Source organism: Puma concolor, chromosome A3, assembly GCF_028749965.1.
Source record: "Puma concolor isolate L17-30 chromosome A3, mPumCon1.1.hap2, whole genome shotgun sequence".
NCBI classification, from domain to species: Eukaryota; Metazoa; Chordata; class Mammalia; order Carnivora; family Felidae; genus Puma; species Puma concolor.
The window spans coordinates 15,142,595-15,285,524 of NC_141669.1; the positions used below are offsets into that span (position 1 = coordinate 15,142,595).

Below are 142,930 nucleotides of genomic sequence, written 5' to 3' on the forward strand. Positions count from 1 at the left end.
CTCCCTTTGTTCTCCATCTTCGAGGACAAAGCCTGTGTTAGGCATTGACATCCCGGGGTGGAGGCCCTCGGTGAACTGGGCAGGCGCGCTGCGGTATACGGATGCACCGATGGATGGCCGAGCCTGGGCTCTGGATGATTGCTGCTCAGTGCAGCAGCTTTATGAAAACATTAAATGTCATTACTTATTTCTTCATGTCCAAAATGTATACTTCAACATTTTTTCTCTGTAGACAAGTGTCACTTTTACTGCAATCTTCAGGCCAGATGTTCCTGGTATAAGTGGTAACAGCTGCCATGCTGGCAGACGTGTGGCTCCAGCTAAGTCACTTTCCAAAGACCCCACGGCCCTCTCTGCAAAAACACTGGCATGACAGGAGAAACCCATACCTGGCCCTCCCAAGCCGCCCGGGGAAACCACGGGGAAGGCTGGAACAGGGCATTTGGGCGGGCAGGCTGCCAAACCACGACTGCATTTCCCTCTTCCTCGGTGATGAGCTGGAGTCCCTGGATAGAGAGAGCTGCCCGTGCTCCTTCCCTTCGGGCTCCCCTTCAAAGCAGCGTTTATAGTGCCATCACCCATTATCCACGTCCTCATTTGTCTCGGCACCAAGTCATTTCCCTGGCTTTCTGTCACCCTCACCATAGCCTGCTATGATCTCAAGTTGATGTTCTATTGTTTTTGAATTTCGCTCAAGTTGTAGCCGCCTGGTAGCATTTATCTTCTCTGTTCCCTTGGGCTTTGGTGAATTCCTCAACAAGGTCCCATCTCAGCGTCAGCGTTTCCAGAAAATGCAGGCACAATTTGCTTCCATCTTCAGTGAAGACTGGAGACTTGATTCAGCCAAAAAATAACTCTTGCCTTTGCAATTTTTGGCTCTCTGGCTGAATAGCCTATTATTCAAGAATGTCATCCTGTTAAGTAAGGTTGAATTTATAAGACATGCAAACATAAGGACAGACACACAGACACAAACACTCTCTGGACATCACACAATGTATCTATGGGTGGCTGCAGCAGGATGCTCCCTCCAAGAGGTGGCGAGCTCATTCAAAGTTCTGGCTCCTTCAGGCAGGACTGAGGCCAGCACTGGGCAGGAGTAAATCCCTTTGGTGATGCTAGAATCTGGCTAGATAAGAACTCAAAGGACAGAAGTTCTCCTAGGCCCGAACTGTCAAGAGGTCATTGGTGGAAGAGTGGTCCAGCCACTGTCCCTCCATCCAGGATCCTGGGTCTCAGCCCTACAAAGAAGCACCTTCTACCACAGAACAACCAAGAAGTGGCAGAAAGGCTGGGCTTCGGGTCCTGGACCTTGCCTCTCACTAGCTACTTGGTCTTGGGCAAGTTACTTAACCACCTGAAACTTTATCTGTAAAACAAGATGAACACCTGTTCTTTGAGGTTATTATGATTAATGAACCAACATCTATAAAGCTCTTGGCACACAGGGAATAACTGATTGATGTCATGTCCTTCTTCTGCAGGGACCAGATCATGGTTTTGTCACTTCTTGAATGGAGTGGTCATTTAGGTGAATTCCCTCTTCAAAATCAGGACCATTTTTCAAGCCTGCTGCTACAAATACAGTCAGAGCCACAGTGTCAGTTATTACACCAATGTCACTCAGCTTCCAACCCACCTTTCTACACCCTGCTCAGTGGTGCTGGGGCTGGGAGCCTGCAAACTATAATTTTCCCCGCCCAGCTGTTAGACTTTGTGAATAGGTGGACTCAGGGGGAGACTGGAAGCAGTCTTCTCACTGTTTCTGTCAGTCCCGCCCTAGGACTGCCCTTCACTCAGCCTCCCCAGGTGGTTCCAGTTTCCAGCTTCTTTCTGCACTCCCAAACTCCAGCCTCATTGTGCCCTAGACAGGTGCCATCACCAGCTGGCAGTGCTTTCCCAGGGACTGGGAGAGCTGAGCCCCTGGTCCATGGATTTCTTCTGAGTTCCTGAGACTTCTAGAAGCAGTAAGGGAGTGCTACCTCCCAAGACGGCTGAGTCCCAGGTCTGCAAGGTCCCTTCTCCAAGCTTCTAGGTTCCGATAAGCCCAACCTCTGCCTTTGTTTCCCCACCCCTATTACCGTTGTGTTACTGCGGTACTCCCACTGGGCTTTCTTAGACTTCTCCACCCATTTAACCCATTCTTTCTTCTAAATTCTCTCTGTTGAAATGCCTAATATGGTTACGGTTTTCCTAACTGGACTCTGACTGATACAGGGACCACATATCCCCTGTTTGCCTAGACTCTCCTGATTTACACTAGTTTTCCTGGCATCTTGTCTTGTTCAGCATTTATCTCATGCAACATTGTCTTGGTTTCCAATGTAGACTGTAAGGTCACCTTAGATGTAGTTGTCCCCTTTAACAGGCCCCTTTGAGCACTGTGTGTATCAGGCCTCTCCAAATAGATTTCTACCATTTCTCTTTGATCCAGAGCCATATTCATATTTTCTACTTTGACATAGGACACTGGCATTGATTGTTAAAGAAGGGGGAGCTTCTTGGACACAGCTTAGAATTGGAGCTACAGAAGCATTGCCCATAACTTCTCTTTCTTATAATTCTACAAATTGGCCCCTGGTGGCTGTCTTCATACTCCCTTCTGAGCCTGATCTACTAGGGAAGCAATGGCTCCCTTTTGGAATGCTTTACATACAAAGCCTAATTTTTTTTTTAAGTTTATTTACTTATGGGGGGGGGGGGAGGGCAGAGAGAGGTAGAGAGAGAATCCCAAGCAGGGCTCTGTGCTTTCAGTACAGAGCCCAACCTGGGCTCGAACCCACAAACCATGAGATCATGACCTGAACTGAAACCAAGAGTCGGCTGTTTAACCAACTGAGCCCCCAGGTGCCCCTAGATCATCCACTTCTGCTCAAGTATCATACCTCCTTTAACCCTTCCCCCAGGCACGTCCTTCGTTCTCTTACAAACCTCTTCCAGGAAATTCTCTACCTTACTTTTGGCACTTTACCACTTCTTAAGGAGCTTGGTATCTTTTATACTGTGGTCTTAGATTGCCGTAACTCTAAATGCATCTTTGACTTCCAGTTTGGCCAGTTGGTAAGTTTCCTGATAGACTGAATTCATTACAGCCATCATCAATCTTTTCTTTCCTGGTCTAGTTACAATGCACTTCTTCTACTTGGTCCCTTTATGTCCATCCCTCTCTCTTCTGTCCTTCCAAACTCACATGTGTGCTAGGATATTTTGCACTCCTGCACTTTTGTTCAAGTCGTTTCCTGTGCTTGGGACTCTCCTCCCCTTTCATCCAACTCATCCCTCCAGACCCCTGCTGAAGCTTCCTCCGATACCCCAGGCTGAGCTGAGTAACGTCCTCTCTACTGCCATCATTCCTGTTACAACCTCTGTCATTGCACTTAGCACATTATACTGAAATCACCTCCTACATGCCTGTCTCTTCTGATGGGCTTCTCCACAAGCTCCAAGGATAAATGATGTGTCTTGCGCACCTCTGTGCTCACAGGACGTAACACAATGCCTGTCACATAGGAAGCACTTGATAAATGTGTGTTGACCTAAACTTAATACATTTTTGCTGAATGATTGAATGACATTGAGGCGGCAAATCCATGAGCTGCCATTTTTCTCCCCTGGACACATATTTATCTCCTTCTTCCCCTGCCAAAACCCCAACGATTGCTTCACTATGCCGGATAATCTTTCTGTCAGGTCTCTGACACACAAAACACATGTAATCGTTCCATTATGAGGGCTGGCACTAAGTTTAAGCTGAGTGTACAGATTTATTAGATCTTGTACCAGGAAACTAGTGAGGCAGAGAGTTTAGGGGGATTTCCAAAGGGGATGTAAACTGTTCATGAGCCCTTGTACTTCGAGGCAATTCTATGTTCCTGTGGGGGCCTCAACTGTCCTTGCAGATTGTGTTTCTCCATCTTCCTTTGCAAAATGCAGGCAGGCTACTGCTGTACACTGATGTGTAGAAGAAAGGAAGGGCCAAGGGCAATGAGCAACCTGCACACTCAGTACTTGCCATAGCCACACATAATAACTGGAATGTCCCCATTATTGACTCATTGTTCCTGTGCAAAGACAAGTTGCACACAGTTTAGCCATCTGGTCACTCAAAGTGCATTTTGCACACTGGCTAGTTTGCTATGCTGATATGATTGTGAGTTCCTACTCTTGGAAAGGAAAGGTACTAGGTGCAGATGGCAGGAATGCCTAGCAGGGGTTCTAACGGTCCCCAAGTGTTTGCTGTCCCTGTTGCCCTGGGAATCCAAACTTTAAGGCTCCACTTAAATCCCATCTCCTCTAAAAAGCTTCATCTACCATTTTGGCTTCTAGGACTCTCTCTTAAAGCTCTGAAGACAAGTGGTTCCCAGTGTGGTATTCCATTGCATTATCTTAAAAAGACAGTGTAGTGCAAAGAGCCCTGGACTGGGATTTATAAAGCTCACGTATGATTCTAGGTCCCTTCGCGATGTTGGCTAGATCCTTTCATAGCTCTGAGTTCTCCACCCCTCCCTCCTCCTCCTTCTTCTCTCCTCCTTTCCTCCTCCCCTGATCCTTTCTTCCTCCTGCTCCTCCTACTTTTCCTTCGTCTTTGTCCTCCCTTGTTTTCTTTGCCTCATCCTTCTCCTTCTCCCCTTCCTTCTCTTCCTCCTCCTCCTGCTTCTTTTCTTCTGTGATGCAGAACAAAATACCCCTGCCATACTACATGGCCAAGTTTACAGGAAGGATCTTTATGACACATACGTGAAAATAGTGTGCAGAATACAGAGTGCACGAGAGCAAAAGATGGCGTCAGAAGAGAAGGGCTGTAGATATTTTTATTTCATGAACCCCGGCTGCCTACAGGAAGGGGGTGACAGCAGGAGGCAGGGGCTGGTTGCAAAGGGTCAAACAAATTTGGGAAGAACAAATTCCAGAGATGGAGGTCAACTTTGAGTTGAATGAGTAGTCACTGCCCTAGTATTCCCCAAGGGGGCCTGAAAACAAAAGATGGGTCATTGGTATGTGGACAACAAGGGAAACCGTTGATTCTTTCATTCATTCAGTGTATAGCTCACAAATTTCACTGAGTACCAGACGCTGGAAGGCACCAGAGACGTGGTGGTGAGGAAGGCATAATCCTCGTCCTTACTAAAGTTTCTAGTCGACTGGGGGAGACAGACAGGCGTGGCAAAGCAGCATGGCGGGTATTACAAAAGAGGTGCTATTGCACCCTGGAGGACGCAAGGTGGGCACCTAGCTTGGTCTTGGGCATTCAAGGAGGGTCTTCCTGGACAAGGTGACATCTGACTCAGGAAAGCAGACTGCAAATAAGGAATAACTCCTAAGAAGCCTGAGAGCAGGGTCTGAGGCCACCACTCGCTGGACTGTCCAGAGAGAGATTTGCCGTGAAGCTGGCGAAGATGAAGCATCAGGCCCCTCATTTGTCCAGGGCTTTTCCACGGTCTTGGCAGCAGTCGAGCAATGTACAGTCTCATCACATGTTTTTGTAAATTTTTGAAAAGCAAGATATTTAAGTGAGATTAGTTAAGATTGCTGTTTCTTTCCATTTTTACTTTCTATCAGCCACTTCCCCTCACGGACGGGTGGCTTCCTATGCCCACTTTGCCGAATGACCAGCTACTGTACCATGAAGGTGAAGACGAGAGGTGCTAACAGGATATGCATGAGTTCCAAGGGGTCCCCTCCCGAAAGATGGAGGTAGTGCAAACAAACAAACCAAACCACATAATTGGAGCTAGAAGCTAGTCTGTGGGAACTTTTTTTTCAACTTTTAACTCTTATATGAGGCACACTGATGGAGGTTTTCTTAAACCTTAAAAATTTATAGTATTACCAATAGCAAGCTATAAAACTAAAATAAAGTTGCCTAAACTGTAAATGGTATAAAGTAAATTTTGGCCCATCATGTTAGAAGAAAGACTATGTTATCTTTTTATTCTCTCTCTATCAAAATTTTTCTTATATGAAAAAGTCATCAAAGAGTACGTAGCCAAAAATGTTGGGATAATCCACTATGCAGATGTATCAGGCAATTATTAAAAATTGTTATTTTTCTGGATTTTGTGATCCATGTTGTATTTGTCAGTTTTTTTTGTAATTTTTTAAAGGTTTCTTTATTTTTGAGAGGGAAACAGAGCATAAGTGGGGGAGGGGAGGAGAGAGAGGGAGACATAGACTCTGAAGCAGGCTCCAGGCTCAGAGCCTGATGCAAGGCTTGAACTCAAATGGTGAGATTGTAACCTGAACCGAAGTCGGATGCTTAACCAACTGAGCCACCCAGGCACCCTGGTATTTGTCAGTTTTTTAAAAACATGTAATTTTTGTTTCTTTTTTCTTATTCCAAATAAATATCACTTTCATATCTAATTTTGTTTTTGTAATTTTGGATTCTTTTTCTTTTTCTTTTTTTAAGAGGGCTTCCCAAATCAGACAAGCTTCAGGCTTTTCCAAACCTAGATTTACCCCGGTTGACCAAGTGAGTTCTTTGAACTGGTGGGACTCATCTCTTCTGTAACTGACAGTTTCTCCATAAATCCTAGTACTTCTGGCTTGCTGTGCAAACTCAGTGCCTGCGGCATGTAATGTGTCTCTCCTGGATGCTGTGTCCCACTGTCTGAGAGCCACTGGCTCCCTAACCCCAGAAGTGAGCCTTTAAGGGCCTGAGGAACCCAAGGTCCCCAGGAAGGATGCTGTCAGCTGGGAGGATTTGTCAGTGAAGACGAGAGTCTGCTAGGGTGTTGGGAGGCCAGGAGAACTTGGTGGTGTGTGCACCCCTACAACACTGCCCTTCAATAGGTTTTGGGAAAGCGAGGTAGGGAATGTAAGGGGAGGACTGCACTAGAATGGGACATACGTGGCCTCAAAGGGGTGGGAGAAACAGGAGCAGTGCTTTTCTTTTTTTTTTTTTTTTTTTTAAATTTAAAAAAAAAATTTTTTTTTTTCAACTTTTTATTTATTTTTTTGGGGACAGAGAGAGACAGAGCATGAATGGGGGAGGGGCAGAGAGAGACGGAGACACAGAATCGGAAACAGGCTCCAGGCTCTGAGCCATCAGCCCAGAGCCTGACGCGGGGCTCAAACTCACGGACTGCCAGATCGTGACCTGGCTGAAGTCGGACGCTTAACCGACTGCGCCACCCAGGCGCCCCGGAGCAGTGCTTTTCAAAGTCAGTGAGAGGCCTTCATTGCAGAGCCTCCAGCCGCTTTCACGTGGTGGAGAAAACGAGGGAGGTCCGAACAGCACTTGGTGAGGCTGCAGATGGCAGCTGACCCAAGCCCCCAGGAATGGTCACATTCTTTACACAATGACAATTGGAGACAGCAAGGGCTTAGGGAAGAATGAGGGAACTATCAGAACTGGGAAGGCTGGAAAAGCTGGAAAAACTGGAAAGGCTCGGTCCACACTGGAATTGGTTGCCTAATTGCAATGAGAGATACTCTTCTGTCCCTCTAATTTTCTTTCTCTTTGGGCAGCTGCCTAAAATGTGCTTTGTACATTGATAAACTAAAGGATAAGACCCCTGTGTTAGGGTTCTGCGGAGGAAAAGAACCAATAGAAGATATGCACACATATACATAAATACATGTATGTGTTATGCATATGTAGGTTTGTGTATATGTAGTTTCAGGATAAGGAATTGGCTCGTATGATTATGGAGGCTGAGATGTCCCCAGATCTGCAGTTGGTGAGCTGGAGACCCAGGAGCTGATGTTTAGTTTCAGTCTGAGGCCAAAGGCCAGAGAACCAGGGCGACACACAGACGGTCTACATTCCGACCCGAAAGCTGGCAAGCTGCAGACTCAAGAAGAACCAATGTTTCAGCTCAAGTCCAAAGGCTGGAGAAGCCCACCCAGTGTCCCAGCTCAGTCAGACAGGAGGCGGGGGGCGGGGGGCGGGGGGGGGGGGGGGTTCCTTTTACTCAACCTTTCTGTTCTGTTCAGCTCTTCAACTGACAGGCTGAGACCCACCCACATTGGGCAGGGCAATCTGCTTTACCTAGCCTAAGAATTCAAATTTTAATCTCATTCAGAAACATCCTCACAGACATACTCACATAATGTTTGACCAAATATCTGGGCATCCTGTGGCCAGTCAAGTTGACACATAAAATTAACCATCATAACTTCCTGCTTAATTTGCCTTATTTCCTGGAAAATGTTAATAGTTGGAAGAAAATGAGGGAAGTTGCAAAGCTGGCCTTTTAGGGCCTGGAGAAATAAACGTTACCCCCCCCCACCCTTCTGCAGGGGCACCCAAACATACTTTTAACTGTTTCTTGATTTCTTCATATTTTCCTAATTGGACTTAAAGTTCTCTGAGGGCAGAGGACTTTCCCCTTCCCCCCAGACACACACCAGGCACCCAAAGCTGACCTTACTAACAGCTGTTTAATTTACAAAGTGCCAAGGTGTCAGGTGGCATTGTTCCCTGAAACATTTGTTGTGCTTTTTCAGGAGGAATAGTCTCCTTCTTCTAGAACAGTCTAGAATTATATTCTATAGAGGATATATAAAATACGTAAAGACCCTAAAACAGCTAATTTCTACAGTAAGGAATAAAATTAATCAAATCTACAAGTCCATTGCAAAAATAATCATTGTTTGTTTAAGTGTGGTCTTGTGTCTCATTATAGGAAATACAAGGCAGTGTTATCTAAGCCTGGATCCCTACACTGTGAGGAGAAATTCAAACAAGCTCATAAGAAATCCAAGCATATGGGGCACCTGGATGGCTTAATCAATTAAGCATCCAACTTCGGCTCAGGTCATGATCTGGCAGTTCGTGAGTTTGAGCCCCGCATTGGGCTTGCTGCTGTCAGCTCAGACCCTCTTCAGACCCTCTGTCCCTCTCTCTGCCCCTCCCCTACTCCCTCTCTCTGTCTCCTAAATAAATAAACATTAAAAAAAGTTTTTAAATGTACTCTATCAATATTATCAGTATTACTAAATCATATCTTATTATTATCAGTAAAAAGTTGAATAGTTATGTTTAAATTTAAAAAAAATTTTTAACATTCATTTATTATTGAGAGACAGAGAGAGACAGAGCATGAGTGAGGGAGGGGCAGAGAGGGGGAGACACAGAATTGGAAGCAGGCTCCAGGCTCTGAGCTGTCAGCATAGAGCATGACACGGGGCTCGAACTCACAGACCGCGAGATCATGACCTGAGCCTAAGTCAGACGCTTAACTGATCAAGCCACCCAGGTACCCCAAGTTATGTTTAAATTTAGAACAGAGTCCACACACACACAAAAGAAATCCAAATACATAATATGTGGGATAAGTATTAACTATTTTAACAAAGGAATAAGAGTTTAACTTAAATAGGTGATTACACTTGGTTATAAAAATCTAAACAAACCCTATGTTAATAATTTTATGTTTTTCCTGTCAAAAAAGCTTTAGCTATATAGATACATGAAATATATGCCATTTGTTGAAATATCATATATCTTAAAAATTTTTAAATCTTGTTGTTGATGCATTTATATATTAAAATCCCCATTCATAACAAGGAAATTGAGATCAGACTTCTATTCCATTTCTTCTAGATTTTATAAATCCAAAAAAATAAAATATTGAAGCCACGCTAGAGGTGACTCTGCTCAATGTTTAGCAGAAGAAAAGTTATTTGGGAAAATTAAGTTGAGGGCCACAGAATGAAAAAAGTTACCAATTCAAATCCTTATGTTTGTGTTTAAAAAAGAAAATCAAATATTTTGGATTCTATGTGATGCAGAAGTCTCAGAGTGGCTAAGTGCCTCCAAGATCACATGTAGGCACTAAAATTTTATTTTATTTTATTTTATTTTATTTTATTTTCTTATTTATTTATACAATTTATTGTCAAATTGGCTAACATACAGTGTATACACTGTGCTCTGGGTTTCGGGGGTAAGTTCCTGTGATTCACTGCTTATAAGCACTAAAGGAAGTTATGTGGAAATTCTTCTTGGCTACCAAGGAATGATCTCTGTCCAGCACAGGTAGACACTTACTCAGAACTTGGGATCCTGAGGTGTAAACATCATGTTCTGATCCCCTTCTGCGAGCTCCCTCATGTCTATATTGTGCCATGGGACCAACAGAAGTAGATGCATGGGAAAGAATGGGATTCTGGTCCCAAATGGCCCAGGTCAGGAAGTACCCTTCTCTTCCGACTTGGGCTATTCCTCTCCATCAGCCCTGATTTGCTCTCCTGCATTCCTGGCCTCACTCTCTGTTGGCTGCACTCTGTCCGCTCAGAGCCGGCCTTGGTGAGTCCTACCTGAGGGTTGCCTGCATATGCCCTCTTCTTGCTGGTCTGCTCTCACGGGCTCTAACAAACTCAGCAGCAGCTCCTCCTCTTAGCCTCCTAGCCCTTCCTACGGGTGCTGTGCCTGCCTCTAAGATGGGAAGCTGGAGGACCGTTTGTCAAGAAAAAGCTGAATTATAGGCCTTCCTTGTTTCCCTGTTTTTCCCACCTAATGGCATGGATACTGGCCCCACAGCAGCCAGAGACTGCCCAAGTCAGAGCACTTGGGCACTTCCTGGCCACTCCCTGATGTGGCCGAGCTGGTGGCACAGGAAAACAAAAAGGAGTAAGGGAAATAGCCACTCTACAAGGCTCCCTGTGGACGGCTGCCCTGCGGCTCGCTCACCTCCAAAGGGTTTTGCTTAATGGAAAAGCTCAGAACATCAGGTTTTGACAGGACCCTTGAGATTTTATTAACACCCTAATTTTATGTTTTGGAATACTAAAACTAAGAGAGAGAGACTTTCTAGAGTTAGGATGTTAGAGACTGGCTGAGCAGGCCCTGCAAGCCTGGTCTGGGTGACTCCAGGCCCAGTGCTCTCTCTACTCTATCAGGCCACACCCTCAAAGAATTATTGCCTTAAGAACATCATCAAACCAACTTTGAACACTCACAATGAGCAAGGTACTGGCTAAAATGTCCCTTTGTCCAAGGACTTGAGAACTGTTTTGCGGTCTCCCCACTCAGCGATTCACTCTGATGCACGCTCTGTTTTCCAACAGACGGAGAAATAGGTGACTGACGTCCCATGCTGGGGAAGCACCTGGGGGTATCGCTTATGCAACACCACAGTTGACAGAAGCCTCCAGCCTACTTTGAATCTCCTCCCCTTTTAAATAACTTATGTATATTTCTAAATTTTTTTTTTTAACGTTTATTTATTTTTTTGGGACAGAGAGAGACAGAGCATGAACGGGGGAGGGGCAGAGAGAGAGGGAGACACAGAATCAGAAACAGGCTCCAGGCTCTGAGCCATCAGCCCAGAGCCCGACGCGGGGCTCGAACTCACGGACCGCGAGATCGTGACCTGGCTGAAGTCGGACGCTTAACTGACTGCGCCACCCAGGCGCCCCTACTTATGTATATTTCTAATGCGTGAAATGGTTAACTCGGTAGAGGAGAGTCAGAGACGGTACCTAATCCCAGCTTGATGCAATTACTTTAACATGAATTTAAAATAAAATTAAACTTAACAGTTTAAACTGATGTTTGAGGGTTTTAAAAAGATTTAGTTTCCTTTGGAACCACTGTGTTATTTGATCCAGTACAATCTTTTTGAGCTCCATGCATAACATCTTTACCCAAGTACCATTACTACTAGATTATGCCCATAGGTTGAGTCACAAATGTCTAAAAATCTTAAAATTATTAAGCTCAGATTAGAGCGTTCAAAGACTATGGTGTTATTTTAGTCTCCTGCCATATCCTCCATTTACTATAAACTTGTTATATTGGCATTCAAATAAAATGTCATAAAGCAAGTATGTAAGGAGGTGTTTGGGGTTTGTTTCAGGCTTCTGCGAGCCAAGTTTGCATGGCAACCAGGATGTATAACAGAAACACTCAAATAGTCTTCGTAAAAAAAATGCTGAGCAGAGCTCAGGCGTGGGACAACTTCTAAGTTGGGGCAAACCATCAAAGCTGGTCAGAGCAATGGCGGGGTCTAGATAGGGACAGCATGTCACCCGATATTGTCTCAACAGTACACCGAGGCCCCTCTGAGCAGTTGCCAAAGGCTAAGGTATCAGAGGCCAAGCCCCTAGAGATACAGCTTCATGGAATTTGCAGATGTTACAGTTGGAAGGGCCCTTCGACGCCATTTAACCAAACCCCTTGTTTTATAGGTGAGGAGATGGAGACCCAGAGCTATGATTTGTCTGCAGTCTCAGAGGTCTTCTGTATATCCATCGCAGAAGCAACATGAGTATGCTCACACCCATGTTCTCTCATTTAGTGAATTCTTTTTTGTTTTCCCAACTGAACATAAATTGCAACTGTTCTGAATTAGGATTAAAAAAAAAAAAGGAAGGGAAAAGGCAACAGGCTTCCATCTGGAAGCCTAAACAGTACTCATAGGGAGTCTTTCTGGGCTTCCCAGATCAATCTGCCTGGTAGATCTTTCCCTAGAAGACTCAACTCATGAAATCGGATGGATGGTACTTTGTTTCCACGACAGAGAAGGCATTTGTCAAATTGAGTTAACCCACCTGCTACCATGAGGAAGGGAGAATCCCTCCTTTCTGAAACCCACATGCAGGGGGCAAGAGGGGTAAACCTGGAATGAGGCTGCCCACAGCAGGATGAGGCGGGGTCCATGAACTGGGAACTTAGAAAAAGCTTCAGTCTATCGGTAACCACCCAAGAGGACGAAGCTTATGCGGACAGCATGAGAACTGACTATCGATTTCTAAATCTTCTGATAGCCCTATGGTTTCTTCACCCAGCATGCCTAAGAGATGGACCAACTGAGGCCAATGGCACTAGCCTGTAAGCACCTCTGAGGCCACAAACTGGAACGGGAAGAGAAGCAAGAACATGGATGTTTGGCACTGCTGGGAAAGGATACTTCATTGTACAAGAATCTATTGCATAAAATACTAAAAAGAAACCCACATTTACACCTTATCAAATTAAAAATCATTAAAAGTTTCCCCTATCCTTGTTTTTTTTTTAATTCAAAACTAATATTCTGCAATGCCATACCCTCACCCAATTTCCCTAAAGGCAACCCAGCAGAAATTCCTCTAGTTTCAAAGATTTATGTATTTACACATATGTACAAAAATGGGCTCCTAGTATATATCTTTCTCTGGATTTATTTTAGCCCCTTTTGTCCCTATAATTCCAAGAAAATCTCTATTTCTTGGGGCGTCTGAGTGGCTCAGTCAGTTGAGCGTCCGACTTCAGCTCAGGTCATGATCTGGTGGTTTGTGAGTTCAACCCGTGTGTCAGGCTTTGTGCTGACAGCCCGGAGCCTGGAGCCTGCTTTGGGTTCTGTGTCTTCCTCTCTTTGCCCCTCCTCTACTGGCACGTGCTTTCTCTCTCTCTCTCAAAATAAATAAACATTAAAAAAAAAAAAAAAGAAAAGAAAAATCTCTATTTCTCTAGCTTTATGTTTTCACATGAAACAATGTTCATGACAGTAATCTGGGGGCCCTCTGCACAGTCCTGAACTCAACCCTTCCCACCGTCAAGAGGTGAGTTATCTGATTAGTGAGTTTGAAAGATAAAATACTGTTGATATCTCTCTATTTGGGGGGTCAGTTTCTGCAGGGTGCAAGCGATCAGCTCACCTTCCACCATGTGGCAGAGGGTGGCCCTTTGGCAAAGAAGGCCCACGATTATGAACTATGCCAGCAAACTACACAAGACTGTGTAGTTTAGATAAAAGTGATAGGGAGATCAATTAGACCAGTGAACAAAACCACATTCCTCCAATCAGTTATATTAGTGATATATAAGAGATACATTAGATAAAGAGCTTGGGGATTTTTTCAGCCCTACAAACACTAATACTGAGGAAGGTGGAAAGAGGTTGTGCGAAAAAAAACCCATGAGTATGGTTAAACCAGATCCTCAGGGAATTAAAACAACAGCCATAGAAAGGAAAGACTGGTGGCCACTGAAATAATAAGACACAAGTTTCCAGAGTCCACATGATTTTGTTTGGTGCAGCTAAAAGCCCGAATTTAAAAAATAAAAATAATAAATAAAACAGGTTCTGGGGCTTGCATTCTGGTAATCCTTACTTGAAGTGAAGTGGGATAGGAAGGCAAGGACACCTAACTATCTATCTAGAGTAGGTTTTCCAGAGAAAATACAGGACACCCAATTAAATGGAAGTTTCAGAGAAACAAGAAATAATTTTTAGTATAGTCCAAATATTATATGGGATTTACTAAAAATTATTTCTTGTTTATCTGAAACTCCCATTTAACTAGGTTCTTAATTTTTTGATGTCTTTATTGAGTAATAATTCATATACAAGAATTCACCCAGTTAAAGTATACTATTTAATGGTTTCTAATATATTTGCAGAGCTGTGCAACAATCACCACAACTTCTGTTTAGAACATTATCATCGCTGGAAGGTAAGCGAGGACCCATTCACATGCTCACCCCCAGCCCTAGGCAAACACGAATCCACATTCTGTAACCACTCGTCCACCTGGACATTTCCTGTAATCGAGTCACACGATCTGTGGTGCAGCCTGTATTTTTATTTTGTAAATCTGACAGCCCTAGCCTAAGCCAATTGTCTAGAGCAATGAAGAGTAATGACAACCGGAGAAAATGCAAAGGGAAGAGAAATAGGCTGCAGCAGGTAGGGAAGGCAGCACGCTGAGAACCAGGAGGACCTGGTCCTCCTCACATGATGGACCCTTATCGCAGGCGCCCAAATCTGAGTGCAGCCAGTCTCTGAGCCCGTTTAAGGAGGAAGTTTTTTTCCTAAAGGAAACCCACAGCAGCTGTAGGGAAGCCAGCCGGAGAATGAGACTGGCTGCTAGGCAGTCTGGAACAACACCCGTGCACACGGCTGAACCGCTGGCAAGCGGGATCTCCTTATCTCCGCGTGCAGGTGCTGTGGGACATCCCCCCTCACCCCCGCCCCCGCGGGTCCTGCACCACAGGCGCTGTCGCCAGGACCCCTGCCACCTCTGCCTCTGGAAGCCCCAGGCACCACGCTCCGCTATCCTGCCAGAACAGGAAAAGAGAGCCCACGTGGAGTGTCCTCTTGCCCAGCATGCAAAAAGTGTGGCAAAAGCACAGATTTCACTCCGAGGTCCTTCTTCAATTCTTGCTGCCTGGGGTGGTGCCTATAAATGGCAGGCACTGGAGTCATATTACGGTGCCTTGGCTGCTTAAAGATTAAAGCAATTAATTCCTGGGGAACCTGGGTGGCTCAGTTGGTTAAGCCTCTGACTTTGGCTCAGGTCATGATCTCATGGTTCCTGAGTTTGAGCTGTGCTGACAGCTCAGAGCCTGGAGCCTGCTCTGATTGTCTCCTCTCTGTGCCCCCACATGTCCCCGTTCATGCTCCCATTCTCTCTCTTTCTCTCTCAAAAATAAATAAATAAATAAATAAATAGCAACCAAACAAACAAACACAATTAAGTCCTAGTTCCCACAGGGAGACAGGACCCATAATGTGTTAAAACTACAGGACAGGCTTTCAAAAGATTCAGGGCCACCCTAAGTACAACATATTTGCCATTTCTTTTCCCTGGCTTGCTTGGGACAATGTAGAAATGGCTGCTGGCATCAGAAAGGAGAAGCTGGGTAAGGGAATGACACCACGTAACTTCCTGACTGAAGCAGAGGATCCAGGGTCTTTTGACCGAACAGAGAAAGTACCTGCAACCCAAGAATACTGGGTGGGACATTTATGATGCCTGCAGCTCAGAGACACTCTTATCTTTGGAATCTCCACTCCAGGATAACAAATGTGTTAAAATTCACCCGCATCCCCCATTAAACATAATTTTTGCCCACACATTCTTTTGGGAAATTCTTTCATCTTTTTGATTTTAGAACTATTTTTGTTTCAAGTACTTTATTCCATTTAAAAATTGTAATGACTGATTCATAATTATCATTCAAGCTCAAGAATCTTTACAAAATGAGAAAGTTGAGCGTGCAGTTCCCTTCAAGTATAGTGAACTTTCTTTTCTTTTCTTTTCTTTTCTTTTCTTTTCTTTTCTTTTCTTTTTTCTTTTCTTTTTACTAATATCAAACTTAACAATGAAAACATTTGGCATAATGTGACATTTTAATGACATCCATTAACAAATCCTTGTTTCTGATCTTTCAGTTTTCTGTTTGTCTTTTGGATAGAAGTAATAATTCCCTGTTTCCACCCTTTACAAGGAGCACTGACTGAGAAGCTTAATGGATAAAACAATGCCGTGAGGCTGTTTCTATACAAAATTATCTGCGGGATTTGGTGGGAAACATGGTTTCACAAAACCCAAGGTGACAGGATAGAATCCAACTGCAAACCAAGGCCACACGTAATGCTGGCTGAGGGTTTTCTCAAACTGCTGACCCCTCTTCTCCCTTCTCTGGTCTTTAGGTTACAGAAAAACCCACCTGAACTTCACCTTTAGAGGGAAAGACAATTCTCAGACAGGACTTGAAAAGAATTTACCCACATTAGGGGCACCTGGGTGGCTCAGTCAGCTGAGTGTCCAACTTCACTCAGGTCATGATCTCGCTGTTGATGAATTTGAGCCCTGGATTGGGCTCTGTGCTGACAGCTTAGAGCCTGGACCCTGCTTGGGATTCTGTGTCTCCCTCTCTCTCTGCCCCTTCCCCACTCATGCTCTTTGTCTCAAAACTAAATAAACACCAAAAAAAAAAAAAAAAAGAATTTACCCACATTGTATCAATACAAAGAAAAGAACGCTAGACAGAGCTGCTCCCCTTAGGCATGAAAAAGGCCATGGAGAGCTTGAAAATATGTTACAAAAAGAGAAGATGATGAGGTTGATGATAATATGAGAGACAAAGGGGCACCACATGCCAAAGAAAGACGAAGGATCTAATCCAGATGACTTCAGAGATGAGATAGATGTTCAAACAAAAATAAAATGAAAAGGGAGTTTTTAGAGTCAAGAAAACAAGCCAACGACCAAACACCACTTAACGCTAATTAATTATATTTTCTATATCAAAGATATATAGACACATATGTAGATAAAAATATAGAGATATATATCTGTGATATGTATTTCCTGTGATATAGGATTTATTTTGATTTCTGTGACATAGAAAATATAATTAATTAGATTTAATTAGGTTGTAACAGGGGCACCTGGTTGGCTCAGTTGCATGATCTCATGGTTTGTGAGTTCAAGGCCCACATCAGGCTCTGTGCTGACAGCATGGAGCCTGCCCATGATCCTCTCTCCCTCTCTCTCTCTCTGCCCCCCACATGCCACCATCAAAATAAATAAATAAACTTAAAAAAAAAAGAAATATGTTGTGACAGAGGTGACTACTTCAAAGTGAATTTCTGATATGTAGGAAGAATTTAAAATAATCCCAGAGAATATGGAGGGAGAGAATATTACAACTTAAAGCGATCAGAAAAGGGGAGATGCAACCTAAACTAAGGGTGACTGGAGTCTCTGAAATGGAGAATACTGTAAGTAAAACAATATACACTGGGGCACCTGGATGGCTCAGTCGGTTAAGCGTCTGACTTCGGCTCAGGTCATGATCTCACGGCCCATGGGTTTGATCCCCACATAGGGCTCTGCGCTGACAGCTCAGAGCCTGGAGTCTGTATCAGATTCTGTGTCTCCTCCTCTTTCTACCCCTCCCCTGCTCACGCTCTCTGTCTTTCTGTCTCTCAATAGTAAATAAACGTTAAATTTTTTTTAAATAAACATTAAAAAACATTTAAAAAAATAAAAAAAACCCACAAAACAAAACAAAAAAACCCAATATATACTGAAGTCCTAATAAAGAAAACATTCAAGGGATTAAGGAACTACTGAGTCTATTGATTGACAGTCACACTATTTGCAAAGAAAAACAGAGCTGAATTTATGCCACAGTCAGCTTAGGTAATGGATTTCAAGGAAGCATTAAAAACTAAAAACATAAGATGACAGAATTAAGACAAAATATGTATACGTATACGTATGTATATAATATTAGTTATACTAACACATGTAAATATAACAAACTGATCTAGTAAACGTTTCATGGATTATGTCACAAAAACTAAATCCAAACATATGGCATATAAGAGAAGCTTCATAAAACAGATAACAGGAATCTCAAAAGTAATAGAAGAAACAAAAGAACCTCATAGAAACCCTACACCCAAGTTATAGAGGAATCCACCTACGTTTTTTGTCTATACTTGTAAAGTTTCTTTTTTATTTACACTTACATTTTTTATTCTTTTGGAACTTGCTCCTATGTATATTGTGAGAAATGGACCTAGTTTTATCTTTTTACAAATGACTGTCCAGTTTCCCCCAACATAATGATATAAAAAGCTTATCTTTGCCCCAGTGATCCCGGGAACCACCGTTATCATACCTGGTTTCACTTGTTTCTGGACTTCCTATTCTTTTTTTTTTTTTTTTTTTTTTAAATTTTTTTTTTTTCAACGTTTATTTATTTTTGGGACAGAGAGAGACAGAGCATGAACGGGGGAGGGGCAGAGAGAGAGGGAGACACAGAATGTGAAACAGGCTCCAGGTTCTGAGCCATCAGCCCAGAGCCTGATGCGGGGCTCGAACTCCCGGACCACAAGATCGTGACCTGGCTGAAGTCGGACGCTTAACCGACTGCGCCACCCAGGCGCCCCTGGACTTCCTATTCTTGCCACAGGTTTTTCTGTCTATTTCCACACCTAACTATTGCAGTTTTAAGTATCAGGTTTTGGGATATGTTTAGCTATCTGGAGGGCTAGTCCCTTCTCATGACCCTTTCTTTTCAGTGCTTTCCTACTTATTCCTACAGGCTTAGTTTTCCACACAAACTTTGGTAATCACCTTGTCCAGTTCTAAGGAAGCCTTATTGTGATTAAATCAATTTTACAAATTAATTTATAGAGAACTGACATCTTGATGATGTTGAGATGTCCAAGCAAAAACGAGCAGTACCTTTCCATTTATTCAAGTCTACTTTTGTATCGTTCAAGAATGAGTATAGTTTTTTTTTTCCCCATACAGGATTTGAACACTTCTTCCTAAATTTATTCCTAAAGTATTTCATTTTCCATTGCTATGATAAATAGGTTTTCTCTTTCGTTACATCTTCTAGATGGTTATTATTTGCACATGTGAAATTTATTGATTTCTGTACATAACAAAGCATCTCAGAACACAATGTGCTGAGATCTACCCTACCCCACCCCCATTAGTCATGCTAATTACCATCACTGAGTCCATGTGAAGAAAGAGGAGTTGATTGAGGGACAGATCCAGGTTAGGGCACAGGCCTGGCATTTGCTGACTCAGCACTGGTTTACTTGCTCTGATCAGATCAATCCCTACCGTCCAGAGGAAGGTACATGTGGTGAAGGTAAGTAATGATCTTTTCTGATTCTATGCAATCTGACCTGCTTCTCAGAGGATAGGAAGTCCAAGAATATTTTTCTCAGTGCATCACCATTAGAATTTCATTTGCATAAATTTGGCCTGGAATTTTTTTCTATGGAACTCTTTTTTTTTTTTTTTTTTTCAACGTTTATTTATTTTTGGGACAGAGAGAGACAGAGCATGAACGGGGGAGGGGCAGAGAGAGAGGGAGGCACAGAATCGGAAACAGGCTCCAGGCTCTGAGCCATCAGCCCAGAGCCCGACGCGGGGCTCGAACTCACAGACCGCGAGATCGTGACCTGGCTGAAGTCGGACGCTCAACCGACTGCGCCACCCAGGCGCCCCTCTATGGAACTCTTTTACATTTTAATTTCAATGAGGTTTTCCTGTATTAGCTTCCTATTGCTGGTGTAACCACCATAAATTTAGGGGTTTAAAGCCATGTACATATTCTTGTCTTCTATATATAGGTTAGAAATTCAACATGGGGCTCATTAAGCTAAGTTCCAGGTGCCGGTAAGGCTGCATTCCTTCTGTGGGTTCTATGAGAGAAACACTTCCTTCCCTTTTTCGGATTCTATAGGCCAGCTATATTCCTCAACTCACAGCCCCTTCTACTTTCTTCAAAGCCATCACTCCAACCTTTGGTTCAGACTTCACATCTTCATCTTCTGACTTTGAAGTTTTTGCCTCCCTGTTATAAGAACACTTGTGCCTTGGGCCTGCCCAGATAAGCCAGTATAATTCCCTCATAAGAGGATGCTTAATTTTTTATTATTTTTTAAAATTTTATTTATTTATTTTTTTATTTTAGAGAGAGAGAGCGCGCACACACTAGCCAGGGAGAAGGGCAGGGGAAAAGAGCGAGAATCTTAAGCAGGCTCTGTGCTCAGCATGGAACCCAATGTAGGGCTCCATCCCACAACCCTGGGATCATGACCTGAGTCGAGATCAAGAGTCAGACACTCAACCTACTGAACCACCCAGTCACCCCTCAAGATGATTAATTTAATCATATCTGTGAAGTCTCTTTTATCATGTAAGATACATATTTACAGGTTCTAGGAATTAGAATGTGAATGTCTTTGGGTGCCATTATTTTGTCTACCACATTCTTCATTTACATTTTTTTCTATAGTTCTATGGTTGATGGACTATCTGGGAAGCGATGCCTTCTGGGAAGCAGCAGAGAGGAGGAAAGAGCCTGGACTCCAGACTCTGATAGACCTGGATTTGGGCCCTGATGCTGGGTGAACTTGTGGAAGTAACTTAATTTTTTTAAGCCTTTTTTGTCTTTTCAGTGGTGCTACATTAATATACCACTTAACTTAATTGGGCACTCAGGTTTCAATTAAGCAAACCAGTCTTTTGGTAACCCAAACTGGTTGCTGGTTTTACCAGCCCAAACAGGGCATACCATCAAGGAAGACGTTTATCAGTGTGGGCACACACATATCCCTCTATGTGGCACTCACAGGAGTGTCACAAATTATTCCAGCTGAGTGGCAAAGACAGTGGTGAGCTTTGCTGTCTTAAGTCAGCACCTGAATAACTAACCTGCAGGGCGTTCCTTATTGACATTGCTATACTTGGTATTTCAAATATTTGTTATGCACTCCTGTAACTATACATAGATTCATCCAAACATCATATCTAATCATATTCTGGTTTGTTCTAGTCCCTCTCCACCTCCCAATAACTATTCTCCTGGGGCAGCATGCTATTCGAAAGACATTCTTTTCATGGTGTGGTTCCAGCTTTTGTTACTTTATTTTGCAAGCTGAACTTGGTAAGTCTGTCTGCCAATGTACCCGCTCCTACATCTGCAATTATAATTGAATCCACACATTTTGATTTAATCATACAACCTCATATAATACACTGGTTGCCATAGTTTTCTGCTACTTTAAGCATATTTAATTTATAAGCTACTGTATTTCTAGTGACTATTTCTGGCAAAGGATTTTATTGGTATCTACCATACTCTCTTCCTTCCAATTGGATCTAGTTGACATGTATGCACATTTAGAAATGCATGCAAAAGAAACAAGTTAGAATGGTTCAATTTTCTTATTCAATAAGATAGTATGAAGAGATTAGCCATATTCTAATCTCTTCGTGCCTTACCTGGAAAACAAACTTGTCCATTATCCAGCTCTCAGTAATTTCAGAATTAAAAGTGTTTGAATTTTATTAATACAGATGATACATTAGATAGAAGGTACTCTGTTATTCTATGTGCCATCATAGTTATTTTTAATTCTTTGTAGGCATATATTTTTATCTTTTTTTAAAGTTTACTTATTTATCTTGAAAGAGGGAGAGACAGAGAATAAATGCAAGTGAGGGAGGGGCAGAGAGAGAGGGAGAGAGAGAGAATCTGAAGCCGTGCAGAGCCCAACGTGGGGCTGGAACTCACAAACCATGAGATCATGACCTGAGCCAAAATGAAGTCAGACGCTTAACTGTCTGAGCCACCCAGGTGCCCCCAGCACATATTTTTATCTTGATCAGCATTTGCCTAGAATATTTTGTTTGGTGAAAACCTAGTAATGGAGTAAAACTCAAACAAATAGCTGCTAAGAGACTTTTCATGGCACCATTATCCTCTAGTTTGCCTAAGTTTTCCCAAAAAACATCCTGACAATTTTTCCCATCGGGTTGGGTCAGCATATAGCAAAGATTCCATCTTGATGCAAATGGACCCCATTTGTTGGAAGATCATATCAACTGAAGCAGCAGAGCTCATTCCTCGGCGACCTTCATTACCATCCTGAGCCACAGCCCCCCGCATATCTCATCCCCCTTGCCATTTCCCATAATCCATTCAGGTTAGTGGGTTGGGTCTGTTTCCTGGGTGGACCCCCATTTCTGCAGCCCTCTCCTATGCTAACCCAGGGTCCATTTGCCCACTAAGGGACTCTCCTCCACCAGAACAGGAACTCCCAGCTCAGAGATGGTATTACCTGCTTATTTCCCCTCACTGGATCGTTTTGCATGCATCCAGTCAGCAAGTTTGATGGTGGCATTTATTTGACATCCCCAGAAACCCAATAAAACTCAGATAACATCCTATGCAGGCTGCAATCCCAGGCTTTGTTTCCAGTGAGAATACATGGACCCTGGAGGAGCTCTCAAGGGAAGCGGGGGACTTAAAATGACATCAGAGCCCCAAAAGCTCAATTCAGGCCTTGGATGTATTCTGTATGTGAAATATTTTTATTTTGTTTTGTTCTATATTATCTAACTTGACTTAAAGGCAGCAATATATCATAAATCCCCTTAATAAAACCTCAAAGTCGACTTAAACTTTTAATATGACTCTGTAGAGAAAACAAAGCATTTGTGTTAAATGCTAAAGACATTAGGAAAATACACAAGTAAAGAAAAGTCATATCCATATCTGATTTCAATGGAAATGAATAGTGTAAAAGTTATTATGGATACCACTTACATAAAAAAAGAAATATAAGAATCAAATCCTATATAAATGCAAAACATTGAAAGATGATAACTATCATTTAAATGCAATAGCAAACATAATTAGGATAAGGCTTCAGAAAAAAAAAGTTGCTGATTGTATTAAAAATTCACAATCAACTGTTTGTTCTTATGTGAGACCATTAAGATCCAGAGTGATGTCAATCTAGTAGATAGATGTGGGAGTAGATACAGTTTCATACAGAGATCTAGCGATTGACACAGATAGAGAAGCTGATGGCTTTCTCTGAGAATGAAAAAAATCCATAGCAAAATACTTTCAAGAAGACAGTCACGGCCAAAGATGTGGTGAGAACACGTGCGCTAGGTGTTTTCCCCCTTACTATCCCAGGGAATGAAACAGAGGAGGACGGTAATTAACAAGGCCTCCTGGAGTTTGTTGTCAGGCAGGGTGATACAAGTTCACTAGCAACCACTGTCCTAATATGTGCACTTTGGGTTAACATAGTTAACCGGAAGCAGAGACCTGCCAGTAATTTTCTAGTGGTTCAGATTCCAGGATTTTCTATGATGGAGATATTCGGTAGTCTGGGTATATTTACCAAGCAAAGACACCCTGGCCTACATAAGCAGCCTCAGATGGCAAGATATATCCACAAGAAAACGTCCATAAATTGCCACAAACAGTACTTTAAAGGTTTCACAGAAAACATTGTAAAGCATATTACTAACTTCTGTGAGTAACACTGACCACATTGTCAAAAAAAACAGGATCGTTTCCCACCAACTCATAAATCATATGTGTGTGTGTGTGTGTGTGTGTGTGTATAACTTCACTGTTTAAAAATTCATTTTCATTTGACAAAACAATTAGTATTCTTTCTGAAGTTGAGATCAACATGTGAAAATGTTGTCTAGTTCTGTAAACCAAGATGACAGATTGAATACACTGTGCATACCTCACAAAATCCTAAAAGGGAGAGAGGGCACATCACAGGGAGTTGCTCAGAGTTTGTTTAGAATGGCCCGCCAACCTCTATTGTAGGTGTATATGGGGATTCCTTTTCAAAGGAATTAAAGGAAGGCTTGCTGACATGGCTATCTTCAATATTTTAATTGGAGACGCTTTCTTATAGGTCTAGACATGTAACTATGTCTTCATTGTCTACTAAACCCAGTTTTGCTTTAGTGCATCCAGGATGTTGATGAAGTGTCTTTGAATCAATGAAAATGTCTAAAAATGAGAATAGGGAAGATGAAGCCATTTGCAAATGGTTAACAAAAATACTTTATCCAACTGCCAACCTCTCACTTAACACTAAGCACTTGTACCACAAAGGCTTTGCTCATTCTTTCTTTTTCCGGCATTCTTTCCCAAGGTTTGTATGGGCTCTGTAACATGTTATCTGCATGCCTGTGCAGGCCCCTGCATGGGCTATCATGAGGAATTTGGGGTTTGGGTACAAAGTGGACAAGTTCCACATGTCCATCAACTGAGTGAGACCCAATGTGATGGTTTGTCATTTTCATACATGCTGAACCTCTAGAGCATTTATGGCAGCTGAAGAAACCTTGGTACCTGTGCAACTGAAGTATCTTAGCAATTCCATAATGAAATTCACATGGAATCTCCCAACCCAGCCAGATTTGTGTCAGCTTTCTTAACATGTTCCAGTTGCATGAAATACTAATTAAAGGCACTCATTGTTAACTGATATAAATAGTCCCCACTTAGCCCATTATAGGTATGGGCTGTAAAACAAACAATTACGTGACAGATGATACATGTGAACATAGAGAAATTCTGTAATGACATTTCTGTACCTCTGTAACCTCTTCAACCACCATATGTTCCACATTAGGAGCTAAAAGGGGTGCTGATTGCGAAGGTGACGCACCCTCCTGCGGGTGACTTTTCTTCTAAGAATAGAAAGCACCTCTGAAGGATTTATATTACAAATGGAGTTGAGGCAATGAAATCATTAATGGGGGTTGGTTTTTAACTGTTCCATGTGCTTGGGATTCTGTACCCTGGTGCCAAGCAACGCCATCAGGCCACCTACAGAATTCTCCAATCTGAGGAGAGGGAAATCAAGGGAAGCAACGGTGTGCAATCCAGCATGTCTGTCTTCAGAAGGCGCTAATTTATCCCTGAACACTCAACTTTAAAAGAGATTTTGACACAGTGCAAAATTAAGTTTGAAATGTGTTATTTTTCTCCAAGAGATAAGGCAAGTGCATGTCAAAATAACTAATGAATACATTCATTGATGAATTGCCATGAATATCATAATCCTGGCAATCAAATAAATACACAAATTAATTAAACTATGCAATAGCAAACCATCTCCTGCTTTCTTGTCTCTATCTTATTCTCCTAACACAAATGACGGGTTTTTCTTCTGAAATCCTGACTAAAGAAGGATTGTATGACAACTGAGCTCATCAAACAAGAGAAATTGAAATACTCATTTTGGTTGAACAGCTACTCTGTTTAAAAGATTGTCGGGCGCCTGAATGGCTCAGTCAGTTAAGAGGCCCACTCTTGGTTTCGGCTCAGGTCATGCGCTCATGGTTCATGAGTTCAGGCCCTGTTTGCGCGCACTCTCTCTCTCTTTCTCTCTCTCTCTCAAAATAAATAAAGAAACCTAAAAAACATTTTAAAGAAGATTGTGAACATTCTATTAAATTATAAATTTTTCATAAACAAATGGCACATGATCTCTACATATGCAACCTTTGGTAACTCCGAAAAATGGCATTTTTGATTCCATGAATTTGCATTTCCTGGTTTCTTTCTATTTTCTAGGTTTTATGTTAGAGGCTTTATAGGGTTTATTCTTGTTTACTTCTTAAAAGCCTGTAGGGCAAGCATTATTATTATTCACATCTTATAGACAAAGTAATTTCAGCATATTTGATGTTTCTTCCTCAAAAAAATCTTAAGGTTTTTAATTTATTTTGAGGGAGAGAGAAAGCACAGGAAGGGGAGGGGCACAGAGAGACAAGAGAGTGAGAATCCCAAGCAGGCTGCACTGTCAGTGTGGAGCCCAATGAGAGACTTAAACTCATGAACCATGAGATCGTGACCTGAGCCAAAGTTGGACGCTTAACCGACTAAGCCACACAGATGCCCTCTGCTCAAATTTTTGATTAGCTACTATGAGCTAGACTCTGTGATGAGAGTTGGGGATAACAAAGGTAACAAGAAAGGAATGGCCCCTATTCTCACAGAATTTAGTCCAATAAGGGAGATAGATGTGAAATCATTGGTAACAACTAATTAAATGAAACTGTGCTAAGTGCCTTGGAGGGAAACTTTTGAGACCTTTGAGAACATACACAAAGGGAGGTATATCCCAGTTTGGTGTGTCAAAAAGGACTTGTCTGAAGACATCTGCTCAGTTTGGGACCTGAAGTATGAATAGGATCCAAGCAGGCAATGTGGGGGTAAAAGAGCTTCCCAGTGAAATGAGGCCAGGTGTCCTGAGAGTGGAAAGAGATAAGCGTATTTGCAAAACAGAGAGGAGGCCAGAGGGCTTGAAAAAGAATAAATAGGAAGAGAGTAGAGCACATGAAGTAGGGGGTGTGGGGGTGGGGAGGCCAGGCCAGGTCACCATGGCTTCTGCTAATTTCACCAAGTTTTGTGGACTTTGTTTTAAGTGCAAATGGGAACTGCTGAAGCAAGAGTGTTGGGGATCAAATTTGCTTTAAAAAAAAAATTCCCTAATCAACATGAGGAAAGAGGCAAGTCTAGAGCATGGAACATTACACTATACAACTGGCGTATTTTCTCTAGAAATTCAATGTTACAAACAAGGTATATGTGGGGTTAGGGATGGGAGAGGTTTTTAAAAGAAATCCTCAATATTGAGTCTTTAGAAAGAAAGACTCATAATCAATGCAAAGAGTGATACTTGATTTGTTCCTGGCTTCATCAGGAATGGCGATAAAAGAAATTTTAGAGACGATACAGGAAATTTTACTATAGATTAGTTACTAAATTATGGTACAGTATTATTTTTTAATTTTATTAGGTATAGAAATAGTGTTTGGTTACGTAGGAGCATGTTCTTATTTTTCTGGTCATGTGTGCTGAAGTATTTAGAGACAAAATGTCATGATGCTTGCAATTTTTTTTCTGAACCATTTCAAAGTAACACACACATATACACCTAAGTACCTCTATATGGTTTTCATTTTATTATTCATTTATTAATACCTATATGGTATTCATTTTATTATTATTTATTATTTCATTTTTATTTCATTTATTTCATTTTATTATTTATTTTCATTTATTAATAAATAATAATAATTATTATTGTTATTGTTATTGTTATTATTATTTGTAATATGAAGTCAAAGAAAACAACCAGGCTTCTTGGTAAGCGTGGTTGCCATTGGGTGGAACTAGTAGACCCAGAGATATGAATTAGTAGATTATGCAGAAACATGGGTAAAGGATGAGAGAAGCTTGGCTAAAGGGTTTGCATTATGGAGGGAGATACATGGATGCATGTGGAATATAATTAGAAAGTAGACCTAACAGCATTTGGTACATTGATGAGTTATGGAGGAAAAGAAAGGTATCAAGGTAACTCCCAGGTTTCTAGACAAACAACTAAATGGATGGTTGTACCACTTACTGAACTAGGAAACAGTAGCAGAGGAGCAGGTATGTAGGATAAAGATTTCAAACTCAATTTAGGGCATTTTGAGTATGAGTACTTGAAGACACCAACATGTAGATGCCAAGGTGGGCAAATATATATGCAGATCCGGACCACAGTAAGGAACACACACACACACACACACACACACCCCACACACACCACACTCTGTTAAGCTGTGATCTTTTTCTCCAGCTAGAGTCTCAGATCAAACAGAGATGTTTGAATTTAGCAGTGGTAGAGGCTTTGCCAGCAGGAATAAATAAAGAGAATAATGCCAAAAAAATCAGGATATTGTGAAGATGATTAAGGCATTTTTATGTGGAAGTTAAGCATTACAGAAAGGGAAGTAATGAAAGGAGAGACCTGTGGATGGGAGAAAGTAAATTATTCAGTAGGTTGGAGGTCACGTTACAATCAAATAACAGGTGAAGTGTTATAAGTTGAAGAGACAAGATTGAAATAGTATGAGATAATGTATGGAGAGGAAAATTTTTGAGAAAGTTTGAATGGAGATGATAAGACTCAGAGGAGGACTGTGGAATCAGTAATACAGGGGGGATGGATTAAAAAGGAGGCCACTGCTGAGTTAGAATTAGGTTTGGTTGCTTGACATAGGGTGCCCTAAAATGCCAGTGGCTCAAAAAGACTGAAAGATTATTTCTCACTCTTATAAAAAATTTCAGCATTAGGCAGTCCAGGGAAACTACCATCCTGGTCCTGGACTCCTACCTTACTGTAATAGATTCCTATTGCTGCCTTAGCAAATTACCAAAAACTCAGTGGCATAAAACAATATAATTATTATCTTATAGTTCCATAAGTAAGAAGTCCAACTTTCATTGGGATAAAATCCCAAGGTTTTAGCAGGGCTGTGTTCCTTTCTGAAGGATCTAGGGAAGATTTCATTTCCTTGCCTTTTCCAGCTTCCAGAGGCCATCTGCATTTCTCAGTTTAGGGCCCTCTTCCTCTATTTTCAAGGCCAGCAGTGGTGGGGTGATTACTTCTAATGTCTCACCACTCTGATCGCCTCTGCTGCCTTCCTTTTCCTTGTGATTATACTGGACTCACTCAAATAATCTAGGATAATTCCTCTTTCAAGGTACTAAATCACATCTGGAAAATCTCCTTTGCCATGTAAGGTAATTTCTACACAGGTTGCAAGGATATGAGTATTGTTTGGGGGTTGGGGGGAAATGATTTTGCCTAACACACAAATTCCCCAAGCTCATCATATGATTTCCATTCTCAGAGTCACTTTAAAATGTAAGATAGGGGTCTTGCACTTTAAGGTTAGCATGTAGAAAGTAGTGATAGATCATTACTCACCTCATAAAAGCAATGAAAATTGATAAATTACAAAAGTAATCTTCTTAAAAGACACAGGAGAGCTGTGAGAGCAAAGAGGTTTACAAAAATTAAATTCCAGTGAGGGCTTCCTAGGTGAGAAGAGATTGAGGGATGTTTTCCACCTTAGGGGAATTTACTGAGTCTGGGCACGGGGTGAAGATCATGCTTGATAGGCAGCAGAATTCTACTGGATAAAAAGAGAAACCAGCAGAGCTTCTCACGCCTGTATGGGCTGGAAGGGTGAATTAGAATCTGGAGATTTTAAATTTCAAACATAGAGCCACTTTCCCCCATGAAACTAAGTGCTAGGCTAATGAGGAAGCCTGATGGGCTGCACTGGAAAAGCAGAATAAGATTTCCTATTGGGTCTTGAAGCTTACAGTCCCAAATCCTGAGAGACATCTGCAATAAATTCTGACATGTCTAACACTCATGAAATTTGAAATGGAAAATGAATTGATTCTAATTAAAACCCCAACCCAGCCTAAGTTCAATTATTAATGGAATGAGAATAATCAGTCCCTCACTCTGTCTTCCTAACAAAGAATGGGTAAGACCTCTCTGAGACAAAAATAACATTAACTCAGTATCCATGGTTCTTTCATGCACATGTCCAACATGTAATTAAAAATTGAGAGATATGAAGGATAAAAATGTGATAAATAAAAATGTGACTGATAATCAAGGGAAAAATAGACAACAGAAGCTGACCCATGGATGACTCACTTGTTGGAATTAGCAGAGATAGATTTGAAAAATAATTACTATAAATACACTAAATAAATTAAAAGAAAAGATTGACAAAAATAAAATAAAATCAGAGAATTTCAATAGATCATGAATTAAAATCTATAAAGGGAACCAAAATGGACATTGTAAACTTGGAACATGTTTATATCTGATCATCTCATATTATGATTATCTGATCTCACTGGAAGAGCTTCAGAGCATACCTGATTGAGGAGAGGACAGAATAAATAAAATACAGGTCAATAGAAATTATCAAAATTTAAATACAGAGGAAAAATGAATTAAAAAGAAAAAACAGAATCAAGCTTGAGAGATGCATAGAACACAGCCAAATGGTCCAGCGTGCATGTAGCTAGAACGCCCGAAAGAGAGGAGATTGGGGATAGAGCAAAAGGGATAATGGCCAATTATTTTACATAACTGATATAGGATATTAATCCACAGAAGAAACTGTTGGAAACCAACGACACAGAGAAAATTATAAAAGCTACCAAAGGGGAGGATAAAAAGACAGATTACCCTCAAGAAACGATACAAATTATAGTAGACCTTTGGGCAAAACCTATGGAAGTTAGCAGACAGTGAAACAATATATTTAAAAAGCTAAAAGACTGCCAACCTATAATTCAACTTAGCAGAAAAAACCTTCAAAAGTAAATGAGAAATCAGATATTTTCAGGCAGACAGAAGTCGACAAAACTTTCTGCCAGTAGACCCACAGTCTAAGACATTAAAGAAAGCTCTTACAGCAAAGGGAAAATGATCCTATAAGGCAGCAAAGAATGTAAAGAAGCAGTGAGAGGCTTCAGAAGGGTTACACTCGGGGAGGGGGGAAAATAAAGGACTCTCAACTCTTAATGTTGCAAAAAAATTGTTATAGCGTTCTGTGGTTTTAAAAATATGTGTATAGGGGTGCCTGGATGGCTCAGTCGGTTAAGTATCTGACTCAGCTCAAGTAATGATCTAACGGTTCATGGCTTTGAGCCCTGCATCAGGCTCTCTGCTGTCAGCACAAAGCCTGATTTGGATCCTCTGCCCCCCTCTCTCTGTCTTCCCCTCCTCCACATATTCTCTCTCTCTCTCAAATAAATAATATTTTTAAAAAAATTTAAGTAAACTTATTAAATAGTCCAATTTAATGGCAATATTGTCATACTGAATAAAAATCTAAAAGACCCACAACCATATACTGTTTATAGGAGACATACTTTAGATGTAAGAATATACCTGGATTGAACATAAAAGAATGGGAAAAGATGCTCTCTTCAGACACTAGTCAAAAGAAAGCTGGGATGACTGAAATTATTTAAAGGCAAGAAGCATTAATAGAGCTACAAGTGTTTTTTTTTTCCATAATGATAAAACAAGTCAATTTATGATAGAGACATAACTATTCTAAATACATATGTATTTAATACACATCTTCAAAATATACAAGACAAAATTGCCAGAATAAAAAAAGAAATTTGCAATCATAATTTCAGATATAAACATACCTAAGTAAATGGCAGAATATGTCCACAAAAATCAGTGAGGATACAGAAGATATGAAAAACATCATTAATCAATATAACCTAAATTACATTTAGAACACTGAGCTCAAGAACTACAAAGTAGACATTCTCTAAACTATGCAATTCTCATCAGGAAATACACAGTATGCTCTCTAACACTGAAATTAAACTAGAAATTGATAACAAAAAAAAAATCTAGAAAACACACAAATGTTTAGAACATAATTAACACAACTCTAAGTAGTCCATGTGTTGAGCAAGAAATCACAAAGAAGATTAGGAAATAATTTGACACAATAATGTTAAAAATATAATATTCAAATTTATGGGAGAAAGATTTACAGTTTTAATGCATGGATTAGAAAGGAAGAAGGGCTTATAATTAATGATCTAAAATTTCACCTCTAAAGAGAAAAAGATGAACAAATTTAATCACCCCAGGGCGCCTGGGTTGCTCAGTTGGTTGAGCATCAGATTCTTGGTTTTGGCTCAGGTCATGATCTCGTGGTTCATGAGTTTGAGCCCTGCATCAGATTCTGTGCTGGTGGCACAGACCCTGCTTGGGATTCTCTCTCTCTCTCTCTCTCTCTCTCCCTCTCTCTGTCCCTCCCTTGCTTGCACATGCACACACTCTCTCTCTCTCTCAAAAGAAATAAACTTAAAAAATTAAATTAATAATAATAAAGAGCAGAAATCAATGAAATAGAAAATAACAATGAAGAAAATCAACAAATCAAGAAATTGTCTTTTGAAAAGATTGATAAAATTGAAAAAAATCCAAGCAAGATTGATCTAAAAAAGAGAAAATGTAAATACTCTGTCAGAAATGAAAAGAGAGATATTACTACAGATCCCAGGTTATTAAAAAGAATAATCAAAAGATGTTATGAAAAGCTTTATAGTGTAAAATGCCTTCAAAACCCCCAAACATCCTAAGCTCATCCCAGGAGAGCAGAGGCAGGAAGGAAAAAGGGTGTATCGCTCTGTGTCATGAAGACTTTCTGGCCGACCCACATACACTTCTGCTTAACCTTTTTTGGACAGAATGCAGTCAAATGGCACGTGTTCTCTGCTGCTCATCAAAGAAATGGAGAGGATGCCCTGATCCAGTGTGACCCGTGACTAGATGGGTAAATCATTAGCAAACCCAAAGGATCTTTCTCACACCAAACCGTATCTTTCCACTTAGTCTTTATTATAGGCGATGTTGTGCTCGCTTCGGCAGCACATATACTATTATAGGCGATGTTTTGTTTCTATAGCCACTGATTCTTTTGTTCCATTTGTTTTCTTGATTCTTTTGCTTCATTTTGAATCCAGATATGAAAGAAAGTTGTCACTGGTCGCCCACATAGAGACTCAACATCTGTATTCCAGAGAAGAGATTCAGACATCATTCAATCTAAGCCTTTCTTTACACAGATAGGAAACTGGCCCTCAGCTGCCAAGTTCACATATTGAGAATGACAAAACTAGAGTCACAATTGAACTCAGGCTCTCTAATGTCATATCTAGTGCTTTATCCAGTAACTATTGAGGGCTCTTTGGTACTTCTATGAGAAAGAGAGGAGAGGAAAAGAAAATGAAAGGGAAGGGGAAGAGGAAGAAAAAGGGGGAAACCAAGGAACAGAGAGGTTAATTAATTTTCCCAAAGTGAGACAAAATCAGAATCCAAATTTGGCAGTCTCCAAAGCTCATAGTTATGCCCAAAATGCTATGTTCTGGACCATTTTACTAAGAATCATTTCCCTCTAGAAATTCATTGGAATTTTTAATAGGATCTTCCATTTCTTAACCACAAATAAGTATTTTTTTTAAACTTCATATTATGAAAATTTTCAAACATGAGCAAAAGTACAAAGAATTAGTATAATGGATTCTCTATAGGCATCATCCAGCTTAGATAATTATCAATATTTTTCTAAGGAAATAAGAGAATCTAATGGAGCAACTTCAGTATAAAGAAGAAAGTACTAGGAAAGAGAACAGACTTTTTTTTTCACATAGAAATAGTGTCTTCTGCCAAAATTTGTCACCTCAAGGTACTATATTGAAGTATCACAAAGTAATCCTCTAGCTAAAATCACAAAAGCAGCAAATTGATGAGTGCATTATTTTCTTTATTCAGTTAGATAAGACAGTAAGTATTTGGCAGTATCCTCTGCAAGTGAAAATGATTTTGGCTTCACCTCTTTGAGGCATAATTGACATTTAGAAGTTGAATGTCATAAGCTGAATTTCCAAAAACTGAAAGCAAATCTGCCTTTGTATATGAACATCATGATTTTAAAGATAGTCTCTCGGGTTCTTTTGAGGCCAACTTTTTGACATTTGGGAAATGTATTTTACCTTAAGGTTGGTTGTGATGTAAATGCTAGAAAGTACTATGTAGTCCTCAACGATGATAGCCACACAAATGGTTTTTAAAAGTTATATCTACACACACACAGTAGAGTCACATCATAAGCATATGTAATTGACATGAGTTATCTCCCTAGAGGAGAGAGAATAATAGCCTATGATGTTCTCGTACCATCTCCCCAGGAATGCAGAGCTTTAGAAGAGCCCAGGACAGAAGTTTTAAATATGTCCTACCTTCACATAATTCCAAAGTTGCATGCCACTCAGATATAAGCATCATATTTAAAATCTAACACACAAAGAAAAAGAAAAAGGAGTACATTCTCAAAAGAAAATCAGTGGAGTCCTATTCTGAGATAAACCAGATGTTAGAACTAACAAGGATTTTAGTCATTGTAATTATGCTCATGAAGTAAAAGAGCAAATTTTCATGAATGAAAATCTCAGCAGAGAAATAAGAAATCATAGAATATAAATAGGAACAAAAAAGGAGGAAATTCTGTATCTGAAAAACATAATTCTGAAAAAAAATCACTAGATGAATTTAATGGCTGAACAGACATGGCAAAAATATAAATAAGTAAGCTTGAAGAAAGAGTAATAGAAATTATCCAAGGTGAAGAACAGAAAGAAAAACATTTAAAAAGAACAAGGCCTTAGGGATCTTTTAGATAGAATCAAACAGTCTAACATACAAACTTGATGACAGACAGAAATTTGCAGAAACAAGATGCTAAATGAAAATTAAAAATTATAAACCCAAAGAAGCCCATTTTAAGGCACATCAATGTCAAACTATCCAAACTGTTCAAAATGGCTGTCTTGGGGCGCCTGGGTGGTGCAGTCGGTTAAGCGTCCGACTTCAGCCAGGTCACGATCTCGCGGTCCGTGAGTTCGAGCCCCGCGTCAGGCTCTGGGCTGATGTTTCGGAGCCTGGAGCCGGTTTCCGATTCTGTGTCTCCCTCTCTCTCTGCCCCTCCCCCGTTCATGCTCTGTCTCTCTCTGTCCCAAAAATAAATAAACGTTGAAAAAAAAAACAAAACACAAAATGGCTGTCTTATTTTTTGTTTGTTTCAAGTTTTTATATAAATTCCATTTAGTTAACATACAGTGTAATATTAGTTTCAGAGTAGAATTTAGTAATTCATCACTTACATATAACACCCGGTGCTCATCACAAGTGCCCTCTTAAATACTCATCACCTATTCAAAATGGCTTTTTTGTTTTTTTTTTTTATAAATTTTTTTTTCAACGTTTATTTATTTTTGGGACACAGAGAGACAGAGCATGAACGGGGGAGGGGCAGAGAGAGAGGGAGACACAGAATCGGAAACAGGCTCCAGGCTCCGAGCCATCAGCCCAGAGCCTGACGCGGGGCTTGAACTCACGGACCGCGAGATCGTGACCTGGCTGAAGTCGGACGCTTAACCGACTGCGCCACCCAGGCGCCCCATCAAAATGGCTGTTTTAATATACCTTTCTCAGATCCAGACAAATCAACTGGATACAAAATTAGTGAGAACACAGAATATGTGAACAATAAAATTAAAACTGTGATCTTGGGGCGCCTGGGTGGCGCAGTCGGTTGAGTGTCCGACTTCAGCCAGGTCACGATCTCGCGCTCCGTGAGTTCGAGCCCCGCGTCGGGCTCTGGGCTGATGGCTCGGAGCCTGGAGCCTGTTTCCGATTCTGTGTCTCCCTCTCTCTCTGCCCCTCCCCCGTTCATGCTCTGTCTCTCTCTGTCCCAAAAATAAATAAACATTGAAAAAAAAAAATTAAAAAAAAAAAAACAAAAAAAACTGTGATCTTATAGGTGCATACAGAATCCTGTACAGTAACAAATATAGATCATTTTTATGTATACTTGAAACATTTATAAAAATTGACCACATATTGATCCTAAAAGACTGAAAATACGATAAAAACTTGAGATCATAAAGGATTACATTATCTAAACATAATTCTGTTCAATCTAAAAATGACATTTAAAAATAATTTTAGGGACACCTGGGTGGCTCAGTCGGTTAAGCATCCAACTTCGGCTCAGATGATGATCTCACAGTTTGTGAGTTCAAGCCCCACGTCAAGCTCTGGGCTGACAACTCAGAGCCTGGAGCCTGCTTCAGATTCTGTGTCTCCCTCTCTCTCTGCCCCATACCACTTACTTTCTCCCTCTCTCTCTCTCTCTCTCTCTCAAAAATAAACATTAAACAAAAGTTTACAAAAATAATTTTAAAATTTATGTGTATTAAAATTAAAAACACACTCCTGAATTACTCATGGATTAAAGTGGAAAACAATGGTCTAAATAATGAAATATTTACAACTAAGTGACTAAAAAGCACACCCTATCAAAACTTGTGGTTTGCAATACAGGTGTACTTAGAAGGAAATTTATACATTCAAATGATTTATTAAAAAACAAGAAAATAAAAATTATAGGTACTCAAAAAAAAGCAATAGGAAGAGCAGAAAACTCAAACAAACCAGAAATTTACAAAAAATAAAATAAGAACTTAACAAACAGAGGGGTGCCTGGGTGGCTTAGTCGGTTAAGCGTCCGACTTCGGCTCAGGTCATGATCTCACGGTTTGTGGGTTCGAGCCCGGCTTTAGGTTCTGTGCTGACAGCTCAGAGCCTGGAACCTGCTTCAGATTCTGTGTCTCTCTCTCTCTGTGTCCTTCCCTTACTCTCTCTCTCTTTCAAAAATAAATAAATGTATATATATTTTTTTAAGTTACAAAATATATTAAAAAAAATAAAATAAAATAAAATAAAAAACAATAAAAAATTAAAAAGAACTTAACAAATAGAAAGTAAATTCAGTATAACAGAAATGATCAACAAGAGAAAATGCATTCATTTTTAGAAGGCATAAAAATGGCACATTTCTAACAAAATAGAATAAAAAATTATATTATATAATTATATTTATAATTATATTAAGAATATTTATATTAAGAATTATATTAAGTTTGTAGAGATTCAGGGGAGATATAAGTAATCTTGGAATTTTCTGAGAATAACTTTGTACCATTAATTTGAAATTTTAGATGAAATTGACAACTTTTTGGAAGAAATATGAATGAAAATAATTTACTAAAGAAACAATAACACTTCAATAGACTGATAACTATCAAAAAAAATTGAAGAGAAATTGAATCAGTAGTCAGAAATACCTCTTCCATAGAGACATACAGCTGAGGCTACTTTGTAAGACCACCAAAAATATTCAAGAAAAGAATAATTATTAGACAAATTGTTTCAGAATATAGACAAGGAAAGATATATCCCCAAGATCTTTTTTGAGCTTAGCATAACCACGACACAAAAATATGATAAGAATAGTACAAGAGAAAGAAATTATAGGCCATCTAACTTATAAGTATGATCATAATGGTTCTGGATTAAATATTAACTAGTTAAATGCAGCAATATGCAAAACTAACACATGAACAAGTAGAGTTTTCCCCAGGAATACAAGAATGGTGTAGCATTAGAAAATATACAGATATAAATAACCTCATTAAATAATTAAAGAGAAAAATTACATAATCATCTCAATAAATAAAGATAATCATTTAAAATTTAATATTCATTCATGTTAAACAGAAAAAATGTTGGCATAACAGAATGTGATATTAGATCTTTCCTGTTGTCGCTGGATTAGGGTTGAAGCCCCAAAAACTTAGAAAAGAGAAATAAATTTTAAGTATTTCACATTCTAAAAGCAACCTGCTCAATTCACTACTGACAGACTTGGAAAAGGGATGATCAAATTCCTTTTCTGTCCTTTTGAGAAGGATGAAAAATCAGACAGTTGTACCATGTAATCTGATATGCATGCATCGGGAAAAGGAAGAAGATGCTCATCTTCACTCAAACCAAATGCGAAGACCTTCAAAAGAGCACCTGGAAGGGGCACCTGGCTGGTTCAGTCAGTAGAACATGAGATTCTTGATCTCAGGGTTGTAAGTTCGAGCCCCACGTTGGGTGAGGAGATTACTTAAAAAAATAAAATCTTAAAAAAAAAAAAAGAGCACCTGAAAAATCTGAATGTGTCCTTTGATTTGGGAATTTATGACTGGTACCTATCATGGATGTTTACCTTGGGAAGTCTAAAAGCAAGAAGCTGTATCTTGAGGTGCCTCAGGTAGCAGAGATAATACTTCATGGGATAAGCTCCTGTTCCCCAATGTGGTGAGAATAGGAATGAGAGGGTGTATCTCATGGGCCATCTTAAAGTCACACAGAAGGGAAACAAGTCTGGACCATCCGAAAAGGAACCCTGTCTGAAAGGGCTGATGGAAGAGGTGAGGATATCCCTAGTGAGTAGTGGACCACTGGAAACCAGCAGCCTGAGGGTAGACTCATAAAAGACTGGGTGGTAAAGACTTTGCCTGACTCAAAATATCTAAATGCAAGAAACCCACTGAGAGGGTCACTTCAAAGAGCTATGAAAGCACTCCAGGAAAGGAACGTCAGCTTTTCAACATCCACCATATCCAGAGAATAGCAATGACAGTCAAGGAAGACTTCCTAACTTCTTCCTCCCATGTTAGACCAGTCCTGGAAAGGCCCAAATGCCAGTGGTGAGTCTGAGAAAAGGAATAGTGAAGAAATAGTAAGGAAACATCCAAGCCTCTTTCTCTCACTGTGGAGCTTGCAGCCTGAGATGCACTCCATGTACAGCAGGGGAATTTTAAGTTGGATTAAAGTCTGGAGTTTTATTATTAAACTAGACTTGACCATTTATAACCTTAAAGTAGCTGGAGAACATTTTATGACCTGAGACAACTGGCAAAACTAGGGAATCTGACTATGCTTTCATCCCAAGCAGGAAAGAACTATTATCAGAGCTAAATTAATCAAGAGTGATTGGGAGGGGGGGAGAGAAAATTTATTTCTGCCAGCATAGTGCTGAATCCAGCCTGTTCAATAAGCTGGTTACACTAGGAAAGGAAGGTAACTGTATTAACTTGTTAAATAGAATCTATTCCAAACCACAGGGAACACATTTAATGTGATACTTTGGATGTGCCCTTGTTAAGTCAAAGAAAATATCAGGATGATTACATTCACTGGCTCTATTCATCATTGCATTGCCCTTGGAAAGTGTAGCCAATGCAATAAGGCTAGAAAAGTTTATACATAAGGAATAGTAAGTGGAAAGGATGAGAAGAAATGTTATTTCCAGACAATGTGATGGTCCATTTTAAAACGCTAATATATTATAAACTATTAGTTTTAATAAGAAAGATTAACATTCAGGAATAAATAATTGTCTTTGTTGTGGTCTGATCCCATGTTTGTATAATAGTTATTAGGTGTAAAGCTTCTCCTCTGCTCCTAGAAAGTACTACTATAATTGAATTGTGTCCCCCCATACCCCATATTTATACAATGAAGCCCTAACTTCCAGCAACCCAGAATCTGACTATGTTTGGAGACAGAGCCTTTAAAGATGTGATTAAGTTAAAATGAGGCTGTTACTATAGGCCCTACACCAATATGATTGGTGTCGTAACAAGAAGAGGTTGGAACACACATAAAGAGAATACCAGGGATATTCATGCACAGAGCAGAGACCATGTGAGGACACAGTGCAAGATGGCCATCTACAAGCCAAGGAGAGAGGCCTCAGAAGAAATCAAGCATGACAATCCACTGAACTTGGACTTCTACTTCCAAAACTATAATATAAATTTCTGTTGTTTAAGCTACCCAGTATGTAGTATTTTGTTATGGTAGCCCTAGCAGACTCATATAGTCTTATAAATTAACAATGTCTAATTAAAATGTAACAGGAAAAAAATACCCCATTTAAAATAGCAATAGGGGCACCTGCATGGCTTAGTTGGTTGAGCATCTGACTTGGGCTCATGCCATGATCTCACAGTTCATGAGTTCAAATCCCACACTGGGTTCACTGCTGTCAGCATGGAGCCCACTTTGGATCCTCTGTCCCCCTCTCTGTGACCCTCTCTTGCTTGTGCTCTTTCAAAAATAAATAAACATTTTTTTTAAAAAATAAAGCTTCTGCTGTTATTGTTTAAAATAAAATAAAACAGCACAATAAAATTACAAAATACTTACTCAGGAATAGATCTAACAGTACATTTTTATGAAAGTTGTGGGGAAAATTATAAAGCTTCCTAAATAAATGGAAAAATAGAGCAATCCATTCTTAGGAAGATCATATCATAAATATTCCCATTCTTCCCCAAATTAATCTATTACATTTAGTGCAATAACATCAATTCAGCTCAGAGTTTTCATGAAAGTAGAAAGAGATGAAAATAACAACAAAAACATTGATGAAGTACATGGAAGAAGACACTAGATTCCCCTATCTGGCTATGATTTAAAAGTCTTAGTAATGAAGACAGAGTAGTCATTATGCATTTAAGAAGTATTATTTTAGCTTTCACTATGAAATATATTAATTATTGTTGTTTTCAGGTTTTATAAAATCATGTTAACAATTGTCTACTATTCAGGTTTCCTAAAAGATTTTTTTATTGTTATAGAAATAGATATTGTGACGATGCCTTTTCAACATCTCAAGAAATGACCATGTGGCTTTACTTATTTCACCTAATAAAAATTGTATTCCATTGATTGATTTCTTACATGGAAACACCCTTTTGTTTCTGGAATAAACTCAACCTGGTGGTAGAATGTAGTTCCTTTAACATGTAGCTAAATGTAATTAGCTAATATTATATTTGGTGTTCATGAGTGGATATTCACAAGTAAGATTGACCTATAGCTTTCTTTTTCTGTTTTCTATTTTAGTATTGAAGTTTTCTGGTTTTAAAAATGTATAGCAACTTCATTTTTATCTTTTGGAATAGTTTAGATGGGATATTAGAAAATCTATTCTTTGTTTTTTAAGCTTATTTATTTTGATAGAAAGAGTAGAGAGAGAGAATTGTAAGAGGGGGAAGGGAAAAGAAAGAGAGATACAAATCCAAGCAGGCTATGCACTGTCAGCAAGGAGCCTGATATGGGGCTCAATCCACAAACCATGAGATCATGACCTGAGCCAAAATCAAGAGTTGGATACTTGACTGAGCCACCAAGGTGCCCCTAGAAAATCTATTCTTGAGGGCTTGAAAGAATTCACTTGAAAAAACTCTGGGCCTATGGCCACTTTCCTTTTAGGTTGGTGGTGTTTGTTAAAAACATTTTACATGGATTACAATGCTATGCCTGTTTAAGTTTTCTACTTCATCTGGAGTTAGCTTTGGAAACTTAATTTAGAAATATTTTCAAGATTTTTTTGCAAGGAGTTGTAGATTAAAACAACAACCACCAGGGGCACCTAGTGGCTCCGTCGATTAATCGTTGGACTCTTGATTTTGCTCAGGTCATAATCCCAGAGTCATGGGATTGAGCCCCACATTGGGCCCTGTGTCAAGCATGGAGCCTGCTTAAGATTCTCTCTCTCTCTCTCTCTCTCTCTCTCTCTCTCTCTCTCTCTCTCTCTCTCTTCCCCCCCCCCCCCCGCCACCCTCCTGGGCTTGCATGCTCGCTCTCTCTCTCTCTCTCTCTTTGTCTCTAAAACTAAAAAAAATTTTTTTTAATTAAACACACACACACAACAACAACAATGAAACAACTCTATGTATCAGGTTCAGGTAGGGGAGGAACAGCTGCCCATTAAGTCATTAGTCTCTGAGTTTTGGGACCTTGCTCTCTGAGTCTGGGAATAGAACAAGGTTATAATAGGAAATCTCTTTTTAACTTTGATCAAAACATTTTTTCATGAAGTGAATTGAGCATGTCAAATGCTAAAGTCTAAGTACATTTCCTCTGTCTAGCTTAAGAGGATACAGGTAAACAATAGATCTACCTGATTCTCCAAAAGGGCTCACCTTCTGGTTACAATTTGCTTATCCAATGAAGAACACAATGCACAAAGGTAACCAACAGCTGGGTAGTGTGCCCCTATAGAAACTAATTCTTCACTGTCTCCTTCCACCATTGTAGGGTGTCAGCCACACCAGATCACTCAGTCCTTTGACTAATTCTGTACATTCAACTCTGTTTCAGGAGGCTCCAGTTAATTTCCATTTCTCTGCACACCTGTCACTCCCCGCACTTTCTGCCCAAACCCCCTCTAGCCTGCCATTAACCCAGAAATGCATGCATTTCAAATTTCTAGGTCTAAATTCCGAAACAGAATTCTGTTTCTTCTCATGAAGAACAGCAAAGAAGCTGCTGCCAGGTTTAAATTATTGTGGGGTCCCAAGTTTTGGTGCAGACCCACATGGGTCAATGTCAGTACAGGACACCCAGTAGCCAAGAACCGAAGCTTCTTAGGAGGCTGGCATCTTGGGGCCAAGATCTAAATGCAGTGATCTTCCCTCCCACACCCACTATCAATTTTCCTCTTTAAAGGATTGCCATTCCTTCTTTAAAGAATTTCAGATCCCTGAGCTCAGGTAATAGTTGAAAGAGAGAAGAAAAAGAGATGGTAGAGATAAAGGAGATAAAGGAGAGCGGAGGGGAAATTATACACATGAAATTTTTTTTTGCCTGTAAATGGAAAAAAAAAAAAAAGTTTGGCAAATTTTTATAGCTTTTGCATTTAAAACCAGAGCAGAGAAAGATACTTTTGAAGCATGTAGGCAAAGTTCCAAAGCAGAGCTGCTAGGAAACAGCAATTGAGGGAGGAAAGTTCAAGGGCCATCTGTATGTCTCCCAGTGCTCTCTGAAAGCCCTGGGAGGTGTTGGAGGGAAGTGGCATCCTGAGGCAGTTTATTTTATGGTGAGTCTAAAAATATTGGAGAGGACCATGAGGACCACATTTCATCACACAGCCTTCAGGAGCCCTGCAGTCTACTGGCCAGTGGCCACCAGGAGGTGGAAGGCCAGTGAACAACTGTGATTTCTCTGTCCTAATGATCTGGAGTATCACAGTAACCTTATTTTTGGAAACAGCCCCAGAATTGGAAGACCTTTTGCCTGTGGGACCCTCATTTCCACCTTGAGTACAAACAGAAGTCAGACAGAAAGTTGGTCACTGGCCATTTAGGTGCACACGCCAAGACTGGATGGAGCTAAATATGAGTCTTGAGGGGTTAGTGCATAAGGTAGACATGGGGAGCACCCCACACCTGGGGCAGGTCCCAACCCCTCCCTGTTGAGAGAAGAAAGAGAAAAGCAACTTCCTAAGTTGAGAAACTTGTTGACCAGCTTATAAAATAGCCAACTGGCTGTGCCTCGGCTGTCCACTCTGAGGAATAGGGACTGAAAGACCCAATGCCCATTATGTGGCATCAAAGGACATTACACATTTGCTTCCCTTCTGCTGTGGAGATTTCAGTGGAGAACCCACTGTCACACTCCAGTTCCTCACCTGAGAGGACAGAGAAAGTAGAACACACAAGGGAATGAGAATGTTGATCTGGCTGTACAGGCAGTATGTGGGGCCTCAATCTGCGAAGCAGGACTAGCAGAACAGAAAAGATTCTCAGAGATTACCTGGGTTAAAAAACAAATGCCGAGAAGAGAGGAGACTGCCTGAGCTCACAGAGGAAGCTAGTGGTACAGATGACAGTAGAATGGTTCCTCTTTCTCTTGGTTTACTGTCTGTGATAGTGTAATTTATAATATATGTGTGGGCATTCAGATGATCAAAGTATATTTCTCACATGTATTTGGTCTTCCTAAAGCTCACAGTTCCTAAAATCCTTGGAATTTCCGGTGATAAGGGCTTATGTTAATACACGTGACTTTTGTACCTCACCCAAGAGAAGGGGAGATGGGGGTTAGTTGCCAGGAGGTCCAACCACCTGATTAGAGGGTTGGAATATTCAGTCCCACCCCCTAGCCTCCACCCATGGGGAGGGGAGAGGAGCTGAGGGTTGAATGCCAATTATGACTATGTAATGAAGCCTCCATAAAAACCCAAAAGGACTGGGATTGGGAGCTTCCTGGTTGGTAAACAGGTGGAGGTTGGGAAAGTGGTGCACTCTGAGAGGGCATGAAGGCCCTGCGCCTTTTTCCTATACTTCACCCTATGCATCTCTTCCATCTGGCTATGGATTCATATCCTTTAGTAAATGGTAAACATGCTTCCCTGCATTCTGCTCTCTCTAGCAAATGAACCAAACCTAAGGAGGAGAGCATTAGAACTTCCGATCCGCAGCTGATGGGTCAGAAGCACAGGTAATAGCCTGGGGCTTGTGTTAGCTAGTGAGGTGGGGATGGAAGATAGTCTTGTAGGACTGAGCCCTTAACCTGTGGAATCTGATGCTATCTCTGGGTAGATAGCATCAGGACTGAATTGAATTCTCATACAGCCTGCTGGTGTTCGATAATTACTTGGTGTTATGGGTAGGGGAATTCCCTACCTCAAAGTTGGAATTGGGTCCACCAACACTAAAGAGTATCCCTCCAGTCTCATCATACTATTTATAAGTGGCTCATACACATATACCCACACATTTATTGAACACCCTTTCTATGCCTAGTTCTCTCCTGGGTTTTAGGGAATGCAAAAGGATGGGAGGAGATGTGCTATTGGGAAGTGGAGGAATGTAATAATATCCTACATTTTCATAATCCTTTACAGTTTTCAAAGCACTGAACATACACTAGCTCATTTAAATTTTGGGTCTTTGGGTGGCTCAGTCGGTTAAGCCTCTGACTTCGGCTCAGGTCATGATCTTGAGGTTCGTGAGTTCGAGCCCCGCGTTGGGCTCTGTGCTGATAGCTCAGAGCCTGAAGCCTGCTTCAGATTCTGTGTCTCCCTCTCTCTCTGCCTCACAATCTGACTCTCTCTCTCTCTCTTTCTCTCTCTCTCTCTCTCTCTCTCCAAAACAAATAAACATTTAAAAAATTTAAATAAATAAATTTTAGTCCTCAAACAAATCTGAGAAGTATCCTCAGTGTATAAGTGAGAATGCAAACATTGCTCAAGGGTATACAAGAAGTGACATTGCAAGGATGCAACCCAGATACTTGACCTTTAAGATTTTCCATGTAGCTAGAGAGATAAAGCACAAACAGGTGAAACAATTAGTAAGTTACATATGATAGCACGATAGTTAATTTAACTGATTCTTGTATGATTTAATGAGTTCCATCCATTTGAGATGCTTCTGAGTGAAGATGTTCAAAAGATAATAGAATCTAGGTGGAAGGAATGTAAGACTTGGGACCCATCACATATAGATGGCAACAGAAATGGAAGTTGATGTATTTGAAATTGGGCCTTTCTGCAATGATCACCATTTTATTAACAGTATACAGGAACAAAAGAGAGGTAGTAGAACCGTCGTAATTATGAGAGCTGCAAATGGAGGCTACTTCATTGGAAGTCATCATTCATGAAACAAAAATATACTGAGGAATTGGCTCATGGTCTCCACTCTGGTTGGAATTCACATCCTCACAAGTCTGTCTGTGTGAGCTCTGGAAATTATTCAACCAACAACTCTCCAATAGTTGTTCTTTGTCTGTCCTCATGGCATCTTACCTCTATGTATCTTAGTATTCAGGAAAACATTCAAAAGAACCCCTGTGCACATTTCTGAAACTTCTTCCATCTATGGTTTTGTCCTTTACTGTATTCTGCCCATTGGATTCCAGCTCCATCAGCTTCCACTACTCCTATCTGTGTCTCCTGAATCCAACAAAATCGCCACTCCCTCCTGTGCTTCAGGACATAAAATGTCTCCAGGGAGAAAGCCAGGATCCTCCTTGTTTTCACTTTGTTTCTTTTCTTTCTCTCAGGGAACACAATATGGTTCTGAAAAGAGTTATTTCATATATGCTGTCCAGGTTTCTAGCTGTTTATGATGTGAGGGAAATTTCACTACCACTTAAGCTTCCAACATGGCTAGAGGCTTAAGTGTTCCCACGTAGTTTTGAAGTGATGCAGATCTGCTATGAATGACATTTTAAATTAATCATGTATGTTAAAAATTTTAAGTATAACCATCTCAAAAATAAAAATGTAAAATAAAACTTCCAACCCAAGGGAGCATGAGGCAAGGTAGAATAAAGAAAGCGTGATCATTCCAATAGTAGATGGGAAGGGAGAAAAAAATGAAGAAAAGAGAATTCCAGTGCCAAGAAAGGAAGTCAAGAGAAGCAACAGATGGGACTGTTTACTCCTGACAATATAGAGATGATTGAGGTATTTGGAAAAGACTTTAAAATAAATACTGGATGTTTAAAATTCTCAAAGAGCCAAAGGAGAAACTAACATCATGGAAGAATTAGAAACTATGAAAGATTAAAGGTAGACATTAAAAACCATTAGAAAATTAGAACTGAAATAAAAAATTAGGAAAAGCTAGACAGGATATTCTGAAGAAAGAATAATTCTTTGGAAGATAGAACTGACAAAATCTACCAGGGTATAACAAAGAGGGATAAAGAAATGGGCAATTATGATATTCCTACCCAAACTTGTCCAAAATATATAAAATTCAACATGACTTAATTATACAGGAAATTTTACCAAAATCTATCAGAAAGGGTGATTTTAACATACTTCTCTCAGAAACTATTTTGATCAAAAAAAAATGCAAGCATCTAGGATTCTTGAATAACATGATTCTAAAGTTTTATCTACCAAACGCATTTAGAATGTTGTGTAGAACAATAAAATGGGTGATACATCAGGTGATCACATGTATCAATCTGTTTCTAGACTATTCTCTACTCTGTTCCATTGTTGAATGTGTCTTTGCTTGTGCTCATGCCACAGTCTTAATTACAGTGTATTTATAATCCTTTCTTGTCTTCTACTCTGGAAGACAAAAGGTTAATCTGTAGATACCCTCCCCAACCTGTGCTTCAAAACTTCACAAATATATTGAGGGGTGATAAATCATGATCACCGGATGATCACCAAAACATTTGTTGCTTTTCTGTCCTCTGTAATAGACTTCCACCAGAAACCAAGCTTGGATTTCAAGCTTCTCTCTGGGCCAGAACTGATGAAAGTCCCCAAGGAAAAAGAGCCTATGAGTGCTAGTGTTAATTTACCACTCCTTCTAAGTGTTCTACTCCTGCTGGTTTCCTTTTCTAGCTAACTTTCCTTAGTAGCTCTTTGCTTCTAAAAACCAGAGACTGAATTAGTTTCTAACATTCATAAGCTTTAAGATTTTTTTTAACTTTCCACATTGCCTTAAATTTGTCAAGTGTGTTATGGGGGGGGGGGGGGGGGAAGGCCATATATCTGAAGTCTATCAAGACATCAGCCCTGTTCACTTCAGCCTCATGAGACCACAAACAGCTTTTCTGGTTTTTCTTCATACTAGCAATGATGCCCTGATCTTTAGCCATGAGCCAGCACCAAGAACTGATACATCCTCCCTGGGGGGAATGAAGCACCTGCTGATCTTCAGTTCTGAATGGTTCTCTACTGCCCCAAAATTCAGTCCATCCAGTTCTCCCTGTTTACAGACCTATCCGATGTCTTTAAAACATGTTTGTACTCTGTGTGGTTTTTCTAAGTGTTGTCAATCAGAGCACAGGCCTGTCAATTAGACTAGGATCCACTTCTCATGAAGGAAAAAAAAATGGCATTTTTTACTCTGATTAAAAAAGTGTAAGTAGGTTGGTGAGGGCCCACCATAGCTAAAGAAATTGAGAGAAAAATTGTGTGCATTTCTATGTTAGCAAAGCAAGTTGTCAGTTACTTAGCATGAGTGGAGAAGCCCAAGGAGGTTCAACCCCGATACCCTTTCCCACTTGTCCGCCATGAGAGTAATCTCTTCTACTACAACCCAACCTCTTACCTATAGAGGTAAACTCAATACTTTGGGTTATGAACAAAAAGCATGTTTATTTCCTTTGACAAAACAGGGAGGCCTCATTTTCTTGGTTTGGCACAAAGTCCTCAGTTGGTGGAGAAAGCAGCTTCTCCAGATCTAATTAATACAGGACATATAAAATTAGCACCAGCATCTAGCACACTTTGAAAGACATGAACAGTCTAACAGTGAGGATCACAAATTAGAAAATTATAAATGTAAGCAGGTGTGGGAAGAACTTAGGCAAGGTCTCCACCAGCCCCTGTGTGTATCCAGCTTTACGTAACAAGCTTGATATATGGGAGGTGTTACTAATAGCCTACTGAATATTTATTCCCCTCCTCCTCCTTATTTACAAAACCCCAATTTTGTTTGGGGAAGCAGGAAACAATAAACACAGATAAAATGCTTTGTCTCTCAGGCTCATTTGCAACTAGGGTTGACCAGGTGGCACAATTGTGTTTGGTATTTAAGGGGAAATCTGTCGGATATGGAAAGTTTGTTCTTCTGATTACAGAGATAACCCCAGCTGGCCTATGCCTTTTGTCCTTCCCTCTTTATCCTGCTCCCACCTAGAACACACTTCTGATGCCTGAAGATGAAGCAGCCATTTTGAAAAAATACCATAAGGGATATTTTCTTGAGAAGCTGCACTACCCCAAACCACCAACCTCCAGACTTCTTGTTATGTGGAAAAAATAAACCTTATCTGTTACATGCAGCCAAAGGCAATCCTAGTTGATGGGGATGAGAAGTTTTTACAGGTTTATATAAACGTACAATCTAGTAGAGTTTCTGAGAATTTGAGGAAGGTATTTCAAAAATGAGGACTGATCAACTGTGCCATAAAGGAAAACATGGAAAGAAGAGGGCCTTATGGGAATAACGAGGAAAAATAGTGTTAGGTTATTGGGGGTTCACTGGGAACATTGAGTGAACATTTTCCAAACCCATTCATCACACACTACAGAATTATTTATACTTGCCTTTGTATCTACACCCTGAAGTCCTTCTCATCGTAGTTTGTGTTGCAGTCTTTCTGCCTCTCTTTCAAAATGTACCCCCAAACCCTTCCAAAATTTGTCCTGAGCAGGACCTTGTTATTCTTGCCTATCTCCTCATACCTTTACAATCTATTTTCTTCTGCAAGTGCATCTTGGCCCTTTCCAAAGTAACTCAACTAAATTGGTTTGGTTGCTTTGATTTCTCCTTCTTACCCATTATCCACATTTGTACAATGACACCAGGAATAGAACTTACAAAAAACAAAATTATCTTTAGCATGAAAAGGAAAGTGGGAGTCCTTAACATTCCCTTTTTATTATTTTTTAATTACACATGGATATGTGTAATTAAAATACACTCTTACACACATACATTCGTGTGCCTTTGTTAACACGTAGTATCCAGAAGAATCTTACTCAAACAAGACTTGCTATAATAAGGATCAAATGTCAACTCCCACCTTGGCCCACCCCTCTAATTTAACATGGCTAAACTATAATTTGTGTCACTCAATCCCTAAAACGGGAGCTTAATCAGCACATTTCATGACATTCAAAGCAATTCAGAAAACTACTTTTGAAAAATAACATAAAGCACCACACATTCCATAAATCCTCTCTCCTTCCTGCAAATCTGGAAGATGGGAACACGCTTTCCTCTCCCTGAGCATGTCCAGCCTGCTTCACCGACTGCCATGTTACATGGGAAGCCCCAGTGTCAGTCCCCTTTGAGCTCTCAAGGCCCATCCCAAGAAACACTTCCTGCATTAGGAAACAGTGCCCTTGCCTCTAAAGCCACATCTCAGATTTTATTTTTGGTTTCTGATGCCCTTTTTATTGTCATCTGTCTTTCATCAATCTCCCATGGAGACTTCCAGCTACCAGTACTAACGACATTATACACAGTACTACCATTGATGCCAACATGAAATGGAAATACATATTTTTTTTGTTAGAGTGTATAAACTTCCTGGTTTAATGAAGCAAAGCTACACTGAAAGTTTATCTAACTCCGTTTATAATAAGAAAATGCCTTGGTGCATGTATTTGTGTTGTAAAGAAAAGCTAAAATTAACACTTTTAAGACCACCTTCAACACACGAGTAAACCTCGTTAGAAGCAAAAAAGAAAATCAAGGTAAAAGTTGATTAAAACACCAAACCAAATTAAATTTGATCTAATAGTGTTTACTTGTTTTAACATCTGGAAAAGTTTGGGCATACACTGCAAACATTTTTAACCTAATTTAAAAATAAATTATGCTTAGTTTCCACAGATGTATTTAAGTTAGGTCCTTTTAAAGAAATCATTCTTTAGGATTTTTTTTTTTTTTACATTTAACAGGCAAGAATTTGGATCATAAGGTGCCAATGGAAAGAATATCTAAATATCTCCCCTAATGGGCCCTCAAAAGAATAACCCAATATTTAAAAAATACAATTTACAAAGATCCTATACCCTCTGCTGGGTGAAAAACAGACATATGTGGAGGATCTCCTCAGTAGGGGTTGCACAGGAGTATTTTCACCTGCAGAGAAGGGAAAAAGAAGTAGCTGACGGGGCCTCCCCACCGATCCTGACTACGAGGATATGCACTAAACTCCAAGAAAGTGAAAGGCTCCTGTACAGTTGAGGGATTTAGCTGATATTCCTATGGGCTCTAAGGAAAGGAAAATGCTATGTCTCCTGCAGCCCTTATAGGCTCTGCTCTTCCCATCTCTGCCCAACATATATTCCCCCCCCCCCCCACCACCCCAGTGGCCAAAGTGTAGAAACTATTCTCCCAAAGCCCATGGCTGTTTGGTGTTAAAGCTTGCAGCCCTTTCACCCCATCCCATATACCAAGGAAGCCTCTACGTGCTACTGGGTAGGAAAGAGTGGGGTAGGTATTTATGGGAACAGAATTTATTTAGGTATTTATTGGGCAGAAAATGGTGAAAAGGGAATTTGAAGACCTACTATCACCTTGATCAAGTCTAAAGCCTTGCTCTTCTGTTACCAGAAATGTAAAGATTTGCCTCATTTTTGGTTGGCATCAGCTTAGCTGTTTACAGGAATCCAGTTCCCCAACACCCTACTTCTTTCTCTACCCCTCCTCTGCCCTTGCTTTGTCAGCTCCATCTTTCCTGAATTCAGAAAATAGTCTGTAGCTTCTTGATGGATGGGGTCATCTCTTAGACTTATTTTTCATCTTCCCAGTCATAGCCTAACATAAGCCTTCCTGAGTACACAGCAGGCGGTGAGTTCTGGGGGTGGAGGGCGGTATTGAGAAAACACAGGGTTGATTCATCTTTTGTCTGTGGGCTTTTTCAGCACCCATTCAATATCCTAGAAGAGAGTTATTACTTGATACAAACAGTACATAAAAATGTAAGTTGTAAGTAAGAGAAACGCCCCCACTTTTCTCCCTCCTCTGTTCTCTCTTCCCACGGCAGTGCACCTTCTGGATGCAGCCAAGAGCTTGCCCTACTAAGGGTTCAGGCAGGGGCTGTGAGCTTTGTGTGTTTGGTAAGGGCCGTGGTCAGCAAAATTGGTTTTCTTATTAGAAAAGTCTGTTTTATACTGTGATAAAGCTTCACACTTGTGATTTAAAAAATTCTGTGGCAGAGACATAACCTCCCTCCAAATTCTCATCTCATGGCGTAACTTCATCCACAAACTCATAACTCAGAGCAGCCTGTGGTTGAAAATCAGGTACACATTTACTCCTTATTTCTTGTTGCTAGAGGGTAACATAGGTTAGCCACAGAATAATCCTTAAAACAGTAAGAATCATAGTTATACCTCTCTTTTCTCAGCTGAATAAGCGTCCATAAACTTAGTGCATACCCCTTTAAAACCTAATCAATTCTGGGGCACCTGGGTGGCTCAGTTGGTTGTGTCTGACTTCAGCTCAGGTCATGATCTCACTGCTCAGGAGTTCAAGCCCCATGTGGGGCTCTGTGCTGACAGCTCAGAGCCTGGAGCCTGCTTCCAATTCTGTGTCTCCTTCTCTCTCAGCCCCTCTCCTGCTCACACTCTGTTTCTTTCTCTCAAAAATAAACAAACATTTGGGGCGCCTGGGTGGCGCAGTCGGTTAAGCGTCCGACTTCAGCCAGGTCACGATCTCGCGGTCCGGGAGTTCGAGCCCCGCGTCAGGCTCTGGGCTGATGGCTCGGAGCCTGGAGCCTGTTTCCGATTCTGTGTCTCCCTCTCTCTCTGCCCCTCCCCCGTTCATGCTCTGTCTCTCTCTGTCCCAAAAATAAATAAACGTTGAAAAAAAAAAATTAAAAAAAAAAAAAAAACAAAAACAAACAAACATTAAAATAAGAAAATACAACAAAACTAATTAATTCTATTTTTTTCTACTCCCTTTATCATTACGTTTTTTGCTCTTCTACCTGGAACACTGGTTGTCAAAGTATGGTCCCTGGACCGCCAGCATTCATATCACCTGGGAACTTAGGAATGCAAATTCTCCAGGTTTTTTCCCAAACCTATCACATCAGAAACTCTGGATGGGGCCCAGTAATGTGTGTTCTAACAAGAGATGATTCAGATGCATGCTCAAGTTGGAGAACCACTAACTTAGCACCAGTAGCCTGGCTTTATAGGAACTAAGTGTCCTGGGCATCTCAGAGAAAATAGTTGTCACCTTAGCCTTCACACTTGTAAAGGTAGGACAGGGAGAAACACATGAGACCCTGGGGCACGCCTCCAGACAGCATCACTGTATATAAAGCATAGTCTGGCCAATCCACATGTTAGCACTGCTATCCTGATTGAAGGAAACACTCCAGAAGACAACTGACTTGGAATTTGAGAGGAAGTGATTGCACATCATAATCAGTAAATTGCGTGGGGATGAACAGAAGCATCTGCTACTAACATTTTCAAAGCTACATTTTTCACAGGTACATTCCAGAGTGTAACAAACCATTTCCACATGTGGGGGCTGATCTTTCAACTATATATCTTACCTGCCTTTTGTGTCATCACAGATTTCTTTAGAAGTTAAAGTTCACTTCAAAGTCATTGTGAAGCCAAAAACTATTCCAGGTGCAGTGATGAGTCTTCAGAGATGTTGGTGATCAAGGGCTAGGCAGAACTGTGAATTAGGGGAGGGCTGCTGGAGCTAAACTGCCTTACTGCCCCTCTTACTTCTGAGATGCCCCTGGCCCACTTCAATTATATGGATGCATATTAGAATCCTTGAGGGACCTTATTAGCATATCGATGCTTAGGCTTGACTCCTGGAGTTCTAATTTAGTTATTCTGGGTAGGGTCTATGCACTGGTACTTTTAAAAAGCATTCCACGTTCTTCTACTGTGCACCCCAATTCTAGGACCACTGAATTAAATGAGTATTTCTTGAGTACTTACTATGTGTGAGGTCCTAGTAAGGCAATAGAAGATTCCAAAAAGCATAAGGAAAGAGGGTGTGTCTTCAAGAAGCATAGAGTAGTGGAGGTGCCTTCGTGTCTCAGTTAGTTGAGTGACCGACTTTGGCTCAGGTCATGATCTCACGGTTCGTGAGTTCCAGCCCCGCATCGGGCTTGGTGCTGCCAATGCAGAGCCCACTTCAGATCCTTTGTCCCCCTCTCTATCTGCCCCTCCCTCACTCATGCTTGCTTTCTCTCTCTGTCTCTATCTCTCGAAAAAAAAAAAATAATTATAAATGAAGCATAGAATGGTGGAATGTGGGGCAAAATATACACACCTAACTAGAACCCACAGTGGTCTATAAGTGCTGCATTAGAGTTACTCAGTTACCTGGGTTAAAGACAGGGTAGAGTTAATTCTAGACTTGCTTTTAATTTGGTTTTGGAGGATTTTTATCAAACAAGGGAGAAAAACCATTTGGGACTGAGAAAATGAAAATAAACAGAAGTGTGAAGACAAGAAAGTTCAAGAATTTTGTAGGGATCAGTAAATACTACATAGCCACTGCATATAGGGAATGAGGTTGGCAAAGTCATTCAGGCCAGCTTTTAAAGCCTTTTTGAATGTCATGGTAACAATTTGAGTCTTATTGTCAATGAAACGTAATGTTATGATATGTGTTTTAGAAAGATATATCACTTAGAAGATAACTACTATTTCTACTGATAAAACTGTTGTATGTTTAGCCAATTAAACAAACACTCATTGATCATTTCATTTACTCTGTTGCAAATTCCTGCACTAGATACTTTGAGGAATTAAAAATGCCCATGGCAACTGTTTACAATCATAATCGATTGTTGAAACTTACACTCTTTTATAAATCTATTCTACCTACAAAATAGAATTTTGTGGGACAAATAGCCAATTTCTGTTACTGCTAATTCTTATTTCTAAAAAAAGTCATTTGTTTATGGCAAAAGTAGCACACTGGAGCCACTTAGAACATCATCCCAGATCACCTGGCTGACGTAGTATTTGTCAGATTTCTCTGCTGTAACCTTTTCTCCCTTTCCATGTATACACTTTGAAAGGGAGTAACTATGCACACCTTCTTGAGGGCAGAGTGTCTACATAAATAATTGGGACTGCTACATGGGAGATTTGTCTACTCTCCCTCATTCGTTTTATTCAATCATTAATTTATATTGCTATAAACTCAGATATTTCTTTTATACTTTGTATTAGAATCCAATACTGCATTATTTATTGTGGCTTTTTTTTTCTTCACTTGTCTGGGCAATTTTCCATTCTTTTAAATCATCATTCTAAAAACATGGTTATATAATTAAGTATTCAGGTTGTTATCAATTTTAAGCTGAGCTCTTTCTATATGAACTATGGTATAGGGATGTTTGTGATTGCAAAGAACAGAGCTAACATCACTTCCATTCTTCAAAAACTAATTTCGGAAGGAAGAAGTAGTTAATGTGGGGCACTAATGCCAGCTGTTATAAGCAGTTATTTGGAAATCCAGGAGAATCTGAACATCCTAGAAAACTAGATGTTCAATAAATGATTCCCTTCACCTAACCCATCCTACCTCACAAATGTTCTTGGGTTGCCTTTAACAAGAAAAGAGCACTCATTTCTCTCTACGTTTGCCATTAAGATCAGCATTAATTACACCCTCTGCCAAAATATGCAGAATATTTAAATTGTCACTAACTCTTATGATTCTAAGCAGACTCCCAACACTGCTGTGGTGAAATCTGGGAGGTTGGTCACGATGAGTCCTACAGTTTCAGGCTGACTTTGGGGAGAGATGCGATTTACCATGTGCAACCAGAACATTGCTCCTTGATTTTCACCAAACGTCTGCAAAGAAAGCAACTTGTTCAAAGTCACTGTGTAAGAAGAGGAAAATAATAAACCTCTTAAGATACATATTGCCAAACACGACCGTACCCATATGTCAGTGAGGGCACAGAAGAACATCTTATCCTTTCTGACCTACTGTGCACTGCCCATTGGTCTTCCTTCAGTTCACTAGGCTCACCTTCACCACCTGTCAAGGGCCCGCCATGGGCCTCTCCACTCACCTTCAGTAGACGTTCCCAACTACTCATAGGATTTTGTTGACAAGTGTACTTCCTCTCCTTGGACATCCCCATGATAATGAATCCACCTTGGTCCATCCACAAGCCCAGCAGGAAACTAGAGCATCTTGGGCAGATGCTTCCTCTTGACTCCAGCCTTTGGATGAACATTATTGGCATCTCCCAACTTCTGGAGTCGAAGCCAGGGGAAAACGTTAAGTACCCCTTGATTTCCTTACAAAACTAAAGGAGAGCATGACTCTAGACTTCCACGTACACTTCCTCTTCTGGCAAAAGAGCTTCTTTGCCATCTGTTTCTGATGTTTTTTTCTTGTCTCATCTTGCCAAGCAGACTCACAAGAGCTCTCCCCTACTTCTCTGCTGCTTTGTGAATTCTCTCCCAAAGTGTTTACTGAATCCTCTTACCACTTAAATTGTTCTATTCACCTATTAACCTACAGACCCCAGGCCTAACTTCGAGGCACAATTCAAAATTTACCTACTCCTAGGCCCCCTGTGAGCTCCCATCCCAGAAATTTCTCCTATCCTGCCCACATGGTGTATCTTCTCTTCTGTAGGAATGGTCTGTTATTCTTCCTCTGAAGGCAGAAAGTGGGTCCTATGCATCCTTTATATCCCTGAAAGCCATGAACATCAGGAATCATTTTCTAATGTACGTGTGCATGAGATCTGTTGGTAAACCACAGAAATGATCCTACAAGGGATATGGAGCTGATATTTTCAGCCATTTCAGGTATATGGATGTGGATGAAGAGCAGCATGTGGATGAAGAGGTTTGCTGAAAGTCAAGTCGGTACTGATCTTTGCTCCCTTCTCCAACATCATAAAAGATATGAACCCCAAATGACAACTAAAGTGAAAGAGAGGATTATAGATAGTCAACAAAATTTAGGAAACAAGAAGAAGACAAATAAGTAGTAACTAAAATCTGATAGCCAGTCAAGGGTCCATGGAGCCAAAGGTGCCAATCGATTCACCCATACAACTCTGGAATGGCACAGAGGTGGGAGGGTGTCGAGTATCTCCAAATGCTGAGGTGTAGATTGAGCCTGCTCACACAACCAATCACCTTTCCTCTAGCCAGGCACAAAACAGCTTTCCCCTCTGGAGACACTTTGGACTTGAGGTCCCCAGGTTCAGTTAAAGGCAAGGGCAAGGTACCAAAATAGAAAGGGAAGAATGTAAGTAAACATCTGCATGTGAAATGGTGAAACCCACCATCTTTCCCTGCCCAGCAGCCAGAACACGGGAGCCAGACTTGTCCTTGTTCTCCCCAGGCAGGGAGCTGGAGAATCCTCCCAGAGAAACTGGCCAGCCCCATGGGAAGCAAAACCTACTGATCCTGGGGACCCAAAGAAACAGCCAGGTCCTCACCCAATAATCCCAAAGCAAAGTCTGCAGATTACTGAGCACACCTCCTTTCCCCACCCCAATCATAGCTACCAAACACACACACACAGGTTCACATCAGCTTTTTAGGGACTCAACTTGAAAAGGAATCTTTGTATGTTAACTATACTGGAATGAAAAAGAAATTGAATCTCTGTGCCATTCACTTGTACTAAGACATCTGTGCTAAGTTTCTAATATGAGTCTAAACCAAAAAAATAAAATAAAAAAGAGAGAGAGACAGAGACAAAAAGAAAGAGAAAAGGGCAGGGTGGGGAAATTACTCAGAGGAAGTAGAAGCAATTAAGGCAACTGAGGAAACATGAAATTTTTTTAAATAATATTCTTTTTTTTTTCTTTTTTTTTCTTCTTTTTTTTTTTTTTTAATTTTTTTTCAACATTTATTTATTTTTGCGACAGAGAGAGACAGAGCATGAACGGGGGAGGGGCAGAGAGAGAGGGAGACACAGAATCGGAAACAGGCTCCAGGCTCTGAGCCATCAGCCCAGAGCCCGACGCGGGGCTCGAACTCACGGACCGCGAGATCGTGACCTGGCTGAAGTCAGACGCTTAACCGACTGCGCCACCCAGGCGCCCCTAAATAATATTCTTAGATATAAGAAAAGATATTAAATCAATGCAGAAAAGAATAAGTGCTAATAAAAAAAACACTACATAAGAACTCTGAGAAACTCAGTCTCATGGCACTTAAAATTATTATTTAAAATTCAATAAAATATATAGAGGATTAAATTTAAGGAAATCTATAAAGTATAACCAAAAAATGATAGAAAAGGAAAACAATAAGCTAGAAAATTAAAGATAAACCCATGAAGACTGACATTCAACTGACGAGCTAACTGGAAGGAAGGATCAGAGAAAGAAACTATAAAAATACATACTGTATAAAATAGAAACGATATATTTATATATGATATTCTTGAGCCAAGGGATATGGTTTTCCAGATCAAAAGGGAATATAGCCTGCCCAGCATGTTGAATCAAAAAGAGGATTCGTCAAGTCATGTCATCGTAAAATTTGGGATAAAGAGAAGTCCTAAAAGTTTCCAGAGAGAAAAAGCATACAGACAATTTTTCCCACACAAAGAATTAGGAATAACGTACTGCCTCATACTTTTCAAAAAATAGCATTGGGAGCAAGTTAAAGGTAGAGAAATGCCTTAGAATTCTAATCTAGAAATCTATACTCAAACTACACTCAAATATGCAAGTAGAGGAAAAATATCATCAGACATGCTAGGTTTTACAATATTTTTCCACCGTGTATTTTTTCTTAGGACACTACTAGAAGATATGATTTCCCCCCAATATTAGGGTTTAAACTAAGAAAGAGGAAGAAACCAGGGATCTAGCTTATGAGGCAGACGAAGACAATTCCCAGGATGACGATCAAGACAAATCCTAGGATACCAGTGATGCATCAGCCCCAGAGCATAAACAATCCTGACTGGCAGAGGAAGACAGGACAGATGGTGCTAGAAGGAATAACTCTAAGAAAAAACAAAGCCTGAAAGATTGCCTGAAGTATTTGTTCATATTGAGAAGTGCTCGATAGCCCTGTTAGAAAAGCTAGGGAAGGGGCGCCTGGGTGGCGCAGTCGGTTAAGCGTCCGACTTCAGCCAGGTCACGATCTCGCGGTCCGTGAGTTCGAGCCCCGCGTCGGGCTCTGGGCTGATGGCTCAGAGCCTGGAGCCTGTTTCCGATTCTGTGTCTCCCTCTCTCTCTGCCCCTCCCCCGTTCATGCTCTGTCTCTCTCTGTCCCAAAAATAAATAAACGTTGAAAAAAAAAAAAATTTTTAAAAAAAAAAAAGAAAAGCTAGGGAAGAATTAGTTGTGTGGATAACAATACGAAACAAAAGAAGGAATTATTGACTACAAAAACTTGTAGAGAAAGATAATGAACAATCGTATACTGTAAGGCTCATCTTTGATTAATATTTACATAATTATATGACATTAAATACTGAATATTGGTTTGACTAAAAGTGGTGCTTAAATATAAAGGGGGAACGGGAGATGAGATGTACATGTGTTTGTGGCAGGGGCAGATGGGTGATATCGAGAGAGTGAAATTTTCATCTTTCATAGAATTAAGTCAATAGGTAACATCTAAAATTGAAACACTGTGGAAAAAGACAGCAAAAACATGGTATGGAGAAATATGGAAGAACATTCCAGATGAAAAACAACAGCAAGGAACACAGTGGTTATTCCTGAAGGATAGAAGTCAGAGGTGGGGAAGGGTGGAATAAGGAACTGCTGTTTTGTATTATAAGATTTATAATGTTATTTGACTTTTGCTTTTCAGTGAAGCGGTATGGTATGGTGCTTCAAAGCCCAGACCTGGGTTTGGATTTCATCCCTGACACTTGCCGACTGTGTGAACCTGGTCAGGAATCTTAACCTCTCCATGCCTCAACTTCCCCTTTCAAACAGGAGTACTAATAATGCCTGAATCAGTTAATAAATTAAAACACTGAGAAGAGTCATGTTCACTGTTTCAAAAACTATTTGTTAGTGTGATTAAACTACCTACCTATGTTACTTAAAAACTAAAATTAAAATTGAAAAAAATCAAGCACTATGCAAATTTTACTTCTGAAGACTGTTCTTTCTTCATATAAAGTAACAGTCAGAATCTTATGCTCAATTTTGCTCTAAATGTACCAGTTTCTGTTGCTTTCCTTTTCTACAGAACATGTCCAGGAACACAGAACAGCAACTACTGAGAGGGGGTGGGGCTTCCAGAATGGAATGGCTGTGTAAGGAGCGGTCGACACCATCCCCACCATTGCTCAAGCCCTCCCTTGGCTTGGAGATCACAGCATCAGTCCAGAATGCACCAAGTCTGACTTTGGGCTTGTGCTTTTCAAGGCAACAAGTCATAAATCATCCTAGATCACTGCGGTCATCCCAAAAAGACTTGCTGTCCTGCCAGGGTCTCAGACAGAGCTCTTTGTGTTTCAGAAGTGAATGAAAGAAGCATGCAGACACATTCTAGGAACCAAAGCCTCACTCGTTCCTCGAGGGCAGAAGCAGACCCTCCCTTACCGTCCACTCTTCTCTGCCATGTGCCTTCTTCTGACATCACCCTATGGAATCAGTACACAGTGGAAAAGCTAGAAGGCCTCTGCTGTTTCACTCACGCATACTTCTCTCTTATTCAGCTACAACCCAGACTCTTATCAGCACCCACTCAAGAGGAGAAACCAGGGTGACCTGCTCCACAGCAGAGCACATATGCATGCCACAGTGAAACTAAGTGCTTTCCTTACAGAATGCATGCATGTGAGTGTATGCATGTGAATGTATGCACGTGAATGAGTCTGCTCATAGCTCTAACATCTACTCACTCTGGGACCTTGTATTAATATTGTCAGTTCTCCTGACCTCATTCTGCTCTGCTATAAAATCTGAGTCAAAGAATCAACACCCCCATTTCCTCTAGGGTTAACAAGGCCTGAGGCAATGAGGGGACTCACACAAGGTGACACTGAATTAGAACTGGGACTCAAACCACAGTCTACTAAGCCCAGAACATTGCTCTTCATGGTGCCTGATCACTGCCCAATGTCCAAATTATCATCTCCCAATCACAGACTCTTCTATGTGAAAACCGGAATCCCATACAGAAATCCACAGAAAGATAGTATCATTTTTTCATGATATGATAATTCCTTTCCAAGGCTCCAGCATTAGATTTTGAGCTTACCAAGAAATTCCCAACTAAAATAACAAATGGAAGATTAAAAGCTCCAAATCAGTTTTAAACAACCCTATACTTGCATGTACAGTCAACTTGGCAAATCTGACAGCAAGTTCTCAGACAAAGTCATAAACTCACCCTGCTGCAGACCTGCAATACCAGCCTCTCGGGAAGGGAGCTGCTTCTGAACAAGTAACTGAGATGGAGAGCCAATGCTCCCCTCCCTCCCCTCCCCTTCCCTGCCCACACCCACCCAAAGGCCAGTCTCTACCAAGCTGTTTGGCAACTCTGTTCAAGACAGCTTAAGGTCCAGGAGTGGATTAGGAACAGCTAACACTCTGGCAATCATTCTCCTTTCCCTTGAGCCCAGACTTCAGTGGGCGTGCAATGTGGCATTTTGCTTCTGATTTCAACCACTTCCCCAGCAATTCAGCACGAGAAAAATAAGAGCCGGTGCCAGCACAGGAGCAGCCAGCCTCAAGTCCTCCACCTCCCGCCATGGAAAGACCCTTGGTGACCAGGCCATCTCCCATCTCAGGACTTCAGAAGCAGGCCACTGATGGCCTGTAGGATGAGGCAGGAAGGTTCATCCTGTGCTGTTGCCTTCCCTTCAAGCCAAAGAAGCAGATGGGCCTTCCATCCTGCTGAAAGCAGCCTGGGAAATCTACAAGGATGGACAAGCCATTTTGCTTTTAAGCCACTCATGGCAGTTGTTGAAAATTAACATTACATATCCTGTGTATCTGTGGAATTGCCAGAGTTAGGAAGTCTAGAACACAAGCTACAGAGACACTGGGCACATGATCTTCATTCACTAGTCCCCCCTGGGTTTCTGGCCTTGCCTCCCTTCCTCACCTTCCACTTAAGTGACAAACGATTCAGAACACATCTCTGAACGTATCATGCCCTTCACATGAAATTGTCCAGGGATCCTTGGAACCTTTGGCATAGAGTCCCATTCCTCGGCATGTGACTTCAGATGGCCCCACCAGCTTCTTCTCCTGCCAGTTCTCTACTGCATCCTGGGCTTCAGTATTGCGAAGCCATGCATAGCCCAGGGCCTCTCTCACCTCTTAATTGTTGAACATGCATTTCCCTGTTCTCAGACAACCTCCTCCCCCTTTCCAATAGCCCAACACCTCAGTGGAAATGCCACCTCCCTCCAGAAAACCCTCCTTGGCTCCTGCAGTATTCTGAGTATTGAATGTTCCTCCATGGAAGATTCACTATGTTCCTAAAATGACCTCTATCAAGACCATTTTAAAAAATCTGTCTCTCAGGCTGGTCTCTGAGCTCTTTATGAGGGATAGTAACTTTCTCTTCTGAGTGCCTACATCAGCACCTAGTGAATGGAATGTGTTCAGTGACTGTGTGTTGATTCAATAATTCTTAAGGGCAGAGAATATGCTGTATTCCTTTTTTTGAGCCTTTAAAAAACAGATGCTTCAAGTGGTTTGTGCATGACAGAATAAACCAAAAAACTATATTTCCTCAACCTAAAGAATTTGTGCTTTGTCTTCAGACAAATGCTTGTCTGAGAGTCAATGATGTCAACCTGCGGCTTTGTCTCTAAGTAGATTGTCATGCCTGCACTCTCCAAGAAACAGTTTGCTACTTGTGTTCCCTCCCTGCTGGCCTCAGGCACTCTGCCTCCCATTCCATTTCCTCCTTCAGGCTGTGAAACACCACCCTGCAGCCTTCCTTTCCTCCAGGTGACCTTCCATGGAACAGGAATCCCACCCTACCTTGCTTGCTCCAGATGTTTGAGCCCCTCGGGGGACTCACAGAAAGCACAGGAGAAGCTTGTTTACCTTTTCATTTGGATAACTGCACCTGTGACCCATGGATGGTATAGGCTTCTGGAGGCCCTCCGTGTTTCTCACACAGTTCTGTGAAAAAAAAAAAAAAAAGTCCTCGTTATTGTCTAATGAAGGTAGATACAACAGGGGGGTTATAAAATGAACTACGATAAAATAAGGGGGTTAAAAAGGATTGTTACTTCACTTCCTTATGCCAGTTCTGCCTCCTGCAGCCTAGAATGTTCACTTTGCAGTAGATAGAATGGGCTGACGTGTATATAAGCTTACTAATGTGAGACTGAGGTTTCTCTAAAATTGTCAATAATCATCTTTCAGGAAGAAGCAGTAGGCTTTAGCCAGCATCTGACATGGCCTACAAATTCTGGAATCAGCCATTTCTGAGGAAGCCCATTTTTGTAAAGGGGCCACCAACACACCCAATAGACACTCTCTGGCAAGTTTGTGAATTGCTACAACATAAAAAGGCAGGCCCGGTTTGAATTACCAGGCTCCAATCCCTCACTGGAACTCTGGTCACACTCACTACACAAACCATCTGGAGCCTCACTCTGGCACTTTGTTATTTACTCGGGGTCCCAGGTGGAATTAGAGCCCATAATTCACTGACGTCCGCCCTCTTCTCCATGGACAGCATCATACCTCATCTCAGCAGTCGCTCCCTGGCCATCCATCAGCCATTCCAATTTGTGAATCCCTTGCCAAAGTAGATGTTTTTCTTTGGGGATTATCATTATAAATTAATGTTTTAAATTTGGGGACTAGTCTGCCATTTTGCAGAGCATCTTGCCTTTTTTCTCTTAATCTCACATGTCTCAAACTTATAAAGGACCCACTTATTCATCCCATTTTTCCTTCTTCCCTTAATAAAGAATTCTGGTCACCAGCCCACCATATGCTCCAACCTCTTTTACTTCTCTGGGAATTCATTACTAAACCAACCAACCAACAAGTGATGAAAAACTCCTACCAGCTCAAGGTCCTCAATGAGAAGACCACTGCTCATCAGTTAAGACCGAGCATGTTACTGAATGTCTCTGTGCCTCAGGTTATCAGAGGATGAGGCATGAAGAAGTCTAGTCATAAAACATGTACTGGTCCATCCTGGGTGGTAGCAAAGGAAGGGCCCTCTTGGTGAGCAAAAGTCAAAAGAGAGGGAGAGGTATGATGTGTCCAAGAATTGGAGAAGTACAATTGGAGGGTCTTCTGGAATGTAGGGAACAGGTGAAGGAGCAGAAGAAAATGAAACTGAAGAGCATGTGGGGTGAAATGATGAAAGCCCTTGAATACAATGTATAGAAGTCTGGATCGGTTTTTTCAAAGTGATACAAAGTCATTAAAGGTTTTAAGAAGGGATATCATGTGTTTAGACTGTTTTTAGAAATACCATTGTCAGAAAGATGGAGGCAGCATTGAAGACATGCAGAATTAAGGGGAAAAATCCAGTCAGGGGACTGCAAGGCAGGTGAGAATAGATGCAAGCCTGAAGGTGGCAAAGGGGAGACTTAGAGGAGAGAACAGAGCTAGGAGATCTTTAGAAAGATCAAGGGGAATGAGGGAAGGAATTATTTGAGTAAATGCTCAAGTTTCTGATGTGGATAATTGGACTGACATTGCAACAACAATGGCATTCACCAAGGTAGGGAATAGAGGAAGTTTTTCAAGAAAGGGGGATGAGAAAAAAAATTGTTTGGGGACATTTTGAGTGAGTGCCTGTGGGACACTCAAAAAGAGCTTCTAGGTGCACCTGGGTAGCTCAGTAGGTTAAGCATCTGACTTTGGCTCAGGTTATGATCTCACAGTTTGTGGGTTCGAGCTCAGCATTGGGCTTTCTGCTGTCCGCACAGAGCCTGCTTTGGATCCTCTGTCCCTCCCTCTCTCTCTCTCTCTGCCCCTTCCCAGCTTATGCTATCCCTCTCTCTCAAAAATAAATAAACATTAAAAAATTAAAAAAAAGAGTTTCTAGTAAGCAAGAGAATTTTCAAGAAAAAAGGAGATTCATCAGTATATACAGTATATGAAAACTGAAGGCACAGGGAAGGTAAGATCATCCAGGAAGCAGATGTAGTATGAGCAAACAGGAAGGTTGGCCATGAGACACTAGGGAATCAATAACTAAAGGAGGACAGAGCTTCAAGGACAGAGTGGTCAATTGTGTCAATTATACCATGGCAAGTAAAGTCATGGAGAGCAAAAACCAGAAAGAAGTGGGCTTGGGAATGAATTGGGAGAGATAGTAAATGTGAGCAGTGCATATTGTATTTTGGTAGGCTTAACTGTGAAAGGAGAGAGACAGGGCCAAAGGAAATTGTTGATTGGTTGGTGGCTTGTTTTATTTTTAATAACCTTTTTGTTTTGGAGTAATTTTATTTATTTATTTATTTATTTATTTATTTATTTATTTAGATAGTGTGCGAGCACATGCACAAGTAGGGGAGGGACAGAGAGAGAGAGGGAGAGAGAGAGAATCTCAAGCATATTCCATGCTGTGTCAACACAGAGCCCAGTGCAGGGCTCAGTCTCACAAACCCGAGATCATGACCTCAGCTGAAACCAAGAGTTGAATACTTAACCAACTGAGCCACCCAGGTGCCCCTGGAATAATTTTAGATTACAGAGAAGTTGTACAAATAGTCCAGTTCTCCATATTAACATCTTACATTACCATGGTACATTTATTAAAACTCAGAAACCAACATTGGTACATTACTACTAACTAACTTCTGGAATTTATTTGGACTTCATCAGCTTTTCTGTTGATGTCTTTTTCCTTCTCAAGATCCAATACAGAGTACCACATTGCATTTAGTTCTCATATCTCCCCAGTATCCTCTGGTCAGTCTTTATTTTTCATGACCTTGACAGTCTTGAGGAGTACTGGCCAGATAGCCTATCGAACGCCTCACAATCTGAGTTTTTCCCATGGTTAGATTGGGGTTATGAGTTCCGAGAAATTATACCTCTTCATCAGGGGCCACATGAGATCCACATGACAACACTGATGATATTAATTTTGACCACTTGATTAATGTAGTAGCTTCTCCACTGTGAAGTTTCTGCTTTCACTTACCCAACTCTATTCTTTGGAAGTGACTCACCACCAAGTCAGCACACACTTGGGTGTGAGGTGGGGGTGGACATAGGATTAAGCTCCACCTCTTGTTTTGTTTTTAAGATGAGGAAGATCCTCCTAACTCAGCCCATAATCCTCATTATTTCTCCTTTATTTGAGATAAAGCTAAACATCTGGAATCTCAAGTATGCAATGTAGAACTTAATCCTGTGAGATTTTATTTTGTTCATTGATCATTTTACATGTGTTATTCAGGGTTCCAGGCAAAACAACTCAACACCTAGTCTGGGACTCATACTATACTTCTGTCTCTCCTCAATCCATTTGGTGACCATGTCCTTTCATTTTTACCTGTTAAACATCTCATATTTAGTCACATAATTGACAATTTGTCAGATCAACTGAATCCTAAGTTTCTTACCTTTTCCTTCAGGTAGAACTATCCTCATCCCCAACTCCTGGTAAATGCAGAAAGGCAGCAAAGGAGATAAAACTTCCTCTGTATTATCACCATACTCTAGTGTGGTCAATATGAATATAGGATGACTTAATAGCTTAGAACTTTGGCTTAATAGCTTAGGGCTCATCCTAAGGAAATGGCTGATAAGAAGCCTCCTTCCTGGCATTTTTCACAGAAATTCCCCAAGAATATGTGTTTGAACAAGAACCATCTGCTTATGGAATGCTTGTAGGATGAGTCCAATCTCAGGAAAGGGCAAGCAGGGGATTTGGGTTCCAGGATTGGTTCTGCCACTAGCTTACTCTGGAAACCAGGGTTCACCATTCCAACTTGCATACCTCAATTTCAGCATTAGTAAAATGAAGGAGTTGGGCTGATTATGATGAATTTAGTTCAATCTACCAGCTGCTTTATTAAACCACTTACCCCTTGATTTCCTTGTTGGGGCTTCTTTGTTAGAGTCACAGGACAGCATGATTGGCCTTGGGAATGCTGTGTGGAAGCCATATCTCAGAAGAATCACATGGAAAAGGGATTAGGGCTGCAGAGGTCAAATTCCAGCTTGGTGAGTTGTGTGAGATAAATGTGGGGAAGCCCAGTGGAAAGAAGGGGTTCCTAACCTCTTGAGAGACAATGCTTGCTTCTTCCCAGGGGGCTGGAGGCTTGGCAGCCCTCTGTTGCCTCCAGCCCCATCCCATCAGGTGGGGTTAGCTTGCTGTTGAGCTCACATGACAGATGGCTCTTTCAGCCTCCAGAGTGTTCTCCAGCCATCACCAGGTTGTCAAACTGCAAACAAAAGCCATTCATTGCCCTCATCTTCTCTCCTGAATTCTTTCTAGCTTTGTAACCCCAAAAGCACAGGTTATGCCATAATCATCTGAGGGTCTTCCACTCCTTGCTTATCTACATGAGCCATATTTTTCTGAAACTCAAAAAATCAGCACACATCACCTGACAAAGTGTTTTTGCTATTCCTAACTGCAAAAACAGTCGAGGAAATGTAGTTTGGGTACCAAGATATTATTATTATTATTTACACATTACTGCAACGGTTTCTAACATCTTTTCCAGGACTAACCAAACAGAGTTGCGATTACAACTGCCTTAGAAAGTTTGGACACAAGGTGCCTTATACATCCTCTCTTCTTCCTTTTCATCTCACCATTATAGTCACTATGAGAAGGAGCTCGCATAGTGTCAAGGTGAAAGGTGAAAAGAGGAGTAAGGAAAACACCTGGCCAAACTCACCTGCAGGCAGCAGAAACTGGCACAGAAAGATTGTGACATAGTGCCACTGGCCCCAGCATTTGATCTGCTGATACTTAAAATCCAACTATCACAAATATAAAACTTTGACACCAATTTTTATCCATAATTAAACAAAATGTCCAAGATTATCTGGACTCAAAGTTTTTTTCAATTATTTCCACCTTCAGGAGAATGATTTGAGGGCAGGTGGGAGATTACTGGAAGGTGGTAAAACATCATGTGTCTGAGATGAGAGTTGGCATGGGATCCTTACTTGCTGCCTGCTACAAGTTCTTTAAGAAATGGCAAGCAACTTGCTCCCCAGCGGAGTCTTGGAATGGGAGATCCTCTGACTCCCCATAATCCCAGGGGGAGAGCAAGAGACACCAGGGGGAAATAGCCAGTCTTATGGTAGAGACATTCTCATCCACTGCGTCAGGAAAAACTGGGCATCTCTACCATTATTCAAAAGAGCCTAGCCTGGGACCCCGGGACCTGAGTTCTAAAGTTGGAATCTTCCACTGTAAAATTAGAAGGTTGATAGCATAATCCTTAACATCTCACCCAACTTGAAAGATCTATGGTCACTTTAGATTAAGCAGGTATTTCTCCAGAATAACAGGAAACAGGAGAGACAGGGGTAGTATGAACATCTAATCATGAGGAAAATGACGAGAAGTGCATTGAAGTTGTAAAGGTCCGACCCATATGTGATCCATACAACTTCTCTGAATGGTTCCAGGAAAAACATGTCTCTCTCCTTTGTGCCTTATACTTCCGGTAAAATAGCTCACGTTCTATGTTGCCCTGGACTCTCTCAAAGGCTTAATTTAACAGCAGAATCATCTAAAATCCATCATTTTATTCGATTTCCCACCCCATCAAAACAAACAAACAAACAAACAAACAAAGAAACTATGAACTTGGCAGGAATTCCTATCTTCATTTCGTAGGGAAAAATTCTGGGGCTCACTGACTTAGAGAAGGTGCCACATACGCGATTTCTTGAGACCAACTGAAGCCTGAATCTCCTCTCCACCAGTTCTTTGGAACTTTAGAGTTTCTTGAAGGTATCTGCAAGCAAAGCCTGCAAAACACTTATTTTACCTCTCTCACCAACTGGCCAAACTTCTGCTACAAAAGAAAGGATCTTGATGAAGCTCAGAGTTAGGTTACCTGCTCTGTCACTGATAAGACAGTAACTTTCTGACTATGCTTCTCATACCTTAGAGGTTCCACCAAGCCTCTTTTAGGCTTCTGAGTGTCTTTGAGCTATGCAGCTGAGGCTGTAGGCTCTCCCCCTAATTCAATCTGAACAGTTCCACTTTTATCTGCTTTATTTATTGGTCTCTCTCTAGGTATTAAAAAGTATTTGAGAACCACTGTAGGGCAAGTTCTAGTCCACAGTGCTATTTCCAGCCTGAACCCAAGTTCCCGTTTCCTTATATGACCTGCTAATAAATCTCTGCTTCATCCTCCCAACAGAAGAGGGAGGACAGAAGCAGCCCACTGGTCTTCAAGACATACTGTCATGTGTCACATCGGGACACCTCCAGGGGGTCTTAAATCTAGAGAAACATGAGAGTAGTCATTTCACATCTTAAGACCCCTCTGATGAGAGAAGCCTCATTACCACGCGTGCACAGTAGCTAGTATTTTACATAGACTAACTGGCCTGTTTTCATTTCTTTTAAATACCCAAAGGCATCCTACCTACATGAGGAGCTGAAGGCCTACAAACCATGGTCGTAAAAACTGTTTGCACACTACGCAAGTGCTAAAGAGCACCTGAAACCACTTTGCTTCTATTTGTTTTGCCCCCTAATATGCACACTGGTATATTAGTGTTTCTTTTGAGTCCCTCTGGGTTTGGATATTATACACCCAAGTTTTCCTTCAAATTGGGTTTTCACAGCTGGATTATAAACCAGTGGAAATGTTGACCCAGCACCAACTATATCATTCCAAACAGGTGTTGCCTTAATTAGCCTTATCGTAAAACAAAAATTAAAAATTAAAGGAAAACATTTTAATGTACCTAAAGAGTTTCTGAAGGTCTTAAAGGGAGCAGGCAAATTATTGAGGACTTTTAAGCCTTATCTCTTATTCTCAGAGGCGCTCTTAAAAATTCAGGAACACTTCTGAAGCTGCAATAACACCCCAGTGTTTTAAGAGGAAAAAAAACCTGACTTCCCTGGCATGTTTTTCAATGAAGAAGGAAGTTTTTAAGTGAAGGGAGAGGGGCTTTGAAAATCCATTCACCTAAGTCCCAGATGTTCTCATCTCAGGCAGGAAGAAGACAAAAGGAACAGTCTTTGGATGTCACTTCTGACCTTCAAGGGGATTATCACTATTTTCCATGCAAAAACAAAGGAGTTTTACGTGACTGTAATTCAGTGTAGAAAACATACCTACTAAGTACTTAGAGAGACATAGAAGAGAGGTTGCAAAAATCCTGCACTCAAGGGATAGCCAAGCTCACTGTTTCACACACATGAAACCACTTAGAGAACAAGTTAAAACTGGGTATGAATTAGCTCGGATGTGTTGACATTTTGGCAAGACAACACAAACTTCCTTTGGCCTCAGGAAGTTTATGATGACTTCCCAGAGAAAGCAGAGTGAGAAGTTACTTCAGAGATTGAATATAGAGGGAGAAGCCAGAGGAGCACCTCAAGCTGGAGAAACTCCATCAGTAAAGGTGCAGAGCCATCGCTCTCCAGTCTGAATGTACACTAGTCACCTGCAGGGTTGGTTAAAACTGATTACTGGGTCCCCAGAGGTTCTATTTCAGTGGGTCTGAATTGAGGGTACAAGAATTTGCATTTCTAATGGGTTTCCAGTTGATGCAGCTGTTGTTCCATGGACCACACTTTGAGAACAACTGACATGGAGAAAAGATTGCACACAGCTGTTAGTGGTCCAGAGTAGGCTCTGACTTAGCTGTAAGAGGATTTGTATACAAGAGTGGAGAATGAAGTTACTTAGAAAGATGCTTGTTTTTTGATGGTGTGAACTAGATCATTTTTATGCTAAGAAATTATTCATTTTCAACATAACCCTCTTTTTTTTTTTAGTTTATTTATTTAGTTTAAGAGAGAGAGAGAGTGTGTGAACAGGGTAGGGGCAGAGAGAGAGGGAGAGAGATGATCCCAAGCAGGCTCTGTTCTGGGGCAGGGTCAAACCCACAAACCATGAGATCATGACCTGAGCCAAAACCAGAGTCGGATGCTTAACTGACTGAGCCACCCAGGGACCCCTCAACTTAGCCCTCTTTCAAGCCACCCTAAGTCCTGTTCACTTTCTTTCTTTCCTTTTTTTTTTTTTTTTTTTGAGACAGAGACAGAGCATAAACATGGGAGGGGCACAGAGAGAGGGAGACACAGAATCCGAAGTGGGCTCCAGGATCTGAGCTGTCAGCACAGAGCCTGACACAGGGCTCGAACTCAGGAACCGCGAGATCATGACCTGAGCCAAAGTCGGAGGCTCAACCGACTGAGCCACCCAGGCGCCCCTCACTTTCTTTCTCAAAGGAAAGAGGAAAAGAATTCTCCAGTGAGTGCCACATGTGGAACCATACCTGTTCCTACTAACTTAGCCCTCATAAAAAATAAATGCAAGAAATTATCAAAGCAATAATGATCATGATGCACTTTGTACTTACATTAACTAAGCACTCATATGTCTCTGCTTGTACCCTTGCAGGCACGGGTGGCATGCTTCCTGAGATGAAGAGAGGTTCTGCTGGTCTTAAAAGTCTTCTCTCCTCCTCCTTTCCAGGAAAATACCAACTTCTCTGGTCTTTTCTATCACTCAGCTCTTCTGAAGTACAAGGAACAAAAAAACACCAAGGGACCTCAAATGACAGGACTTAACGTAAGACTATGTAGGGAAGAAATAAAAGATGGAAAACTGGTCCTCTTGAAAGCACAATGACACTCATAAGTTAAAAGCAATTCTGATGATTCTCTCAGCCAATTTCCTCAGGTGTAGCCATCCACTGTTCCCTACCCTGAAAGCCTATAGCTCTTCTGGCCCAATTTCCTTTTATCTGCATGCTTCCCTTCCTTGCTTTTCTGTTGTGTTTCTGTGTGTGCATGCATGTTTCAAAACTTCCCAAGAGAAACAATCTGATTGGCTACTAGTCTCCAGTCAATATGGGTTCCTCTACTGGGCAAAGTCATTGCACCAGGGTTTCTAATGAGCTTCTGGTCCAGATGATAGAGCAGCAGCATTATCCAACAGAAATATAATGCCAGCATCAAATGTAAGAGGTGTATGAAATTTTAAATTGTTCTATATTAGCTACATCAAGAAGGTAACACAGGAATGCAAGCTGGTACAACCACTGTGGAAAACAGTATGGAGGTTGCTCAAAAAGTTAAAAATAGAACTACCCTATGGTCCAGAATCACACAACTAGGTATTTACCAAAAAAGTATAAAAACACTAATCCAAAGAGATACATGCATCCCTATGTTTATTGCAGCATTATTTACAATAGCCATATTATGGAAGCAGCCCAAATGTCCATTGACAGATGGATGGACAAAGAAGATGTAGTGCATATATACAATGGAATATTACTTAGACATAAAAAGAATGAAATCTTGCCATTTGCAACAACATGGATGGAGCTAAACAGTATAATGTTAAGCAAAGTGAGTCAGTCATAGAAAGCAAATACCACATGATTTCACTCATATGTGGAATTTAAGAAACAAAGCAAATGAGCAGAGGAAAAAAAGAGAGAGAGAGGGACAAACCCAGAAACAGACTTTCAGCTATAGAGAACAAATTGATGGTTACCAGAGGGGAGGTAGGTAGGGGGTAGGGGGATGAGTGAAATAGGTGATGGAGATTAAGGAGTACACTTATCACAAAGAGCACTGAGTAATGTATAGAATTGTTGAGTCACTATATTGTATACCTGAAACTAATATACCACTGTATGTTAACTATACTGGAATTGAATAAAAAATTTAATTTAAAATAAAACAAATGCTCTGAAAACAACAAATAAGAATGTAACACAAAAGTAAAATAACATTTTATTTAATCAGTGTATCTACATTATTAACATTTTTAACATGTAGGGAGTAAAAATGTATGCAGATATTTTATCTTCTTTTTTCCCATATTAAGTCTTTGAATCTTATGTGTAATTTGCACTTGGAAAATATCTCAATTAGATTGGCCATACTTCCGGTGCTCATTAGCCACATGTGGCTAGTGGTTACCATATTGAATAGTATACTAATAGATGGTTACCTTTGTCTAGAGGACTGATCTTTTGTTGCTATCACTATTGGTCAGAGTAACAGGGTTACATGATACAATATATTAAAAGAACTACCCATCACTATTTACTTCACAAAGTTACGAGGGACAAGGAGGGTGCTCAGAATCCAATAGTCCATTCTCCTGAGCTTGTCCAAAGATGGTGTTAGTAGATCTCTATTATCATTTGATATAAATATACTTCTACCTAAGCTATATGATATACTGGTACTCTACTCTGGTGTTACCGAAGGGTTAGTGACTACCTTTGTCTTTTTACTATCTTCCAGTGATCTGGTGACTACTTTTATGTTAATGGTATTGAGTCTCATCTTTGTGTCACTGCTATAGTCACCTTAACCAACCTTCTCATATATACATCCAGACTCATATACATTTCTCATATACATTTATTCTCACAAAGTTTGTGATATATTTACCATATTTTATAAGCCTTCTGGCCACAAAAGATTATTCAAAATAGGTCTTATATCTTATATACACTTATTTGGTACATCCATCTACGATATCATTTGTCATTATTACATATATTTTGGTATGAGTTCATTCATTCCCACCTCCAGATAATGCAATCTGTGAGGTCATTCTTTAAATGAATCTATCAGCAAGCCAAAAATCAGCATCCCCAGTGCTTAGTAGAGTATCTTATCCTTAAGTATACTAATAAACATTTGATAGTGGAATAAATAAGTGAATCAACATGCTAGTTGCCTTGAGGATTCTTAACTGAACTTGGTTGTGAATGTGTAAAGATTTCAGAATGAAAGAAAATCCATACAAAAGCTTGCACAATCATCTGTCTCATCTTTTTAGCTTATTTGAGGGAAGAGATTGCATGCTTTACTTCAAGACAGAATGGGCTCAAAAGGAAACTGAAGTGTGCAATGTGGCATAACAGGAACAGTACTGGATAAAGAATAGGGTGCTTTAATCCCTGGTGTTACAATTAATTTGCTTTAAAGACATAAATCACTTCACCACTCTGAGCTTTAATGTCTTTGTGTTATGTTATATTTCAATGTTAAAATCAAGCACTGCAATCAGTTGATTTCAAAGGTCCTGTCCCTTTATCTCTAACTTTTTATGATTTTCAAGAATTCACAAGTTCTAGAATAATATTAAACAATCTGTGTCAGGGTTTTTATTACTTTTATTATTTTATTATTGCAATGAGAAGTATCTCAAGTGATAATGAAGTATTTATTGCTTTGTTCTACAATTATTTATTTTTATGTCTGCATCTGAAATTAGATTAAATTCCTGAGAATAAGAACAGTATCTTGCTCGGTACATGCCTTGGTACAATCAACAACTGAACCAGAGAATGCATAAAGTGGCTTTCAATAAATGTTGACTAATTATGAAGACATGCATGAATAGTCATTACCCATATCAAATATCCAAAATCACTTTTGCTGAACAGTTAAGGATGAGTAGGGTGATGGCCTCTATTTGGGATACCTACACTTCAGATTTAAATGTAAAGATCATAGATGAGAAGTTCTAATACTTCCATTCCATGTCATAAGGGTAACAGAGGCAGGAAATCCTCCCAATACACTTAGAATTTTCTGAGAAAGGTGTTTTGATGTCTCCATGATGATTCTGAATCTGCATATGTCTCCTTTAGATTCTGTTAATTTCTGCTTCTTATTTTTCAAAGATGTATGATTAGGTGTTTACAAATTTGAAATTGTTATACCTTACTAATCACTTAATCACTTTATAATTCTTAAGTGAATTTCTTTACCCTTATAATGCCTCCTGCATTAGAGAAAATTATTAGCATAACCGCATCCGCTTTCCTTTAATTAAGGTTTGCATCAGTGAGGACTGGTGAACTGGCTCTCTGAAAATTAAAAAGCCCTGATTTGTCAATTTGTGACATTTGCCGATTTACATGGGGTGAGTGCTCCCACCATGGCCAATCTCAAGCAGTCAAACTTTTAACAACTGACTTGCAAAATTCCTGAATACTTAACAATCAGTCCTTGTAAGTCCTTATGAGATGGTGCCAGGATACTACTGGTTTTTCAGTACTTTTACTTTCAACCATTTGTCTCCTTACATTTAAGGTGTTTCTCCTTTAAGCAGACTATCATTGGACATTTTATAAAATTTAGACAGATTCATCTTTCAGTTATAATATATACACCATGCATATTGAATGTAATTGCTAACATTTGGGGGTTTATATTTGCCATATTAATATTTGTTTTCCATCTTCCCCATTAATTATGTTCCTTTTTTCTTCTTTTTTGTCTTCCTTTGGCTTAATCCAATATTTGTTATTATTCCAAATCCCACCTCATTAGCTCATTAAGTAAACATTTATTTACACTTGTTTTAGTAGTTATCTTGAGTAACATACATTATTGATTTATTAGAAACTAATATGAAATTGTACTTTCACCATTTCCCTGACATTGAAAGATCCTTGGAAACCTTGAAACTTGAAGTTTAACAGAGCCTGTTACGGGGGTCCCCAGGATCATCCTTGGTATCTGTGTTTCACTAATAGGACTTATGGGACTCAGCATATAGTTACACTCACAGGTTCGATTGATTCAAGTGAAAAGAGACAAAAAAAAAATCAGTAAATGGAAAAAGAGAATGTGGTAGTTTGGAAGGAACCAGGCACAAAATTCCAAGAGTTCCCTCCTGGTGGAATCACACAGGATATGCTTAATTCCCACAGCAACGAGTTGGGACATCTCATGTCAAATGCTTGTCCACCAGGGAAGCTCATCAGGAACTCAGCATCCAAGAACACATTGGGTGTTATTATAGACACTTAACAACATTCCAGACTTCAAGAAAGAAAGCAGGTGTTCATCATGAACCATATTGCTTGCATGAAGACTTTGGGTACAGTGAGCCGCTCTTCTCAGTTCAGGGAATGGTGGTGACCTTCCCCACATTTAAACTCTCAGATGCCTATGTAGTCAACCTTGCAAGTAGGTCTTTCTAACGAGAGCAGTCTCGGACCTGCTGTGTTAGGTCCTATTTTGTGTTATTGTTACCATATGTTTTATTTCTACATATCTTTTAAATCCCATAAGGCATGATTGTTCCTGTTTTTTAGGGTAAATATTTATTTAGATTTACCCACATACTTAACCCTTCCATTGTTCTTCCTTTCTTCCTGCATTTCCCTTTAGTATTTTCCATAGGTCATTTCCTGATGGGAATGAGATCTGTTGGCTTTTCTCAGGAATGTCTTTATTTCTTCTCCATTTTTGAATGATATTTTTGCTGGCTATAGAATTCTAAGTTGGCATTTATCTTTTTCTCAGCACTTTACAGATACCATTTTACTGTTGCCTAGTTTCCTTCATTTCTATTAAGAAGTGAGCTATTGGTCATAAAGTGACTCTTCAAGAGTAATGGATCTTTTTAACTCTGGCTATTTTTATGATTTCCTCTTTATTTCTGGTTTTTGGCAGTTTTACTATGACATGTCTAGGTGTTAGATTTATAACATTTTTTTAGTCAATTCTTGGCCATTTCTCTACAAGTATTGCCTCTGCCCCATTCTCTCTCTGACAAATACTTATGTTAAACTAGTAGCTCTCAACCAGGGATGATGTATTTATTTCCAACAAGGTAAATACACCCTCAAAAAAATAAAAATCGTTTGATTCAAAAAAATGTCAATAGTGGAGAGGTTTAGAAACACTGTGTTAGACTTTTCACCAGATATGTGTCTCCTACATTCTTCTCTACAATGCTTATCTCTCTCTCTTTCTGTTTTGCCTCCATGCTTCACTCTAAATATTTTTTACTAACCTATCTTCAAGCTTACTTAGCTCCTTTCAGCTCTATCTGATCTGCTATTAAATCCATGTATTAATTTCTTAATATCGGATATTGGAATTTTCAGTTCTAGAATTTCCAAATGATTATTTTATATAGATTCCAATTCTATGATGAAATTCTCCATATTCCCATCTATCTTCTTGAACATATCAATCACAATTATTTTTAAACCCATATCTAACAATTCCAATATCTGGGTCACCTGTTTCTCTTATCTCTTTACTTATCACTTCCGTTTTTAGCATACATGATCATTTTTATTGAAAGTCAGATATTGCTTAAAATTCTGTTGATGATTTGAATGATGTCATCATCTTTCAGAGAAGATTCAACCTCTTTTTCAGAAAGCAGGCAGAGACAGATGATCTCAATCCAGTCAGAGATTGAATTAATTTGAGACTAAATTGCATTATTGGAAGTGTTGTTCTACCTCTGGTTGGCCTCCACCTGTAGAGTATAATCCTCCAGTGGTGCCATCCAAGAGCCTGAAGTGTCCACAATGGTCAGCCCTTCCTTTCTAAGTTCTATACTCCATTTTTCTATTTCTTGGCATCACATAACCACCAAAAGCTCTGCTGTGCTTCTCAGCTGCTTTCTGCTTAGCCTTTTACCCTCTTGCCTTATGCAGTTTAATTGCCAACTGCCTGGTATCAGATGTCAGGCTCACTTCTCTGCACCTTCCTTCTCTTGAGGATCTTGACACTCAAGTTTTAGTGACCTTGCAAATCCAACGTTCCAGTCTTTTGCTCTCTAGCTCTCAATATCTCCTAAAGCTCTACCCATTAGAAGTGGTCCTCTGATTGGCTTCTCAACCTCTTACCCCACACCAAAAATTGCCCAGAGCTCTGAGTAGGAAATCAGTGTGGTCACCTCACTGAATCCTTTCTCTGCAGCATCTGGCCCCTCAAGTCCTTGTCATATCAGTAGCTCCCTCCCTTTGGACACTTTTAAAAATCAAGCTTCTAATTGCTCTTGGCAGAAGAGTAAGTCAGCGACAAACTACTACATCATGGCCCGGAGTAGGAATATATATTTAGAAACTAGGTTGGACATAAGAAAAACATGTATTTTTCTGTGAGTATTGTTAGATGCTAGACTGGATCATCAAAGGCAGAAGTAGTCTCTTACTTCCTTTAAAAGCCAGAGGAAATTTCCAGGGAACTGTGAATTAAAGAGGCATGCATAATAGGGAGTGGATGCAAGAGAGGCAGCTAGACAGAATGAGTTTTCACAATTTCCCGTGACCCTGTTGATCCCAACTCCTGCCAATACTCAAACACTCAGAATTGAACAGAGCCATGCATTTTCTTCCCACGGTTCTCATTTTGGTTAGCACATAACTCAGAGATGGAAGATTGCAATTCAGGGCAGAAAAACTAAAATATAAGAGCTACATATTTACATGATGTTTCCAGTTAGATTATAATCAGGAAATAAAGTATGTCTGTACTTTTTCTTTTCAAGTCCATGAGTAAATCTAGAAAATAAATAAATCTAGAATATAAATCTAGAAAATAAAAATAAAACTTTAGGAATAGGAAGAAGATTTGAAAGGGACTTCATATTATCTAGGAATTTCAAGCTCTGGTTTTCCAGCCACATTATATTTGTGTCACCTCAGGCCTTTGCCAATCTGTTGCAAGAGAGAAGAAAAAGAGAATCTTATGTGTTATTGTATGCAGCCATTGAAAGAAGCTTAAACTTACCTCCTTTCTAATATTGTGTGTACATGTTAACAAGAGGTGAACATTATAGGAGTGAAATGTTGGTTTAATGGGCAGAGAGATTATTAACATAACTTTGTGGGCCCTGTGCAGGGTAGACAGAGATGGCCATTTCTTAGAGATGGATTCATCAAGGGAAGGAAACCTTCCCAGCAGGAGGCCCACATTGCATCCCACAGCAGCTTGCTTCCTGATGCTCTTTAGCAGCTGGAGGTCAGTGGAGAAAGCAGGCACATTTATTGAGGTGGTTCCAGTGGGTGCAGGACTCTTTACTCTCCATCACCTACCTCTCTGGTGCATCCTTCTTAGGATACTTTGCAGGGAAGCTTGGTGTGGTCCCAAGAACACTGAATGGTAGGGTCAGATGCCCTTAGCTAATTATTTGACCTTGGGTCAGTCCTTCAAAGTTTTGTGCCTGAGTGTTTGCTGTATTAAATTAGAGGATATAAGTAGATAATCCCAATAATTTCGTTCAGTCAGAACAGACCATGGGTCTGGGACCATGGGTCTGGGAGTCTGATGACTCCGCACTGGAGGAGGCACTTTTCGGTAGGCCTGAGTTGGGGACTTTTTCCTGAGGTTCTGTCATTCTACATTCTGCTATGCAGATACAGATAGATGCATATAGATCTTGTGAATTTCCTTTTTTTTTTTTTCATTTTACTACATATTCCTTAGCAAAATGTGCCAGAATCTTTTGATAGCTGAAAATATAACTTGTTATCCATTCAACATCAAAATAGATGTTGAAGTTCTTATGACGGTCAGCTTTTTATTATCTTCATATAACCCACACAAAGCTATGCTGCTAGTGTTCCAGTTCAATACACAATTAAATTCAGAAGAGATCTATGACTGGCATTCAAGAGAAATTGCGAAACAATTTATTTCTTAATGACTGAGAAAATGGCTAGGGGTAATGGCAGTGTACAATGTACAGGAAAATCATCTTCAAAACTTGCTTTAAATCATTATCTTTCCAAAATTCCATTCAACATGGCATGACAGTTGTAACCGAATATCTTTTCTCACTGTCTCAAAACTGTCTCAAATGCTCCCCAAGCTTAACAATCAGTGGCTCTCACCTTCCTCTCATGTTCCAAGATCTCTGCTTTTCCTCTGGCTTCTCTAAGGTAAGTCCCCTCAGTTTTTCTTAGGCTCGGGTCAGCCCTCTTTCCACCAATTATCCAGATCAGCACCACAAATGTCCTGGGCCCAGGATCACCACAGAAATCCCTTTTAGGAATGAGCACGTGCTAGAAGGGGGTGGTCAGAGGCAGGAGGCAAAAAGAGTGCAAACACTTACATTTTAAAGCTCTTTAAAGATCTCTGTCCCATTTGTGCTATGAAAGGTCACTTAAAAAAAAAAAGGTACAAGCACATACTACATCAATTCACCTTTGATTTTCCAATCCTAGAATGAAATTTAAATGTATGCATTCCCTCTACTAGTAGATAAACCCCCAAAAAGGTTACCTACAGGTGAAGTGTTCTGGTCAGATTCCAATTTCCAGGTATGTGTGAACCATGTTTTTACTGATACATTTGATAGAGTTTTACTTAGGTGTAAGAGTTTTAGCAGCAGGGAATTGTTTCTAATAATAATAACCAATAATTGGTTAGCAACTTAACATATTCAAAGTATGTGCACACCAAGTACCTCATTTGATCTTTATATCTACCTGTCAGAGGAGGATGGATTTAATAATAATCATTCCTATTTTATATGTGGGGGAGGAGAGGCTGAGAAGGTAAAGTGACTTGTCCAGGTACTTACAGGGGTAGGTTGGTAACTGACTCTAGGTATTCTGATTTCACATTCCAGAAATTAACCACTTCACTAACTTTCTCCTAACTTTATTCTTTTTGTTTCCACATGCATGTGTGGGCGTGCACACACAAGCACACATACACACACACACAGAAGCTGATTAAAACATGGCCAAATATTACATATGTGCAGAGTGTTCTCTCTCTCTCTATACAACCATGTATTAAATCAACAAGATCCACATAGCCGCACAGTTTCTGTTTCCAGAAGAAGCCCTGACCTATGACAGAATAAACACTGCTGCGGGCCAGAACTACAGAGCCAGCTCACACTTCCCTCTGCACTGATGTGCTTTGTTTTTTAAAGCACTTGCCATTTACATTACTATTATTTTCATTTTCTTGATCACCGGAACCTCAAAGGAAAGAGGCTAATGATATTCCCCAGCCCCCTCCCTCACTGCGCTCCTGATGGGAATGGAAGCAGCTCCAATTGACAGAACTGCCTCAGCAAACCCTTCAGGAACATTAATGGAGCTGCTACTATAAGCAGCTGGAGTCACCATTTGCATCTCACCCTGTCTTACTTTTTTTCCTCAAAAAAAAAAAAAAAAATTAAAAAGCACCCACAATACCCTGGGGGAATTTTCCGGGACAAGCTGCAGGTGCTATGGATATTTTCATTTAATAATCATTCTTGCAATTCAGCACATTTGTAATCCATGTGGTAAACTCTGACTTACATTTCTCCCAGTGGACGCTGGCCAGATGCAGAAACCAAAGAGCTCGGTGTGCCGGTAGTGCCTCTTCCCTCTTTTATAGTTTGTGCATTTGGATGTGTTTAGCATGATCTGTGAGCACAGGCTAAGGAATGTGCTGCGTTTAAAAGACCCTTTTGTTGACATTAAGCAATCATAAATATACTCAGAAATTATCCTCCTTGCGTGTACGGTGGAGTGCTTTAATTGGATGGCCTTCTCATGTGATATCATGAGGAACATATGCATATTTTTGGCAATCCCATTAGATGGTGAAGCGCAGAGGTCCGTACAGAGCAGCACATTCCTGACATCCATGGGTTGTCTCATATATGTCACCACATCTTCCCACCAGGATTGTTTTCCCCGCACACTTCAAGATGGTAACTTCCCAATCTGTCCAAATTCTATTAGGAATTCTCCTGGACTGTGTAAACGTCAGGGCCAGTTTCCTTTCTACATGAAGAGCTTTGAAAGGAGAACTGGATGCCTGACTCCCTCATAAATATGAGCACAGCATCTTCTTGTTCTCCTTCTCCTTCTCTCTTTTTTTAAAGGTATATATGTCAGAGAGGAGGGAAGGAAAGTGTTGTCTAAAAGTAAAAAAAAATAAATAAAGAAAGAAATAAAGAAATCTCTTTTCAAGAATAACATTCTCCTATTTTCACCACATAAACGGAATGTTTAAGCCTGCACAGAGCCAGGTTCCAAATGATGGGTTCTTCTGGCTAAGACCTCCTGCAGTTGGGCTAAGATACAGTCTCTCAAGTAGCCAACTACATTGGGGCTAACGCCACCTCCTGCAGGCCTAGAAAAGGGCACCCATCAGGGCCCTGGCAGAAAACAGATGGCACACTTAAAGGAGTAGCTCAAGAGATTTTAACAAAAGGACTATGTTCAAAGGTATGAGAGTTAAAGGAATCACCCAACAATGGGGCCTATATGTGATAAGAAGCCGATACACCTTCTAGGCCAGAAGGCATCCAGCCAGCCAGACCCGCAGCCATGGAGTTGGGTGGAAAGTGAGGTGCCACTGAGAATCCACAGCCTAGTGTGGAGGGGACCGGTGGACTCCAGAGGAGTAAGAGCCCAAACTTCTATTTCCTCCCTGCCCCCAATCCCTCACTGGTGCCTCCCATTGGCCAAACCAGTTGTTACCTGTCAAGGAAGGGGGTGTGGCTGTTGCAGTCTGGGAGTGTAGTGAAGCAGGGTGAAGGGTGGAGAGTGGGTCTAGAGGGGCAGAGATGAGCCAGAAACAAGAATGAGGCGCCCCCAAAGTCCTGAGTATTCTTGAGCTCTTCCATATCATAGGTCACATGTATTCTTTACCACAATTCAATGACGTGGATATAATTCCATAATACAGAGAGGGAAACTGAGGGCTGGAAAAGCAAAGTAACTTACTCAACCTTGCACAACCAAAGACAGAAGTGCTGGGTTCTTCATAGGAAGGTTATAGGTAGAGCTTAAATCAGCATGGTGCTAAACAGAAGTTCAGCAATTGTGTCATTGGAAAGTTCCATTTAGGTCTGGAAATTTTTCATCACAAATTGTGAAAAACAGTGTCCACAACAGACTGCTCTTGGGCTTCAGAGAGACAGGAATGAAGGTTGAGATATTGAGAGATGTCAGACCATCTCAAAAAAAAAAAAAAAAGTATATAAAGCTATTCAGTCTCTGAGTTTAGGTAACAAGAGCTCAGATAATAAGGATTTGGATAGTAAGGGCTATCACACAATGTGAAACAATAGAACTATTACTCAGGAGAAAGAGTTTCTGGAAAACAGTCTCATTTACAATAGTGACAAGTTTAGATGGTCCTGAAAATCTCTGGGACGGTATTCACCCTGAATTCATGCCTTCATTAGCTGTTCTGGGAAACTGCAGGTGGTATTAGTTGTAGATTTTAATGATAGTTTAGGGGAATTTACTTATTTCTTGGGCCGCAGAGAAATAATACTGTAAATTTTAAACAGCCAATGTGTCCGCAAAAAGACTTAGGTGAAAATATTCACGGTAGTCTTATTCATGATAGCTGCATTTCAAAAACAACCCAAAAGTTCATACATCGGAGAAAAGAAAAACAAATAGTGCTGTATGCATGGAGCAGAACCATACTCAGCAGTAAAAATGAAGGAACTACTAGAATAAGCAATGACAGGAATGAATCTTAAAAGCAAGTGAAGCAAAAGATTCAGACACAAACAAGCACATGCTGTTTGATTCCATTTATATGGAGTTCAATATTTGACAAAATTAATCTGTGGTGATAGACACCAGGAAGTGGTTGACTGTGGGAAGGAGGGCTGTTAATTAATTGGAAAGGGCACAGGGGACTTTCCAGTGATGGATACAATTGCCAAAATTGATCAAACGGAATACCTAAGATTTGTGCATTTTACTATCTGTTTGCCATACCAAACAAACAACAATCAACACAAGGGAATGTACCTGCTTTTCCCTCCTAAGGGGACTACCATTATTTCTTTCTGGGGTAAATACATTGACAAGCTGCTTTAGATTTTGAAAAGAAGATCTGGAGTCCCTGAAGCAGACAGAAAGTCAGAGGAAGGGCTAAACTACTCTGATGACAGAGGAGAAGTTTGAGGGTGGATGAGAACACTGGAGAGGGAAGGAGTGGGCGAAGAGAAAACCAAATTACGGCTAGGGGCCATGATGAGGAAGGATCAGCCGGAAGGACACTCTTTGTATTATGGGGCAAAAGACTTTTAAGTACAGCAATGTTAACCATCTCTGCTGCCCCAAACCTATAGTAAAATTGACTACACAGTAAAATTGAATAAAAATAAAAACAAATCTTTTAAAATGTGGAGGAAAAGAGGCTCTGGTTATCTGGGACACAGCAAAGAGAAAAGCCATGGGGCATGAGAAGCAAATGGCACCAAAAAAGCAAGTTGGACAGTGAGCACAGGGACAGAAGTGCCCCAGAAGTCACAAAAACATGGGGACAAACATTGAACATTCCTGTCCCTCTCTGTCCCACCATGTTTTTGGTATGAGTGAATGTATTATAAACTAAAAAAACAGCATGATTTCAGCTGGCTTTAGCTGGTTACCACATTTTGAAATGTTTTTTTTTATTATTTTATTTTATTTTTAAAGTGTTTTTATTTATTTTGAGAGAGAGAGAGTGAGTATGGGGGAGGGGCAAATAGAGAATCCCATGCAAGCTCTGTGCTGTCAGCTCAGAGCCTGACTTCAGGGCTCTATCTCAGGAACCATGAGATCATGACCTCAGCCAAGATAAAGAGTTGGTCACTTAACCAACTGAGCCACCCAGGTGGCCCTGCAATGTTTTTTTTTTTTTAAACATTTGATTATTGTTCTTAAGTGATGTTATTTTCATGCTTATATATCTCATGTCATTGATTCTAAGATGCACATTATTATTATTACTATTTTTTTTATTAAAAATTTTTTTAACATTTATTTTTGAGAGACAGAGTGACACAGAGCATGAGTGGGGGAGACGTAGTGAGAGAGGGGACACACAGAATCCGAAGCAGGCTCCAGGCTCTGAGCCGTCAGCACAGAGCCCGACGCGGGGCTCGAGCTCATGGACCACAAGATCATGACCTGAGCCGAAGCCGGCCACCCAACTGACTGAGCCACCCAGGCTCCCCACTATTATTATTATTATTATTATTATTATTACTATTATTATTGAACTACTCTGGAATTAAAGCACCTTACAGTTGATAATATGTTATAGTTTGTCAGCATTTATTCTTTTTTATTAGTATATAAAATAATAGTGAGTGTTCTAATTGACAGTGTCCTAGATTTGATGGATTTGGTATTGCTGGTGTATATTAATTAACTGGGGTTGGCTCACAGCTGTGGAGTCAGGGAAAAGAAGACCTCCATGGGAAAAGGGGACCAAGGGGATATTCTCAAACATAAGACAAAGTGGCAGTGGAAACAGGCAGTGACTGAAGGGGGCAGAGAGATAATAGTTAAATGCATGGTGAAGGGACTGCATCCAAGGTCAAGTGGGGAGGGAGGTAAGAGCTCAGACACAGAGAGGGATTCTCCCTGAAAAGGAAGCCTAGGGAGGGGTGCAGTCTGCTACCACCTAAAAAATGGTCCTTATTAACAATCTCCATTTCATCTCAATTTGACACAGGTGTTCAAATGGAGACAGACTCTGAGCATCTTCTTCTGTCCTGTTTCACTATGAACATATGATAAAAGGGAGATAGACCCTGGAATACCCATTCCTCCTGGTTTCTACCAGTGGGATCTAGGATGCTTAGTGGCGGGGGTGGCAGATCTATTCACACCAAATGCCACCAGTTAGCTTCTGTGTGGTACACGGTGGGCCTCCCACTGGCAGGAGTGCCATCTGAGCCCTCAGGTTCCCCCTGGGCATGGGGGACCGGCTTAGTCTGCTAGGGATGTCATAGCAACATACCGCCGACTGGGCAGCCTAAACAGCAATGCTTTTTTCTGCAGGTCTGGAGGCTGGAGGTCCAAGATAAAGGTGTTGGCAGGTATAGTTTCTCTTGAGCTCTCTCCTTGGCTTGCAGATGGCTGCCTTCCCACTTGTCCTTAAATGGCCATCCATCCCTCTCTCTGCATGCATCCCTGGGGTTTCTTCTGTGTGTCTACATTTCCTTTTTATAAGGACACCAATCAGACTGGATTAGGATGCACCCTAACAGCCTCATTTTAACATAATCACCGCTTCTCCAAATATAGTCATATTCTGAGTTACTGGAGGCTAGGGCTTCAACATATGAATTTGGGAGGGCAGGGAACCACCATTTAGTCTGTAACAGGAACCACAGAGACCACAGTAGGTAATTTTAAGTTCTTCTCCTGATTACTTTGCATTTTGTTCTATTCTATTTTTGGGATTAAGTTTAAATTGAATTCATTAAACCCATACATTTTTGAGGCAGGTAATTTTTGTCTTCCCTTGATGTTCCATTTAAAAAAACATAGCACTTCCCAAATCAAAACCACAATGAGATATCACCTCACACCTGTCAAAGTGGCTAAAATCAACAACACAAGAAACAGGTGTTGGTGAGGATGTGCGAAAGGGGAACCCTCTTGCCCTGCAAACTGGTACAAACACTGTGGAAAAAAGTATGGAGGTTCCTCAAAAAGTCAAAAATAAAATTACCCTAGGATCCAACAATCACACTACTAGATATTTACCCAAAGAATACAAAAAGACTAATTCGAAGGGATACGTGCAACCCTATGTTTATAACAGCATTATCTACAATAGCCAAATTATGGAAACCAGTTCAAGTGTCCATAGACTAATGAATGGATAAAGATATGTTTTATATATATAATGGAATATTACTCAGCCATAAAAAGAATGAAATCTTGCCATTTGCAACAACACGAATAGAGCTAGAGAGTATTAAGTGAAATAAGTCGGACAAAGACAAATACCATATGATTTCACTTACATGTGGAATTTAAGACACAAAACAAATGAAGGGCAGCTGGGTGGCTCAGTCAGTTAAGTATCTGACTCTTGATTTAGGTTCAGGTCATGATCTCATGGTTCATGAGATCGAGCCCTGTGTTGGGCTCCGTGCTTACAGTTTGGAGCCTGCTTGGGATTCTCTCTCTCTCTCTCTCTCTCTCTCTCTCTCTCTCTCTCTCTCTCTCAAAATAAATAAACTTAAAAAAAAGAAACAAAACAAATGTGCAAAGAGAGAGAGAGAGAGAGAGAGGTAAACCAAGAAACAGATTCTTAACTATAAAGAACAAGCTGACAGTCATCAGAAGGGAAGTGGATGGGGGATTAAATAGGTGATGGGGATTAAGGAGTGCATTTGTCGTGATGAGCACCAGGTACTGTATGGAAGTGTTGAATCACTATATTGTACACCTAAAACTAATATTACACTTATGTAAACTAACTAGAATTTAAATAAAAACTTAAAAAATAAAAAAGTACAAAGACATTCATTTCCCTTTTCTTCTTTTTACTTACGTCTATACAGAGAAACTAGGAATACGTGCTTCTACCTATTGCAAGGATTCATATGAAAGACCAGTAATATGCCAAATATTTGCACCTTTTTCCAAATAGATGCAATGTGCTCAAAGCAAGGTGATTGCTATGAGAAGTCTCAGGCTCCTTCTTACTCCTCTAAAGGGACTACTTTGTGAGATATGAAACCTGGGTAATCAGGCCTCATTAAGTCTATGAAAATTGGCTGGGTGAGGGGAGAAAGGATTATCAGAGAGCAAATACAGCAGAAAAACATTCCCTGACTTCTCAAGAGAATCAAGGGACAGAGTCAAAAGTTTCAGAAACTGGAAATGGAGCTCAAATCAATAATCAAGACCTTTTACATGATTACGATATGCCCACTCATAATTATGCAATGTGCTGGGTACATACAAAATTCAACAGCTTCTGCCAATCTTTGACTTGTCTCATTTGGCAAAGAATCGGCTGCATCCCGAGTTGAGACATTCTTAAGCATCCTGGAATCCAAAAGACTCAATGGCCTGAATGTACTTTTTTTTCTTAAAATAATGACAGCAATAACAATCGCATGCATTTAAGCACAATGTGTTTTAACCAAAAAGCAAGAACTTGGGTCAGGAGTAACTAAGGATTTAGTGAGATCATCTTCAATGGGAGGCAACATCAAAGCAAGAGACATCACAGGAACTCAAGTAAATGACAAGAGTGAATGAGATTAGAAGCTCACCCATGCTTTCCTCCCCAGCCCTGCTGTTGCTACTCCTAAATTTCATGCTTCCATTACCTTGTCCTAAGAAATTATAGGTAGTGCCTCCTCACTCTCCCTACCTCTGGTATCCTTCCTTCCTGATCCATGCTAGACACAGCAGCAGATCCCTGTCCCAGAATCACCACTGTGATTTGTGATTTCCTTCCTCAAGGGTTTTTCTTGGCACCCCATTAACTAATTAATAAAGTCCATATATATTCTGGATGTCATTGCCCTTTAGGATTTGGCACCAACCAACCTCTTCAACTTTGTGTCCAACATTCCTCATTATGAACGTTGCACTTCAGCCCAGAGATTCCCCAATCCAGCTGTAGCAAGAGTCTCAGGATCAGCCTTTTAAAAACATGGGTACCCATTTCCTCCCCAATGGAAGCTGGGCCTTCAAATCTGGTGTAGGGTCTAGGAATCTCCCCTGTTAGAAGGACCCCACTGATACAGATGTACATTTAGTTTGGATGTTCCAGCCAAATTCAAACCTTTTTGTTCATTTGAAAAAATCCTTTTTGGGTCCTTTGAGCTCACCTCCAGCATGATCTGCCTTTATCTGATTCGTCTTCCCCTTTATCACACTATCCTTTCTCACCACCAACCACAAAGCTTCTCTCTCTCTTCTTTACTCCATGTTTCTACCACCCATATGGTCCATCTCACTTTCTACCTTACATTTTAATTGTTTTTACCTCCCTATTTGGCTGGAAGCTTTTTGAACACACATACAGGTCTAACGAACTTGTCTTTGTATCTCCAGAACCAACAAAAAAATCCTAGAAAAAACTGACATATAGCAAATATCTCTTGACTCAATAGGGTTTGCCGGTGATTCGGTAACCCTAAATCCCTTTGGGAGGAGAAAGAATAATAAAGATTTTTCATTTCTATAAATATCAGAATCCTATTTTTACTGTAAGTGCAAGTGGAAAACAATATTTTTCCAAATGAAAAATGTCACACCACATGAGTGAGTCATGGAACTTCAGAATCTCTTTCACACCTTTTATAAGCTACACGAGCATGGTTTTATCTTTTTGTTCTTCATTTGGAGAAAAGATATCTATTTTCCTAACAACAAAATTGTTGTTCTCATCAGATAAAAATAATTGGTATGAATTTTGCAAGATTGATTGCCATTCATCATGAGGACAGAGGGTAATAAATTAACAATCACACAGAATTAACATATTTAGATAATCACTTAATCTTTGGGGGTTAATCTTCCATTTCTGAATTTCTAAGATTAACTACTCCTTAGAGCTTAAGATCTATTTTAAGACAAAAACAGAGCTGACTGAAAAGAGACCTCTCAGAGAAAAAATCCTCAGATTTCTCGCACCTGTGGTTTTTCATTGCTCCTATGGAGAGCTTAGGTTGGTGGGACACTGGGAGCTTGAAGTACTCCTTGGGGAGGTTTTGTTGGAACAGTAGAGTTATTAAATAGCTAAAATGTCATGGGCAATAGATCTAGGTTACAAAGACAATACAAAGAGAGGTTTCCAAAATAATGTCCCCACCTGTAACTGAATGCAGCAGTGATGAAGATAATCTTAAACAGCAGGCAATATGAAAAAAAGTTGCTGAGCTCTGGAATGTATTATAAGTAGTTTGTGAATTCCTATACAGCCTATTCAAAACTTTCTCTTCATTTTATGAAATCCTGAAACTTATTCTGGTAATGAGTTTGTGTCTCATCCTCTACTCTTTTTTTTTTTTTTTAATATCAAAGAAAAAAGAAAATTGTTTAAAATTCCAGAAAATCTCTTAAGAGAATTTTGGATCACACAGAGTACTGTACCTATTTACTGTCCATCATAATCTGATCTCCCTGCTCCTCATATACACACAAACACCGTTCTTCTAAATTTCAGGATGGCAAATAGCTTCCCCTAAGGATCTTGAAAAATTTATGGAATGGAACTTCCAAACTAATTATTGTAAGCTTAACTCTTTAAATATTTAATTAATGTGTATTCCAAAGTGTTGTGGTCCCAAACAACCATTCATTATGTTCATGGATTCTATGGGTCAGGAATTTGGACAGAGCAAAGCAAAGATGGTCTTTCTGCTTCACACTGTCAGAAACCTTAGCTGAAAGCTTCTAAGGATGGGGGCTGGAACCCATCACTCATGGGTCTTGTAGTTGAAACTAACTCTTGGCTGAGGGCTCAGTTCCTCCTCAGGGGGATGGTTAGGGCTTCCTCACAGCACATTGGCAAGATTCTAAGGTCAAGAATCCAGATAGACAAAGGATCAGGCAGAAGGCGCATCACCTTTTATGACCTCGCCTACAAAATCATGCAACACGTTTCATTTATTGAGGTAGTCACAAAATCTCATCCAGTCTAACGAGGAGGAGAAATAAATACTGCCTCAATGGGGAGAAGCAAGGTGCTGGAACTGCCTGCAAACTGGGGATCTTGTTGCATCCAGTTGTGAGTGGGGTGTGTTGATGTTGAGCTTCCCTGTAGAGTGACCTGGTTGGCCGTTTGCAGAGGAGCCTTGGTTTTAGTCTTTCCTTTGGAGATAATAAGATTCCTTAACATATATTCTTTGAATTTCTTGCTTACGGCATTTGTATCCTAGGAGACTTGCTGGGCCTGGAGGGGAAAGGACTGGGGAACTCAGCATTCAGCATTGATATGTATAGAGCTTGGTTACCTCTTTGTTTTCAGCAGGACACTCCATCTTCAATTACACCAACATTTGCACCAGCCAACCCCCAATTCAAAGTTCTTCTGTTTCACCCTCTTCAGAGAATAAACATCTAGTCCTCTGTGAGCTTGGGGAGGGTCAGTTTGCCAATGGCACAGATTTTAGAAGAGCTAGAAATCTGACTGCTCTGTCAATGGTTTTTACCCAATTCTATTTTTGTTCCTACCACTATGCCCTGTGACAAGGGTAACTGCAGCTGTCCATCCTGAGCATTCTGAGGAATCTGTGAGAGGTAATCACTCTGGTTTTGGATTCAGCTGTTTGGTTTGCTAGCTCAGTTACTATTTTCTATATGCTTTCCTGCTTCCAAATATAATTGTTGTCTTCCTTCTTTATCTCCCAGTTCTTTGCCTCTCCTCCCCACAGCTTTGGTGGGGTCTTGACAAGGAGGTGACCTTAGATACGCATATTTGAGCTTCCATTTTAGTCTAGGGGTCTCTTAAGTCTCTTTCAACCATTGTTCAGGTGATATGATTAGCAAATAGCTAAATATCCTATTTGCTCTTCTTTCAACCTGCTCTTCTTTTTTCAGCAACTGCCTTAAAGTGTATAATACCATGACAGGTGTGTTCTAACCAGTACAGCTGATAATTGTTACCCCTTTTGTTGCAGACAAAACTCAACCCTGCGCTTTTCAAACTGTGAGAAAGTGCAGTAGTGTCCCTCAAGTGATTAATAGATATGGTTAAAAAAAAGTTCAGAAAATACCATGTGCCCTCCCCTCAAACATTTGTAATACTATAAATTGAGAAAGAAATGTGCTTAATTTTTTTGATACAGTGTTTCCAAAACATTCAACAGTATAATCCCTTTTATGGAGAATATCTTACCAAAGTGGGGTTCACTAACCTCCTGCATCAGGATCATTTGGGATTCTTTTATATATTTGGATATAGATCTTGAATCAAGATTGGATCTGTGGAATCTGTAATGTAAAACAAACAGCCAATTCATATTCAACTTGACATTCCTGGAGAACCTATTCCCCACCATTTGAACTTCCATATCAAGGAATTCTTCCATCAGCCCCTCCTCCATGTCTTAAGCATCCTACTCTTTGGGGAGAAATGCCTTTTCTGAGTGGTGAACTTGGCTCAGACCCTGTATCTCTCTCCTGTCTTTGGGATCTGCTTGCTGTTAGCAGTGTATATTTCACTCTGTGGGGTGGGCTTTGCCTAGAGGGAGGAAACTTGTGATTATCCAACTGTTCCAGAGACTTAAAAAGTGTATCTAACACAGGATTAAAACAAAAGAAAATTAATCCACTCACTCAAATAGCTCAAGGTGCGGCTTTATTCTAGGTTATCTACATTCATCTGGGTTCTGAACTGAGGCATGTAATATATTGAAAGGAATGGGCTGAGATGCCTCAAATTCCAAATTTACATTTGAGGATAATTGACTTAGAGACATGCTTCAAAAAAACTATGACCTAATACAAGTACATCATCTAATGCAGTAGAAAACAACATATGGCTTTTTTTTTTAATTTACAATCATGGGAAGAGCAGACAGGGTAAAGAGGCAGTAACTGAAATTCATTCATTTTGAAGTAATTCCTAAGGATTTGAAAATAGCCAGATCCATCCTTCATATTTCTTTTAGATCCCTCTTAAGACAAGCAGGGAGATAGAAGACCAGCATGGGTAACATCTGGTTTGTTTAGGAATAGAAGGGATGTAGTAGATGAGTTCTTGAAAGTATTCTTAAAAGATGTAGAAGGAGAACAGCTGGAAAAGCCCACTTTATTGAAGGAAGGCTGCAAGGACCCAGGCAGAGGAGGTCATGTCGAACAAATCGGATAGAGTTTCCTTGAGATATCTCTGTCATGAAAGATGAAGGAGATTTAGTGGTTGTATAAAGAGTACTTTGATTTTAAATAAGATTTGACAAGATTCCACATCTGGGATTAGTGGTCAAGGAGAAGAGTCAACGAAGGTGGGTGAGGTAGGGTGCAAGATAAAAAAAATGGCTCAAGAAAGGGAGATGGATGAGGGAAGAGCTTTGTGACTTGGAAAAGGATTACCTGCATGCAGGAGGGGACAGTAGTAACAGAAAATGGTCAGCCAGGTTGGATTAGCTTTTATTTATAATATGCATTGAAAGGGAGCCAAACAATAGAATAAATGCACAAAGTCATGAGATGATTCTGAAACTTGGACTCAGCAATCCTAGCAAATCGTACTGAATAAGGGTAGAGGTCCTTGGCTATGACATGGTGCATTGGGCAGAAGGTAGGAAATCAATGTCAAGATTAATGAGCCAAGGAAGGGAACAGTTAGCCCAATGGTATTTCCTGAGGCCTGAGCTATAGATGATTGTGAAGTTAGTCAAATTTGTCTTTGATGTTTCTAGCTTCTCTTTTTGAGTCATCTCCCTCAAATCTCCCCTTCACCTGCACCAGAAACCACCCCCAATCTCAACCCCAACTTCCTGAGTTTCAGGCATTCCTGTGTTCTCACACTCTCCTCTCTTCCTCTTATAAAAACCTAATGTCAGTAAAATGTCTAACTCCCCTCTAAGGGATAAATGCATAGAGAAAGTGTAAGGCATTACTCTTCCCCTGGGCATTTACATTTTAATGTGAGACAAAAACTCAAAGTCAAATATTATAGCTGTTGTGATAGGATTTCAGGGCAGGGCATGGGGAGGATGTAGCAGGGTTATGATGTGTCCCTGAGGTCACTCATGGCTGCTGTCCCCTGCACCTGGTGGTAAAATCAATGTCGATCCTGCCAAACAGTATTCTGGTCTTCAGTGCTTCTGAAAATATAAAATGAAAATAGAGCTTTAAAAATTGCATGTGCAGAGGAAAAACCAGTATTGGCAGCATCCCATGGTATAACATCATGGTACAAGAATATGAGGGAGAAAACAGCAACAGAAAAGGGAGCTGAGACCTGGAGACATTCAGGCTTTAAGGGATGTAGGCCTTTTAACATTCAACATCCTCTTTCCCATCCTGATGGAAATCCTGCCCTTTTCAACTGCTGCTTCCTTCATAGACAGGGGAACAGAAATGGTTTTATTGCTCATCTTCTTGGTACCAACAGCATTAGAAGAAGCAGAAAGAAAAGATGTTTTCTATAATGAATGTTCATAAAAACTCAAGAAGAAGGAAGGAGGAAAACTAAGTGGACATTAAACCCTGTGTTCAGCCACCGTGCTCTTTCCTGCTTATATCAAATCACAGAAAGTTGCAATTACTGTGACAACCATTTTCCTTTAGAAATCTACTCAATTTCTCTCTAAAGACATAGGAGTGTGGGAGATACAATTGTAAAGGAAGGAGACTGTGTTCCTATGGCACCTTTGCTCTCACCCAGAAGTCAGACACTCAGCAGCCTTAACTAGCAAGGACACAGCTGAGAGGTGTATGGAAAAGGCACTGAGCGTTTGAGGGGCTCTCAGACACGCCATGCATTTACCATGGAAGAATCTCTCACATTCTTATTGGGAGCTCAATTTGATCTTCTGCCATAGGTTTCAAGAAGACTAATTATCTACTGTCTCATTCCAAGATCAGAAGCGGAGCACTAATGGGGAGCCTGGGTGGCTCGGTTGGTTGGGCATCCGACTTCAGCTCAGGTCATGATCTTGCCGTTCATGGGTTCAAGCCCTGCATTGGGCTCTGTGCTGACAGCTCGGAGCCTGAAGCCTACTTTGGATTCTGTGTCTCTCTCTGTCCCTCCCCAACTCATGTCTGTCTCTCCATCTCTCAAAAATGAATAAACGTTAAACAATTTTTTTTTAAAGAAGCGGGGCACTAAAAGAGTATCCATAAGCTAAAACAACTTACAGAAAAGTAAAGAAAAAGAAAACATTGTGAAAAGGATACAAGAACTTTAAAGCATTCAGTCTGAGGCTGCTGGGATCTGGGAAAGAGTCCTGCTCCTCAGGGTGTCCAGGGCCTCAGAGTCTCAGAACAGATTTCCAACCCTGCTCTCCACTACTCTCCTTCCAGTTCATTCCACTCCGGCCACCCTGGCCTTGCTGTTCTGGGACCATACCTGTTCTCAGGTCAGAGCCTGGCATTGGTCTTGCCTCTGCTTGTAATGTTCCAAGGCAGTTCATCACATGGCCAGCCCCTACTCTGTTCAAATCCCTTCACCATTCCTCAACCAGCTACCCTCAATCTGCAGCCCATTACCCTGTTTTATTTTCTTTATAAATCATAATTACCATTTGAGACTATATGATTTATATACTTTTCTGCTTGTTTATTTTCTGTCTTCTCCCCTTTGAATGAAAGCTCCACGTAAAAAAGAATCTTGCCTTGGCCGGTTACAGTTCCGCCTCCAGTACTAGAAAGGCGAGGAGTAACCACTCTATAAATACTTGTAAAGAACTAATAGGAGACGGGTACCCAGGATACCACCAAGTCTTCCCCAGGAGGTTATGTTACTGTCAGTTTCTTCCCTGTGAAAGACAGAAGCATCTATGTGTATTTAGTATATCCTCCACCCACAATGGATTGTTTGTATTTGCTGGAAATTCTCAGTCATCTGGAAAAATCTGATATTGTGAAAGAGCCCTTCTGCAATGGGAGTACCAAGAAGGCTAGGAGGAGAGGTGGTTGCTTGTTTTCCCTCGCTGGATGAAAGGAGTCCACGAGTCTTTTTGCAGTTCCACTCAAGAGCCAATAAAATAGAAACAAAACACAGAATGTGCCAAGAGTTAAGGGACAAGGCGGAAGTGGCTTAGGTTTGTGGTCTGTTACCACATGACAACATTGAGTTGGAGCCAAGGTATTTTCTGTTCTCTCCAGTCTCTGGATGTTGGAAGGCTCTGCTTTGGAACAGAGGGGATCAGCATGTCAGAGAAGAGGAACTCCGTGCCTGGTGCAGGGCTGTGAAAGCATCAGGGAAGATGTGTTTCAGCAAAGGGAAGAGTTAGGGAATTTAAAGTTTCCTCTCCATAAGGGTAAGAAAATTCCCCTACATAAGGCCAGATCTGGCCTGTCCTCTTTTTTTTTTTGGAGGGAATGGGGGCATTTTTAGTTTTTATTTTCCCAAACGGATTGTTTTGAATTAAAAAAAAAAAATTCTAATATTTACTTAGAATCTTGCTAGTTCCTAGGAAATAAAATTAACATGGCATAGAGGAAAGGACATTAGTGTAGAAGTCAGGGGACCTGCGTTACTGACCTGACTCCTCCACTCGCCAGCTGTGTCTGCTGCGTGTTTTTGTGAATAAAGTTTTATTGGAACACAGCCACACTTATTTGTTTACATATTGTCTATGGATCTTTGCCTATTGAAATATCAGAGCTGAGTAGTTGTGAAGCAGACCACATAGCCCACAGAACCTAAAACATTTAACCTATCTGGCTCTTTATAGAAAAAGTCTGCCAATCCTTCCCCTATACAAGTAGGATGAAAAGAAATGTGTTGTTATACCATATGATACTGCTGACATTTGACTGTTTTGATTTTTAAAACAGCCATTTCATATCATTCAATTTAATAGTTCATTCTTTAAAATGTGTGTTTCAATATCCATCTCAAAACCATTTCATCCATAAAGGTTTACCCAGTTCTTCCAAACAGATGGGAGCACTCTCTTCTCTCAATCCCCATAGAACTTTGCTCCTATATTTGGCTGATTTTGACTCTGTAATAGTCATTCAGTGTATAGTTTCTCATCTACCACTAAAAAGTACTATCATAGGCTAAACTGTGTCCCCCCAAAATTCATGTGGAAGCCTAACCCCCAGTACCTCAGAATGTAGCTATATTTAGAGACAGGGACTTTATTTTTTTTTTTTTTAACGTTTATTTATTTTTGAGACAGAGAGAGACAGAGCATGAACGGGGGAGGGTCAGAGAGAGAGGGAGACACAGAATCTGAATCAGGCTCCAGGCTCTGAGCTGCCAGCACAGAGCCCAATGCGGGGCTCAAACTCACGGACTGCAAGATCATGACCTGAGCTGAAGTCAGATGCTTAACTGAGCCACCCAGGCGCCCCGAGACAGGGACTTTAAGGAAGTAATTAAATCAAAATGAAGTTTATAAACATTAAAAAATTTTTAAAAAAGCCAAAAGGGGGCGCCTGGGTGGCTCAGTCGGTTGAGCGTCAGACTTCGGCTCAGGTCATGATCTCGCGGTCCGTGAGTTCGAGCCCCGCGTTGGGCTCTGTGCTGACAGCTCAGAGCCTGGAGCCTGATTCAGATTCTGTGTCTCCCTCTCTCTGACCCTCCCCCATTCATGCTCTGTCTCTCTCTGTCTCAAAAATAAATAAACATTAAAAAAGTTTTTAAAAATAAATAAATAAAATGAAGTTTATGGGGTGGGCCCTAATCCAATATGACTTTTATCTTTATATGAAGAGGAGAGTAGGACTCACAGAGAAGCCCCAGAGATTGGTGCGCACAGAGGCAAGACAATGTGAGGACACAGCAAGAAGGTGGTGGTCTACAAGCCAAAGAGTGAGAATTAGAAGAAATCATATCTGCCAGCAGCTTTATCTTAGATTTCTAGGCTCCAGAACTGTGAAAAAATAAATTTCTGTTGTTTAATTATGTGGTATTTTATTTCTGGGTGTTTTGTTGTGGCAATCCTAGCAAACTAATAATCATTCAAGAGTAGATATTATTCCTTCTTTTTCTTTGCATTCTCAATGGCATCTGGAGCCATATGTCTAGTATTTGCTGATTAAACCTCACAGAATTGAGTGAAACAAGATGTATAACATGATGTGTCTGAGGTTTAGAATATTGATTTTCCAAAATTCCTAAAGTGTAAATAAGAATTTTCCACATGGAAATATTCTAGAAGCCTCTAGAATGGCTCATTCAGCAAACATTTATGAAATGCTCAGCACAAATGTCAACTTACACAGCTCTGATGATTTACTGTTTTCAATGAAAACTGAAGAAGTACACTATCCCTTTCTTGGTCTACTCAGGAAGAGAGAAGAATAACCAGAATGCCGGATAAGAACTCTGTCAATTAGAATAGCAGGCCCTTGGCAGCCAATCCTGAATAACAATCTTCAGGGGAGACCAATAATGAACGTTAAACAGAAATATTAAATGTGTAGTTCTAATTTACATTCCAGATGTCAGAATCTGCAAAAATGGGCAATGCAACAAAGATCAAACAATTTGAGGAGCCAAAGCCTTCCTGGTTTATCCACAATCTGTTGAGTAAGAAGTAAGAAGGGTGACTGCTTCACACGGGACTGTAGCCAAACCCAACCTGAAAGAACTCGTTCTGCAAATATCTCCCAAATGCAGAAGCTTTCCTGATTGTTCATTTCTAAACGAACAAATAAAAGGTTTCAGTATGAACAATGTCCAGATGCCCCAGAAGCCTGCTCTGTTTGCCAATTCCACTGACCAAACACACATTCTACTCCTTTTAGATTTCAATGACAGCACAGAGTGAGAAGCATTGTTTTATCTGCTAAGGATTTTTACCAACTCAAAGCTTGATGAGCAGATAGCCAAGGAGACACCACTGGGCATTCTGATGGATTGGGAAATCAGAAGTCATTGAGCATTGTCAGTTCTGATCTTTCCCAGACCCATACATTTCACTCAGGGAATTCCCATACAATTATGGGAACCTGAACCACATTATCCCTAGCCAAGTCCTAGTTTTTAGTGGTGTAAGAAACCTCCTCCCTGAACACAGCAAAGGCTTATAAACACATGGCTGCTGTGGTCTAAATTCTCAATAGAAGGGTGCTTAGCTTTTCAGTGATAAGTTTCTGAAGCGTCTGTGGGAAATAATGCCTGGTCACCAGTTTGCCCTTGGCCACTAGATCAAGAAAAAGAAAAGTGTTCCCAAATTGATACCACAAGCCTTTCTCCTCTGTGTGAGGTGGGATTTTTCCTAAGAAGTTGAAATTCCCATTGTTAGTCCCTGGTGTTCAATAGAAACATGACTTGGTAACTCCAAGTAAACAAATCATAAATCATTTCATTAAATCCACATATAAACGTCACGAAGGTGGATGTACAGAGCTATATGCATCTGTACAAACTAGATGGGACTTACAATGAGATTGTTCAATTAATTAAATAATCTGGACTTTAGGGAATTTTTTTATACAAACTTATCACCATTATACAAATGAACAATTATCCTGGTAATTTCCAATCTTTTTCATGGCATGTAGTAGATCTTTGGGAATGACAACACATGTGCAATCCAGGGACCTGACTCTTCAGTGCACTAAATCCATATTTTTTAAAGACAACATTCATCACATTGCCCTCGTATCCCCAACACCCTACTGCCACCCCACCCAAAACTTTCCATGGTCCTTTATTCCCAGCCCCATTAAAACAAAACTTCATCTTCCATATTTTTCTGTAGTCAAATTCCCCAATCCTCTCTGAAATACATCTGCCATTCACATCAAGAAAGGCTCCTCCATGTCTCCAAAATAACAGTGTTTACTCTTGAGTCTTTTCCTTTTATTTCTTCCTGCCTATCATTTGAATGATTTCTTCCAAACTTCAAACTCCAGTTCAAAATGTAATTCCCTGAAGTTTGCATTCTGCAAATGACACCTCACACTCATTCCTATAGCATTAGTCCTCCATACCCAATGACTGAGCAATTAATTATATTTTGAAATACTCTTGTTTTGTAAATTTTGGACAAGTCTCACTAAAATGCAAATTTTGTTCACTGTTGTAATCTTAGCACATAGAATAGTGCCTGACACATGAGACGACTTGATAAATATTTGTTGAATGAATAAATGAGTAAACATGTCTCCCTCGTAGAATCTGGAATCTCTCAAGGGCAAGTACTATATTATTACCCTTTTATTTTTACTTCCCACAGTCCACTATGGGGTGCATCCTATTTACCAAGCACTAATAATTTCTCTAATGCCCAGTAACTGAGAAGTCACCCAGAAGTCCAACCACAGACTGTAGTTCCATATGTCAGCTTTGAAGATGAATACCATGAAATGACTATGCTACAATGGACACTGCCTAAATTCTTCCTGGGGAGAAAAGAAAATGAATGAAAGGAAAGAGAGAGAAAAAGATCTGTTAAGATTGGAAAGAAAATAATTGTCCTTAAAACTGAAAATGAGATCATCCATCATTTATGGAACATGGTCTTTCTTAATCATCATGTTTCATACAACCATGGTTAGGTCCAGCTACATCTGCTCTACACAGAGCAAAGCTTATTAAACATATCTCTTCAGGGGCACCTGGGTGGCTCAGTCGGTTAAGCATCCAACTTCAGCTCAGGTCATGATCTCATGGTTCGTGAGTTCGAGCCCTGTATCAGGCTCTATGCTGACAGCTCAGAGCCTGGAGCCTGCTTCAGATTCTGTGTCTCCCTCTCTCTCTGTCCCTCCCCCACTCATGCTCTGTCCATCATTCTCTCTTTCCCTCAGAAATAAAATGAACATTAAAAAAAATTTTTTTAAATATCTCTTCAGATTCCTATGTGCACACATACTTCTGAAGTAGACAAGGGAAGTATTATTATACCCATTTCATGGATGAGGAAACCAGTAAGTTTGTCTTGTCAATGTGATACGGAGACTAAATGTTAGAGCTAGTTTGCTTTCCATTTTTTTTCATGATGCTTTTTACAAAGATCCATAGTCATAAAGATAATTTCATTGTCTACTCACTTTCCATGTTTTGGAAGCTTTCTATTTTTGTCTCTTTGGTACTCCTAGTGGTCTCTACCTTTCTTCCCCCAATTCTCATGAAAATCTGAACATTGCTAAATGGGCAAAGCAAATTGTAGCAATTCTGAGTGTAGCAGGGTAACTCTCTGAAATAGCAATCAATGCATTATTGCAAACTTTGTTTCTTCATGGAATCATTACCTAAAAACCTAGATTTTCATTTTTGAACTGATCTTGTTGCTTCAGGGAAGGACAAAATACAGAGAATAGAAGAACTGAAGTTTGACTTTATAGTTCTAAAATATACTAAGGAAACACAGAGCATAACCTCAAGAGCCAAGGCTTTTTCATTGTGAGAGCCAGGCTTTTATGTTAGAGAAAAGGTTTTCTGAGTCTTCAACAACTTGGATGGAATTAGAATACAAATCTTATACTATAAATAGTAGTAATAAGGAAGAAGGCAGATTTCCTTCCAAAAAGTATATAACTTTAATCTGCTGGAGGGACAAGAGAATTGAGATGGAAAAGTGGGCATGATTTAGTAGTCATTGCACAGATCTCAAAGAAGGGGTTTGTGCCTCTTTCTTCCCTTCATTTATGGCCGGGCCCAGCCCCAAGGAAGCTGAAAAACAGTAACTAGATATAAAATGTAACCAGAGAGGACTGGCATCTCACTCCCTGTCCAGCAGCTGAGTTGAGAGCCTCTCTAATATGACCTCTCTGATCTCTCAGTGTCGTGAATTAAGAGAGAAAGTTGGGACCAGTCAGGAAGAAAGAGATTGAGACCATCTTCTGAATGTCCGCCAGCCCTAGGGATGCAGGAGAGCGTCCAGACAAACCCTGTGTCTTTGAGGGAGGTTTTGGATCAGAAAAGGACTGACAAGGGGCGATCATCAGCGGTGATAGCATGGGTGGGACAAACCTGAAGCCATGGACAAACCCTGGACATCAGCAGGAGAGACACAGGTCAGTGTCATTGTGCATGAGGCAAACCTCATCAGGTGACCACAAAAGTCAATGACAAGTATGCCACCTCCTTGCCCTAATCAGCTACATGCCAACCCCTCTGAAAACATTTAGATGCCACTCTGGGCTGACAAATGATGAAGGGGAGAACACTGACTGACTGGACTTCCATTTAAGCCTGCCTATAAGTGATGAAAACCCCTGCTATCGGGCAGAAAGGGGCTCAAGAGAATAAGTGTTTGCTTCCAGAAACTTCAAGAGCGTCACAACTTGGCATACCTGCATTTCTACCAGGGACACATGCAGAAGGTGATGGGCTGGGAAGGATGCAGACTACTGTAGGACATGGAGCCAGCAAAGGAATGCCAGATCCATTTCAGAAGCTGGGTCTGTCTTCAAAGGGTTTTGACTCGCCGACCTCTGGCTGGCCTGCGCCTTCTCCTCAGACACACCAGACAGACGAGTAAACACAGATCACAAGTGGACCACATGTTCCTATTCTTCTTCCAAGTGCTGCATGGCTGTGGGCCTCCCCCACTCCAGACTTTTCATCTAGGTCCTCCTGACTGACACTCGGGCCCCACAGAAGCCCCCCTTCCCTCCCCTCAGCCAGGCAATGGCTTAGAAGACAGCGGTCCCATTTATGGGGCATCCCTATATTGGCGAAGACCTTCACCTGCAATTTCTCTCATATTCATGGTCTTCAGGGTCTGAAACCCTGACTTTGTTCATTGCTTTCAACAAATCACTTCCCTTGCTGGTTTATCCCTTTAAATGTTGATGCTCACAGGTAAATGCCCTGGTAAGTCCCTAACACTTCACTATGAAGAGGTTCTTATATTTCTTTCCCTCTATGACATGGATGACCTTGAGAAGCAGAAAAACAGTGAGGTAAGGAAGAAGGTGAGGACCCTAAAAAGGGGGAAAGCGGGTCCAGAAGGAGGAGTTTGGAGGAGCCAGAGGGAACTCTGCCTATCATATTTCTTGAGGGTAAGCCCAGTTGTGCAGTGAATGGCCTCTCTATGCAGCTAGAAGAAATGGAAGTCCATTTCAGAGACAAGGAGGCCTGATGGAGGATGGAGGAAAGGAATGGGGACACAAATGCTTTCTCATATATTTCTATTCCATGCTTCCAAGTCAGCCAAACTGCTCAGCCACTGTTTCGGAATGGTAGTGCTGAAATCTCCATCTTACCTTGATTTTCTGAGCATTCCACTCTTAGCTGAAGCTTAAATTCTTCTGCAAATAAGGACATGACTCCTTACACCAGCATAGCACAGAAGCTCGTAGAGAACTTTTCTCTCTTCTCTGGTCCCTTTTGCATCACAACACAATAAAGGTGGCAAGTGGCTCCAGTTTGAGCCTCCAGAAATTCACTTGCAATTGTTACTTTCGGTGGAGAAAGAGCAAGGGAGAATGAAGGGGATCTCTGAAAAGTCCCTAGGAGCAATAGCGGATGCACCGTGGGGAAGGGCGGCCCCAGGGGCCAGGAGTAGTGGCTGGAGAAAGCCCAGCGGCCTTCAAGAGAGCATCCTTGGAGACCATTTCAGTTCTCCTTTCACACCTGGCATGCATTTTATATGGTACCAGAAAAAGGATTTTTACTCTTAAATTATGCATGTGGATTTGCACCTTTATTCTATCAGAATCAAGCTAAATGTTATTCCACAACACTCCATATAAACTTAATGATACAACGTGACTAGAGCTCTTTCCTGAAATATGACATTCTTCAGGGACCCTGAAAGTATTAAAGGGACTGGATGCCAGGCCAAATCATACCCCTAGAGTCACATAGAAGTTCCACAAGTACTTATATACCAGTGACATATATATTCCTTGGTTTCTGTGAATTCGATCAGAAGGTTTATACGCAAAGCCTGTGAAAAACCAGAGGTATCATGGCCTGGGGTCCGGGAGCCGCCCAGATCTGGGCAGAGCAGTCCAGAGCCATATTGAACTGCAGAGAACGGATGCTGGTCAAAGAGAGAGAAAACTTATAAGATTTAAACTAAAAAGGAAGTTAAACTTCCACCACTGTGATTCCAAAATATGGCACAATTTATGAAATTAGAAAATCTATTTTGTATTGAACTCAATGAATCTTTAAAAAAAATTTTAATGTTTATTTTTTGAGAGAGACAGAGCATGAGCAAGGGAGAGGCAGAGAGAGGGAGATGTAGAACCCGAAGCAGGCTCCAGGCTCTGAGCTGTCAGCATGGAGCCTGACATGGGGCTCAAACTCATGAACAGTGAAGTCATGACCTGAGCCAAAGTCAGACACTCAGTCAACTGAGCCACCCAGGTGCCCCTCAATGAATCTTTTTCAATCGCCACCGATCGGTAGCTATTTTTGAAAATAAATTCCATTTTGTTGACCCAGTATAAGAGATTTGGCAGAGTAACTTAATTCAGAATTTTTTAAATTACAAATATTTTCTCTTCATTTTCCAGATTTAATTTGCATTTGGTCTGCTTATGATATAATTGAGTTCATTTGAGGCATAATACTTTATATGAAAAATATATATAGTTATATTATATAACATTATATATGAAATATGTAAGTACATATATAAGGCAGATATCATCTATAATATACGAATATATATATATATATATATATAATGTAAATACATGTATATGTGTGTGTATATGTTTCCATGTATGTATGTAGGGTATTTTGGAGAAGGCATTAAAATAGGAATTCTTGGGGCGCCTGGGTGGCGCAGTCGGTTAAGCGTCCGACTTCAGCCAGGTCACGATCTCGCGGTCTGTGAGTTCGAGCCCCGCGTCGGGCTCTGGGCTGATGGCTCAGAGCCTGGAGCCTGTTTCCGATTCTGTGTCTCCCTCTCTCTCTGCCCCTCCCCCGTTCATGCTCTGTCTCTCTCTGTCCCAAAAATAAATAAACGTTGAAAAAAAAATTTAAAAAAAAAATAGGAATTCTTGAGGGCTGACTGGCTCTATCCCTTATTATGGCATGCTAGCTGCCACTGACAGTCTATGTGGCCTTGGATAAACTATAATCTCTCTGGGCCTGTTTATTCATTTAGAAAATGGGTGTTACCCATTCTCTCAGTATTACTATGAGTAGTAAATGAGACAACAAGTATGAGAGCAGTTCTTTCTTAGACACTCATTTATTTTATATATTGGTAACAGAGACATATATCCTATTTGCCTTTTTTTTTAAATCATTTTTTAAGAGTCTGAACCCTACAGAGCTGGGACAGACTATCTGTGACTCAGTTACTCAAATACTCAAAGCTTTCTGGGACTCCAATGGCAAATCAGCAGTTAGCAGAGGTTCACAACACTCAATCTTCACTTACTAAAAGTTTCTAATGGCCTATCAGTGCTCTCCATAGCACTTTTTGTGATGATGGAAATGTTCTCTATTTTCACTGACCAAAATGGTAGCCACTGGATAAAACTGGATACTAAGCTTTTGAAATAAGATCAGTGCAACTGACAAATCAATTTTTAGTTTGACTTCATTTTCATGAATTTGACTACAAATAGCCACATGTGACTAGTAGCTACCACACTGGACAGTGTAGGCAAGCTAAAAGCTTAAAATGGCTATATTTTAAGTACTGTTCCAGAGCTTATATTTTGCTAGTACCTTATACCACCAAGAACGTGCAGTGTCTGTCTCCACAGTGACTTGCAACCCTATAAAGGCAGGAAGCATGTCATGAATTAAAGCACACCGAGCATTATAAACACACAGTGCATACCACCCCTCCCCCCATTCACATGGCAGACGCTCACTCCCAAAGTGGAGCCACCAGAAGGCAACACTTAATCAAAAGGAATGAAAAGCCAGTGGTGGGATTTCCAGAACCGAGGCAGGAACATGGTGTTAGGAAAAGAATCCTCCTCAAAGGATTTCCTATAGACCACTTCCCTCTCCACCTCCATCTATGGCTCTGTCATCTCTCCTGCCTCTCACGCTCCCCACTCACACATACCTGATGGCCCACTAACAGGGACCAGGAGAGGCACTGCCATGGCCGAGATCAGGCCACTGTGAAGATGTGAACTTTTCTAAAGGAGCAGAGATTGCAGTAGCTGCAGAACATTCTGGATTGTGTGTGTGTGTGTGTGTGTGTGTGTGTGTGTGTATTTCTTTCCCTTTTCCTTAAACAGCTTTAATTACAACATTGAACTTGAGACTGATCATTATTTCATCATCTCTCAATATATTCATACCAGCACAGACAAGACTCCCAATGTCAACACTGTTTGCTTTCCTTTCAGAGCAAGACACGTTCAGTCCTACACTATCACACATTTAGAGCAGATGTTCCTAAAAAGGATAAACCAGGTGCTTAACATATTTTATTCCAAGGGGTAATTTTAGAAATTATTGCAATCAATGACCTAATAATAATGGTGGTAATGATGAGGCCAAGTTATTATTACCTATTACCTTTAATCATCGACAGCAACTCGATTGGACATAATTGGAGGCATCATCATAAATAACATGCAGCAGATGGAAGATGAGGGCTTTGCATTTCCAGGACTAAGTGGGAGGGTTAATGATGGAGCAATGGGCATAAAAAATGGGCCACTTACGTCCAAAATGCACCCTGCACTTGAATCTTCCCCGATACCCATAAAAACAGAGTTAAAATTGATAGAGATAGAAGCAGCCAGACTCACACTAATTTCGGAACAGCCTTCTCCACATCACTCATTGCAAGACCCCAGTTCTGCCCCTACTTCCATCCCTGTGGGGTAATGGTGGCCTTGTTTGTTTGTTCCTTTCAATTTCATCAGCACAAGAAAAATAGAATAATAGCCTGTCCTAACCTTTCCCTAACCTTCATTCTAGAAAAGCATGCCTCTAGGGTGGTTTTTACCTTTTGAAAACATGCAAATGCTTTGGTGAGTCATTTAGCATTACTTTACTATTTGGCATGAAATAGAGTAGGAAAAAACATCACCTCCTATTCGATAACTCCACAAAACAACCATTTCCTATGTACTCATGACTGCTATATATGTGCAGAATGCACATGTTAAGACACCTCGGGTGTACAAAGGGGTAACTTCATCTAGAGAGAAAAGCCTGGGATCTGGGGTTTTGCAATTGGGGTTCAATTCCTACAAGTACCATTTACTGGGCCATTATACTGGACATGTTACTTGCCCTCCGTGAATCTCTGTTGCATCAATTGGAAATGGTTAGTTTGGGTGAGCAGGCTCCTCTCTGACAGCCAATGACACTCCATGCTTTTCTCCACAAAACCACTCTTACCTCAAGTCTACAGTTGTGGATTTGCTTTTCCCTCCCACAGACTCTGAAAGGGTACTGCACTGGGTTATTCTATTCACTATCCCTGGTACCTGCTCATGAGCACTTTTTATCTCTAGAGGAACTTGCAGTGTAGGTGGGCAGACAAGACCAATGCCCACAAAACAGAAGAGAGACACAGAGCCAAAGATGCAATATAGAGTCAGGACGATCAACGTGACTCAGAATTTCCAGGGAAACCAATTGGAAGTGGGATTGAACCACACTTTGAAGGCTGTGCTAGAATCTTTATGGACAAAGATATTCCCCAAATTACCTTGCATGCTCTCAAGCAATTAGCTTCACCTCTTCACCCTTTAGTTCCACATTAGTTAAATGGCAATAACATTGATCCTTAAGAACTATACAGACATGAAATAAGTCTTTTCTATTTTTTAATAGATGTACTCATTTGAGCTCAAAGACAAATACCATATAAATATCATAATGGTAATCACATTGAGGAATAGAATCGTAATGGTGCAAACATTCATGTAATGTTTCATGTTTATGGTCTTTGAGGGAAGTTTTCATGCAAATATCTCTAGATGAATAAATACATATGGTCCATAAATATGTCCAAAAGCACTTTTCTCTGTTGGACCCACACATGCTTCATAGAACTAAAAACAAACTCACTTAAAACTTTTATGGAGTCATAGTTTAAAAAAAAAAAGAAAAGAAATCAGAATTCTCATTAAAACCAATAGGAATTTGGTATAAAAATTAATAACAGGATACAAGCTTATAGAATCTTATCAATAATATCTTTACAATCCACTGGGCTCTTTGAGATGTGCCAAACATAACCAAGATTTACTGATGGATATGATATTTGTGGGCATAAAACTTTATATGTGTTTTTCTTTGCTCAATTAGTAAATCTCATCTAAGTTAATGTTGTCATGAGATTTGACTTAGCAATGGTCAGATATCACAGTCAAAGTAGACACTTCATTTGGACTATCTACCGACATGCTCTAATTCTTTACTTTATTTCATGTGATTATGGAAATTCAGCCAAAGTAACAATCTCTAATTTGAAAAAAAAACACTTACTTTACAACTGTAATGTACCATGTACTGTGAGAGGTATGAACAGGGATAGAAATATGAATAAGAGCATCTCAGTTCTCAATAAGATGACCTCTTAGTTGATAAAGGGAGTGGAAGGGAGAGAAGACCAGCAAACAAGTACAGTACACACCAGAAACAAGTGAAATGAGAGAAATAAACTCAGGGTCATATGAAATCTCCAAGAACAAACGGAGTCTTTTCAATTGGGGTGATGACCAAGGAGCAAGGGTTAGTTGGGCCACAGGAGGCTTTGGACCAGAAGTATTAAGAGTCTTGTCAACGCAGAACACAAGCTTGAGCAATGAGAGGGAATCAGGAATAGGGAAAGCAATTCGCATTCTTTGATGTATTCTCCCAGCAAAGAAATGTTGAGAAATCAAGCCAGAAAAACAGATTGGATCCAAATTCCTGAGGGTGCTGAATATCAGGCTAAATATTTGCAACTTCACTTAGTGTCATGAGAGACCACTAATTAATGCTTTATCATTATTCAACCTCTCACATCTAATTGTTCTCCAAGCTCCATCAACCCTACCTTGTATGCTTACTGCAGCACCTTCTTCCTAGTGACCCATGTAGTGCCCCTCCATTTCAGGACAGGCCCCATCAGGCTCCCCATCTCCTCTCCTACCCTCAAGTCCTCAATCTTAAGTAGAAATATAATTACATCATCCCCCAGCTTAAAACCCATCAGTAGGCTTCTCTCTCCCGTAGGATAATGTCCAAACACTCAGCATGGTGTACAAAGCCCATTATCTTCTGAACTTTACTCTTAACCTCCTCAAACACACTACCTCTGTGACTCCTGCATTTTGACCTGGAATTCATCACTGTTTTATTAAACATTATGACTTCTCACATCTCCATGTGAGAGCTTCCTTGTCTGTGAAATCACTACTGATCCTTGGAAATTCAGCTCAAAAGTCTCCTCCTCCGTGAAGCTGTCCCTGATAATCCCTAGGCTCACCCCTCCTACTGAGTTCATACCTCCTCTGTTCTCCGTGGTAGCACCACACAAGAACTCTGTGACTACACCTCTCACATTTCTTGGTATTTGTTTGTATGACTGTTTTCCTGCTACGCTGGGCACCGCCATTTCTTACTGTTCTCTGCAGTCCTAAAGCAGGCATTTGATACGTAATGATTGGAGAAACTAATTCATATATTTTGACCACACCAACTTCCTGAAAATATCCAAGGCAGTCAAAAGTAAAGAGCTTTAGAAAAATGAATATGACAGTGATGTATTAGGTAAATTCGATGGGAGACTGCAAGCTTGGAAGGAGGGGGCGAGATGATGGGTTCTGCTATGAACATGGAAAATACACCGCTGGCATCCGCTGCAATCAAGGCCTGCTCTCGAGGCTGTGAGTGGTTTGGATCAGACAGGAATGAGGAATTAACTCTCCCTTCTCACTTCCCAGCCCAGCCTACCATCGCTTTTGATAACTTCCTCCAAGACAACTCGGAATTTCTTTAGTCCTGTCTCTCTTATCCAAATATTTCCTTGAACAAGAACACAAACGGGCACGTTTTCAGATCCTGTGACTCTGAACGTGTGTGAGCTCAGGGAGAAGGAAACAGAAAGTGATTTGCAACCTGGCGCTGGAGGGAGAGCCACTGTCAAGGGGGCCAGGGATTGTTTTTGTTATTACTGCCTTGCTTTAAGCCCGGGTCTGTTTATTGTTATTGTCTTGTCCCCTCACTGATGCTCAGTCCATTTCCTCATCACAAGTGTGAAAGGAAACCTGGCAGAAGTTACCAGAACGAGAGTTCCGAATCAGTAATGGATTCATCCTGAGATACAGCACGGCATCTGTTAAATATTTGGAGACGCTGTCCATCCTGCCTTGAGGGGCACTTAAGCAGGCAGGCTCCTCTCTCCCTGGAAAGCCATAAAACACGGAGAGTTAAGAAGTGGCAGGAAAGTGCTAGTGATGCCTGCTTGAAGGAGCAAGTGCTAGGACTTGTAGGATGCATATGTTTGAAAAGGAAAGACTGGCACTTAAATTTAGCACGTGTCCCTGAACTCCCATGTACACAGAACTTGAATCAGGACAACAGAGCCCATACTCACCATGTAAACAGAAATGTTCATTTGCATAAGCAAGTTTTATATGCCTCTGTTATGGATTTCAGATTGTTCTCTTTTAAAAGTTTTTCTTTCTCTTTCCTTCTTTTTTTCTTAAGTCACATTAAATGAGTTTTCAAAGAACCTTCATGGAAACCCTTATAGCTTCTAGCCACAGCTGGTCTGGTAGGGGTTCCAATGAAATATCAGAACCTTTCTTCCTCCCATAGTATGAAAGCTTACCAATGAAAAAAATCAACACCAGAGACACAGAAGACGAAGATGGAGAGAAATAGGAGAGAAGGGGGAGTGAGCAGAGGAGGAGAAGCTTTGAGATAAATGGGAAAGGAAAAGAGAAATGGGGGAAATGCTTAGGAGAGGAACAGAGGACAGAAAAGGAGCAAGCAAATAAAAACATATCCTTAAAGAAAAAATTACAGATTACAGAATCCCCTTTAACTCGATGGTAAAAAGAAATCCTGAAGCCAAGCCACAACAGTTGCAACAAAAAACTTTTTTTTTTTAATCCCATTTGGAAATTCAAGAGGTTATCAAAGTATCAATTAGCAAACTTACACTTTGAACATTTTAACAACCAAACTTATCATCACTATGAAGGGAGTCAGAAAAGATGCATATAAGAGGAGACCAGAAAAACTGGGAGATCAACAGAACAATAGAAGGGAAGAGAGCAAGAGAAAGCCAGGAACTAAACAAAAGTTGGAATATTTGTTTTATGAAGTATTAATAACTTGCAAAGGGCTATTTGTCATTGCTGAATTTAGAAATTTATTATCCTATATTAACCAGAGACCAAACTGTCTAGAGTCATTGCCTCAGAGTGTTTTTAAAATGTGCCTTCATCAGGAAGACAGTGACCCAAGTTGACAGGCAGCCTCACACTGAAAGGGGAGAGGACAGGGCTCTAAATCTGCCAGTTCCCATGCTTACTACCCTGCTCATGGCCAGAGAGTTAGCCTAGGGGCCCTGGGGAGGCTGTGAAGTTCCAAAGAGTTTGGGATGGGAAGGGAGGAGTGGCTGTAGAAAAGAGGACGAGAATTTATTATCAGGACCTTTGGGGGGTTTCATATAAAAGTCCCAAATTAACGTTTAATACTTATGAAATTCTGTGCTGTCACCCGTATTCTTAACTTTATTGCTTTGGTGTTTGCTGAGCCCTTTCCATATCACGAGGGACTAATCTATGATCTTTGCAATTTCGTTAACATGACATACGGGAAAAAAGTGTGTGCTTTCAACTTCAGGATGAGTCCTAAGGAGGCAGGAAAGGGGGCACCATCACCCACTCTTAGACTCCATATGTCTAAGAGAATGAGAATATAGAAACATCTTGGAATTTTGTGAATCATCTGGAATGCCACCATTAAGGAGCCATGGTGAGCTCCCTTGCCCTGCCCACTCCATGCCCCATCTTGCACCATCAGCCATGGCTCTGGACGTGCCCAAGCCCCACTAAACTGCTCTTTAGATGACCTCCTCCACCTAGTGGTCTCCTCCACCAGGTCTCAGTTCAGCCGTCACTTCCATAGGAAGCCTTCCAGACCACCCAGATGATGTTATGTATCCTTTCCCCATGGGTCCCCAGAGCATCCTTGCTAACTTCTTATAGCACCCGTCCAGTCCACCATACCTGCCTGTTCACCTGCCTCTCCCTCACCAGAATACGAAGCGCTTGAAGACAGGTACACATACCTGCTGTCTCTTCACATCCAGTAAGGGTCTGGCACCCAAAATGCCGTTTGAATTAATGAGTAAATGGGATTTGAATTCAGGTCTTGACTCTACAACACTCATTCTTTCTGTTTTATCATGGCGCTCGAGACAAGGCAGTACTGTACAATGGTTGCAAACTTCTACTCTGACATCCAGAGAGTGACTTTAATTCTCAGCTCTGCCCCTTACGAGCTGCATGCCTGGGAGTAACCTACAACAGAGATAAAATATGATCTATCATGTACGGTTGTGACGGTTGAACGATTCGACGCAGGTGACTGTGTAGTACCTGCTGCGACAAGGAGCACCCTGTAAATGTTGGCCATTGCCCTTACCAATGTGAGGAGAAGACCAGTGTGCAGTCATGGCTTTCTACTTAATACTTCATAGGTCCTCAACTCCGAACTCAGCATTTGGCCTGTGTCAACTCATTTAACCTCACAACTCTATGAGGCAGGCACTATTACAGAGCTTTTATGAAGAAAGAAACTGAGGCCAACGAGAGACTAAATCACTTGGAGCCCATATGTGGCAAAGCCAGAACACGAATCTAGCAGTCTCTTCGCGCCTGTGAGCCAGGAATATCCACGTGGCCAGAACCACAGAATGTTACAGAGGGGAGGGAATACAGAGACGGTCTGGTAAACTCCAATTTAGATGAGAGTCTTAAGGCCTGGAGAATTAAAACGTCTTACTTCCAGATCACACATTTAATCTGAGAAAGTCCATGAGCATTAGGAATTTATACAGTGCTTGAACATTTTGGAGCTCTATCTAGCAAAGGAACTTTCCTTTGGAAGACCCAAGGCATACAGCCTGGCAGGTATCAAGTAGCTCCTTTGTGATGCTGTTTTATGATTTAAATGTTGTTAATCCCAAAGCATATGGATTTGATTTTTCTTTAAATGTTCATAAGTTTAGAAATGAAAGGAAAAGAGAAGAGGCCTGCAGATGGAAGTTTGAGTTTTTTGTTTTTCAAATCCAAGAGGATTTTTTTTTTAAGTTTCAAATGCTAGACAACAATTGGCAGGTTTTGTTCAGCTCTGCCCACCCAGTGGGCTTGTGAACGTCACCATGGATTGGCCTCTTCTGTCTTTGCTTGGGAGCTACACTGTATGCAGTGAATTCCTTTTGTTTGTGAACATAGCACCAGCTATCAAATAAATTTCTCCACTCCAAACTCTGATAAACAGCTCCCTTTTCTGACCAGTTTATAATGACTTCCGAAAACTCCTTCAGATGCACTGTTAGATGCACTCAAGAAACAGCTTTGGATGCAAAGGTGAAGCTTCTGCACTAGCACATAAATCTGTGTGTTGGAGGGTAAACAATGAATAAATAAAAGTGAAAAGCATTCTGATTCTGGCTTTCCCTGCAACCTGCTGTGTGACTTTAGTCAAGTCCTTAAATGCATCTGGGATTTGGTTTCCTGATCTATGAATGTGACCCTCAGGATGACCTATTCCCATCTTCATTTCTGTGAGAACTGAGACAATGGATGCAAAAGCCTCTTGAAATATTTAAACATCTTAAGCATGTAACATTACACAACCTTCCAAACCCTCACTCCTCTGCCCTTACCCTGACTTCAGTCTTCTCCTCCTTCAAGACACAATTCGAGAATTCAAGGAAGCCTCTACAAAGCCCCTATCCTCACACATAGCACATCACTTTGTAACTACCTGGTCCCACATCTGTCACTCTGCAAGACCAGGAACCTACTCCTAGCCTTTATATTTTATTTTATTTTATTTTATTTTATTTTATTTTATTTTATTTATTTTATTTTATTTTATTTTATTTTATTTTATTTTATCCTATTTTATAAATAGTCGCCAAAGGCTTTTTGAGCACATATCCAGCACTCATAGATGGCAAGGACTGGAAATTAAAAGATGGTGAAAACTCAGCCCCTGTCCCCAAGGAATTCACAGCCAACTGGAAGGAACATCACAACTGAGTATAGAAACTTCAGACCCATGCAGGGCCCCTTGAGAGTGGAAAGGACCTTTGCTGCAGGCTGTGAGCCACTCTTCTCCCATGCCTGCTGAAGGTGTGTTTCTAAATTTCAGCAGGATCTCCAGCAGAAATTAGCATTAAATCTAGTTCCCCTTCCTTCAGAAGGAAGTTTACTATCACCACCCACCAAGCACGAGTGATGTGCTCCAGGCATTTCTCTCAAATTCCGGTGACCAAATAACTTTGGCACCGTTGACCACACACCCAGGTGGTTCGACATATATAGTCCTCATAACGGCAACTAATGAATCATTCCCTGTGGCTACATAAAGAGCAAAGCCAAAGTTGCCTCTGGCACCCTCTGTGAGTTACAGGCCTAGCTCAGAGGAGCCACAGGTTAAAGTCTTAGCTACTTCAGCCTGTTTCTTTGCATCATCACATCTAGAAATAAAAAGCTCTTACACCCCCAGCATACTTTACATGTTACAAAACATCTCCACACCCATCATCCTATTTGATCTTAACAACTACATGTTGCAGTGAATAGAGCAGGGATTATTTCTCTTGTTTTATAGATAAGAAACTGACACTGGGTAACTGAGAGTAAAACCCGAGTTGGTGGACTCATAAGCCAGTGCTCTGGCAACTACAGCATACTGCAGGACGCTTGGATTGCCCCTACTTCTCATGAGTCAGTTCAAGTCTGCAAACGTTCCCTTAGACCGGGTTAACATGAAGGCACTGTGCTGGGTGCTGGAAGGAGGAAAAAAAGCAAGACCACCCAGTTTCTAGAAACACCTGTCTGGTAAGAGATGCATAAGACGGGCATACAATTAACTACATGATGGGCAAAATGAAGCAGGTGTCAGAAAAACACCTGAAGGCTTGTGTTTGTTTAAATAAAGGTGAGTATAAGCAAATGGACATAAGCCAAAGTGCAGGCAGGAGTCAAGGGCCTGGGGAGTATAGAGCCATGGGAGGTTTTGTCCCTCCAGCAGAGACAGAGAGGCTTTGGGAAGATAAAGGCTCTGGAGCTGGCAGGTCATTGCTGCCATGTGGCTTGCCTTCATGGCACCGGCCAAAGACACAGTTCATGCACTCATGACATTCACAGGGAACTGGAGCAGTGATTACCAAAGCAAGACCCAAATTGCTGAGCAGTCAGTAGAGGTCCTAGAAGCTTGAAGGAGGAGGAGCCTCATTCTCTAGTTATCACCAGAGATGATTTCAGCAAGGAGAAGGAATTATATGGGGCTTTATTGATGTGACTGACTTCATTAGCCAGAGAGGTTCAAACTCAAGTTCAACTGCGATTACATAGGAATGTCTTAGTATCCCTGAATTCTCTCTTATATCTATTTTATAGTCACTTGTCCATTCACTCAGTTCACAAATATTTATTGATTACCCAATGTATGTAGGATCAAGGGTTAAGTGCTGGGGATCCAGTGATGAACAGAAAAAGACAAGCTTCAAGAAGCTCACACTCAGGTGAAAGAGACAGATGTGACCTAAATATCTTCTCCCAAATCAACAGTTAATCACAATTATAAAATCTATAAAGGAGGGGTTATGATGCTAGAGTAAAACAGGGGTATCTGAACTAGTCATGGGTCCAGGAAGACATGAAATTGTGATCTACATGCTGAGTTGGATTAAATTAAATTGAGAGAAGAATGTGGAAGACTTAGAGGCAGAGAACATAGCTCGTGAAAAGGCCCTGTGGTCAACAAGGGCAGTGAGCATAGAAGGAGCTGAAAGAAGACGAATGAGGGATCAGTAGCAGCATGGGAGAGGAGCCTGCTGAACTCTGGGGTGGTCAGCACAAAGGGTTTCAAGAGGATGGGCAGTGTGGTAAGCTTAAACCACATTTTGCCCCAGGATTAGACCCCACAGTGGCTAAAATCTCAAGAACAAATTGGAAAGAGGCAGGTATGGATGCAGGAAGTCCAGTTTGAGGCTTATTGCATAATCTGGTCAAGAGTTAATAGGACATTAAGGGCGCCTGGGTGGCTCATTCGGTTAAGTGTCTGACTCTCGGTTTCAGCTCAGGTCATGACCTCACAGTTTGAGTTTGAGCCCTGAGTTGGACTCTGCACTGGCAGCATGGGACCTGCCCGGGATTCTCTCTCTCCCTCCCTCTCTCTCTCTGCCCCTCCCCACTCACATTCTCTCTCTCTCTCTCTCTCTCTCTCTCTCTCTCTCTCTCAAAATAAATAAACATTAAAAATTTGCTATTGGGGCGCCTGGGTGGCTAGGTCGGTTAAGCGTCCGACTTCGGCTCAGGTCATGATCTCACGGTCCGTGAGTTCGAGCCCCGCGTCAGGCTCTGTGCTGACAGCTCAGAGCCTGGAGCCTGTTTCAGATTCTGTGTCTCCCTCTCTCTGACCCTCCCCTGTTCATGCTCTGTCTCTCTCTGTCTCAAAAATAAATAAACGTTAAAAAAATTTTAAAAAAAATTTGCTATTAAAAAAAGAGTCAACAGAACATTGGACTGGAGTGGTAGAGGGAAAGAAGAAAACAGGTGGATGAGTTGGAGAGATTTTTAGGACGTATTATATCCAACTGACATACTGTATCTGGGGATGATGTAAGGGAGGCATCAGGATGATTTTTACTACATTCAGTCACCCACTAGAGATACATATATGGTGAGCTTTGTCTTCGTTCCTGCATGTCTTTTCTCTGGCTCATTATAAGATTTTCCCTTTATCATTGTTTTTGAAAATGCCATTATGATGTGCCTTCCTATAGATTTCTTCATGTTTCTCATGCTTGGAGTTTATTGAATTTTCTATACTTCAAATTTCCGCTAAGTTCACACACATTATGTACTCTTGTGTCATTTTGATAAATTGACTACTTTATAATAATGTAACATCCCTTTGAAGTCTGTTTTGTCTGATATTAATAGAGCTACTCTGGCTTTCTTTTGGTTAGAGTTTGTGGGGTATATTATTTTCCATCTTTATACTCTTAGTTATGTCTCTATTTAAAGTGGATTTCTTATAAAGAGTAGATAGATTTATCTTGCTTTTTTATCCAATCATTGGTAATCACTGCTTCGCACCCCCCTCAGATTTTTTGAGACATAATTTGCATGTAACGTTGTGTAAGTTTAAAGTGTACAGTGTGAGGACTTGCTACACATATATATTTAATTACTGCTTTTCAACTGCAATGTGTAGACCAGTTATGTTTGATCTAATTATTGATATGGTAGGACAGAAATCATCTTGCTAGCTGTTTGCTAATTTGTCTCTTCTCTTCTTGACAGCTTTCTCCCCTCTTTTCATGCCTTCTTTTTGATTATTTTTGTGCTCATTTTATCTGCACTACTGACTCATTAGTTATACCTCTGCTTTAGTGTTACTTTTTAGTGGTTGTTGTATGGTTTATGACATCTCGAACTTGCAAATGTATGTTCTTTTTCTAGCTGCCTTTGAGATATTCTCTTCACCTTTGGGCTGCAGCAATGTGAAGATGATGTGCTTAGGTGTGCTGGAAAGGGTAATTAATCTGCTCAGGGACCCACTGGGCTTTGGGGATCTTCGGTTTATTACAGTTCATTAATTTCGGAAAACCCTTGGCCATGAAATTTTCAAATATTTCATCTGCTTTGTTCATTTCTTCTCCATCTGGGACTCCAGTTTCACATCTGTCAGACTTTTGATATTACCCCACGATTCATGGGTGTCCTGTTCTCCTCCTTCTCATGCCCCTGCTCAGTTTTCCTCATTGTCTTTCAGTTTGGTTGATTTCTATTGTCTTAACTTTGAGTCCATTCATTTTTTTTTCTTCAGCTGTATCCAATCTGCTTATAAACTCTCTTTTTATATATAGTTTTCAGTACTTCACTCAAAGTCTCAATCTATGCTTGCATGTTGTCTACATTCTCCAGTGGCTAATATAATTAATAACTATTAACCACAACTATTTCAAACTGCAAGTTTGATGGTTCCAACATCTGTATCATCTCTATTTTTTATCACTTCATGGTGTTTTTTTTCCCCCTGCTTTTTCATGTTTTCCTAAATTTTATTGTTCAGAAGAGCAAGACAGATGAAGTTTACAAGTCTATACATGCAAGAATATGCATGACTCTTCAGACAGGCCATTAGTGTGGGGAGTTGATTCAGTCTAATGGATCTATCTGGGTTTGGGCTTTTTAAGGCTATAGTGACCTTCGGCGCACCATGGACTCAAATCCATCCAGGAGTGGGCTGCTGCCACCTTGTCCTCTGTGTGGGTAGGGAAGGCTGAGCGGTTTTCCTCAATGCCCTTGCTCTTGGCTTTCAACTGTCCCTGGAACTCTGCACCACAAGGGCTCTGCCTCCACACTCCTGAGCATCTCCAGCCAAAGACAGCTAGTGCATGTTACTCAGGGCTGGACTCATAGTAGGGGTTCTTGGTTCTCCGACCCAGACTTAGTCTTAGGCAGGTCCGGTCCACCAGGGCCTTGGGGACTGAGGGTTTTTTTGTGTGTTCCTGCCCTTTTCCTCCCCATGCTCACTAGATTCTGCCTTGGTGTCCCTGTGGTGGTGTGGAGAGACAAGGTGTTGGTGGCAGAGAATTTCTCATTGCCCCTCAGTGACAGAAGACATCTGCTTCATATCCGGGCAGAATCCTGGATCCAACCAGGTTTAAGGCCTTTGCTCAGCATCCTAAGGCCTTTCCTTAGGTGTGAGGGGGGATCTCAGGAAGTTAGCTGTGCTTTATTTCCATGTACCAGCAGCAACCCATCGCTACACATCTGTACCACCAGCAGTCTCCTGCCCTGTCCCTAATCTTTCTTTTGAGGACCCACTGGAGACCAGCAGAAAAGAGCTTATGACTGAGTGCACATTCTCTCATGTCTGTAGTTCCCAGCTATTCTAAGCTGTCACATGCGTCCACACTCAGCCTGTAAGAACTCATTACAACGTTGTCTTCCTCTTCCCCTTTTCACGGTCGCCTCTTCTTTATCTCACGTTCTGACAAATGTGAAATTGCTCACGTGTTTCATCTCTTCTTGGAGAAACCTGTCACTTCTGGAATTCAGCTTACCTGAATTGTTTTCTGACCTCAACTCTATTATGGATTTAAGAAAGTTATTACAGTCTTTTCTCATTTATAGGGAAAGAACAAACTTATCTTGGGGCTTTCTGCATCCTAAGCAGACCCAGAATCCTACTCTATTCTGTACTATTTCATTCTCTTCAATTTCAATGATGTTGCAATAAGGCTGGAAAAAATATTATATCCAATCTCTTGTATTTCAATCATAGGTAGTGACCACCAAATTTAAAAATTTCACAACCCACAAATTAGTCCCGACCTGTTCAAGGTCATAAAGAATGGATATAATGGATTGCTAGAATCAACAATTCAAAGTTTTCCTCTAGCAAAGGATTTATTTCAATAATGTTATCTATGTATCATTCATCTCAATATTAGCAACTCTTCTGCAGTTCTGAGAACAAAGGAGCCATTCCATTATACAAAGGAATAAAATGCATAAGAAAATAGATTTTCACTTTTTTAAAAAAAAAAAGACTCCAATGTCAAAGGACAGATTTACCAAGTATATTTTGAGAAATACATGCAATAAATGAGTATTTCTCCAAAGTTTCTGTTTTGATTGGAATGACATTCAATGGAAATTGTTTTATGAAACAACTGTCTATTTTGCAACCAGGTCTTACAACACAAGATTTTAAGGTAAAGACTAAACCCGTAAGGTAAGTGTAAGCATAAGGGAAAGCACCTGGCCACAAGGCAAAGAGGACAAGAGTTAGCGTAGGGCCTAGAGACCTGGAAATCACCTGAACACACAGGTGGCTTACACAGCGGAGCTCCCTTAGAAAATGGCCGTGGAGGTAGGCAAGCAGAGGATTCAGTGAAAAGCTTAAGGAAATCCCACACTATGCTGCTTGGATATGGAATTAAAACCAACAAAGAAGCCAGAGGAAAATGGAAAGATAACGGAAAGACCAGAGAGACAAAGAGGAAAGGAAATACATGATATCTGAGGGAAAGGTCCAAATAAACCAGTGCAAGTTCTTGCAAAGTGCCCTGATAATTTTATATATTATCTGTGGCCTTATATTTTAAACATTTTCTGGCTCTACTAAAGTCACAGTCCATGGAGTGAGGCTGACAAATATACCAGGTATCAGGGGTTATGGAAACAATCTCTGGTGCACTCTGTAGCCTAATTTACTGTCATAAACATTGTGGGAAGCAGAAATCTCTATGGCAGCTTGGTGTGGATATTCTCACTGTCAGCAGGGAAGATTCATTGCCTCCTCACAATACAGAGACCCCAACAGCATTTACCAAGACAGATGACTTGGTGACAGACACTTCAGGCTGAAAGTTAATAGTTAGCCCAGGAAGATGAAACACGAGAACATCAGAACTGTGCCCCTGGGCCAGCGCCTCGGTTCCTGCAGTCCAGGAGACGGTCTGAAATGAGGGCTCCACGATTGAGTGCTCCCGGGCAGGGATGTCACGCTGATAGCACCTCGGAGGCCAGAGAAGCGCCCAACCACCCTGGCCGCCCTGAAGAATCTGTTCTATACCCTTCATCCATGAATGAATTGAACCTCTGCAGTCCACCTGTATCCTGGCCAGTACCACCTCTTTGGCTAATGGGTTCCAGAACCGTACTTGCTTCCCTCTTTTGAAATCGTACCTCCCTGTTATTTATCCTGAGTTCACCACTCTTAAGCATCTAGTATTTATGGGTGCTAAACAAGCCTCAGCTTATCCTCTCCACCTCATCGTGACTTGATAAACTGATATTATCCAAACATAGCCTCATCTTTCCAATGAGACATCTTTTTGTCTGAGACTACATTCCTCCAGCTATCTCTTCTCCCACCACTTCCTCAATTTGTTGGGCTCTCGGTCCAGATTAAAAAGGAAAAAACAAGCCAGATCTTAATGACACAAGCTAATATTCTCCTGTCAGCCCCAGCTACCCTATCCTCCTCTATTTTTCTCCAGAACTGAAGTTGCACAACATTTGAACAGAAGGTGTCTCATAACAAGGATGATTTTCTCCCAAACCAAGAGGGAGTGAAACTGTTATTTCCTTACCAAATTTCATTCTCCTTTATCTCTGATAACATTTCAGATTTAACCAATGCCTTCAGTGTGACTTAGTGCTTTAAGAAGGTGGTATTACCTCAGGAAACTTAGGCAACAAAACCAGCAGAATAGTTCCTCTAAAAAAGGCTATATGCACAGGCCATGGACTTCACCACAGCACAGAACATGTCTGTACTCTGGAGATTTCTTTAGAACAATTGGATAAATTTAGCCAGCAGGAAATCTCATTGCTTTATCATTGTACTTCACTTTTGACCAAGACATAAAAAGCACTTAGATTTCAGAACTTACTTTTCAGTCAAATGAATTGGCCATTAAAAAAAAAAAACACCATTTTCCACGTGGGTCACCATTAAGGACTAGTCCTTCTTAGCAATCTCACCATGACCATGTCTATCAGCAACCACCCCTGGGAACCTGTAGTAAACAGACTCCATGCTTCAAGGGACCCATAAGATATGGTCTCTTCCCTTAAAGAGCTTGTAGTCCAAGTGGAAGAAAACGCCAGTATAATATGAAAAGCTGCTGGGTGAAGAACAAAATATGTGAGAGGTGAGAAAAGTCTGGACTAAAGCAGTCTGAGAAGCCCCAACAGGGGGACAGGGACTTGTCCTCCTCAGCCCGGAGGGGTGGTGGATCTTGAAGTGTGTGCATTCACAGGCTGAGTGTTCACACCAACTACAAGGACAAGTTTGGATAAAAAAGAAAAAAAAAGGAGTAGAACACAAGTTTCACTACTGCCTTATGTTGCTTTCAAAAAGCCATTTATCCTCTTGAATTCTCTGTTTTCTCATAATATGTTCTGGTTCAAAATGGCAGCTTGAACACATGTGGGTACTTCCTTCTTCCCCCTAACTCACTGATGACTATTGACACCTGGGATGGATCAATTTTTCTTCTTTCTTTCTTTCTTTCTTTCTTTCTTTCTTTCTTTCTTTCTTTCTTTCTGTCTTTTTCTTTCTTTTTGAGAGAGAGAGAGAGAGAGAGAGAAAATGAACGGGGAAGGGGCAGAGAGAGAGAGGGAGGGAGACACAGGATCCGAAGCAGGCTTCAGGCTCTGAGCTGTCAGCACACAGCCCCAGAGCCCCGTGTGGGGCTCGAACCCACAAACTGTGAGATCATGACCTGAGCTGAAGTCAGATGCTCAACCGACTGAGACACCCAGGTGCCCCTGGGATGGACCAATTTTTAACACTGCCTTCTTTAGGACAAAATTACTTTCAGTAACCGTCATGATATCCTCAGTTTGTTCCATAATTTACAATAAAAAATTGATTTATAAATAAGAAATTTCCATGTACAGATATTGTTATAATTTAATACAAGATTTCATGCACGAGCTACAATCTATACTTACCATAAAAATATTACACCTCACACTTTGCCCTGTATATCTCGGTTTTAAATTCAAACACAAACAAAAAGCTCAGAATGATCACATAGAGACAGTTAAAGTAACTCAGCTCTGTTTGTCCTTACAATACTGCACTGTCACTGCTTATTTCTTATCTACCGTGTAAATGCAGGAATATGTAGTGCCACCGGGACTGGAGACAGAAATGGCACCAAAAAGCAAGTCTGAATGATTCCAAAACTTTACGAACTTACTCTTGAAACAAACATGCAGAGCCGAGTCCCTTTGTGTTGAGATCAGTGTATAACCGGGAGGTTTTCAAATTAACTTCCCTGTAGAATCCAACGTTTGTTACAGAACAAGTAGTAAAAAATGTGCTTATTTGAAACATACATATACATTATTAAAATTCTACAGTAACCAAAGCAATTGTTTGGAAGTTAGATTTTTTGAAAATATATTTTTGGAGGGTAGGGAAAGCATTTTATCATTGACTTTGGTGATAATAAAAACCAGACTTCTTTCAGTTTGTTCTATTATTGCTTATAAATTCCCTCCTGGCAATGCACTCCTGTTGCTTGTGTCCTAAACGGAGTTTCCCAAACTGCCCCATCTCTAGTATGCCACTGCAGTAAAATAAAAAAAGTAAAAACATTATAAAAAGCACTAAGAATGGGAGTATAGTCATTTAAAATAATCCTAGATGGCTCATCCTGCCCATTAAACCAGGCTATAAGAGGTCACACCTCAGAGCATGTATAGGAGGAAGGCTGTCCTGGAAGGAATGCTTTGCAGCAGAGTTTATTAGAAGGAGCATGGGTGGAAGGGATGGGAGAGGAAGCAGAAGTTGTGGTGGATGAAGAAGTCCCTGTGAAATTCTGCTGGGTCGGCCTGATGGCACCCCCTCCCCAGTCACCCTGTCTCCTGAAGCAGCAATGCCAACCCCCATGAAGATCTGAGAAATGCTCCTGAAGGAATTAAGCAATCTGCTGGGAGGAGTCTGTGCCCCTACCATGAGAGTCGGTACCCCAAAGTTGACTCTCTTCACTTAGGCCTAGCAGAGGTGGACACAGGAAGCCCAGCAGACAACGCTCCTGGAATCTGAATCACCATCTCCTTCTGGAGGCGGGGGGGGGGGGGGGGGGGGGGGGGGGGGGGGTCTGAAGCAACAGAGGAAATCGCAGATCTGCTTGTATTAATCAACCTAGCTATTCCTTCTTAAATACGAATATCAGTCAAGGCTTCTGGGAAAGGCGCGGTGAACCAGCTGTTCAAAAGAAAGAATAAAATGGAAACAGAAACAGAAGATAATCTAGAACAGAGAAACAAACGTCAAAAGAATTCTAATTAATAGCCTCAGAGAGGTTTAACGGGAGTGGGCATCCATAAAATGAGAAGAGGTTACTATTTTTAATGTGATCAAAGAACAAGAAAGAGCTCATGGAAATAGACATATTATTTAATCCAAGGGCTGAAAGAAGCAGCTCAGGAACACTTTCAGAATATAAAAATTTTTTTAACACTTATTTTTGAGAGACAGAGTGAGACAGAGCACAAGTGGGGAAGGGGCAAAGAGGGGACACAGAATCTGAAGCAGGCTCCAGGCTCCAAGCTGTCAGCACAGAGCCTGATGCGGGTCTTGAACCCATGGACCGCGAGATCATGACCTGGGCCGAAGTCAGCCACTTAACCGACTGAGCCACCCAGGTGCCCTCAGAACACAAGTTTTAAAAAAGACAAAGAAAAAAGTGAAAATCGTACATTTAATGCATAAATGTTTCACTTTTCTCCAAATGTCTGTTATTGAATGAGTTAATATTAATATTGATGAATAACTACATTAAAACTTAAGAAATAAAGCAGTACAATCTGATTCTCTAGATGTCTGTACCTTATCACAGAGTCACAGAAGATTCATGCTAAAAAAAAAAGTGGAAATCATCTAGGTCAGTATTCCAATACTCAAACAGTATTCCATTGAGTACCAGGATTTGACAAAATTTTCTCAATAGGTTTAAAGGGAAGCTAACTGAACAAAGTCCCATGTTCTCACATCTAATTTAAACAGGGCTTTTTTTTCAAATCTGTTTTTTTTTTTTGTACTGGGGCTCTACATAAATTTCATTTGTGACTGAGTTATTTGCTACGGAACTAGGCAGAAGCCTGCAGTGCTAATACTTATATGTCCTATTGAGACTATATTTTTAAACTATTTATTCATTTATGTAAAAATACTGAGCACTGACTGCATGAAGGGGGCAGAAAAACAGGACAGCTAGTGGTGAGGTTCAGCCTTTCTTCTTGTCCCAAGCATCTTGGACGGGGCCCAAGCTTGCAGTTTAACAGAACAAAAGCTCCATGGTAAACCAGATTTTCTTTCTTTAGAAGGGTTTATCCTCCATGTGTTGTTTCTTAAGCATGCTCCTTGGGAATCTCACCCAACATCCCAAATGGCTAACTGTAAGATCACATATGGTACTCTTCCCCACAGGAGTTCTGATAAATTCAGTTTTCTCCATCTTACCCTATTTCCAATGCTGTTTTAGCACCTCATATAGATGGATATACTGGGCAGCCAATCAGCTGGCCAGCCAATCAGCTGGCCAGCCCCATTATCCGGCTTAGTGTTTTTAACATAAATGTTTGATAACCACAAGTTGAAATCAAGCCTCTCATTTGCAACTGAGGACATTGGGATCTAGAAGACAAAGTGACTTCACTAAGGTCACACACTTCCCCATTGTATTCAACAATGCTATCATGTTCTCTGACAGCTTCATTTGGGTATGTTTTTCTTCTCAAATAGGTGTCAGTGACCTTGGTTAAGGATCATTGCTTAGACTCTTTTTCCAACTCCTTCAGCGTAATGTTAAAATTAAAACAGGTGACCAATAAGTACTTGTTGGCCTGTCTTTTTAAAATAGTTTTAAAAATGAAAATAGATTTCCATTTTCAAGTTGTATGTAACAGGATGCAATAGCCCAACATTTCTGCTGCAACAATGAGGGGGAAAATAAGAAAATATTTTAAAATACCGCTCTTTTGAAGATTTCAGATAACTATAGAAGCAAAAATGGCTGAATCATCTAAATTCCTGGAGAAGAAAATGTTCTTTTTAGAGGGAGCTGACAAACACTGGCTGCTTTCTGTGCTGGTGACATTTGACAAACACGGCTGCTGGACTAGGTAGAGGTAATTTATTAATGGGAAACACAAACCAGTAGAGTGTGATAGTCACACAGACTAAGCTGAAGGATTGAAATCTAGTCAAACCTGAAATTTACCATAATTTTTTCCAATAGGACATCTGATGAGGTTTGGAAAAGCACAACATGCTGCTAACAGAAATTAAAAAGTGGTGGCTTCTGCTGGCAGGTATTGAGGAGGGGACCGGTTGGAAAGGGATATAAGGGACCTTTTGGTGATGAAGAATATATTCTATAAGTCGTCTTGAGGAGTGTGTCTGGGTAGGTAAAACCTCCAGTTCTCCCATACAGGGAAAAGCCCAGTTCTTTCTTCTTCCTATGAGCGTTTGACCTCTGTGTCTCCTTCACTGCTCACCATGAGCACAGAACACTTCCCTTCTGACACTACAGAGCAACAGGGGGTAGAGCGGCCTGGAGAGGTTACTCTGGGCATGTGGTGTTTGAGTTGAGTTATGAAAGCTAAGAATGGACAATGACATTGACATCTCGTTAAAGAAAGGAGGAAGGAAAGATTTTGTTGTTTCTTAGGAGCAGAATGGAGGCCATTGGAAGCCAAAGGAAGAAGTAGCATGAGGTGGTATGGAGACACCAGCAGGTTTCTGTAGGCCATGATAAAGTTAGGATTTCTTTTCTATTTATAGGAGGAAGTGATTGAAGGTTCATAAGCAGAGAAGTGACATGAAAAATATATGTATATATTTTTTTATCTTAGAGAGAGAGCACAAGGTGGGAAGAGAAGCAGAAGGAGAGAGAGGGACTCTCAAGCAGGCTCCACCATCAGTGCCTCAGAGCCCAACTCAGGACTAGATCCCACAACCCTGGGGTCACAACCTGAGCCAAAATCAAGAGTTGGATGTTCAACCAGCTGAGCTAATGAGGCACCCTGAAATTAAATGTTCTAAATCAAGGACTCTGGCTAAAATTTATGATTAGAATGGAGGCAAGAGAATACTGAAGAGGCCATAACAGTAGAGCTGATGGCAGCACGGTCCTGGGGGGCAGTGACAACAGTGGAGAACAGTGGGGATCTGAGCTCAGGGGTGTCATCATCAAGGCTGGCTAATGGATAGATACATGGGATTGAAGGAGGCCCTTCATCCTCATTCATCAAGTGCCTCAGGTCCTTAGGCTTCCAGTTCAGGACCTTCTCCTGCTTTCCTTATGTTTTGCAGATTTCTTCTTCTCTTGCTCTCATTCTTCTGTTATACCCTAAATACCTTCCTTTACCTCTTCCTTCCCTAGAATTCCCTTGTATTCTCCAGAGTGCTTGGTCCTTTTTTCTCTTCCTTCTACATATTCCCCCAAGCACTTCTTCCTCTGCCACAATTCCCAGAGTTGTATTCCCAGTTCAGACCACTGTCCAGATAACAGATCTCATTGCCTATCAGGTATTGGCTCCAAAAACTCAAAATGTCTACTCAACTTTCTCCTAAATTTGACTTTTCACCCAGTCATCCAAGCCAGAAGCCTGAGGGCTGTCCTAATTTTTTTTTCTCACCTCCCAATATCTAATCAGTCACAACATAGTATTTATTTTATCCTCTAATACTTTCCAAATCTTTCCCAGCATCCATCCCCACTGTTTCTTCCTTAATTCAGATACTTGACTTCTCTTACATAGATTGTTTCAAATATCCCCAGATTTCCCACTCTCAGTTCTCTTCAAATCCAACCTCTCCCCTGCCTGGGGAATGGTCCATATATTATACAATGCATTCTTGTGTTTCCTCTGTTTAAAAGTCCCATCAGCTCCATTGCTTCTGGGATAAAATACAAGTGGCTTGCATGGCATACCAGGCTGTCTATACCCCACTTGTAGCATGCACCTCACCTCCCGCTACTTCCCAATTCACGGTGTATGCTACAGTTATGCTGAATTATTTACATTCTCCAAATTCTCCATATTGCTTTGTGCCTAAAGAGCTGGAATGAGTATTTCCTCATCTGGGAAGTCTTCTCCCACCCTCACAGATTCCATCAACTTCTTCCTCATTTCAAAATTTTCTTTTGGACATTTTTCCTACATGCCACTAGTTTTAGACTGTTCAACCATGAATCGTTTGATTGTTGTCCTTTATTCTCTCTTATTCCTCTTTATTCTTTTTATTTGTCTTTATACAGTTCCTTGGATTTCCCCCCATGGGCAACCAGGTGTTAACTCCGTGTCTTTACAATGCATCCACACTGCTATGTTACAGGTAGTATATTGCTTCTAACAGATTATTCATAATATTCCAAGGTGAACACACCCACCACATTTTATCCATACATTCTCCAAGTAATGCACAATCAGAATGCTTTCAGCTTCTCACTACCATACTAAGGTGGCAATGATATATGTTCTCTCTTCTGCAAGTTGACTGTTCTTTGGCCTGCTAAGAATACATACACACTAGTAACTGAACAAAAAATAAGTCTCATTTTTCAAATCAGACATGCCATTTTTCTCTTCGTTCTCATTAGTAAATCATTTATTTGCTTGATACAGCCATCTTTTTTAGGTTAGATAGCAGGTTGAGTCTCCCAGGCTGATTAATTGGTTAAACTCAGGTTTTTGCACCTGCAAAGCAATGACCCCTGCAAGATATCTGTTCTCTGACATCCCTTTAATTTTATTAGTGGCTTATGGACAAAATCACTTGACTGAAACTTTTTCAAGTTTAAGTTATTTGGATTCACAAGAGCATTTTTCTCTCGGTTATAAATCAATGAACCCAGTCAAGATTAACTGCCTACACATGAGCTTCAAAAGATCCTCTATGGCCAGACAGAGTTGAAAGAAACACATAATTCCATAACACACTAAATACAAGCTGATCAAAGTTATTGGAGCTGGTTACCTAATACTGTACTTCCTCACTGTCATATAATCTGATTTCAAGTAGTTGGAATCTAAACACATATTGCTAGATCCAAAACCTCTTCCTTTGGAAATAAAATCACCATTTCTGTATCCTGACTGGTCAAAATGTGTATTTAGACAGGTCTAAACTAAACCCCAGGTTAAACATTTCTGAACTTAAATTTGTGAAATTCCATATGTTTTAGGAACTAAAGCAAAAAGAAAAGAAACATAGCTAATGAACCATTTCAAATAAGAACAGTTCCCATACAGAATCATCATGGAATCCTGGATGCAAAAGGAATCATAAATCCTTAGGTATTATGTAGCAAAGAGGGGCGTTGTTCGAGCCCTCAGAATTCCGAGGAGGTGCCAAGGGGCAGTCATGTGAGAGTTGAGACCCACAGGGTGGGTCTCCCTAAAGAAGCCTTCTTTAATCTGTTATACATATTTTAAAATTTTGTGCTTTCATGTAAGAGATGATTTGGAAAAAAGTTCCACTCCCTAAAAATAAATTGAAAGTCACTGATCTAGCCCAGACTTTTACACAAATCAGTTCCTCCTATGACATCCTTGACAGGCAGTAATCCAGTATCTGCTTAAACACTGCTGTCATTGTGAGTTCACGATCTCAAAGCAGCTCATTTCCATATTGGATATCTGGAGTTCTCAGAAAGTTTCTCCCTTCTAGAGTGCCAAGTTTACCTCCCCATAAGCTCTAGCCCCATATGTCCTCTGGAATAACACAGAATTTCTATTTGTGACCTCCCTTCTCCATGTCCCTTCAGAACTAGAAATATTCCACTTCTTTTCCACAATACACATTTTATTCACATTTAAGACTAACTTTAATCTCAAATCACATATCCATACATCTACATCCTTTTTGCTGATTTTACTTAAACTTGAACGCCTGCTTTGTCAAACAAAGACCGTAAACAAATATATTCCATGTCTGTTACATGTGTCTGTTACACAGGAACAGCTTTTGACCAAATTTATCAATCCTTCCCCACCCCTGACATTTCTTTATTATAAATGCAGGTATCAAAACAATCCTGAATACACTTTGGATACTATTAGTAGTCAGCATCCACACTGTTCAAATAATTAACACAATCTCTGACAACATATATTGTACCTGCTACTTTGAACAATTTGAACTGTAGCTCTTCCACTAAGCAAGATGGATAGAGCATGTCATTTCTGCTTTTCCTTCTTGAGATTGTTACTTTTCAAAGACATGTGCCTCCACAGCCATCTACATTTCTTGCCACACTTTCATTATGTAAACCTGAATTGCATTTCAGGTACTCCAGGTTTATGCCTAAATGACAGCGCCTTAAGAAGAGGGAAAACATGGGGCACCTGGGTGGCTCAGTTGGTTAAGCATCTGACTCTGGATTTCTGCTCAGATCTCATGATTTCTGCTCATGGCCATGAGATCAAGCCCTACATGGGGCTCTGTGCTGGGTGTGGAGCTTGCTTAGGATTCTCTCCCTCTTGGGTGCCTGGGTGGCTCAGTTGGTTAAGCATCTGATGTTGGCTCAGGTCATGATCTTGTGGTCTATGAGTTCAAGCCCCACCTTGGGCTCTGTGCTGACAGCTCAGAGCCTGGAGCCTGCTTTGGATTCTGTGTCCCCCTCTCTCTCTGCCTCTCACCTGCTCATGCTCTGTCTCTCAAAAATAAATAAACATTAAAATTTTTTTAAAAAAAGAAGGAAAAAGTAGTGCGTTTTCTTCCTGTTATCTGAAAACATAATGGGTGTATATAATATATACATATATGCATAATATATATATTCTTTTTTTAAAGCTTTTTATTATTTGAGAGAGAAAGAGAGAGAGAGGGACAGAGAGAGAGACTGAGCAGGGGAGGGGCAGAGAGAAAAACAGAGAGAGAATCCCAAGTAGGCCCTGCACTGTCATCACAGAGCCTGACGCAGGGCTCTAACTCATGAACTGTGAGATCATGACCTGAGCCAAAATCAAGAGTCAGATGGTTAACCAACTGAGCTACCCAGGTGCCCCTAAAATATATTCTTACAAATACCCAGGTCATGTTCACCAGCTAGAATTCTTTTACTTCATGCATGGATATATTTCATTGTGATATTTAAACAAGGCATTAACATGAATAGAAGGCTATTAATTTCAGACAAGTTTGAGATCCACTAAAATTAACTGTTGTATGTTTGTCTTTCTGGGGGTTATGGATGCCTCATGTTTTCCATAAACATTGATCATTAGACATCTTAGCCCTTGAAATGTAATTTTAATACTATACAAATGTTTCCATTTTGCTAATACTGGTAGATTCTGTGCATCTACTATTCCACTAGAATTACTTATTCCATTAATATTAATTTTTGCTACAAATCTAATAGGGGAGCTTCTGAGCATTTAGGTCCACATTCTACTTTCAGGCTCTATATTCTGTTTTCATAATTTGTCTGTGGAGACTTCCATCTTATCCTATGATGTGAAATACTAATATGTCTGTTTTGTGCAGGCTACCCAGGACTGGTTCCTTTAAACACATAGTTTTAAAAATCACCAGTGGAATATTCTCTTCATGTTAGCTGCTCCCTTACCCATGCCATCATGGCAACTTAGAATTGATCATTCTCTCTCCATCTCCTCCAAATACACATCTCAAGGCCTTGGATTTTCTTCCTTATTTGGGTATGCCCAGAGCATGAGCCCAGGAAATTATAATAGGCACTCACACTAGATTAGTCGGTAATTAAATTTAAAGTGAAATATCTGTTTTTGCATACTAGAATGAAAGAACGATAGGCAATAAAAATAGACCCTAAAGCCTTGCCTTGGATAAGCCTAACTATCAGCCACAAGCAGAAAACCTCACTTTCCTAAATCCACATTCCGACCCCTTCAAAACTCTACCTTTTCCTTAAGATGTGTAGAAAAATCAGGGGCACCTGGGTGGCTCAGTCAGTTGAGCGTCTGACTTTGGCTCAGGTCATGATCTCGCGGTCTGTGGGTTCGAGGCCCACGTCGGGCTTTGTGCTGACAGCTCGGAGCCTGGAGCCTGCTTCAGGTTCTGTGTCTCCCTGTCTCTCTCTGCCCCTCCCCTGTTCATGCTCTGTCTCTCTGTCTCAAAAATAAATAAACATTAAAAAAAAAGATGTGTAGAAAAGTCAGAAAGGCCACCTGAGATTTTCAAGTGTGTTCCCCAAGGAAGTAAAAGTCAATGAAAATCCAGCCATACAATTCCACTGGAAAGATCGAGGCTTCTGATAGCACCCTCTCAAAGGAACAGAATGTTTGGGCACCTGTGGGGACAGAGTGCCAGCACCACGTAGTGCTGTAACCAGTAGACTCATTTTAGGAATCGGAATCATATGCCAAGGCAGGTGGGAAAATAAAGAATAGGTGTTCAACTCCTAGTAAACCTTGCTGGAAGAAGAAAAAGTACAGCTATCCAGTTGACTGTGGGTGGTGAATTTATGAGAAAATTAGAAACAAAATCAGACTATTTAAAGTCTTAAGCAGTAGGGAACCTTGGAGAAAGAAGGTGTGAGGTTTGTAAAAAGCCAAGAGTAAAGGAAACAAGTTATGCCCCAGGAAAAACCACTCTATTCCCTCCATTTTGAAAACTTTGGCAGACTAGAGCATTAGAAAATGAAATCCAAGCTCAGCCCATGGTAACTTTCCAACCCTGGATCTACAGAACAAACACACATACACCTACACTTACACACGCACACACACGTGCACGCGCGCACGCACCCACACACTCCTGTTTAATTAAAAAAGAAGGCTGCCAAGACTGAATGAAAAACATCCTCAATGGCCTGAGGGGGCAGCCCTCTATGTGACTGAGAACTGAGAGCCTGGTAGCAGATGTCAAGTGAGACTATCAGCAGGAATATCTATCTCCCTTCACTTCACTGAATTTTACTCATGTCCATGTCTTCAGTTGCCACCTATGTGGTAGCAATGACTAGCAAGTTTTTGTGATCAGCCATGACCTCTCTTCTGAGCTGCAGTCTCGTGTATCCATGCACCTACTCCACATCTACACAGAGATGGCAAGAGAACACCTCAATATCAACATGTGAAAAATGAGCTTGTGATCTTTCCTCATGCCTGGTGCTCTTCCAGGTTTCCTTACCACAGGAAATAGCACCCTCACCTATGCCGCTGTACCATCCAAAATCCAGGAGTCACTGTTGTAGCCATCACATAAGTGTCTAATCTAGGGCCAAGTTGTATCAGTCTTTACCAAGTTCTCCATTCTTCCCATTCATCTTCACTTTTTTCTATCATCACCTTCATTTCTCTTAGCTGCCATCTTGTTTCATCTTGACTACTGTTCTAGCCTCTTAACAGATGTCTAACATTCACTTCCTTCTTCTAACAGTCCCTCATAACAAGCTTTTCTAATTCTTTTATGTTTTCCCATTTTTCTTAGGCTAAAGATCAGAATTCTTATCTTGGTCACAAAGCCTCTAATGGCCTGGTCCCTGCCTACCCTCCCAACATCAACATCAGCAGGTATCACTACTTCTTATTCTAATGTCACACCACACAATTTCTTCCAACTCTCCAGTATACCTTGCTTCCTCCTATATCAGTTTTTGCTGGAGTGTCTACTTTTTCTTGGGTCTCTTCTGAGCTGACCCACTGTCATTCTTCTGATCTCACCTGAAATGTCATTTCCTTCAGGAAGACTTTCTGACACTCAAACTGGATTGGATCACACATTCTTATGCCATTATAGCTCTTGGTACCTTTCTTTCCTAGACCTTATCACAGTAGTGGTTTTATATTTGAATATGTGTCCTTTTGAGTCAAGTCTGTCTCTCCTTATAGACTATAATTGCATGAACCATTGCTGGTCTTGTGAGCACTGTGTGCCCAAGACCCTGCTGCTGCCTGAGCCATAGGCATTCAACCAAAATTTTCTACTGTGTTAATGAGAGAATGAGAACTGACACTCAAAGTCTCAGTGCAATAACCCACCTTCCTTCTTAAAAGTCCAGCTGGGTCCAATGTGGTGAAGCCCAGACTAAGACAGAGCCCTAGCTGACTTGGCTGTTCATGCCTAAGCTTGGGGAGGGCTTAGCCTGGAGGGAAAAAAGGGGAACCCAGAAATACTCCTCTTAGCGCCAGCCTCACACCTGCCTCAACAACGATCCCACTTGAGCCTGGGAGTGTCCAAGCTTGCAAAACAAAAGTGAGGTAGATCTGGTCATGTGGTTCAGAAGTCAGGCGTGAGAGGGCACAAGCTCTCGTGGCACCAATAAGGGCAGGACTCATGACCTCTCACTGGGCAGCACACGTGAGGAGCCATCTCCGACATGGGTTCTCCCTGCTACACCATGATAGGAAGTTACCTGAACAACTTTGGCCACCATTTTTCTACTGTAAAGGAGTTTGGGCTGGTACTGTCTGAACAAACTTCTTCATTAAGTGGAATATAAAATAGGTTCACCTGATAACAACATCATCTTGTACATGAGGAATATTTAAAGACTGGAGTGTCTTGGCTGGGCTGAGATAAGAACCCATAAAATACATGAAAGGATCCAAATGACTAGTGTCTGCAAATATATCCCAAAAATATTTTTTACACTCTTTTGGTATGTCTAGTTCTGATCACATCAGGAAAACCAGATGTTAAGAGAAAGAATGAAAAAAAAAGAACACCACAAAACAATTTCTCTGACAATTTTACAAAAACAAAAATGAAATTAGATCATTCATTTCTCAAAATTCCAGAGTTCCAACTCTGATCTAAGTGGGTCTGCTTATCTGAAATTATACAGCAATAATGGTTAATGCCAAACTCCTGTTCCACAGACGACATGGAGAGCTTTGCTCCATCTTTGTGAAATTATTAACTAAAATGGTGAAGCATTTTAGGGGCGCCTGGGTGGCTCAGTCGGTTAAGCGTCCAACTTCAGCTCAGGTCATGAGCTCACAGTCCGTGAGTTCGAGCCCTGTGTCAGGCTCTGTGCTAACAGCTCAGAGCCCGGAGCCTGCTTCAGATTCTGTGTCTCCCTCTCTCTCTGTCCCTCCCCTGCTCATGCTCTGTCTCTCTCTGTCTCAAAAATAAATAAAAATATTTTAAAATAAAATAAAATGGTGAAGCATTTTAGAATTTATATATCACAATTATATGCATTGTATCACTGGAGTCTGTCAAAACCCTGAGAGGTTATGTGGGCAAATTTTATTACCATACTGATACTGCAATTGAGGAAACTGAGGCTCAGAGACATTCACTGGGGATCGTGTATTTTTTTCATATAAGTATTTTTACTTATCAAGCAATTGATCAAAAAATATTTGCTCTCGGCCTTATGCTGGAAGCTGAGGCTGACCAGGGTGGATAAGACACAGGACACTCACTAGTTACTGAGAATTGCTGGGGGACACTGTGTACACAAGAAGCCAGCAGCAAGCAGCAGGACCCGGGTGCCCACATTCAAGCATCAGTGCTGAGTACAGGGAAGGGAAAGGAAGAATGCATGGGGATAGTCAGCAAAAGCTACATAAGAGGGGAAGGTGAACCAACGCTATTTGCGAAAGCTAGAATCTCAGCAACCTGCTGACAGACAGCAGAATTGCACAAAACAGCGCAGCATGAACTTGGCATTGGGACTTGGGCCATTAGATCTATTTTATTACTGTTACTGCTGTTATTTTACTTTCCTGCCTGGAGGACAACTAAGGCCTATGGAAAATGTCCTTGGACATGATTCTTTTCACATGGCTGATTATCAAACATCTTATTTCACAACACCTCTACTTCCAAAATAGATATCAGTATTCTCATTCATTCTTCCCCTCATGCCCGAAAAAGTGGGGGGAAGCAGGTCAGTGCCCCCTCTCTTCAGATGGGGCAGCTCTTCCCCTGGGGGTATGCACCTGCACATTGCTCACTGGGGGAACATGCACCCTTATTACTTGCTTTCTACTCTGGGCTTCTGCCTCCTTGTCCAGTGGGGTAGGTATGGGTATGTGTGTGCATGTACACAAGCTTTGTTTGGGCTTATTTTGCTGTAATAGTCTGTCACTTTTCTTATACGCACTTTTAAATGGTGGAAATAGAAGACAGAGACTTGGACAAACGTCATAGAAAATTTACCTTAGAAGCTTGAGATTCAGTACAAAAGTCTAGCAGTTTCTCCCAAGTTCACATGTGAAATTAACAATCTTTGTTCTTAGCCACATGACCACCTTATCAAGAATCTTAATTCCAGAGCAATTTCAACACAGCTGGACTCTTTCAAGGCTGCAAGGAATTCCTAATAGTGCCTGTCATTGCTGGATTTGAATCATCTCTTAGGGGAAGGTGAGTGCAAGTTGATATCCAAAGCAGAGAGCTTCCCTCAGGGTCACCCTGTTTCACAGGTGTTTAGATCCCAATTTAGCTCAAGCCTAAATCCCTGTGATATCTTTTGTTCTTTTCTCCAACAAACACCTTCCTGGGTCCTGCCCTGGGGAAGAAAAGTGTGAACAGCATTTCCCACTTGGCTCATTAGGGATTCCATCCCAAGAAACAACCCCTCTGTATTCCTAAAGAACCCGTAAAGGGAGAGAAAGCTATTATATTAGAGCTAATAAACAATTTTAGCAAAATCAAAGAATACAAGATCAACATACAAATATCAGGTCTATTTCTATATACCAGCAACAAACAATCCAAAACAGAAATTTTAAAAATTCATTTATAATAGTATCCAAACGAATAAAATGCTTACAAATAAATTTAACCAAGGAGGTGCAAGACATTTGAAAAGAAAAACAAAACAAAACACTGTTGAAAGAAATTTTAAAATACCAAAATAAATGGAAAGACATCCTATGTTCGTGGATTAAAAGTTTTGATACTGTTAAGATGGCAATATTCCCCAATCTAAAAATTCAATGCAATCTCTATCAAAATTCCAATGACCTTGGGGTTCCTGGGTGGCTCAGTCAGTTAAGCGTTTGACTTCAGCTCAGGTCATGATCTCATGGCTTGTGGGTTCACAGGCTCATGTCAGGCTCTGTGCTGACAGCTCAGAGCCTGGAGTCTGCTTTGGATTCTGTGTCTCCGTCTCTATCTGCCCTTTCCCTGCTCATGCTCTTTCTCTCTCTCCCCAAAATAAATAAACATTAAACATTTAAAAAGAAATTCCAGGGACGCTCAGTCGGTTAAGCGTCCAATTTCAGCTCAGGTCATGGTCTTGCGGTTTGTGGGTTTGAGCCCCACGTTGGACTCTGTGCTGACAGCTCAGAGCCTAGAGCCTGCTTTGGATTCTGTGTCTCCCTCTCTCTCTGCCCTTCCCCCGCTCACACTTTGTCTTTCTCTCTCACTCTCTCTCTCAAAAATAAATAAACATTAAAAAAACAAAAAGAAATTCCAATGGCCTTTTATGCAGAAATGAACAAGCTGATCCTAAAACTCATATGAAATTGCAAAAGGCCCTGATTAGCCAAAATGATCTAGAAAAAGAAGAACAAAACTGGAGGACTCATATTTTCTAATTTCAAAACTACTATGAATCTATAGTAATTAAATGATATGGTATTGGTATAAAGGTAGACTCATAGATCAATAGAATAAAATTGAAAGTCCAAAACTAAACTCATACATGTATGGTTAATTGATTTTTGACAAGGGTAAAGAAAAAAAACATTTAGTGGGGAAAGCATAATCTTTTTAACAAATGCTGCTAGGACTCCTGAACGTACACATGAAAAAAAATCAATTTGGACCACTATCTCACACCATAGACAAAAATTTACTCAATGTGGATGGCAGGTCTATATATAAGAGGTTAAAGCTATTAACCTCTTAGAAGAAAATATAGGGATAAATCTTCATGACCTTGGATTAGACTACAGTTTCTTAAATATGACACCAAAATTGTAAGGAACAAAAGAAAAGATAAATTGAGATTCATCAAAAATTCAAGTTTTCATGCAAAAAACACTATCAGGAAAGTAAAAAGATATCCCATAGAACAGGAGAAAGTATTTGCAAATCATTTATCTCATAAGGGTCTAGTATCCAGAATATATAAAAAATTCTTACAACTAAACAACAAAAAGACTAACAACCCAATTTAAAAATGGTCAAATGGCTTGGACAGACATTTCTCTAAAGAAGAGATATAATGGCCAATAAGCACATGAAAAGTTGCTCAACATCATTAGTCAATAGGGAAACGTGAATCAAAGCCACAATGAGACACTACTTTATGCCCACTAAAATGGCTCTAATTTAAAAAAAAAAAAAAAAAAAAAAAAGTAAAGACCAGAAAGTAGCAAGTGTTGGAGAAATTGGAGAAATTGGAACCTTCATACATTCCTGGTGAGAATCTAAAATGCAGCAGCCCTCTGGAAAAGTTTGGTGGTTTCTTAAAAAGTTAAAAATAAAATTACCATATGACCTAGAAATTCTACTCCTAGGTAAACCTAAGAGTATTGAAAACACAAATTCAAACAAAAACTTTTACGCTAGCACTCATAGAAATATCATTCATTAATGGCTGATAATTGGAAACAAGCCACATGTCTATCAACTGATGAAAGGAGACATAAAATGTAGCATATCCATACAACGGATTACTATTTAGCCATAAAAAGGAATGAAATCATGTACATACTACCATATGGATGGCCCTTAAAAACATTATGCTAAATGAAAGTAGCCAGTCACAAAAAAGACCACATAGTATAGGATGTGTTCATGAGAAATGTCTAAAATATGCAAGTCCATAGGGGTTAAAAGCAGACTAGTGGTTGCCAGGGGCTCAGGGAAGAGGAGAATGAGGAGTGACTGCTTCATAGGTACAAGGTTTCTTTTCAGGGTGACACAAACAATAGGGAATTAGAGAGTGGTGATGGTTCCCAACATCATGAATGTACTTAAAAGCCACTCGTACACTTGGAAATGGTTAAACTGGCAAATTTTATCAAATCTCAGTAATTTCTTTTAAGAAAAAACAACCCAAAGACATGCAACAAAAAATCACACAGGACTAAAAGTGCTTTTTGACTCATTTTCTCATTTGCTTTCATAGAAATCACCCTATGTAGGGAGAATTATGCTCTGATGGTAAATTCAGGCTATGTGATGAACTGACAGGGGAAAAAAAGTCCAGAGATTTCAGAGATTTCAAAAATTGAAGTCCCTTCAATTCTCTGGGCTCCAGTTACCTCAGATGACATCCCAGTGTCCACCTGCCCGATGTACGGGCGAGGCCTGGTCTGGATCCAAAGACTACATAGAAAGCCCATGAGTCAGTCCTGTGCCTGACTCATCACGAGATGGGTTAATGGTAAAGTAGGAGGAGAGGGGAAACAATCCAGTTTTTCCTAAGATTTCCTCTGAATTATCCTCATTTGTGGGCAAAATGCTCAAGAATGCTATTTTTAAGGAGTGACGATATTTGGGGAAAATGTCCTCGGAGGAAGGGGAGGTAAGGACTGGGAGAAGTTTGCCCAAACCACAGGGCCTCTGAGCTACAGTCCACATCACCAGCAACAGCCCTAATGAGCTCTGTGTTGGACTCTCCAAATTGAATTACATAATACATTTCCGTTTCATTTCATGAATCACAACTTGGGATACAATGTTCCTGGGTTGCAGTTGATATATTTCAGAGATTACCAAAGATTTCAAAAAGAAAAATCTATTTTATTAAATTCATATGTAAAATGTCTGCATGTCAGCCAACTTATTTATTTTCAAATTTGGGATTTTCTTAAATGCCCTAGTTAGAGCTCAGTGTCAGGAGAGTTCCCGATAAACCCATTAATGAATGGTAAGACTGCAGTTGCCCCTGGATTTTTCATTTCTTTTGACAGCTCAGTTCCTGGTTGATGACGGTGGGTTTTATTCCAGCTGCCCCTGTTGGAGTCCCTTTGCGCATGAGAGTGAAGAAAGAGCTGTAAAGCTCAGAACACAGCTGAGGCAAAGTCAAACTGGGATGCACGGAACTACGACCCTGAGCCCCATATTCAAACAGTAACCGCTCTGTGGATGGCAGTGTCCTTGGCATCTGTCACTGCTCACCTCCCTTAGCTCAGTACAACCGAGGAGTTAGGGCACAGCTTCTGGAATCCAGAAGACACAGGTCCACATCCTAGCTCAGCCACTGTCAGTTATGTAGCCTTGGGAAGGTTATTTAATCTTTCTAAGCTTCAGGGCATTCGGCTGCAACATGGGACTAATAATAGTACATATGTCACAGAGCGGTTCCAAGGACTAACGGCAGGGGGTATGCAGAGTGATTAGCACAGTGCCTTGCACCTAGTAAGCAGTCAGTAAATATCAGCCATGTGTTATTGTGATTCCATTTCTGAAGCAGCAACTTGGAGTTGGGAATTCAGTTTTGGCTCGTCTAACACTTCCAGAATCGTCACTCATTTTCAACTTCTGATCAAGTTCAGTTTTGTGAAAAGCACATACTCCTTGAGACGTGACCTGGCTGTGCGTCATTAATTCATGTATTCATTCATATCCTCTGTGTGCCAGGCAGGGAGTTAAACAAGGGGAACAAAGTTGAGAACAAAACACGGTGTCTTTCCTCTAGGTTCTGACCGGAAAGACAGGCAAAGATTGAGATGGGGACAAGCTGGTTTGGTGAGCACCAATGTGATTTAGGTCCCCTGGGGGCGAAGAGGGGCATGTGACCTGGAGCAGGAAGCTGAGAGAACAGTGCCCACCCTGCCAGGCTAGGATGAAACAGAACTGAGGGAAATGGGAAAGGGCGATGTGTGGAAGATAGAGTCCAGCTGGGGAGATGCTGAGAACAGGTGCAGGGAACAGTAGTTTCCAATGTCTGTAAGTCATTGGAACAGGCACTTTATAGCTGTTACTCCAGCAAATATAACCCCCCATTTTACAGATGAGGAAATGGAGGCCCAGAGAGATTTTATACCTGGTTCGAGATCCTACAGGCAATAGTTAATGGCAGAGGCAAGACTCAAAGCCGACGGACCCTTCCCATAGGGCCATACCAGCCCTCTTACTGTATCACACATTCTATAATGAAGATGTAAGGGGCTGGTATCAATTAGAAGTCCAAAGAGGCTTCTTCTGGACTAGCACACGTTTCACCTATTGGCATTTAATAGCCTATGGGCTGTCTGATCACTATTTCTTCCAGAGCAGTAATGAGCAGGTGATAGGTCACTTGAATAGTACCTGCAATTCCTTTTGGCCTACATTCTCACAACCCCGACACAACGCAGGTGTGTTGGGGCACTTTCCACTCTTCCTAGGGAGGACAAAAACAATCCCTAGTTTATAAAAGAATAATGTAGCTCTTTTAGAATGATTGGATATCTCTTTTTTTAAACCCCTAAATACATATCAATGGAGTAGAACCTCTTAGTTATCCCAACTCATGGTTATTAACAACCCTGTGGATCCGGCTTGCTAAGGACAGCTCACAGCAGTAAGGGGCTGGTGTGTGTGCCTTGCAGGCCCCGTCCCTCAGTATGACACCCCTCACCTTATCTTGCATTGCATTTGTAGTTTATAATGCACTGCGCTTCCTCTTTCTTTTCTGATGCCCATAGCAACTCTGGAAGGGAAATAAGATGGGTACTTTCACCTCCACTGTGCAGAGTGCTTAGGGGACACTCATGATGTCACAAGGGCCAATCCTGATACCCCATTGCTCGCATCCCAACCCAGTTCTGTTCCCTACACCATTCTCTCTCCTAATTGCTCTGTTCATTTTGTACCTGTGAGGGTTAACTGGGAACACAGGAGTTCTGTTAAATATCACAGTAGTTAGTACATTTTAATCCTGATCCCCTAGCCTACTGTAGCTGCTGTAAAATATATGGCAATAATTTCCTGAGGCAGGGTAATGTATAAGGAATGTCAGGCCAGCCTCTGGGCATATTTGCCTTAGCTCAGTTTTATTAAAGTGAAACTTTTATTAAGGCATGTGGTGAATTGAGCAATCGGCATGATTCATGCTGTTATAAACCCATTGCTACACTCACAATAAATCAATGAGCCATTGTCGTACATTTGCTGTGGAGTTGGGAGAAACGAGGAAAAAATCAATATGGGGATATTATTCAGACCATATGAAAGTATTAAAGTGTATTCTGTGTGTATTAAACCTGGCCAAACTATATTTCATGTGCACTTTTTTTTTCCTATAAATATCTCCGTTAGTATCCTCTACCCTGTATTATTTGCTAATCCATATCCTATTGTGAAATAATTATAGGAAATATTTCAAATGCCACATAGGTCTTCATTACTTTAAAAATGCACTTCATAATGATAAATTTGCATAATAAAATTGTCCTGAGGAAAAAGCACTGACAATATTAACAATGAACCTCTTCCTTTACAAACGCACTATAGCTGTAACTCTGTATAATTAAAAAAAAAAAAAAAAATCAACCAACCAGAAGACATGACTTGAGCCAGAGAAAGGCACTTCTCATTATTCCTCACCTTGATGGGGACAATCATTGAGCCAATAGTAATCTCCACATAGTTGGAAATGATTATTGTATCTCTGTTTACCTGGAACCTCCCCAGAACGTTGAAATACGTATTGGCAAGACACATCTCCCTATAGCTACTGCGCGGGATCACCTGTGTTTCTGCATTAGGAAGTTTCAGGTTCTTCTGCAGGCTGATGTGAGTTGGTCACAAAAAAAGGGGTAGCCACATCTGGCTTCAAACGCAAGCTGCAGTACCTCTGAGATCATTCTCTGTTTTAGGAAGTAGGGAGCTGGGCATTCATTGCCACCTTAATGATGTAAAAGCGTTTCTGAGGGTCTCTAGCGCTCTCTGAAACAAAGGTTGCTGTTCACGAAACACCTATGCACTTACAGTGGGGTCTGAGGCCCTCTTCTAGGCCCAAAGGCAAAGGCATCATGTTCAGTCTTTGACAAGTGCCCTAAGCAGAGAAGACCATGGGCAGCGAGGGGAGGCAGAGACAGTTCCAACTGGAGATCTCAGATTTCTGGAGGAGGTTTTGAAGGATAGTTTTAGCTTCAGCAGCCTTAACACATGAACCAAAAATGTTTTCCCTGTCCTGGATTCGTTGGCTGTCTGTAGCTTGTCACCCAAGGGCTATCAGCTGGACAAGAGAATCCATAACTCCACATAGTTGGAAGTCAATTGGGAATCTCCTTATGTGACATCATTTTACATTTTCCAATAAAAAGAAGAGACCCAAATGCATACTCCTGGCACCAGGGACCTCAGGAGGTATCGTGATGACCCTAGTAAGGTCCGAAGCTTGTTGTAATCAAAAGGATTATGCTTATCCCCACGTAGAAACCTTTCTGTCCCACTTTGTTTTGTGTCTCTCATGTATGACAGGTTTAAAAATATATATTCCTTAACTACTTAAGCTGGTTGAGACTAAGAAATGCTATTTTGCTTGATTTCAAAAGAAGTAGGAGGTGGAGAGCACAAAATAAGGAGGAACACTGAATAAGAGAGCTGACCCTGTAGGAAGTGCAGGGTTAGGGAGGCAGGAACCAGTCTCCCCTTTGTCAGTTCACTCCTGACCCTGCCTGCTCCCAGGATACAGGATGGATGTCCCAGTTTTCTGCTGTCTCCCATGCTTCCATTTGGAGCCCAACTTATTGACAACAGGAGCTTCATTGGAGAGACCAGAGTGCATGTGACATAATCTTTGGCTTTAGTATGGTATGTGTGTCTTTCAGGGCATATGGTCCGAGATGATCCATCATGGCCTATGATGTCAGATTATCCACTGAGACTGAGGTCTCTCTGCAGAAATGCAATTATATTCAGATAATGGCATTTCCAGTTGTTTCGATAGACAAGACTGATGCTGGGAAGGAGTGACTGGTGGAATACTGGATGATATACGCACAGGGCAGGCGCAAGAATGAGGCATCGGGACCCAAGCTGTCGGTGAGTTTAGCAGCTCTTTCCTTCCCTGAACATTTCTCAGCAGTCAGCATTGGTTGCCATCCAAAACCCCATGGTCAACCATTCCATGGGCTCAGCCTAACAGCCCAGTGAGTCCCAGGCCACGCAGTGACTCCCTGACCTCCACTTGTCCTCCGGTGGCGCACTGCCTTCCTGCTTCACAAACCACGAGGAACATTTAGAGGGCTGGCTGCCTTCAGTGCTTTCCTCTGCCTGTGTAATTACCCCAATCATTTTCTTCTTCCTCTCAATCTTTATTTTGCTTCACTTTTCTACCTTTCATTCATTCTCTTTGTTTTTAAGGTTGGTTTGTTTGTTTTATAGACTTTTCCTCTAAATCTAGATCCTGCTATGGGTCTTCTAGCCTCCAGCACAGGGTTGAGGACAAACAGGAATTGAACACTGTGGCTTATCTGCTCAGTCATTTACCCAGTATTGACTGAGAATCCACACATCCTGGCTCTGGGTACTGGGTGTCTAAAGAAGCAGTATGGTGTGATAGGAAGGTATCCGTTGAAACCAAACTGATTTGGGTCCAAATAGCTGCTTTGTTACTTACTAAGCCATGTGGCCTTGGTTTCTCCATCTTGGCATAGTGCCTGATACATAGGCACCCACTGCAAGGGACCCATTATATCTATTATCATTTCTAAGCTGCAATCAGGACCCTTACAGAGTACATGTTTCTTAGACTCATAATCTTTTTGTGGATTCTTGTTCCAGATTGCTGAATTAGCTTAACATTTGTTTAAATAATTGAAAGGAGATTTCTGAAGGGCTTTTTCAAAACCCAAAGACATGGATACAACAGATAGATTCAGTGTTGATTAAAAAAAATCAGTGAATTTTTCTTTTTTGCTCTTGGACCTTCTCCTTCAGAGACCACCCCACCTGGATCTTATTCCCAGACTGACCCCCAGTTCCTTTTCTCTGCCTTGGGCCAGCAATGATCAGCAAGCCTTAGTAAATGTTTGAATTGACTTTCTCTTCCCAATTGCATGCATATTTTAAAAGGGGGCATTATAAGACCAAACTGCCCTTCAGACACTAAGGAAGGTGTCTTGGCAGATCTAGGCTGTGTCCTGTCCTAGGCCAAGCCAATCAGAATCTCCAGGGAGAGGCACAGGGACATTAGGCAATTTAGATAACCAGATCTATATCATTCACAAAACAAGGATTGGGTGTCCCTATGTCTGTAAAAAGTACAGTATGAGGCAAGAAAAATGTAAAACAGGATATCTGCCCTCAGGGAGTTGATACTGTACTTGGAGATTACATATATGTGTATACATATGTATACATGTGTGTGTCTATATATGCATGTGAATATGTACACGCACACACACACAAAGGCAAGTAATGATGCAAAGATATCATTGCAAATGAGGTCAGTGGGAATAAAACGCACAGGAATAATACGCCCAAGAAGATGGAAATAGTGAGGCATCTTGGAAGAATTTTGTATAGAAATTTTCAATTCTTGTTGTTATAGAAGTGTTCAAATATCCACACAAGCCAAATAAATAGTTCA

The 142,930-nt window shown here is 40.8% G+C and overlaps 1 long non-coding RNA gene across 1 annotated transcript; it reads right to left on the reverse strand.

The window, feature by feature from the left end:
- Nucleotides 1–4,793: 4,793 nt before the first annotated feature.
- Nucleotides 4,794–92,462, reverse strand: LOC147582269 (uncharacterized). Its single transcript, XR_015248909.1, has 5 exons — nt 90,110–92,462; nt 70,092–70,249; nt 65,606–65,965; nt 61,641–61,718; nt 4,794–4,970 (listed from the first exon to the last, which is right to left on the reverse strand). It is a non-coding gene; the product is annotated as an uncharacterized LOC147582269 (long non-coding RNA).
- Between the last annotated feature and the right edge of the window lie 50,468 nt (nt 92,463–142,930).